Here is a 144,179-nt window from a genome sequence, read left to right as displayed (position 1 = left end):
TTATTTTCATTATTTTATTTTATTGGATCTCGAATAATTTCAATTATTTGTTAAATATTATATCAATGTATGTAATAATACCCTACCTATCACCTACCTAACATTTTGTGATTCTCCTAAATTTCTCATAAATTATTACTCGTCGCGAATCATTTCTTTCTTTGTTTTTTGTTTAAATAAAATTCATATATAATAAAACAATTACTAAAACTAGTACTCACTTTGTGGTACGTGTAAAGAACGCAGGATCGTACGTTAGAAATAATATAACGTAGTCACACAGTACGTATCAATAACGTAGTTATTTCGTTCCTCTTTTCACGCTGGTTTTTTCCGACTAATTTTTCGGAATACTGTAAGAGAGAAATGGCTGTGGGGGTGGGGGTGGAAATAATAAAAAGCTTTGGCTGTTGTACCTGCCGCCCGTCTCCCATCGATGATCGAGAGTTTGAAACTCGAAACAATCAGAAGGGGATCGGAGGAGTGGTGGTGGTATTCATAGCTCAAAGCACAACATTTTTTTGGTGTTTTGAAAGGAAAAACAATTTTTGGTAAAGTTGGTTTTTTAGAAAAATCATATTCTCATATATTTATTTCAAAAAATATTTTTGGTTTTTTCATAGATTTTTTTCAGAATTTCTCTTTTTTTTTTGCATATTTTTTTCTGTGTTAATCTTTTTTTCGAAATATATTTTTTCTATTCTTGTTTTTTGTTTTCTTTCTTTTTTATGGAGATGTATCTTTTGTTTTCAACAAGAAAATGAAGAATTTATAAATGTATATAAAATTGTGTGTTTAAATATACGTATATATAATTGTTACTGAAGAAATGCTTACATATAATCAGATGCGCCTGACGAACAAACGTATGAAGAAATAAAATATTAAAGACAACTTAAGGTTTACATTGTAATCTTAATAAAAAATGTAGAAGAACATGTTAGAAATATATCTAGACACGCTGGTGTTTTATTGATTAGTAATAACAACAATATTATATATAAATCTATAAAACACTTAACCCTTAGGTTGCTAAAAAGGGGAACGAAGTTGGAGATTTGTTTTTTAATTTCTTTATTTCTATATAACGTTGTTGTTGGTGGTGTTTGGTTTACTAAAAAAGCATTTTTATCAATCAATCAACATTTTCTTCATTTAGTTTTCAATTTAGACAAAAGATATTTCTTAAATATTCTAAACGCTTATCTCTCAGATAGCTCTAGTGTTTTCAGATCAGTTGTGGTCGTACCTTTTTTGGGGGGAGTAGTAAGTAGATGTGTTTCTCTCTGCCTGCCTGATAGATAATCCTTTCTCTTTCTCTGTCAGAATATATCATTCATTTATATCGCTCGGATATATCTCATAAACGCAGTGTGTAATTCATATATTTCTCGTACACATTTCGCATTCATTACACATTCATACTTTCTCTTTCTTCGCATCAAATTTTTATATTCAAATACCATACTCTTCTTCTTTTTTATCATTTCTATTTATGATTTGCGATAGATGTCAGAGGATGTGTAGATATGGATTCACGCGGCGTTCGTCGAGTCTACACCTCCGGTGTTCTGTATGTACTCTATTATATAGTATGTATGTATGTACACTCTAGTATAATATATACAACAACAATGAATCGCAGTAGTATTCTTAAAGATGAGATGGCTTTTATTCTGTTGAATAGTAGTATTATTAGCTACGCATTTTTAATTTTTTATCGAATACGAAAAGACGACGATGTAACGACGACGACAGAATTGGACGTTTATGTTTTGCAAATTTAGTACATAATTATGACAAAATTTACACGACGCCGCCCATTATAATAACCACACATAAAATCGCTAAATGGTTTAAAAAAAGAAAGGCATATTGTAAGTTTCAAAAAAATATTGTTATGTGTTATAGAGTGAGAAAATATAAATAATAAATCTTATTTTGTAAAAGGTTAATATAAATACGCCTAAAAGTATACTTCAATTTTGGGCGGTATATATATGAAAAATGAAAAGACAGCACAAATGATTGGCAATATTAGGGAATTGCCAACACACAAGGCAATATGTCACGGAGAAGGAAAGGTAATAGAAAAAAAGAGAGCAATATACTCAACTCACACAAAAAATAAGAGGGAGAATATGAGAATGCGCCAGAGAAGAAAAAACATTTCTGTTATACAAAAAAGATGGGGGACAGAACTTGTTGTTGGTCTGCTCGACAAATATGGCGTTGCCACCAAAAGGTTGATTTCATTCGAAAAATAGCAAATAAAACAATTTGGACATTTTAAAAAAATGGAGACATTTAAAATGACGAATAGGATATATAAAGATTTAGATTTTCCAGACTTTAAAGCAAGAATATACGTCATAAAAGACTAGATCCATATTTAATACAATTTGTTGTGTTTAATTTTGAGCAAAGACCAAAGAAATTTTGGCAATAGCTCCATTGAAAAAAAAATTGTAGAATTGGTAGGTAATAAAATGTTGCCAGCAAAGTATGCAAAATTGAAAAAGAATGGGGAGAAAAAATCACTGCTGACAGAAAAACACCTCCCACTGTGATTTACAAAGAAAGCATATTTGTAGTTGGTGTGAATATTTGTAACTGTATAAAACTAAATGGCGCATGACTTTTATGGTCTCTCCAAGGAAATTTGGTATACACACTTGGTTTTTTTATAGTATAGAAAGAAAAATATTGAAATTGGAAGTTGGATTATGAAAATAAAATAATTGTTTCATAGAATTCTTTTATACAGCAAATATTGTTGTGAATTACACCACTATATTCATAATTGGATATCAAGTATTACTAACACAAAGAAATCTTTGGTATTTCGCAATATTATGAAAGATTGTAAAATTGTGTTTTCCTAATTACGCAGTTAAGTACGTTTTTTGTTCATTAAAAACAAGTATGAAACATATTTTCGTATGCAACAACAACAAAAAAATACGAATATTAATATATTAAAAAACAATGCTTACGGCTTACGTCAGACAGACAACCAAAGCTCCGCTATTGAAAAGCTAGCTAGTCTTATAACCCCCTGGATTGCACACGCACGGCAAGACAACTTCGGGTAAGATTCATCATCAAAAATTTGGTTGATTCCCACACACAGCCTATTCAGAGGAGAATTCTTCAACAGCCATTTCATGCTAGATTCCCAATAAACTCTTTTCCTCTCAGCCTAGTGTTGTTTCGCACAGCTCTAGAAGCCTGCTTCTTAGCCATTACACGAAGAACTCGGCAAAATTATTTTTCAATATTTTCATTTCCCAAACAGCAATTCAGCATTTTCACAATAATCTGCTCTCAACTATTTCGGCCTACTACTCGAACAATAATATTCAGCTTTTGTAGATGATGACTCAAGGTTTACACCAGCAGTAAAACGCTTGATTATAGCCATTTTTTTAACTTTGGCAAGAAACCACTTTTTTAACTCTTCTTTACACCAAATACACTTTTTATTACACTTTTATATTCCACTTCTTTTTTGTCTACCAGACAAGTTAACTGTAAAAACTCTTAAACACAACTGATACTGTGGCCAGCTATGCAGCGGTATTTATACGCTATCGTGCCAACTGCTGGCATTGGAATATCGAGGAAATTTCCATTGACCCTCTCTAGCACATTCGATTGTCGTTTGTATTCGTCTCGTTGTTTCTGTTTGCTCATGCGTGTTATCTCTTTCTGATGAGATTACTGTTATACTGTGTTATACCATGAAGGGGGGTAGAAAGTGAGGAATGTTATTATTGTTTTCCCTCATGGAAAAAACACATTTGGAATGGTTATTTTCTTTTCGTTGGAAAACAGGAAAATTCTAGAAAAGTAGTTATAACAATTTTCCATGAAGAAAAGAATACGGGAAAAAAGGAATGTTGTCAAAGGGCAGGTGCTGGCTCTGGAAAGAAGCCAGATGTTGCATGGCGAAAAAACTGCTGTAGTTAACTATGTATGGGTTTGTGAGTGGATATGTGTGTGTTGTGAATGGAATTGAAGGGAAGAGAGGCAAATAATATCAACTGTTATACAAATTGAATGACAAAGACAGCAAAATAACACATTTAATCATATCAGCTTGCCATATTGTTAAAAATATAAATCCAAAGGGAAGAAAATAAAGGGGTGGTGGACGTAAGGAAATGTGTTGAATAAATCTCTACTACTTTTTTGTAAAATTGATACTACTACTTATAAAATTACAATTATTTGAATTACAATTTCACATTGTTATTATGTATGTCCAATGAAATTAAGTGTTAAATATAATTTTGCTAATTTCTATACCAAAGAGAAATTTCTGGCAAATGAGCCTTCCAAGAGAATATTCTATAACTAGCTCACTATTTAAACTGTTACACCCCCTCCCACAATGGAAAGTAGCCGACAATTCTAGAAATTTGCCAAATCCAGCTGCGAAAATGTAAACAAACCCACGTTGTTTTTGTTTTTGCCATCGAGAACGTCATTGAAAACTACTGATGTTACAAAGCACAGTGTTTCAAGAAAGATATGTATTCGAAATTTAAATATTATAAAATTATATAGGCAAGAAATTTTAATATTGTAAATTATTAAAAATTCTGAGAAGAAAAACTAAAAAAATACTCTACTACTTTTATCCGGTTAAATTGAAGGTTTGAAATAAATTATGAACAAATGATATTAAAGCAAATGGGCCATGTGAACGGAAATTGACGCAGTTTAACATTTATATTACAATAACAAAAGGCATTTCAATAAGTACATGTATATTCCAGTTATGTCGGGTCTAATACATACAGTGAGTCACAGTCAAAAGTATCCACTTGGTTTTTTTCATTATAAAATGGCACAAATGTGTGTTAATTAATGAATATCCATCGTGAGAATTTGTGACCACGCCACACAACGACTTCCGAGAGCATTTTAGTGCTTCACCATGCTGAACTAAGAAGATTCGAGCAGAATATAGCGGAAATACTTAATATTACTCTCTCTGCTGTCCAAAAAATAATATTGAGGCACAAAACCGAAAATCGGATTTGCAATATGCCGAAAACCAGCGAGAAAAAATTGCAATATGTTTACTGAGCATTCATCATCCTAAACAATAACATTTCATTTTTAAACATAGACAAATATTAAGAATAATAGTATATACTTTTATATAAAATGTTACATTTATTGTTTTATTACTGTTTCGAGCCACTGTTTCTATTTATATGTAGCCGTTGATTTGTTATGTGGTAATACAAATACTAGGGTTAACCCCTCAGAACCCTAGTCATCATTTTTAAATATTCACATTTTAATGAAATATTTCCTTTGCAACAATTTGTGAAATATAAAATTAAGTTTTCCACAATTGGAAAAGTGTACAACTAAACGTTTAAAATTTTCAATGGCATTGATATCAACAAAATGTGCGACATTAATGTTTTTCTGTTTGTGCACTCGCATCAAACGTTGTTTGCCGCACGTACAATAATATGTATAACAGAAATGCTGTAGATAGGTAGGTAGGCAGACAAATGTTTTTTTCCAAGGCACACATTCTCTCTTTCTCTCTCTCTCTCTGTTTGATTGTGATACAACGAGACAGACAACCGAACATCTGTTCTGTGTATAACAGCGGGGAAACAAAACAAAAACAAACAATTTCAGTGGAATTGTTTCGATTTGCTTCCAGTGCAAATACCGGATGCATTGATAATGAAGATTTTTATACAAGAATAAAGATTTTTACATAAAAAATATTTATAAAAAATATATAAGGGATATGTACGTATTTCTCTACTAAATTTAATGTTCACCTAAAAAGTAAACAAAATATTTACCACATTTACCGGATGTGAACTGTCTACGGTTACCGCTTACAACAAAGATTCCCGAATCTACCGGTAAAGCTTTCCACTTTTTTATTAATTATTGACAACATTTCTATTGTTATAACTCTTCATACAGCTGAACTATAAAACCGCACTTTTGTTAATAATAATTCACTTATGTTAACTTTGACACTTCTGTTGTCGATGCACAAAATGTGCCGGTATTTATACTCGACATGAGCATTTCGAGAATTATCCACGGACCCACCCACATTGGGTGTTATTGATTTTTTTCTCTCGATAGGATGCTAATGGGGAGGATGCACTTGCAATATAATGGTGCAAAACCTGCCTGGCAACTCTCTTTGCTTCATGACCTACATGCATACATTCTGTGTATGCCTGTATATATGTACGCAATTACAATTAGGATACATATTTTTGAGGATATATTCGGGGTTTTGTAGAATATTCCAGAATATAAGATAAATGAGAAGAAAAGACGAATATGGAACAAAATTGAAAAACATTCTAGAAGTCCATTATGTACATGTGTATATAAATGTTCATAGATATGTATAGTTACGAAATTAATATTTCTAACAATATTTGCAATATACTTTACCTAATTGTTCTTATTAAGTAAGAATATAGCTATTCCATCCACAGATTTGTGAGTAGTTAGATAGTAGGTTCGGACACAATCCTTTTCACAATATTTCCTCCAAACATATTTCAAGTTCGAAGATGGCAATAGTCAACATTGTACAAAAAATTAATTTTACTATATCATGCGGACCTATTATCTTTGCCAAGGCTAGAAATCGGACCCGAAAATGGGACCCATTGGTCCACTCCTTTTGGTACTTCCCCCACACATGATCAACAATTTCAATATTGGTTCACTATTTCTGGTACCTCTCGCACAAATGGTCAAAATTTATAATATTTATAAATCCAATATGAGGCGAATGGAATGTCCGATTTGAACCAAACTTTGCCCAACCTATTACCTTTACCATGTCCAGATCAAGTTTGAAGATGGGATCCATTGGTCCACTCCTTATGGTACCTCCCTCACAATGGATCAAATTTATCAACATTTTAAATTCAATATTAGGCGAAATGAAAGTCCGATTTGAACCACACTTTGCCCAACCTATTATCTTTACCAAACCTAGATCCAATCCGAAGTTGGGACCCGTCGGTACTTTCCTTAAAGTGTCTCCCTCATGTAAATTTAATTTGAAGCGAATTGAATAACCGACAACAACATACAACAACAAATCCGAACGCTCTACCTTATATAAAGCGAGTATGATGTATAGCCACACCACATATCGACAGGAACGTATGAAAAAAAAAATGAATATAAAAAAGACATAATACCATGTACCGCAGAGTGGTGTTGTGTACCCTACAAAATATTCGATAGCATAGAATTGTATTTATAAATCAAAAATACAAATATATCATATTTTAGAGTTTACTTAAATCAGACATAAAGCACTAAAATGTATACTTGGTCGGCATGAATTTTATACACCACCTACAATAAAGTTTATATAATTATATATCGAAGCAATACATATGTATGTATATCTGAGGGGAAATGAACCAAACATCGTGTTACAAACAAATGTGAAACGTACATATTAACATCTACACCCTTGTAGGATATAACAAAGTGAAACCGCAGAAGAATTTAATCAACAATGTTAACATTTTTTGTATAATTTCTTTCTCTTATAACAAGTCACATATTTTTATTTATAATGTTTATTTCATTGTTTTTTACGCCATATATTATTCAAAATGTATCAACAAATAAAACATATTCTTGCAATCAATATAATTTAATGGCGCCATCTGTTGACTGCTAGCACACACTACACCACTAATGACATTTGTTGGGAGGAATGTGATAAGTGTTATACATATTACAGAATTGCCATCCGTTTGCTGTAGTAAAGACATAAACAAAATACAGTACTGCAATAAACAAAGTTTATAACAAACAATATAACTTTTATAATGTAATAAATAAAATAGCCGTTAATAATGTTATGAAAGTATATTATGAACAGATAATTTCAAAAGAAGGCAATACGAAAAGTAGACAGCGACTTTTGATCATTACTGTACTTATTAAATGTATAAAAATTAAATCTATAAAAATTTGCAACAATTTGTACAGTACACCTAACATTCGGAAAATCACCCTTATTATAGAAAATAAAGGTCCGAATGTACCAGAAATTGCTAGAATTAGTAGATATCAATAAATAATTATTGAAATATATAAATATTTGAAATAAAAACTCAAATGTTGGGAATTAACCCAAAGGAACGATTCGATTTTGAAAGGCTTTATTGAAGTAGGCCGGAATATTTTCGCGGAATGTGAGGAAATATTAATTAATATTGGCATTTATTATATCGAATCAAGTAGTATAAAATATATTTGATTCAAAAATATATCAGTTGCAACAGAATGGACAGATTTATGGATTTAAACATTTATATTTATTTATACCAAATAAATTTATATCCCAGCAACATTGATTTAGTATATTTGTTCACTTATTTTACGTATTTCCAAAACTACTTATTTTATTGTTATTATGTTATTATTGTTATTATGCTTTTGTTAGAAATGCAGTGATAATGGAAATAACTATTTTGAAAGTGCAATTTAAAAAAAAACTTCGCGATATAAGCAATCTTTCACTATAATGACTGGCCCTGACAATATATCAATCGTTACACCGGGCGTTATGTTATGACCGCAACTGAAATCTATCTCTTTATAAAATTTTGTACCATTTATTAGCATTTGTACTGTTTTAGTACTTATTTCCAAAATTAATCCCAAGTTTCATGATCCGAGCTCTATAAGTTCATCAGATCCAAATTTTACCAAATTTAGTACACATTAATACAAATATACATGAGTGGCTACATCAACAATCCAATGAAATCATATTTTCCAATACTAGTCCCCAACATAATCAGAATTCCAAATTGCAGGATTCCAGCTCTATCGAATCACCAAAATATAACTTGTATCAAATTTAGTACCATTTGGCGCACATACAATCCTACGGAATTCATATTTCACAATTTAAGGATTCCCGCTCTATCGTTGTACTAAAATCAAAATTGTACCAAATTTAGCACCATTTAGTACACATAAGTACGAATTTCTAAAACTGCCTACATACCCTAATCCTACACCCCATCAGTAATCTTAATTCCAATTCAGGATTCCAGCTAGATAGGTTCACCTAAATCCAAATTGCACAAATATAGTACAATTTAGTACCCATAAGTAGTAATTTACAAATCGCATCAACAATTTGAGTGCTCCAGCTCTATAGATTCATCCAAATCAAAATGGTACCAACTAAAGTAACATTTACTATTTTTCGTACACATAAGTACAACTTTCCAAAACTACCTTTATACCCATTTCTACACCCCGACGGTTAAAAATTTAAAATTTTAGAATTCCAGCTCCATCCGTTGTTCTCAAATTGAAACTGTACCAAATTCAGTATTGTTTCGTACTTTTCGTATACATTAGTACACAATTCCAAACCTACCTTCTTATATCGACCCTACTTCTCAACCATAATTCGAATTCCAAATTTAAAAATTTTAGCTCTATCCGTTACCATACAACGAAGTAGTACCAAATTTAGTACTTATTTTAGTACTTTTCGGATACTTATAGCATGAATTTCCTTTGGTATATTTGTCCTACTCTCCACCAGTGACCCTCATTCCAAATTAAAAGGTTTTAGCTCAATGGTACCATATTTGGTACTTTTCGTGCCGTTCTAGTACGAATTTCCAAAAACCCAATTTTCAAGAATCGTAAAATCAGTCAATAAGTAAGTCGCTCATTCACTTTACTCTTTTATTATTATTTTTTTTTTAATTTATTATGGAATTAGTAATTAGTACGTAAAGTTTTTGCTGTAGTCATTAAAAAATGTTTCCCAAAAGTTCTAACAATTCACTTATTCTACGAATTTTTCTTTGGGCGTATTAGTCTGGGTGCAATTGCAAACTGTGCACTTGTTTTGATGTGGCTGTGTGTATGTGTGTTCTACCTTAAGGTATTTGAACTTTTGGCCGCATTTGATTTTGCAATAATTTATGCAAAGACAATCAAGTGAGAGCAACGCTCACCTCTCTCTCCTATACGAGTATAAAAAACAACAATACTCTTAACATGAGCTTGAGGACGAAAGAGAATGTGTTGAGATTTTATTTTGCGAAACAAACAATCACACACATGCATACAGAAATCACACACATTATTTGCAAATAAACACATATGTAGGCAAACATTCGCACATACATATGTATGTATGAGTATATCCTTATTGCAGAAGGATATGTTGCTTTGTTTCATTTCAAGCAAATATTAACAAATATTACAACATCGAAAGGAAAACCAACATCAAAAGGTTACTTCAATCCAAATTATCTGGGTGCTTTTAAGAAAAATAATAACAACAACAGCAGCAGCAGCAGCAATAATAACAACAACAAATTGTATTTATGAATATTGCTCCCACAAAAAAGAACTCCAATATTATACTGACACACGCACACACACACACTCTTGTCCACTTATAGATGGCATTTTAATGGCTATTGTGACATAAATGTGAATGGACAGGAAGGAGAGCCATTAGCATTTAGGCCTACAAATGTAAAGGACAGCAGCGCCGCCAAAAGTTATGGATGACAATCAAAAGTAAAAACAAAAAGAAAAAAGGATTTACCAAAGGAAATTCAAAAGGAAATTAAATGTAATTTTAATTTGTCCGAAATAAATTGGACGACATTAAAAGATTCGCAGTTTGCCGAAACCATTAGCACTCGATGCGTGTAACGGAATTAGGTCTGGCCGAAACAATGTTTCCAGGCTAACAGTCAAATAATTGAGCCAACAGCAGCGTTACAGCTACAGTTGCAGTTACTTCGGTCGCTATGTGTGAGTGAGTGTGTGTGTGTTAGTGTGGTTGTTATTTACTTTTGAAGGCCTTTTTACAAAAAGAAATTACTTTTCAATTGTGCTGGTGTTTGTGTGTTTTCAAAACCCGACCACCACAGCAACAACGACGATTTTCAAAAACACACCAAGTTAAAACTATTTTTTGTATAGAGATAAACACCAACACCGACACATGCACACGTTTCACTTATCAGCTGACTTACAAACTTTCCTCGACAGTACAGTGCGAGTGCATAGTTCCGAGGACATACATCTTTTTGTATACTTCCGTGCATTCAAATGCATGCATGTATGTATGTATGTATGCGTGTGTATGTGCATAGGGAGCAAGGACAATTGAAGCATTCTATTGTAATGAGAGTAGTATGATAATTGTGGTGACAATGGTAATTGAACAAAAACACAACTCTGATGAATTCTAAATTAAAAAATATGTTTAACAGATAGGACAAATTGGGCTCATGGTTTGAGGGCAGACATTTTTTAGAGCACAAGTGGGTGAATTCGGCATATGTCGATTTTTTATATTTAATGCATGAATGAATAATGCTTTATATCACTGTTGGAAAATATTTCAGGATATTTTTGGGTGTCACATCTTCAGTCAAATCGAATGAGGATATAAAAATCCACAATATTTTTAAAAAATCTACGCCTAACCTAAGTTCTTATAAAAAATCAGCACCTTTTAAAGTTCCTTTATAATTATTTTTAAAACATCCACGCCTTTTGAACGTCCTATAAACTATCCACGGACTTGAAAAGTCCTTGTAAAATTACTTTTCAAAAATCCAGGCCTATTGAACGTAAAACTGTATGTGTGGCATTTCAGTTTATCAATTGGTCCAAATTATTCTACCAAACATTTTCAGGAGAAAGTAAAGTTTTGATCTAACTACTCCTATCTCAAAAGATAATTTAATATTGATAGTGTAATTCCTATTCTTATTTTGATCTCACACGATTCATTCATTTTCCTTTGAATTATGAAGATTGGTGCAGATGTTCTTGTGTTATAAAAAGTGTAACACAACATTCGATTACTACAATCTCCGACTTCTTAATGTTTTTCTAAAAATTGTCTTTAGTAAATCTCTTCCCAACAATCGAAGGAAAATACATATTTGTCATTGATATTTTGGTATATCCTAAATATAACATCGTATGTATTTTTATTGAAATCTTTTAACAAATATAATAGGTTTTGTTTTCTATTTAGAATACGTTCAAGTTTCAGCCAATGATTCAGATATCTTGTAGGATATATGATTTTATAACATAACAAAATTGGCTCGCCATTATTGTGCGCCTGAGCCTCCTTATCATTGGTTCATATTTTGATAGTACGATTTTAGGTACATTGAAAGTAAAAACAAATACCCTATAAATTTGCGTTCAATTCGCTATTAAGGGTTAGGAACTTCTCCGTAAATTGTCGGTATAGTATGACTACCACGCTCTTTTCACAAAAATGTATGAGTCGGTGTCGGAATACTTAACGTCGACACACACCGATTAAGCACCCAATCTCTAATCGGGGAAAACAATGAAGTTATATATCGCGTCATCTATCGGATGAACTTAAGATTAAACAGAAACACTCCTCACGCCCCGTAGAGCACGTAACGTTTGGTCAAAATCGTAGTTTTTGACTTACGGTGAAAAACACAAAAAACTAAATAATGCGCCATCTATCGGATGAACTTCAAACTACACATAAACACTCCTCACGCCCCATAGAGCATTTACATACAATTTGGTCCAAATCGGTGAAGTAGTTTTTGAGTTTAGCGATCACGAACATACATGCAATTTTTATATATATATAGAGATATAGAGATAGAGATATAGAGATATAGAGATATAGAGATATAGAGATTTTAAGTATGTTTTTTTCAACATGGGGTTTTAATCGTCCTACCAAAAATTATCAATATTGATTTACGATTTGTTTTGGCTTCCATATAACGGTTCCGACCCATTTGTCGGTATTTTCTTGGTTTCAGATTTATTTCCAATAAAGTGTAAATTTTGGGATTTCATGGGATAAAATTAATCTTAGCAGAAAACTTAAAATATAGGTACATGTTTTGACCTAGCCCTTATATAAAAGCCCCGCACCAATTTTTGATATTGTGATGGCTAAAGCTTCTTCGTTATTAAAAAAAATACTTGATCCGAGAACATTTTGAATATAGGTCTATGTATTGACATATAGCCCCCACATAATGTTCCCGTCTCATTTTAGGATCTAGTTTTATGTTGGAATTGTAGGAATTTCGGCATTTCCTATGATACTCAACATTATTAAGCTTTCTATTGGATGACTGATTTACTTCCTAAATTTAATTTGTCTTCGTTAGTCTTGGTGCTCCAACTAAGGATGTCTTTCGTTTCAAAAGTTTTCGAAGTGCATTGTTTGTTTCAAAAATTTTCATAAGTTCAAAATTATGGAAAAGTGGACAAAAATTATCAATGGTTTGATGCCGGCGATTTCCGGTGAGTATTTTATCTTATGAGCGTCTTCAGTATTCTAGAATTTTTTAAAAGCATTTATGTTTTCATCCAAATTCGGCCATAAATTTTTCATAGCTTTTCCCCACTCATTTAATGGTTAAAGTAGAACATAAGGTTTAATTTCATACAATTTCCGAAAACAATAATTTTTAGACCTTTCTGAATTTTATGCAATCAAAATATATGTAAAAATTAACGATATCCCCCTGTCATATACACCTCCATTTTTATTATCAACCATATCAACCTCGTATTTTGAAGAAGCACTTCCTCTATGGAACTCACCTTCCGTTTTGGCTTCGTCTCCGCTTGGCACTTGATTTTCCATTTTTGTGATGGCTCCAACAACATTTGTGCGAAGAGAAACGAAACGTGAAAAGAGAGTAAAGGACCTAAATTCCATTCGTGTTTCATGCGAGAGGTGAAAAACAAAAGCAACAAAGTGAAACAAAAACAAAGACAAGCAACTACTCTCATTCGAGCAGCGACACTAGCCTTGCATTAGAGAATGTTTGTTGTACAGCTGGTTGGTTGGCTGCTTCGGCTGCCTGTTTGGCAAAGGACCACAGCCGCGTACATTAGCCTCAGACAAATGAATTGTCGGTGCTCCAGTATTGCTTGGCACGCGGAACCGTTCACAACACAATTTGTGCCTAGAAGGCAAAACTGAACAGGATAACGTTTATACTCTGCTCTTGTTGTTATAGTTTGTAAAAAAAGAGAAACAGAAAACTGAAATAAAAGCAGCCATTGATTTAGGAGTAATGTAACGGTTATTGGTTATTTGAAATTACCTTCAAATTGAAAATTAATAAAAAACACATAAAAAGAAAACAACGGATGTTATCTTTTGTATTTTGTTTTCTATACAAAAAAGGCTAAAGTGATTTAGTAGTGAGTATTTTTTTGGAAAGTGATGTTTGTTGTGATTTTTCGAAAATAAAGAAAAAAAAACAAAAAGTAGTGAAAAATTGATTGCCTGCCATTCCATTTGGCCTCCAGTGGATTATTATGTAAATATCGGTCGTTCGTCCGTTCGTTTCGTTGCTGGTCGTCATTCGTCTATAACGGTAAAATGCACGAAATTGCTAAATGCAATTTTAAAACTTGATTGCATTATTAAATCAATTTATGCTGTTGTTATTGTTGTTGTTGTGGCTGTGAAAATTATTCGAATTATGGAATTAAAAGTGTTGGTCATGTCACGAGATGTTGTAAATAAGCCCAGATTATTGGGTTAAAAATTTAATAATGTGGTTCGTATATTTAAATATTCGTTTCGGATTTGCGAGTTGTAAGGAGTGGGGGTTTTGTGACGGGAGGGGGGAAATTTGTCCGAAGTGTGTGTGCGGTGTGGTAACTGTTGCAAATGTTGGAGGGTAAAACACGAATGAAAGAAACGGGAACACTTGTATGACATGACATATCCCTCAGCTGATGACCCAAAAGGATACATACATATACACTTGTGTGTGTCTGTATGTGTAGTTGAAGTTGTAATTTTATGGAACACAGAGTGTAATGTGTTTACATGTTAATTATTTAATTTATAATAATTTAAAATTTGTTGTTGGATAACATTTTAAATTTGTTGTATTATTGTTGTATTTTAAATTTTAAAAGAACAAAAACTTGGATTAAACACTCACATGTGGGGTGCATACAAATTTCCTTAAATCGATTGGAACATTTATATGTGTACTATTTCATTCCATTGTGTGGAAAAAATAATGTTCCGAATTACAGAAACCCAAGTTGAATGATACATACAATATAAGCATGTCAGCCTTGAATAACTCTTTATACCAAACAACATTTGGTATAAAGATTGTACCACCTTCCTAAAGATTTAAAAATACAGAAAATGGGTCGATATCGTTATATGGGAGATATATTTAAACGAATAAATATATTTATAATTTTTGGTTGAAAGATATTACATCCCATAAGAACCTGATAAATCAACACAAACGAAACCCCAAAACACCGAATAATGAAGGACCTATATTCATAATTTTTAGCAAGGATATTTTCTACTCAATGAGAAAATCGAAGGGCTAATATTTATATTGTCAGTGTAGTTTAGCACATCACTGTTCCGTTCAACAACTTCCAGAGATGTTGTGATCATGTGAGATCTAGATTTGACATTTAGACTATTTTACTATTTGTATTTTGTGGAATTCTTGATAGTGCCCTTAATGTCGATATCTCGATATCTCCTCTGAACTTCCAATCTTTTCAATACAGTTAAATTTTTTGGAATATCATGTAATTTTTCGACCAGCTCACCTTTAAATATATTAAGTAGATACCTTCCGTATATTCGTTTTTAATTGAAAATCACACATATATTTTTATTCTCCCTATTTCCTTACAAATAAGTCACAAACAAACATATATTTCCTTATCGAAAAAATCCCCATCATTTCCTACTTCATCTCAATCTAATGTGTGTCTTAAGTGTCCATAAAGTAAAACAAAAAAGAAACACAGTTGAGGAGTAACGCCAAGGCGTTGAGTTGTCACTTAACAACATGCTGCCGGTGGTTATTGTGCCTCAGGGTGCCACTATGTCTGTTTATGAGATATGAACTATTTTTCCCACGCACTCATTCCTTCTTTGCTTCGCTTACAATTTACTTGGATCACATAGACTGGTTATGATAAACCACAACAGCCAGCATCCGACAAACAATTTTGACTTTTGTTGTTGTCGTTGTAAGTGTTGGTGATTGTTTTGTTGGTGTCGCCACCCATTTACTGTACAATGTTACACAGCAAATATTTAATAGATTCGGGTGGCTAAGTACTGAAACTTTTATCCATTTAAGAAGAGAGAGAACTTAGAAATACATCTAGATAGATTCAAATGGAGATACGTTGTGTTTCAAATTAATAATAAAACTTTGTATATAAATATATAAGTATTTTGAAAAGAAAAACATAACCAAAAGTGGACAAGAAGATAAATAATTAGATATTCTTCAATTCCCTGAGAAAAGTGAAATTGTTCCATTGTTTCTTGAAACAAACAAGTAAAAACGTAATTAGGTTCTGATGTGTTGAAAAAATACATAAAATCGGTAGGGATCCGTATTATGGGGGAACATGTGTTCATACATTGTAATTTGTCTGGCAGTATGATTTTTATTCAAGTTAGTCTGAATGAACATTTCAGCTTAGCACACTTAAAATGGTTTGGAACTTGAACATTTGCTGAGAAGAAGAAGTTTATGGCCATTCAAGAATTTACAACTTCTTTGCTAAAATTGGGTGGGATCGTTATATCGGAGATATTTCAACACATTGTCCTCCATCGAGTATTTTCGACATCAAAGAACACGGAATGCAAAAGTACAGCCTCTCGTTAGGGACTGTACCTTTATATGAAGGCTATATAAAGTTCGAGCGATATTGCTTTTTGAGGTTAGAAATATTTACCACTCATTGACAACCACAAATATAAATTCGGCTCAAAAAACGTTCACCAAATACTCAAAATACCACAATTTACATACGAAGCCAAGATAAAACTACGTTAATTTCAGCCAGGTCGAATGAAAAAATACCAAAATTCGATGCGACTCTCTGGTCATGCTAGGATCTTGAACATACCGAAAATAACGGGTGACGATTGAAAAGTATATCTGGAATATGAATGATATATACCCTCAGCCTATGGTTTGCGGAGATCTTCGTAATTACACACTGGTTTTATTATTCGTTTTATATAAGGGTGTTGTCAAAGAGGTTTCGAATTTATTGTTGATCAATTCGGATATACAATTCCCTTCAAAATAAAATTTGCGAGGATTGGACTGATATTTCCCATCATCGAACCTGAACTAAGTTTGGGAGAAATATTACGATGGCGGACATTTGTAAATCGACTTCAAATTATCTGAAACGGATTTGGTCAAACGAAACAGGGGATCTAAAACCAATATTTCGATAAGGCAAATTTTTGCGTATCAATATATATATACACCCTCATTAGTCATAAGGATGAGGAAATAAACCGGGCCAATTGTAAAAGTGCCCAAAATCTCCAAAATTGGTAAGTACCGTTATAGGGGGCTATACCAAAACGTGGACCGATATATGCAATTGTCAATGCCCATCGGGTTAAAACAAGACATATGTCTACTTAAAATATTTTCCCACACTTTGACCCACCTTAATATTTTCATTTACTTTATCACACTCCAGAGATATTTAATTTATTTGTTGGTTTTGTCAGAGCGAAATGATTCACCAAAAAAACTGGAAGCTATTGTTTTCAACATTAAGTAGACAACATCAAATGTTGTAATTATTATTGTATGTGACATGTACGATGTTGGGTTACTTCGTGATATACATATCTAGTAATGTCATTCTGATTCATGGCACACACATACACGCGTATTTGAATGACTGCGTCCACCAAACCACACTCACACATTGACAGCAGAAATTTACGCCATAAACGTTATCCTTTTTTTATTAGTTCACTGTTTGATTGCTGGCAAAATGCGGAGCTGTTAGTCGTGACTGTTTTTTGCGCTCACTCACTGACAATCAAAGACAATAAAGTGGCTGTTCAATTGACTTTGTTCGACTATTTCGTGGTTAATAAATCGAACTACAAACGGAATGGGCCAGAAACAATGGCAAAGAATAGCGGTGATCAAATGGAACAAAAAACGTATGTGAAGGAAGAATAAATCCATGGCTATATAGATAACAACCTAGATACCGATAAAAATATAAATGAGTAAATAAAGAGTTGGTGGATGGTGTGGATGATTGGCGTGTGTCGAGTGCATCGCCGAACAGCTTATTTTATTATTGGCTCATTAATGGAACCAGCCAGGGGTGTGCACACAAATCAAAGTCGCGTTTTATATTTATGCCACTCGTTAAGGATGGGTCAAAGGTTACAAACTTGAAATGTGGCTGTGTTGTGCATTAACCGACATACAAATAAACGGCAAACAATTCGAGCGTTGAATGACAACAGAACCAATTTAAGGACACTCATCACTGCTTCGGGTTCAGTTTCAGCTGTTCGGCGCTTAACTCTCTCTTTATCTGAATGCATTGTAAGCGTCTCTCCATGTATTTGTGTGTGTGCGCTATATAGTGTACGTGATGTGATTGCACAGCAAGTTCATTCGTTCGTTTTTGGTTATATGAATTCCGATTTCTAGACACACAAACACACACACGTACGCATTTACCTATCTGCAGACATGTATGTGTGTGTGCAATAATATATTGGCCCACACACATACACGTACACATATGCATATATGCAATGACCTTAACTGTAATATATGTGCAAGGTTGCTCCTACAATGATCCGCCCAGGCTTTGGTTTGGTGACCCTCACACATATCGTATATGAATGTGTGTGTGTGTGTGGGAATGTGTTTTTGTTTTTATGCACCGTTGTCACCGGAGTGCCAGGGATCGTTGCCGAGGGAAAAGAGAGTATCAATAGTTTTATGTTATCTTAGGCCAAGAACAACATTCTTTACCAACTTGTTTTTTTAGTGCTTACACGAAGGTCATAATTCCGGAATCGGCAATTGATATACAAACAACCACACCGACATATCTACACACAACACACATTCGCCCACATTAATTCACATTTCAATGTCATTGGCCATTTTTAAATACATGGAAATTTAAATTAAGAATAAATTAAAGTTATTAAAAGAAATTTAATAGAATTTTTATTTAATTGTTAACAATTTTAAATGCTGATTTATTTATTTATAGTTTATAGAAAGGATTTGGGAAAATGGTCGACTTGTGTATTTAAAATATCATAAATAGGTCTAGACCCTTATATAGGAGATATCACAAAATAATTCCTGATGGTTATTACGCTCTGTGAAAAGGAAGTACTAAATTGCATTATAATTTGCAATATTCATCTACCGAAAATGGACAGGATCATTATTTGATTTTTTTAATCTAAATTGAATTTTTTTTTTTGGGTCGAAAATGCATCTAGAAAAATACTAAAATGGTTTTGTACCTTTATATGAGTGATATGTCAAAATATGAGCCTATAGGACATTTTCTGCATAGATATCATTAACCCTCAAATAATCCGGGATGCCAACATATAGTTCCTTCTTTTGGAAAAGAAGCCAGTAATCATCAAAATACCGGTAATGATAGTTCGTGCTAAGAAGATTTGCAGCCTAATGATAACCCTCAATATAAATATAGAAGGAATTCGATTGAAAAATTTATCTGAAATCCTCAAAATACCGAAAATTGGGATTGTCGTTATATGAGAGCTCCATAAAAACGTGGATTGATATATCACATTTTCAATACCAAACATCTTAGGAATAGCAGCAAAATATTGGCAACATTCTACACCTCTACCATAAATATTGTGATAGACTCTGACTCCCCTGTCATGGTTTTGACATTACCTTAATATAATGTCCTACATACTTATATATTTTAAGAGCCCTGTGACAATCGGAGAAGTTGTGCTATTCTACATATTTTGAAGCCAACATAGCAAATTACTTCCGATTTTTATACCCTCAGCCTTATGGTTAATGATGGTATATACACTTTAATACGGAAAAAATGTGCCTCATCGATATATAGGGGCAGCAACGTACACAGGATTTCATTTCGGGGGGGCCCGGTAGTACAAAATGAAAAAAATCGCTGTTGCAAACATAAATTTACTGTGAAAAAATACATTTCGGGGGGCCCGGGCCCCCAGGGCCGCCCCCCTCCGCACGTCCCTGTATAGGGGTATAGTCCCTTATTTCTTTGGACCAAATCCGTTTCAGACAATTTGGAGAGGACTAACTAATGTCCCTCAGTCTTATTTGGTGCGCACGATAACTCTCGAAGGCAGTAATCGATTTCAACATCGTAATATTTTTCCCAAACTTAGTTCAAGTTCGAAGATGGAACATATGTGCATTCCTTCTAGTACCTCCCCCACAAAATGGTCAAAATTGTGCAAAAATTATTTTATAATATCATGTGAACGAACAATCCAATTTTAACCAAATTTTGTATAGAATATTATCATTAACAAGTCTAGATTAAGTCCGAAGATGGTACTCATTGGTTCACTCCTTCTGGTACAACCCCCACAAATGGGCAAAATGTTCAATATTAGGTAAATTTTAACCAAAATCTAGATAAAGTACGAAGGGGAGATACGTCGACACCTTCCCCTTCTGGAACCTCTCCCACAAAGGGTCAATAACTTATAAACTTGTAAATTTAATTTGAAGCGAATTGTATAACCGATTTAATCAACATTAAATTGGAAACCTCTTTTTAAAAACATAAATTAATATATAAAATATATTATATAAAGCGAATAGTAAAATCTGTGTGTAGTTTCGAAGGCCTCCGCAAACCATAGTGTCTGTCGGTGTCTGACACTTTTTTAATTGTTTAAACCTTGTAGAATCATTAAAATCGCTCCATACTATATGAATGCTACCAGACTCTCTTAACATTTACCTGTTTTTTCCCTGTACTACACACTAAACAAAATATATACCTTATAAGCACATACTAAACATATAATCTATCTATAATCACCAATTTTTGATGAATTGCTTTGTTTTAGAAATAAGCGTCTAAAAAATTTAAGTGACGACATATGGCTGAACTCTTCTTTTGTATTTTTTTTATTATTGAGTGTTTCAAAGAGTCGAGACAATCACGGCGTTCACAGCAGGGCGTCTGCAACGTGCTGAGATCCTGGAAACACCAAAGCCAAGTTCACATTGTGGAAAAATAAATACATACGTACGTACATTCGCAGACAATGACAGTGCGTGCCGTTTACCGTTCAAAAATTAGAAATATACGCCAAACAACAACAGCAACAATAAAAAAAAATGAATTTTCTCTTTGTCGGAAAATGGCTTTTTAAGTGGTTAACAATGAAAATGACATATGGAGGCGTATACAATATTGTCATTTGATTTATAAATTCTTGCAACAAAAACAACAACAATAAAATTGAATTGAATTAAAATCATAGTTTCAGTGTTTTGTTTTCCTTGGTCTACTTGTTGCAAAAACCTTTTGTCTAACGGCGAATATAAAAATAAACCTTTTACGAGTATGAAGTCGATCAAAGAACTAAGACTTCGCAAAACAATAAAATAAAAATATTAATTTGTTGTATTTGTCAACTTTGATTTGTGAAGTTGAAAAAGTTTGTTGATCCCAAGCTGGAATTGTTTTCCACTATCATCATAAGTAGTGGTGGCGGTTGAAACATATGTAGTAGAAAACAATTGATGGTTCATTTAAGGTTTCCTTCTTCTTCTTCTTCTTCTTAAGGGAAAGAGGGGTGAATCCCATTAACATTGTAATCCCATTTTTCATGTCAAATTTTATGCCAATTCACCAAATCACAATTTTACTATTGAAGTTGGAAGAAAAAGGGATACAATTTATTGAATATTTGTCTTAACGATAGTTTACAAAACAAAATTTTTATGAGGTGATAGAGGTCAGACGACATTACTATTTCCCCTCAATAAAAAATGTCACATATTGTTTTTATTGTTTGCGGGGAAATAGTAAAAAATATGTCCATACATTGATTTTTAACAACTTTAATAAAATTATATTATTTACTACTCAGTCAATCACTGCGGACTTTCTAAGAAGTTTTTTGGTACAATGAAAAAGTTCTAATTTCTGATTGAAAAAAAGTAAAAAGCTCGTTAAGTTTGACTGGGTCGAACTTTTAATGGACACTATGTGGTAATATGTTGTTCATTCTTTATATCGGGGCTACATGCAAACTTGGGCCAATAGGAGATTTTCTATTAAATAAAGAAATGAAATTATCTGTTTAATAAGGACCCTAATAATCAATTCTGTTGAAAAAAGTACCCAAAAGCTTTGAAGTACCGAAAATACCATATTGCTCGTAATTAATATATGTATGTATGTATATTGATAATTTTTGATTTGATTTTCTACCCAGTGAGAACGAAAAATACAAAATTACAGCTGATATCGTTGAGAAACGTGTCCACCGCCTTGGAAATACCGAAATTTGCGATGTAGCATATAATGCTAATGGGCTACACTAAAAAGTGGATCAATATTGATAATTTTTTATCCAGCGACAACTAAACTTAAACTTACTTTAGCTACCCTAAAAAGTAGACCAATATTGCTAAATGTTAGTAGGAGAACCCTTAATAATAACTTATAGCCAATTTTGTTGAAAAACGTACCTAAAAGCTTAAAAATATCTCAAATTGGGGCTACAGTTATCAGTAATGTTAAAATATAGCATTGTCTGTTGGAAAAATACCCTCGGACGTGCCTTTTAAATTGGAACGTCATGAAAACATTGAGCTGTTGAACATTTTTAAACAACATCTAGAAATCCCTCTTTGAACCGGGAATGCAAACGAAACGGACCAATTTGTTATTATATTGATTCTGTGGTATTAGAGGTCTCATCTTCCGATATGAACTAAATTTAGTACAAAAGAGCAGACTGATATGCATCGAATTTGATTTATGTTTAGAAGAAATATTGCAATGTGCAATGTTTGGATGAAATCGGTGACTCCCCTCGAGTAAAAAAGTATTTATGTTCGGCCTGACCGAACTTTTATACCCTCCGGCATTAGATGGACATTCATAAAAACCTTAAAATCGATCGAAACATTAATATTGAGCCATGGTGCATTTTTGATAGGAAGATTAGGTACACAAAATTTGGAATAATTGAGGGTACCGTTATATGTAGTATACCCTGATATACAAGTCAATGTAGATAGTTTTTGGTAGGTGGATTTTCCAACTAATGAGTGTCTAAAATACTAATTTTGAGCCAATTCAATTGAGAAACTTCTTTAAACTTCTCAACATATCGACATTTATTAAATACACTAATGTTGGGAGATCTCTTAAAAGTCGACCAATAGGCAAATCGTTTGAGCCAATTCGGGGGCTATATAAAATCGTTAAACCTTATTTTCAATACCAAAAATCCTGGAATTTTAAAGCTGTATCTTAAAGTCAGATGGACGTGTTTAAATCGAAATCAATTTGAAATATGGCAGCCAAAGTCACATATCGACTTAAAAACTCCGGTTCATTACACATATACATCTGAAACAATATTTCGAATCATATTCACGTTGTTGATTTTAGTCAAATGTGAGCTCGTACAAGCTTATCACTTTGCAAAGAACTTTCTCAAAACCAAATGTTTTTTAGACGTCCTTTCAAAATTCTTAATATATTCTTCCGTAAAAAGGTCTTTTCGTAGGCCATTGTCTTCAAAGTCTTCGGTTGAACCTTTCCCACGTCTGAATTTAGCCTACTAATAATTGAATATTTGTTTTCCTGAAATATTCATCAAGTAAATTCCATAAATATTTCATAAATATTCGAATCGGAATGACAAATTTTATATATGGTGGAGAATCTAAAAAGTCACTCACAAATATTTCCTTATTATCTTCTTTTATAAATACCTTACGACTTTCTGCTCCAGACGAGTTTTCGTGGTTGGTCAATTAAAATAATTACTTCCACATTTTCTTTATTTACTACTCAATTTTGTCTACGCAATACTTGGCTTCTCTTCTTTTAATTCGACTTCTAATGATTCGACATTATTTTGATTATGTGCTCTTACACACTTTTGCATCGTTGCCATATCCATCCACAACAACAACAGCAATTTATATATATGGACAAATATTTGTATTCTGATTTTGCGGTTATTTGAATAAAATGAGAGTGGAAATTGCAAAATTTGGGATTTGAGAATCATAATTATGTCAAAAAGTTATTTCACTGACAGTGATAAAGTATTGCAGTTTGAGAGACATGGGAAATATGTGGAAATATTTTCGAAATTCTGAAAGCGTGGTCAGATTCAATTTATGAAATAAATAAAGAATAAGCAAGCCACATGTCTAAATGGTTACCACAAAATATGTTGATAAATTCGGTTGAAATCGGTTTCAGATCTTGATTAAAGTTGCCTTTATTTCCATTTTTATTCTTGACTTATTTCAATCGCATATGGGCAGTTGAAGGCCTTTTCTATGAGGAACATTTTTTATATTTACTGAGAATCATTTTTACCCTTGATATTATAAAAATCAATTTTTATGAATTGTATTATTTCCATGGAAAAATAAATTTTCTTTGCATTCAAAGAATTTTCAATCGGAAACATAAACACACCGACGACAATTGCTGTTTATTTTTATCACACCAGCCTGTGACGGAACTTGAAGAAGTTTCCTTCCATTCAGTTTAATTCCGTTCAACAAAGAAAAGAAACAGTTTAGTGCTTTAGAATATCCAGAGGGCCATTGAAAAATCTTCCGCCATACAAGTGTATCCCAACAAAAGAAAAAACAAATACAAAAAACATGTTTGATGAAATGCTTCCATAAATTCCCAAAAGGAATTTGTAAATGTCAGGCTTACTTCTTGATTGGCAAAAGTTTGTATCACAGAAATTATTATTAAATTTAAGGATATAATCTTCCTTTATCCTTATGCAGATTAGCTTCCTACAAATGTATTCATTTTTTTGGGCAGATCAGAGAGTTATAATAAATATTGAAGCAAATTGGCACTTGAACTCAATGTTAAGTAGCCATTTTAACAATGGAAGCAAATCCTTAAATCTATACACTAGGAAGGACGAACGGACGGACGGAAGGAAGGGCAAGGTGTTGTTGGTGCTTGTTTGTTATGATTTGTGTATTTCCAGTAAAAAAATAGTAAATTTGCTTACAAATCAGAAAATTATGTTAATATATTTGTGGCCAAGATACTGCAAACATCCTTAACAAATTTTTTGGCCATTGGGATTTATGAAGAGGTGGGTGTGTGTGTGTGTATGTAACCATGTATCCAAAACAAAATCTAAAAAAATGAATAATAATTTTCACAATAGCCATAACAAATTTCCTTTAACATTTTCTCTGTCTCATTCAATTCTAATCAAATGTTCTGATTTATTTTTAATAGCAATTTTCTGGTATCCCCATCCGCAAATGAGATTCTGTCCACAACTGTATGCTGATGACACCAAGCGAACAACATAATTGAGAAATGGTCTAAACAATTAATCACTGCAAGAAATCTCAAGCTTAGCCAAGGCATCTGAACCGAGGAAAGACGAAAGGCAGCGGAAGCAGGAAATGGTTTCGTCACATCGATTACGAAGAAAACCCCAGAAAGTCGAGGATAATTTGATACGCCGTAATTACTATGATCCGTTATATACGGCCTCGGCTACAGCCACATCCACTGCAAAATCGGCAACGTTGTCGAGTGGCCCACCCATGAAAACGATGGACATCAGCAATTCGAGCTCAGCCATTTCGCAAATTAAAAACATGGATTATACGGAGGCTTTACTTGATTTCAATTTAAGCAAGGCAGCTAATGAATCCGGCAGTGGTGTAATGGCAAATTTGAATCATCAACTGTTCGAGTTGAATAACCTCTCACATAGCGTGGTAGGCGAAGGCAGTAGCGGCGACCCCGGCAAGACCTATGACTTTGATGTCAACTCAACTGTCGTTCAAGTACTGGCAGATGCTAATGATAGCTCGTCGTTAAGTCCCGCAACATCGATACTGACATCATCGTTGGCATCGTCCTCCATGGTATCGGCGGATTTTATTGCGTTGCCAACATTTAGTACAGCTACGGTTGCAACAGCTGCAGCAGCTGCTGGTGCCGATTCCAACAGCGGACTAGTAATGGATACATTACTGGGTTCCGTTATGACCACTGCCACCGCCACCGTTACATCGGTCGCCTCCAATTATCCCCTGGAGAATCTCTATGAAACCACCACCGCCATAGCCCGAATTTCATCGACAATGAAGAGTGCGAACAATGAGTCGTCGGCCTATTGGGAATTGGAAGCGTCTGATTTCGATTTCCTGTACCGTCATTCACTGACCATGACCATTGTCTATTGCATCGCCTATGTGATTGTGTTCCTTGTGGGTCTGGTGGGCAATAGCTTTGTCATAGCCGTTGTCCTACGCATGAGGAATATGCGCACGGTGACGAATTATTTTATTGTTAATCTGGCGATAGCCGATATTCTGGTCATAGTCTTTTGTTTGCCGGCCACATTGATGAGCAACATATTTGTACGTAAGTATCTGTCTATCTATCGAAATTGGATTAATTTATCAATATTTTGTATTGTTATTAATTTTGTTTTATGTCATTAATAATGATGAAAATGTTTTGTTGTTGTTGTTAGTTTTGTTGTACGGTGGGAAATTGATTTATATCAGATGTCACAAAACGGAAATGGACGTTTATTAATGTTCGTCATTAGCAAGTAAAAAAGTTATCACAAGTTTTTCCATCTGAGGATATATTTCATACGACTTGAAATAAGCTCGACCGAAATTAGGTTTTTAATCCCAACACGTTTGAACCAATTACGTTTCACAGAGAGTTTTGGTACAAATTTCAAAGGTTTTGTATCAAAAGTTATATGGCTACGGAGGATGTATTTTATACGGCCGAAAATAAACCGGATGTAAATTCGGTTTTAAATCCGAATATTTTTAAACCACTTACGTTTTACAAAGGTATCTCTTTTAGTACAAAGGGTTTTGTATCAAATGTTGTATACGACAAAAATACCCCGATCGACATTTCGGATTTTACAGGAAGTATATCTTTTAGTATAAATTTAGTACCTCGTCCCATAATCTTGATATTAATAAGGATATATATTATAAAATAAAGAGGTACAAGGGCTTTGCCTTTTAAATTTATCATTTTTCAAAAAGTAGGGTTAATCGATGTGTGACCAAGCGGCTCATATGTACTTCTCAAACCAACATAATATATATTGTAACTTTTCATCGAATTACATTTCATTTATTCTTATAAGAAATTATCGCATAAAGAAAGTTGCAAATTATGATTGCAGTCTGCAACATTTGTGGCTCCTTGGCTGACATTGACATCATCATTTTATTTCACTTCACTTCGCTTCATTCTATTCTTATTATCATCTTAGGGCAAGTGTGAACATTTCGAGTCACAAAAAATGCTTTGGCTTTAAATAAATTTCACTCTTTCTGCCAGCAAAGGCTGATTACCCTGTCATTTCATTCATTGTTTGTTATTCGTTTTCTTTTTTTGCTTTTTGGTGTGCAATGACAAAATAAATTTCAAGTTGAATTGAACAAGAACAAAACAGAAAAAAATGAGAAGAATAAGAAGAAACTGTAGAAGAGTCACAAGATAAGCTTTTTGTTGCTTTTTGTATCCGCAGGATGCAGACAAGTGTCGTTTCGGTTGTTTGGCAAAGAAAACGCAACGACAACAACAACATCAATGATTTTCATTCCTAAGAAATTCAACTGAGGAACAATACAAACAAAAGCGACACTTTTGACGGTGTGGCACAAAGACGAGATATGTGGCAAGGAGCACTTACATTTAATGAGTAATCAGCTTAAAATATTTGTGTGTGGGTTGGTGTGTGTGTGTGTAGGTTGCTAAGAAGCGATGAAGCTTCCTTAGGTGCATCCTTTGCTGGGAGGTGTAAGGAGGCATTCACTTAATTTGTTTCAAACGTTCAGTTGATTTGCATTGTTAAGCAAAGAACAAATTGCATTTTTGAGAATCATTTCGTAAATGAGTGGGACAAAACTTTAAATAAACATTTTCGTGTTATTTAAATAATAAAGTTTTATTTTTTATTAAAATTAACCTACAGAATTAGGTGGGTAGTTTTGAATTTAATGCGTTTATCGCATATAAATAAACGGATTTCTCCTACCAATATCCTATTATAATACGCGGTGGAAGTAGTTTGCTTGGATTTTTTTATTTTCCACCAATTTTTACCATCTCACATTTCCCCTGACATAATCCTGAGTACTTTTAAAAGTTATTTATGATTAATTTGTGTGGGTATGGGCTGTCAGCAATCACATCATGCTTGGATTGAGTTCTCTCAGTGCACTTAACAAATTGCTAGTAGGATGTCAATATCAAAGCAGCAAAACCGTAGCATAGTGCATTTTCATGAAATATATGAGAAACACATGCCGAGAGCAGGAACCAATATGAAAATAACCGTTGGTATATATTAGAGTTCCAAGCAGCAGTAATATTTGTAGAAAACAACTCCATTAAATTGAAATGTGTCGGAAGAAGTTCGAACACAATTTAAGTAATTTGTGGAGAAATCATCAGCACGAGGTCTAAAATATATTCCACACATTTACATCAGTAATATTTGCCAAAAACACCATTTACCTAAAATGCAAGGATTTCGAGAAATTTTAATCCAAATATTTGCCAATGGCTTGGAAACCGGAAATATTGTCACGTCTTTTTAGGTTACCTCCCGACGTTAACTTTCAAAATGCCGATACACGTGTCTTATATTTTTAGCCCCTCTATCATAATCAAAGTGTAGAAGAACTTTACCACCATTAATATGGCACTAAAGTGATTCTAACGTTTTTATACCCTTCACAACACTGTGGTACAGGGTATTATGTCTTTGTGCATATGTTTGTAACAGGCAAAAGGAATCGAGATAGACCCATGGTTCCTTTTATAGAATATGCATAGAGTCACTTTGTGAGTCGATTTATGCATGTCCATCCGTCCATCTGTTGATGTAAAATTGTAAACAAAGTAGAGATAGCATTTACAATCCGATTTGGATTAAATTTGGTACAGCTCATTTATTTGGCCCAAGGACGAACCCTATTGAAATTGGTTAAAATCAGTTCAGATTTAGATATAGCTCCCATATATATTTTCGTCCGATTTAATGTAAACGGTGCACCAAAGTCCCTATATATTTTTCGATTTCCACGAAATTTGGGATTGCATACTGTATTAAGGATAGAATGATGTATGAAAAGTTTCGTGATAATCAGTTCAAATTTAGATATAGCTCTTATATGTCTTTTAATACGATTTTATGTAAATTGTGCACTAAAGACCCAAAGTTTGTCGGATTGTATTGAAGTAAATATAAACCAGATACCCTACACAACTTCCACGAAAATCTAACTTTCTGCGGCGCTACATTCTGAGGTATGGTAATATTTCGCGATATTTGCACCCTCTTGACCGACTAGTGGCCAACCAACAAATATTACTAATATTCAGTAAAGCTCTTCTAACTACTTCTCCAGATTCCCTTCAACGTGGTTTGTGTTGTGATGTTCAGCTTGTGGTCTATAGATCGACTCGAAAAAACACAAAAAAAATAAGTTTTAGGTTCACTTCACCCCAATATTATAATATGATCATCAACGAAAATTATAGGCATTATCCTTGACCATACCTGGATCCGCATGGAAAATTTCAAAGCGATCAGCGCTATATTTCCGACCTTATTGTGGTAATGGGTAACTAAATAATATCTGAATACCTAAGCACCTGTAAATATTTAAGTGCAACTCCCACATCCGAGTACATACCACAATATAATTGGTATCAATTTAAAGGTCAACCACTCTTCTCGGATATAATATCAACCTCTCGGGTCTATGTCCTTCAGGAGTAAATATATACGCTGTAGAATACAAATTTTGTCATTTTCCACACAAAAGTCTGGGTCCATTTGACCCGCTAAATATTTGCCGATCTTTATCAAAACAGGCATGCTTATTATTTAACCCAATCCCCTTCTCCATGTAAAATTTCACGATGTTCGGGCCATAATTACGGCTCAGGAGCGACCAGAAAAACCGACAAAAATTTTGTATTTGGTCCATTCATACCCTGAATATTAACCGATCATTACCAAAAACAATAGGGATCTTCATTGACCAGAACCTATCCTACATGCAAAATTTCGTGAAGATTGGTCCATAACTGTGGCCTGTATCGTGTTTACAAATTATAATGGACAGACGGACAGACGGACGGACTCAGCTAGTCGAGATATGACGATCGGTATACTTAAAGGTGGGTTTAGGACCAATATTTCGCGGCGTTACAAATTCTTGGGCTGCACAAAGCTATAATACCCCGACAACATAGTTGTATAGGGTATAATAATATCTGTGGCAGATTTCGTTGAAATCGGTTCAGATTTAGATATAGCTCCCATATATATTTTCGTTGGATTTTAGGTAAATGGTGCACTGAGTGACATGAAATTTTGTACAACTTATCGAATTGAGACTAATGGTGGGTTTTACTACTTTCCTTACTAGTTTTACCTAATTTAAGCTAGATCTCTAAAACTTAGATAGGGATGTGTCGGACAATTTTTACTATAAGTGTACGAAAATTACTAACTGGTACTTAATTTATAACACTGAGTGTAGGTGGTGTATGGGGTAAGGTAAACTGATTTAATCCAAAGAAACAAGGGGTCTAAAACCAATATTTCATACTGAGTAAAACATCTCCTGAGCAATGTCAATGCGATAAAGGATTGGTCAAAACTGACCAATTTCAGCACAATAAAGGCGACTCCAAACGTGTTCAAGCTAGAAAAAATCTCTTACCTCGTCACCAACCGAATACAACCAAACAATCGAAAACCGAATACATACACAAAATTATATTAGGTTGGGGAAAAAGAAATTCATTATTTTTCGTTGGAAGGGTGACATTTCGCAGTTAATAAAATATTTTGCTGGTTTTTTGTTTGGTGCATTTAGTTGTAAGTTACAGGGTGTTAAAAATGGAAGTGACAAAGGCGAAAATGTAAGCCAAGCGGCTAAAATTGTGAATGGTGTTTATGGTTCCGATACTGAAACAGCCAATTATGTGCAATTTTGGTTTCGTACATTCCGTTCAGGAATTTTTGATGTTAAAGATGCACCTCGTACTGGTAGGCAGGTTGTCGAAAAAGGTCGACAAAATTCGACAATAAAACTGTTTTATACAAAATAATGTATTTCTTTTTCCCCATCCTAATATCTATTTTATAAGTTTAACATATCTAGTATACCCCAAAAACCTGATGCGTCATTCCTGTACCACCAACACTATAATATCTACTAATTACCAATTCATTTTAAGCTTAATTCCATGACAATCTCCGCATTTATTTTATTGTGAATATTAATTATCTATAACTGATGTTCTGCTATGTAAGACACACACAAAGAATTAATAGCGGGAAATGCTAAACAACATGACAATATTGATGTTACATTCCTACATCCATCCACCCATAGAATTCTCTTTAGAGCCATTGATTCGATTTGACCCGTTGTTTGGCTAACAAAGAAAATGCTGAAACTATAAAAAAGGCAATAACAATTTATAGCCATTAATGAAAATTCCAACGTGGGGGGAGTCTGTGTTAGCCATTGACACAAAAACAGCTAACGAGCAGCAGCACCAGCAGCACCAGCACCACTACTACCACTGCCATTCTCTATCACATTCAACACTGATACTACTATTTAATCGTATCCACTCATCCCACACACACACATTACCAATGCAAAAAAAAAACAATTAAAGGATCCCTTTTCACTCAAACATCTGATAATGGATTATAAATCACCAGCATGTAACAAGTTAAACTGAGGTCCATTGTCCCGCCAAGATGTGTGTACCACTTGTGGACGACGATTGTCGATAAATTTGTTGGTGTAGTGCGAAAATGTGTATGAGTGTGAATGAATTGTTTGGTATTTGTAGGCGATTTACAACACCATTCCCATATGTGGGGTGTGGCAAAGTTCCTCACATACACATACACACATATGTACACATTTAAGTATACTTTAAAGTTCAATTGTTATTGAAGAACTTTAGCCTTTTTTACCAACACAACTGTGTGAAAAGTTCATTCATTCATTATTGCTTGGCTTATTTCAATGAGTCCTTTCAATTGTGTGTATATATGTGTGTGTAATGAATTGACCTCTTTTTGGGGGAGGTAGATAATTGTATTAACAATAAAGGATTTTGAAAAGGCGGGCCATTATGACGTTTGGTTTGATAATAAAGACGTGAGTCAATTAATTTTTAATAGCTTTACTCCTTTTTTTCTTTCTTTCCTCCTTTATTTTTTTCTTTCATTCTATAATAAACCATAAACCAAACCATTCTGTTTGACTCAATTAAACATTTAACCAGAAATGTCATATCTATTTTCGGATAAGTAGTGTTTTTTGTTGCATTTTTTATTTCTGTAATTTGGTTTTACAAAATGTTTATTTGGTTTCGGTGTTTTAAAGTCAACCCCGAAAAACCACATTGTGGTACATTGTTTATTGTTATATGACGCCAACGCGTCATTTAGTCTGTATAATAAAAATTGTAATACTCGTAGAAAAATACAAAAAAAAAAAACTTGAATAAAATAAAATGTTTTTTTAGAACTTGGTAACCGCAGACAAGATTCTAAAAAAATTTACAGTAAAACATTTAATTTCTTTTTTAGCAAATATTATAAGCAAGGTCGGCCAATCTGTAAAGTACCTTGTTTAACACACAGATATAGCTATTTGAATAAAAAATAGTTTGTCCTAAACAAAAAAATTATAAAGGGAATTAGTGAAATTGTGGTAGTTCGTTTATGGTCCTATCAATGTTAACTGTTTAATAAAGGAATAACCAGTTGAGAGCGAATGTTTTTTTCTCTACTCCATTTGTTTTCTGTTTGTTAATCCATCTAAATAATCATTTCAGTCCCTATTAAGATATATTATTGATCAGCATAAAATGTCGATAGTGGCATGTCCGTCTATTCTTCTGTCTGTGGGAATCGCTCTAACCTCTCAACGAGTTCTCTACAGACAAATGAAGTTTGAAGATGGTTTAATCGGGCCAATTTTTGTTATTTGAACCCTTTTTTAAATTAATGTGTCCTCTCTTTAGGATAGCTCTTAAATTCCCCGAACATACAGAATATTTGGGGGAATTTGGACACAGCTTTCAACCGAATAGACATAGTTTAGTATTTAGGATACCAAATCTCCTTACCAAAAATTATTGAACTTGGTCCACTTTTTAGGGTATAACGGTATCTCATTTTTGTGGCATATTTGGTATTCTTAGGATTTCGAACACATTTTTCTGCTGAAGTTTGACATTTCAGATTTTGTTCCCTTTCTGAGTTGATTAATGCATCTGTTGATGTTTAATTGCAATTCAATTTAATAGGTTGCATTTATTATTCGAATGGGATTAAATTTGGTGCAGCTCATTTAAGGACGACCCCTATTGAAATTGATGTACATCGGTTCAGACTTCGATATCGCTCCCATGTATAGTTTCGTCCGATTTTACGGTAGATCACCAAAATCCATGAAATTTTGCGCAGGGTATTGAACTGAGTCTAGAATGACGCGTGAAAAGTTTTTTTGAAATCCGGTTTGATTTAGATGACACTCCCATATACATGTACCCATTTTCAACACTACCTCCATATATCAATCGTACTTCTAATTTAAATAAATTTAATACCAGTTAATACCAAATTTTAGGTTTTCAGCTCCCTCCGTTATCCAAATCCAAATTGTTACAAATTTAATGCATTTAGTACTATTCGTACACATATATTCGAATTGCCAAAGCTGTCTTCATATCTCAATACCACACTTCAACAGTAATCTAAATTCCAAATCTCAGGATTTCAGCCATATCCATTCAACCAAATCAAAATTGCATCAAATTTAGTACCATTTAGTACCTTTCATACCCATAAGTAAGAATTTCTAAAACTACATCAATCCTCCAAAATCCAGATTGTACCAAACATAGTACTTTTCGTACTCATAAGTACAAATTAAACAAAAACTACCTGAATCTTGCTTTCAAATGGTAGTCGTAAGTCTAAATTTAAGAATTCCACCTCTATCCAAATTTGGTACCATTCTGTATTTTTCGTGCCCATATTCCAAAACTATCTCAATCCTACACTCCGACAGTAATCGTAGTTGCTGCTTTCAGGATTACAGTTCTACGCGTTCACCAATGTTAAAATTGTACCAAATTTACGAAAAGTACGTACCAATAAGTACAAATTTCCAAAACTACCTAATTCATGCCCTCTAATAATACTCTTAAGTTCACATTTAAGGATTCCATGTCTATAAAATTGTACTAAATGTTACTAAATTGTACTAAATTTAGTAACATTTAGTACTTTTCGTGCCAATAAGAACGAATTTCCCTGCCCCACTCCAACAACTAAATGTAACTAGTACCAAATTTAGTACTTTGCATGCAAATAAGTACGAATTCGTACTTTTCGTACACTTATAGGTCGAATTTCCTAAAACATTTTATATATAAAGGGTGTCATATTTGGTACATTTTAGTACCTTTCGTTCCCTTCCAGTTCAAATTTTCCTAGAACCCAGCCTTATTTCACGCCTACACACCAACAACAACACACTGAGATTTTCAAGCTTCTAGTTTCAGCCGTTTCGTCTGGGCGATGATCTGTCAGTCACCCACTCACTAATCACTAAGTTCTTTTATATATGAAGATTTTCGTCCGATTTTATGCAAATGGTGCACTAAACTTCCAAGGTCCGTCTGACTTCCACAAAATTTTGTACAGCGTATTGAACTTATAACTTTTTTTCTGTATTTGATGGGCTCTAGGATATTAGGCACCAAAAATTATTAACATCTTTCCACGTTTTTGCTCGGAAATGTTTTAATACCCGTGACAAACAGGGGGATCAGAATTACTCCTTCTAATATAGAATAAATTGACAACATTGGTATAAGATATTTTCTGTATTGTCATATAGATTCAAGTTCCATATACATACTATCATTTAGTTTTATCTTACTTGAAGATAGTTCATATTAATGGACGAAATTTAACTTTTTTAATTTCCAACTCGAACATTTACAACCCATATCAACAACACTTTCATTCTTATTAAATTAAACAATAAAACTTTTAGGGAACTCTAATATAATTAGGTATAAGGACAGGCAAAAGCAATTAAAAACAAGAAATAGAAATCATAAAATATTTTTGAAAATAAAATGGATTGTGCAGAAAACCCCTTTACAATCACTTTCTAAATTGCAACTTTTTATATTTTTCTGTCACCATGATTGATGACAAAAACTAATTAAAAATTTTCAAATCATAAACAATTAAATAATCTTTGTTTGATTTGTTTATAACAGAAATATTGTAAAGTAATTAAAAATGCTTACACTTCACTGCTTTTCTTGGTTTTGTGTTCCTAAAACAACGCCATTCTATTCAGTTAAGTTATTTAAAAGTTTGTTTCGCTTACTTTAACTTAAAGCTTTTTCCCTGAAAATGACCTGCCTTTAACCAAATGACCCCATGCCATTTTTATCTGGGTTAAATGCCATAATAGGCTCGCCATTGACAATTAAATTTCGGCCTAAAAGGCTCAGAAACGATTTTTTGCGCTCTGTTTCAATTTGTGTATTTTCCTACGCTCTCTCCCCTCTCTCATTTCCTCCAGTGCTTTCCTCCTCGAATGGCAAAGAATGCACCATACACATATTGAAGCTAGGGGAGCAAAAATTGTGGGGGAGGATGGTCGTGGTGGTAGTGAAAAAAGCTGAGGCGTGAAGCGAAGAAATGTCGATATGCAGTAAACATAAAAAGGGTGTTTTTAGGGCCCCTTAAGCCAAACACAAATATATATATATACCTAAGTGTATGTGTGTATATTAATATGTGCGATGAAAAAGACCTCCAACAATTTAACTGTTCAGCGTTGATAGCAGTTTATGAGACTTTTCCTTGCGATATCCGAGTAAATCCACCCTCCAACATTCTTGCCACTTTCAATCTGAAAGCGAACCCAAGAAGTAGAATGAAAGAAAAAAACACACACACACACACACAAAACATACCCTACCATCATGCACAACTGCAGAGGCACGTACAAACATACCTCTACCACAAGTATGTATACAAACCAACACACACAAACTTACTCACTTATCCATTCATTCACAAGTTGTGTATTTTTTTTTTTGTCTTCTTCATGACTTTTGCTTTACCATTATAAGGGCCTGAGACCAGAGTGGCGAGGGTATTCTTGCCTCCAATACATCTTTAGCACGAGTATACTCAAAAATGCATAGATTTGTAAATATGTATAATTGTGTGTCTATGTATGTGTATACCACGAATACACATCAACATTTATATGTAGGCATAACTATATATTGAGGTGTGTCTGTGTGTCACTTTTGCATGCAACGAAAAAACAATAACAACAACAGCAACCACCACCACTTCAGTCTAAAGGATCATCGACACAAAACTGACCTAATTTCAGTTTCTCAGTCAACTGAGACGCAAGGCTGGCGCAAAAGTTGTTATTAAAGTTCCAGCTGTTGTTGTTGTTGTTGCTGTTGACATAGTCGTATTTTTTGAAAGAGAAATTTTGTCTTAGTTTGTAGTTAAGAGATACCTAGGACAATTGAGTCAGAGAGTGAGAGAAAAGTAACCAAATACAATTTAAAGAGCCAAAAAGGTAGAGAGAGAGAAAGTGAGGCCAAATTGCAGAGTTAAGTCTTTTGTGGGTCAGTGGGTGAATCGAAAGGTGATTTAATATATAAATACACGTAGCCTGCAAATCAGACATTGGACATCCTTTTTACAAAAAACACACACACAAACACTTCCATACAGGAACACATTGTAGACGGTGTGTTTGTTGTTCTATATTGTCGTTGGCATAGGTTTTCATTTTTTGACAACAATTTGTTTTTATTGCCATAACATTTTTTATCTTTAACGATTTTTTACCTTCCACATACAGACACATAAAGATATGCATGTATGTATGTTGTCCTGTTGAAATTATTTGTATGTTGGCATATTCTTGTGAATTTGGAAGTTCTGCATTCTGTAGGTGTAGGTTAGTTACAGCTCTCAATCATGTATTAAGTTTTGTTATTCCTGCACTCTTGCTCACCTGAAAATATGCTTTTGGTATGACAATGGTGGTGTAATGATTTTAAAGGTAATATGGATATTAAATATGGATAAGTAACATCGTTAATATGATAAATAAATACCAAAATATCAAATCAATCTTTGAACAAGAGACCATATATGCGTATACGTATTATTAGATTTATTAAAACAATCATACGCATATTCATCAAAAATCTTAAAGCAAATCACCTTACTGACTTTGCATCGATTCTTTGCTGGTAGTACGGCAATCAAATTTTCGGTTTTTTTTTTCAAAATTATGACAATTTTTGGAAGTGACTGATATGTGCGCTAAAGTGATTGACTGACTTAACGATTCATCAACGGACACACGAAAGGACTGAAGCAAGAATCTTGAAATTTGGGGTGAAGGTCGCTCTTGGTCTAAGGGCGTCAGATAAGGCTAGAAATTCGTACTAGATTGGTACGAAAAGTACTAAATGTGGTACAATTTGTATTTGGCGAACCGGTAGAGCTAAAACTCTTAAATTTAAAATGAGGGTCACGATGGAGTGTAGAATAGATGTAGTAAAGGGTTTTTTTTTTTGATATTCGAACTATAAGTATACGAAAAGTACTAAAATGTACTAAATTTTGTACAATTTTGTTGGATGTAAATAGATAGAGTTAAAAACTTTAAATTTGGAATGCGAATTAAGGTTTAGAAATAGGGAATCGTATACTCATGAATACGAAAGTACTAAATTTGGTACCTTTTGAATTTAGAAAAACGGATGGAGCTGGAATCCTGAAATTTGAAATCAACATTACCGTCGGAGGGTAGGATATCGATATGTAGGTTTTTTATATAGTTCTGGGATTTTTTTTTACAGTTCAGGGGTTTTGACGTTTAGACTGATTTTGGAGTTTTGGTGTATAATGAGATTTATAGTAAAACTTTATGGCGAACATTTTTGTAGAAAGTTCTAAACTGCTAAAACCCCGTTTGAAATGAGTTTACAATCATTTCTGGCAAAAGGAACCGAAAAAACCCCTCCAGAGTGTCGACCGGGGGTTAAAGTATGAGACAAAAATATTCTTCGCATTTATATCAGTAATATTGCCAAAAAATGAAAGGATTTTGAGAATTTTTAATCCGAATATTTTCAAATATCTTGGAAATATTGCCACGCCTTTTTAGGTTACCTCCTGACACAAATTTTCAAAATGCCGATACACGACTCTTCTATTTAAAGGCAATTTTGGAATATCCTGATAATTTTTATGCCAAAAAGGGGACCAGTATATCCCATTTCAATATCAAATATCCTATAAGTAGTAGTAAATATTGCTCAATCGTGATGGTAACAGACAGGCGGAAACATTTCCTCCTGAGGAAAATAAATATGAGGCCGAAACAAGAATGCAATCAACTGTGAGGATCTTTGCCTGAAGTTTTTGGAGAAATTAGAAAATTTTATACTGGAGAATACTTTCAATAGCAAACCATTTGTATGATAAATATTCGCAATATATAGTAGGAGTTGTACCTCTATTTTTGATGAGATGATATTCCAAACATTTAAATTTCTTTGAACGAAGTTTGCGGTCAACTCCTTCGTCGAAGTCGACTCTGTAAATGGCTACGAAATCGGAATTTAGCTCAAAACAGTATTAGGGATACCGTCGTATACATGTTACGATATAAATTAAATATTCATACGCACCCTTGTTCCAAAATAATAATTTTTCATTTTCCATAATAATTTTACATTTCAAAATTCCGCTCCACCCCTATGCAGCTGAACAAATTAAGCAATGCAATGCAAATGTATTTATGTTTGTCTACAAGGTAAACATGTAAATGAATTGCAAAACTTTAATACATTTTTTCCGACTTAGTTAAACGAGAGTTTGATGATGTATTTGCCCTTATCAAATACTGAAAACTTTGTCTCGCTCTCTCTCTCTATTCGACTTTTTCGATTTCAGTGTTTGACGGTTGCAATCATTTGCAATTTGTTTTTATTGTTATTGTAAGTGTGTACGGATTGTGTGAAGATAGCATTATAGAAATGTTTGAACACCTAACAATACAAACACACACACAGATGCGCACTTACACACACACACAAACTCAACTCAAAAATGCTTGCTTATGCTCCTTATTCAAGACAACTTGTAAATATAAATATAATTGTCGGGTATCTGGTCGACCTTTTGATTTGTTGTGGGTGGTTGGTTTGGGGTTTGTATGTGACTTAACAAATATATGCATATGTATGTATGTGTGTGTTTGTGCATGAAATTGTGTCATTTTTAAGGTTACATTAGGTAAGAATGTAACAAGCCAAGCACCAAAGGTATTCTTCGACTGACTGTCGACTTGATTTGATTTCATTTGATTTTTGCATTGATTTGCGGCGGGGGAAGCATACCCAAGAGGCCTAATAAAAAGCAATTTCAATAAAGACCTTGTCGTTCAGTGTTTTGACATTGAGTTGGAAAATGCCAATAGTCTAAGTAGACCAAGGAATGTTGTTTTTCATTTTTTCTTCAGTTTTTGTTTTTTTTTTATTTCATTTCGTTTTGCAACCAAAGTAATTTCCACGAATACAGATAAAACAGCGGCAGCAGCAAGGTCGATTATGATAACTTTAAGACAAATTTGAAACTTATTTCATGGGAAAAGTTTTAATGAGCGCTGAAAATTTGATGGCCCCTGAGACTTATCAGATATAATGGACTAGGACTATTACACAGTGACACATTTTTCAACTTTAAAATCTTGAACCAATCGGGACCCCCAAAATCTTGAAGCTTGCGATGGTGGAAGAAAATCCCTAGCTGGGTTTTGCATTATTAGCTAAGGTTTTCTTTTAAATTAATTTTTAAAATATTCGACTGGAGGTGGATTTTAACACAATTTTCGAATAATACGTACTAATATTATTGAGTCTATATCTCGTGAACTATTCGAAATATTGCTTTTTTCTCTTAAGCAATATTCTTCCTCTTAATTAGATCTAAAATTTATTTCTTGAGATAAAATCAATAAAACATCACCATTATACTGAAAATAGCACAACTGCAAAAAAATTAAAATTTCGAAATACTTTTTCCATGTTTTTTCACACTTATTTCAGAAACTGCTACTGACTCGACCAAAAAATATATGACAAGAAGATAGCCAATAGCAAATCAAACAACTCTTCTTAAAACCCTGATTTCATTGGTTGACTCCTTCACATAGTTATAGCCTCACAAATTCATCAAAATGAGCCAAAGAAATTCACTCCCAATTGTATGTTTATAGAAATAAAAATTGCTATGCTTTTTCAATAAATAGGTACAAAATTAAAGTAAACATTAAAATGTTTGGGCACTTTGGTTTTTTTCGAAGACATGTCGCAGCGATATATGCACAGGGTAAACGCAGGAACTGGAGGTGCGACCTTAAAGTTGTCAATATTTTGCAAGGCATAAAGGGTGGATGGCGAAAGTATTATTGTTTTTTGTGCCATTGGGACACACACGCAAAAGTCGATCACTACTCGCACACTTGGGAAAAACAGCAGTTTCTGCCACATTAGCAGTTTCTGAAATAAGTGTGAAAAAACATGGAAAAAGTATTTCGAAATTTTAATTTTTTTGCAGTTGTGCTATTTTCAGTATGATGGTGATGTTTTATTGATTTTATCTCAAGAAAAAATTTTTGGATCTAATTAAGAGGAAGAATATTGCTTAAGAGAGAAAAGCAATATTTCGAATAGTTTACGAGATATAGACTCAATAATAAGTACGTATTATTCGAAAATTGTGTTAAAATCCACCTCCAGTCGAATATTTTAAAAATTAATTTAAAAGAAAACCTTAGCTAATAATGCAAAACCCAGCTAGGGATTTTCTTCCACCATCACAAGCTTCAAGATTTTGGGGGTCTCGATTGGTTCAAGATTTTAGTGCTGCACAGTGTTAGTTGATAGGCAGTCGCCGGAGTTGTTGTTTTTTGTTTCGTATTGTGGTATTAAAATAAAGAAAAGTGGCTTATGAAATGTTGTAATCTCTAGGCGAAGAGAGGAGGACCATTTACATGTGCACTATTTTGTTTATGAAGCAAACAAATATTATTAAAAATATTTTAAAGCTCATAGATTTATTGATGGTTATGAGCATAACTATAGTTTACTCTCGATGAATTTTGCATCGAAAGTTTTGCCATTTCCGTTTGCTGTTTGTTTATCGCATTTCCATGAATAACGACAAATTTATTGTACAGCTTTAAAAACATCCAAACAGATGATGATGATTCTTAACTGAAACACCATCACCCTCTGAATGAGTGTTAGAGTATTGCATCTCCCCACCTTTAATGCCATGCCATGACGCAGCTTGAGTTCTCAAACTGTCTTTGAATGTCATCACCTATTTCGATTAAGAGCTATCGTTCATCGTTCATGGCTCATAAATAATTCACACCACGTGTAGTGTCCCATAACCAACAAACCAACAAACACCGCCCGTCTCCACAGCAGGATATCATTATGAATGTTTGTTTTATTTCTTCTTCCACGGTGTTTTTTGTTTCTATTTTTGTTGGTGTAGAACGGATGTAAAGCAATTCTACGTTTGACAAATTCAATCAACAAAACGAATGATGAAGTTAAATAGATTTTTGCTCGTCGTTCGCTTGTTTTTTATTTTGTCACGGAATTGTTTTCAATTGGCTGCTATTAAAAATCAGATTAAGGGAACCCCCCCCATTCTCGATTTGAATTTTTTAAGATTTTCAATGGGCTGGTAAATCAATACCAATGCTTGTTAAGGTTTGTAACTTTGCACATATATAATTGAAGATTTAAAAAAGAAGAAAAATAATTTACAAACAATTTTTGTGATTGTTTTGTTGTTGTTTTTTGTAATTAAAGAAAAGTCCTTATTTTTGATGGCGGGCATGATAACTCCTCACTGGAACATCGGAATCCGAAAATTCCAACGGTGTTAGAAAGAGTACATGTCTGGCTCTCGTATGAACTAGGATTATTGACTTCGCTCTAAAATTAACAAAATGGTGGACCTTTAAAAAAATATTTTTGGAAAATCGCCGATTTTTGACCAAAAAAAAAAATAAGGAAGATCTTCACCGATTGGCTTTATCCTAGTTCATACGAGAGCTATACACTCCCAGAGAAACGATGCAAAATTTGGAACCGATTGGATTATTAGTTTTTGAGTTATCGTGCCCGCCATTCGCAAAAAAATGTTTAGAGAAAAACGCGTTTAAAGTTTGAGAAACCCTTTAGCCGTCACTTGATGCTGACACTCTAAATCGGATATATCTTCAACAGTTCTTGAGATTTTCACTTGAAATTTTGTAGAGACATTCTTTAATCAGTGTAGATTCGAATTATATCAACAAAAATTTTGACCCCGAGAATGGGGGGGGGTCCCCTTAAATCAATAAAACAACAAAATCTGTTTCAGGAGATACGAGTATCAAATTTATTGGATAATATAGACTCAGCTCATATGGAGGCAAATAAATAAAAAGGTTATCTATATATTACATGGTAAAGATCTACGGCTGTGGAAAATCGTTCAGAGGTAAATTAAGTTTGTGGTGGAAATTATGGTTCTGCAATTCGAAACATATAAAACAGTAGAGCTGTATGTGAGTGAATAAAAATGAAAACTTCTATCAAACCGCTCAAAATTATACCTTGATTGATTTTGATGTTAGCCAAAAAGTACAAAATTGAAGATATTGAAGCAAATTGTACTAAAATTGATAACAATTTCAGAAAAACTTGAAAATAACAAAAACATTTAATAATGGTACAGTTAGATCGCAGTTGGTGTGAACGGAGATACAAAGATAATCCTATTTTTTATAAAAATAATATGCTAGTACATAGGCCCGCTACATAGACCATAATTAAAATGTTATTACCTATGTTCTCTTATAGTATGTATTTCCAAATCTATCTTTATATCTCAACACTACACACCAATTCTGACCGAAAAAAAGAAAGAAATTTGGCATAATTTGTTACCCTTTGTACTCTTGAAATACTTATTTTCAAAATTAATATAAATTTCCATAACTACCTACCTTAACAATCATAAGTACGAATTTCCAAAACTTTCCACACACCCCCAACCTTAATTACAAATTTCAGGACTCCAGCTTTATCGATTCACCTCAATCCAAATTGTATCAAATTTAGTACCATTCCAGCTCCATCCTTTCCTTCAAACTCAAATCGTACCAAATTTAGTACCCTTTAGTACTTTTCGCACACACTTCTAAAACCAACTCCTTATATCGACCCCACTTCTCAACCTTAATTCACATTCCAAATTTCAACTGGTTCCCCAAATACAAATGGTACCACATTTAGTACTTTCCGTGCCGAATTTCCAAAAACCCAGCCTTATCCAACACCTTTGGACCAAGAGTACCCCTCAACCCAATTTTCAAGGTTCTAGCTTCAAGCGTTTCGTCTGGTTGTTGATGAATCGTTAAGTCAGTCAGTCAGTGAGTCAATCAATTTCTAAAATATAGGGGTGGTCCACATTATAAGCATAGTCCACATTTCCCGAAGTTACTCTATAGATTTCTAATTCGATTTGGCTGAAGACATTTACTATCAAATATAACATGAATTTCTTTGTCTAACGATTTGACCATATATTTATTTTCTCTGTAGAATTGAAAACCCTAAAATGTAAATCTTCAGTTTCTAAACGAATTGAAACACTTCGAAAACATTTCTAGACTTGTCAATCCTTCCTCAACATTCTTAAGAATAAATAAAACTTTAATTATTTTTTATCTGCTTAGCACAGTCCACAACCTTCAATCATTCACCCGAAGAAGATTCAATCCTTGATTCGCTCTTATACCGTAGACAGACGACAGCCTTAATTTGCATTAAAAAATTCTTAATTTGAATTAATATTTACCCCTGACAGACAAGAGTTTCTGCATTTACAAAACAGTTTTTTGTTTCAAAACAATGGTTTGTCTGTGTGTAGGAGATAATATTGAAATTTGCTTCCACTATTTTTCGGAATCACATCTTTAGGAAATAGATACATGGAATAGAGGAAGAATAGCAGTTATGTTGTACTCAAAACAGCTCCCAATTTGAAGAATGTTGAAATTTGTCTTTCTTCTAATTTTTATTTTTATAAACGTAAACAAATTTGACAACAATTGATTTTCGAAAGCATTGCCATATTGAAATTGGTTAATTCAGTATAAATTCAGTTTGATTTTGTGGATTAAAAATGAGGATAATGTTCAAGTTAATTTGAATTAAGGCTGTTAATGCAAATTAAGGCTGTCGTCTGTCTAGGCTATTAGAAAATAATTCAAATTGTTTATTGTTCCGACATAAATGTCATGACAGGGACAGCTGTCCATAAATTCCAGTTAACATATGCAGACGACCCAAGACGTTTTACCCCCCAACAAATCGCATATTCAACTGACAAAGTGTTTACTTTGTCGTTTATTTGAAATGTTTTATTGTTTTCTTCCACTGACACTGCCTAGACAGAGAAGTTAACATTTAATGTCCTTTTTTTGTTTGTTGTTGTTGTTTGCATAACAAATAAAGTTTTTTCATCTTTAATTTCCTCCACCCAAAACCCCCAACACCAACTGTTCTTTTGAATGCGTTGAATAAAGTTTACTTCGCCCAAACACAGCGTGTAAACGTGATGTTAACTTTCGTCAACTGTTTAAAGGATGATAATAACGACAATGATGATGAACTGGCTGGCCAAGAAAGAACATGACGACAGTCTGTTCGGCTTAGTTAGGAAAAAAAGTTTTGCAGAGTACAGCTGTTGTTTGTTGTTAATTGTATTTTTGATATGTTGTTGATTGTCGACTTCTTTGCTAAGATTGTTATGTGTCCTGTTTAGACCGACATACATATAGAGAAAGAGAGAGAGAGAGACAGGCGACAAAAAGTAACCTCCCTCTCGTGTCTCTGCACTTCGTATATACCAACCTGAGACATAACCTTACCGCAATAACAAAAGTAACAGTAATAAAGACAATACTACCAACCACAGCAACAAAAAACACTACTACAACAAGAATAATACACAAATATGCAAGCGAAGCACACCTTCAGCCTTAAAGTGCAACGGAAGGTTGATTGTTTTCTACTTCTCAAGGCTATTTGCGGCAGGATGGATAACAGCTGACCTAAATATTTTGTTCAACGACCTACCCACCTATCTACTAGGTAAACAGAGAGGCCGACAGTCATAACGACTAAGCAACTTGCCGACAGAAGTAATCATCAACCAGGGTTGCAGTATTTTGTATCTATACACATACACACATACTTAGTTCAGACGTGCTGGTGTACATTCTACCAAGAAACACCGACACACCACACACGTACACATTGATATGGTTATAGTACATTCAAATTAGAATTTGTCTGTTATTTTCTGAAACATACCTATAAATGTAAGTTATTATTGGAAAAGTTTTTACTTCGAAATATGCAAATAGTTGCAGTATTTTAAGTAGGAAAACATATGTGGATAGTAATGTTTGTAAGTATTTGGGTGTATTATGAAATTTGTTATAAATAATAAGGAACATTTATAAAATAAATAAATGAATACAATATATCAAAGTATTAAAAATGTATAGAGAAATAAGAGAAAAATTGGACGTTGAAAACAAAAAATGATTGTGCAAAAAATCATTTCTGGCTATGCCCCACCAACATATTTGTTAATTTGGGCATATTTTCAACCAAATTGGAAGCATGTTAAATACGGAATTTTGTGGAGTTTGAGCACGTTTTTTAACTGAATTGTCTTTAATTATCATTGGGTTCTGGGAGATGGTCAGAGGTGATCAAATACTTAGCTCAGGGAAGCAAGGGATGCGAGCGGCAATAAGAACAATAATAAGTAATTATTAGTTAATTATTTTTTTCTTTTCGTAATACAACAAATAAATTAATTGTAATTTATGATGTTAGCGTCGGAGATCTGTTAGACAAGGGTTCGTAGGCAAGATAACTCTATGGAGTTTGGTCGACAATCCACCACGAAACGAATATTGTTGGCCTTCAAACATTCTACAATAATGTTGCTTATAAGATTTTAGATAGGAAGAAAGACATGAAATCGAAAGTTCTACGTTTTCATCGTCCTTTTTTAATTTTTACCAATCCTTGCTCAGAAAACCTTATATCTATCTGCATTAATAATTTTTTTATAAATTGTAAATTACACTGTGCAACAAAAAAATAATTATAAGAAAATTCGAAAAAGAATTATGATAGAGGGGCTAAAAATATAAGACAAGTGTATCGGCATGTTGAAAGTTTACGTTGTGAGGTAACCTAAACAGGCGTTACAATGTTTCCCATTTCCAAGACATTAGAAAAATATTTAAATTAAGATATTTCGAAAACCTTGCATTTAAGGTAAATGTTGTCTTTGGCAATATTACTGATATAAATATGAGGAAAAGTTTTGTCTAATACATTAACCCTCAGTCGACCCTTCACAGGTCTTTTCAGTTCCCTATTCCAGAAGTGATTGAAAATTATTTAAATAGGTTAAATAGGTTTAAATAGGTCAGTATATCTTACAAAAATGTCCATCATAATATTTTACTATAAGTCTCAGAAAAGAACAAGACTCGAAAATCTGTTTAAACGTAAAAAATCTTAAAAGTATGAAAACTCATTTTAAGAATAAAACCGATCTCATTTCGAGTTTTTACCATTTCCCCCACTAGATGTCGCTTTAGAAGGATGGTATAAAGGACAAAAACATGTTCCAACACTGAACAAGAAAATTCGGTGTATATAATATATATACCGAATATATAGACGCCAATTTAGGACAAAAATTTCCAAAAATGTTTCTTTTTTCATAGAACTTTCCCAATACTTTTTTTCAACAAATTGTATGAAAGTAACATGAAACTTAATTTTCACAAAGAATAAAATATACTACGTACAATTTCATTATTGGTCTGTTCTCGTACTGCAAGAATCTACTCGATTTTACTATTTTCTTCGATATCATAAAGGAAAATTCGTTATCGTAGTAAAAAGTATTAGATTCTTGCAGTACGGGAACAGACCATATGAGTCCCAAAACAAACTATATATTTAAATTCAACATTTTTATTGAAGTTTACAGTAAAAAGTTGATATTACATCCATTGGTATTCGTACCATACTCTCCCGCCTATTCAAAACATAACGGCAATCTAAAAAATTAAGAAAAAAATTCTTGGATTTATTTTCAGGAAAGCGTAAATGGCTCACAACACTGTTTTAGAAAGTTTACCCTTTTTACCCGTTATAATCAAGAATTTTAGATGGTATTTCATCCCCAAAAAAAAAAAATCCTCCCCCAAAAATTTGTTGGAAAGTGTAATTTGCTTGACGATTACCTTTTCTTATTTATTCCTACACCTTTTTTAATATTCACCAAAAAAAGGAAAAAAATCGTTGTTATTACTACGAATTGAATAAAATATATATTTCCGTTATATTTCATTTAGTCCATGAATATATTATAATAATCCCCATGGGATAAACATACCTTACTTCCCTATCAGTCTTCCAACCACGCATATAAATGTTTGTAGCATCACAATACAAGGTGTTAATGAATTTCTTCGTATCCTGTTAAATGTTTGTTCTCTTGTAGACAGTCTTAGATTTTTATGCGAATATGTGCGTATATACAACACCTGAGTATCTCTGCCGGTGTGTCGGTGTGGTTGAATTACCTGTTTTGTGGGAGTTGCTATCAAATGTAACCACTTGACTATCGTGTTTAATGGCCTAGTAAAGTCAGCAATTTACATAATAATAATGACTTGACGGCACGCATCCACCCACTCTGGCATACATTCGTACATACATAAATACACATACTTTTGTATAAATGTTTACAAAGTTGCTAATATGCGATTTCTATATTTAAATCAAGTAGAAATTTAGCAATATTGTAGAAATAAGAAAATCGAAGGTGTGGAAAGTAGGTCGATGTAAGGTTAAGTTACATTGATAATAAAAATAATTTATTTAAAAAATATTTTTGTGATGTATGAATATTGTTAAGTATATATATATATATATTCTATAACATCTTTTGCCTCACCCTTGTTTGTGTACTACAAAAAAAACTAAATCAAATCTATAAAATATATTTACCGCTTAAATATTTATTCGTTATTCTTTTTTTAATCTTTTGTCAAAAAAGTGAAAAGAAACGAAAAACATTTATACCATTTGATTAGCATTCTGTTGCAATCAGCAGACAGTTTTCAATTTACATAAAACTGCATGAATGGCTAATGAATGATGAATGCCCAAGATAAATAATGGTTCAACGAACAAAGAAGACTAAATTTAAATTTTATTTTCATTTTGGCGATTGTATGAAAAAAACACTTAGATTATTTTGTGTCTCTTCAAATGCCAGCCAAACCGCAAAGACCCCAATAAATGCCATAACGATGCTACAAACTGAACTTTCGATTACCATTATTCATTATTAAATTCAATTTCAATTATGGATTTGCTTGCAAAAATATTTTGGTTTTGGGAAGGGAGACATACGAGTACAAATATAAGCAATGCATAAAATAAAATTTTGCTTTGGAAGGATGTGTGCAAAAAGTGTATCAACTTTGTATGAAAGCCAACAGACATTGTGGCAAATTTTTGGATTGTGGTTTAGTGGATTTATGGATTATTTAATTTTATTAAATTGATCCATTATGATATTAAGAAAATAAATTTATTATTTAGGGAAATGTTAAAAATACTCTTAAAACCAGATCAGGAACTGTCGTCAAATGACTATGGCAGTACAACACAATAGTCAGCTAAGCAACCATTGTTTTTTAATTTATTCTCATTGCTAATTAACAACAATAATACGATACAATATTCAAAACCTTCACAAATGAACTCAAATCGTCAAATTCGCACACTTCTAGTTCGACGAACTCTGTGCGTGGCGTAAAATAGCAGCAATAATTGATTGGTATCCTTATTACCATATCGTCAATTTCCAAAATCTTCTCATATCCTTTGAGCTTTGAGAGGCTATGGAGCCGAAAGATAACCGCACATTAGATATTTGAATAACAGCTAACGACTTTTCTTTACGTTATGTGCCATTTACATTGACGTTAATCCACCTAATTACAATGTATCGTATGTTCCAATTACAGTTTATTGTCTTATGTATGTATGGGTATGCATTTATATTGGAGTGTAACGAAAATTTCGATATATGAGAGTATGATTCATATTATGTATACAAATAAAAGAGTAAAGTTATTGACTGACTAAACGATTCATCAAAGCCCAGACGAAACGACTGAAACTAGAACCTTGAAATTTGGGGTGAGAGTCTCTCTTGGTCCAAAAGTGTCATTTAGGGCACAGTTTTTGCAAATTCCTACTAGAACGGCACGAAAAGTACTAATAATTACTAAATGTGGTACCATTTGTCGAACCCGTAGATCAAGAGCTCTTACATTCTAAATGAGGTTTACTAATACAGTATAGAATAGATGTACCAAAGTGTTTTTTTTTTTTTTTTTTGACATTCTAACAATATGTATCCGAAAACTACTAAAATGTACTAAATTTGGTACAAGTTCGTAGCACGAGAATGGATAGAGCAAAAAACTTGAAATTTGGAATGTGAATCAAGGTTGAGAAGTAGGGTGGATATAAGTAGGTGGTTTTGAAAGCGTGTACCCATGTATACGAAATGTACTAAACTGTACTAAATTTGGTACAATTTGAATTTGGACAAATGGTTGAAGCTGGAATCCTGATATTAACATTGCCCCCAGAGTGTAGAATATTAATATATAGGTAGTTTTGGAAAATTTGTACTTGTGTACGAAAATTACTAAATGGTACTATATTTGGTACAATTTGGATTTAGGTGAACCAATATAGCTGGAACACTGAAATTAGAAATAAAACTACTACTGCATTGTAGAATGTTGGTTGGTAGAATTTCGTATTTATGTATACTAAATTCGGTACAATTTGAATTTTGGGTGAACTAATAGAGCTGGAATCCTGAAATTTGGAGTTAGGATCAATTTTGGGGTGTGGGGTTGGGGGTGTAGGATTGTGAATTTCTACTAATGTGTAATGGTACTAAATTTGTTACAATTTGGATTTAAGTGAACCGGTAGAGCTGGAACACTAAAATTTGGAACATTTGAAATTTGGAAAAAGATAATAGATAAAGATAATTGTTTTGGCATTTTTTACTGGAATCCTAAAATTTGGAATTAAGATTACTTTTGAATGTAGAATTGTGGTATGTGTGTAGTTTTGGTAGTTCGTACTTATGTGTACTAAATGATACCAAAATTTAGTGTAGAGCTTTATTTACCTTTTGTGGTCAAAATTGGTGTGTAGTGTTTTTATATGTGGATACAGTTTTGGAAATACGTACTATAAGAGAACAATGGTACCAAATGGTACTGAAAATGTAATTATGGTCGATATTGATATAAAGTAACAGTCAAAAGGACAAAAAATAATTACAACAAAATGGTACCGGATGACCCACATTTTATCCAGAGACAAATTGTAGGTTATGGTTATGCATTTGGGCGTACTGATAATGATGGATGGGGTGGAATATTAGAGATATTCTAAAATAAATGGTGGAGTCCGATTGTTACCTTTACCTTGCAGTGTTCATGTTTTGGCAAAAATTACTTCAATTCAGTCTGGTTTGAGCCGCAGCTTGGGCTGTGTTGGGTTCTATTTATGTGTGTTTTAATGTATTATAGACTGTGTCTCCCCAAATGTTTTTTTCTTCTTATTTTCCTTTGCTTTTAATTCTCGTTTTGTTATCTGACATTGGACATGACCCAAAAAGTATCGGCTGTTTTTCTCAACATACGTATAAAATATATGTACGTATAGGCTCGATTTCAAGTTTAGATCTGATAGTGTCGTTTCTAACCCTGTCTCTACTAAAAACGTATATTTATTGCCAATACAAAATGACCTACGTGAATGCGACTTCCATAGTAAAAATACATATGTATACGTATGTAAATTACTTAAATATTGCTTTCCCTGTTTAATTCCCATAAATTAACTACGATTTATTGCAACACATGCCGAAGAACATCGATGCCATTTACAGTCGCTTATTTTCATTATTATCCGTTCGCCATTTTAGCCATGTTTTTTTTTAGTTCGAACCATGGATGCAAAGATTTGCAAGACCAAAAATGTTTATTGATAAAATATACGTATATGTATATGTGCTTGTATGGGATAACGTGTTGGGAATTTTAATGTCGGAAAACAAACACGATGTCGGAATAACCACGTACTCGAAAACATATTTTTTATAATCATAACCAAAGCAATAACTAATAAAAGTAAGGAGTATTTTCCCTTGATGAGGAAATATTCTTGTACGAACTTTTTGCATGTCACGCTGCTTTAATATGTAATTTTTATGATGCTTGACAAATTAAGAACTGTAATAATAAATAAAATAATAATAAAAATAAACATAAAATTTAGCACCATTGTCTCATTTAATTTTATTAGTTTTATGTGCACGTGTTTATTTAAATAGATATTCGTATGTATATTTTTCGGAGATTAATTTTAATCATTTAATCACAAAAGTTGCAAACGTTGATACATTTCCTACGAAACTCGTGCGGCAGCGAAAGTTAGCCTCAACTATCAAATCGATCTGTCAAAATGTCAATCAATGATGCAACGCAGCCATATTGATTGTATCGAATTGAAGAAATAAAAAACATCAACTACAACAACAACAACAAAGTTTATTGAGAACACATCATTCTTACCGCAAATATGTGAAAGGTCATTTCATCGAAGTTGGACATTTTTAATCGCTTCATTTGCTGACTTTTGTTTGTGTGTTTTTGTTTTCTGTGACAAAATAATCCATGAGCTGGCAAATATCAAATGTCATTAATCAAACTAGGTTTGGGAAATTTTTTATTGAAATCAAAATAGGATGTTGCTGATTCGAAACAAAAATAAAGAGAGGTTTCAGAAGGAAAATGCTGAATGTGGAGTTACGAAAAGAATGAAAAATTAAAATGTTTGGTTTATTTTCTTTGGCATTTTTGTCCTGAAAAGTTGAAATTAATTACTGCTCTAATTTCTTCTAATAAGGATAAGTAGACATGATTGTTAAACGTATTTGAGATGGAAATTTTCCCCTTTAAGAAATTGCATCTTATTCTAAACGATATTGTGTTGGAATTTCTCCCATTTTTGCTATTGTAAATATAGTCCGAATGTGGTAATTGACTTTCAGCGAAAAAAGGGTTCATATTGAACCTCAAAATGTGGGAGAATTGAATTATCCAACCAGAATAAGGTTGGATTGAAAATAGCCTATTTTGGACCACAAACTAAGTTAAGAAATAAGGAAGATCTTCACCGATTGGCTTTATCCTAGTTCATACGATAGCTATACACTCGCAGAGAAACGTTCCAAAATTTGAAATCGATTGGATTATTAGTTTTTGAGTTATCGTGCCCGCCATTCGCAAAAACACTGTTTGGAGAAAAACGCTTTTAAAGTTTGGGAAGCCCTCTTGCTGTCATTTTATGCTATCACAATAAATCGGCTAAATCTTCAAAAATTGAGATTTTCACTTGAAGTTCGAATTAAATCAAAATACAAAATTCAATTTTTTGAAACCGAGAATGGGGGGTCCCCTTAAAAGAAAAGAAGTAAAAACGTGGTTATGTTCGATAGCCTCCACCATGTGATTCCTTAGTAGGAAATTTTAAAAAAAATTTCCGCTAAAAGTTTGTTTATACTATTAGAAAATTAAATACCAAACAAGTAAAAACGAGGCCAAAATATGTAGAAGTAATGGAGGCTCCTAGAGACAACTCATGTTATGTTAGAACCGTGAATATACCGAAAAATACGTGAGAAAAATATGATTGAAATTCTCAAAATATATAATAGTGGGACTACTGATTTTCGGGGGCTATAATAAAACGGAGATCATTATTGATATTTTTAGCAGTGAGATTTGATAGCCATTCGGATGAAAACAACATTCTCAAAATACCGACTTAGATCACTGTTAATAATTTTTAGCACGGAGATGTGCTATACTATGAGAACCCAAACTACCATATTTCACCCAATTCGGTTGGAAGACATATTCAAAATTTCAAAAATTTCCGAAACTACTGTCATTATTAAAAATGTTTGGTATGGATATTTGTTATTCAATAAGTGTCCAAAATACTAAATTACAGCCAGTTCGGTTGGAAATTGAGTCCCGTTATTCGGGGCCTACACCAATATCAAACGTCGTAGGAGTACTGGCATTGTATGTGTAAAATTTCAAAGATCTATCATCAATATTGCGATCTCATTAGTATATAATACATCCTTCTTAATTAAAAATTGTATACGTTAGTGATAAAAATATTCAAATGAATTCAAATGAAATTCAAAGATTTTCCCTAACAACCATACAAATGAATGAAGAAAATACTCCTGTAAGCACTTCATTTGACTGATAAACTCGTGCCATTCATATTCATAAAGCTTATTATGGCACGATTTAAAAGTTGTATCATCCTGGCGGTTTGGCTCTTAACAGCTTGTTACAACAACAAACAAGCTAAGCTTTCTTTATAATTGGATGAATGAATAGCTGGTCGTATGTAAGATTTCTCTGGTAGCTCGTGTGTTGCGATTTGAATATTATTTTCCGTGTGGTTGTTGCTATTGTTTGCCAAAGGACAAGATGTGTTAGACAAAAAATAATTTATAATGAGAAATTTTGAATAATTTTTGTTCATCCTGTTGAGTAAGAGATTTCAATTATTATTCATGGTTGGTTGTCTACCACAACGCACACACACTCACACGGACACATTCATGCGAGTATCTTCCCACACAACATGCAGAATCTGAGTAAGCAGATATTCTTTCTCTCTCTCCCTTGTGGGAAATCCATCCCACCAGCCATCCATTGTTTTGATGTTATCTTCATTTTCTTGGCATTTAAGTTGATGCCATTTAATTTAATACACTCCAATTTATCATTCCTTATTGCTGTCATGATCCAAGCATTTTTTGGATGCAACAAACAACAAGACGGCACCGCCATTATGCACATAAAAAAGTTGAGGAAGAATGGAAAAGTAGCAAAGAATGGAGTGCTTGCAAAGAAGAACTAAAAAATATTCGGATAAATACAGCAGCGAATATTTAAAAAAAATGTGTTGTTCATACTTCAGCAAAATTGTTCCAATATGACTGAGGATGACAGAAGGAGCTAACGAAGCTCAGGCCAATGGAAATCTGCATGACTTGGCTGAGAGCACCATACCCGTGTCAGTAATAACTTTAAAAGGATTACAAGCGAAATGGGGAATTTAGATTAAAACTTCAACTCGTGTCGTTCAGCTTGTTTGCTGCCATGAGAGTTGAGTTTATCACAGAGTTGCCACATTTTTATAATGAATATTTTGGTATTAGTTTGGAAATAACTTCTGGGGAGAATGTGCCGAACAAAATATATTCTTCTCTGACTTACCCCTTGTTGGACAATGCCATACATTCCCCATATTACCCTCTATCAAAATGTGAAGTGTATATTAAATTTTTTATTCCTTTTGCAATACCTCGAAGTATTCACCTTAGACCAACAAATTACACATATTGTTGATCAGAATAAAATTCTATGTCGATGTACGCATGTCCGTCTGTCTGTTGAAATCACGATAGAGATCGCAATAATTAACATAAAGCTCTGAAATTTTGCACAGACATTGCTAGACATCCTACGATGTTTGGTATTGCAAACACAAAATTTCGGTATATTCGGTATTTTGGACAAGTTTCCCAACAACATTGGCTGTGTTTTGGGTTTTCATTGAATTACACACATCCGTGCCAAAAAATTAAAAAAATATAACCCTTTTAGTTTCAGTGTACTCTCCCCAAAGTCAAAAAAGATCCATCAAAAAAAAATATACACACACACAAATAACCAAACAACCAAATTTATTTGGTACACCTGTCAAATTTTAGCTCCATAGAACGCCAGCCCTAGCCTTTTCTCACGAATTTTTCAGTATATTCAAGGTCCTATCATAACATGAGTTTTCTCCTAGGAGCCCCTATTAATCCTCATGGTGAAGGATTTTAATTTTAATTCGTTCGGAACGAATTTAAAATCGTTTTAACTTGTTGATGTTAAAAACAATATTTCCTAAAAGGGCCATAAATTCGCATTTCGCAATCATGAAAGTTTTAAAAATTCTTCGTCGAAATTTTCAATATAGATCCATGTTTTGACTTGGTCCCCATATGAAAGCTGGCTCTTTACGTGGCACATAATGGTTATAACCACCAATATAATGCTCTCAACCGATTTTAGGTCTAACATAACAATTAATCAGTATAGATTTAATTTTACCATTATTTTCTTTAGAACAATATGGCAACCCTTGTAAAGCGTGACGTTTTTTCTGTAATAAATATTGTGGCACTTCTTTTCGAACATTACTTTCGAAACAATGTTGTGCGAGAATTAACTATTTTTCGCTATTTCCACTACCAGCTTCCAAGAAACGTGTAAATACAACAACAATAAGACTAACAAACAACAAGCAAACCATGATGAAGTAGAACTTGAAGAATTTCACCCTTTCCATCTACGTGTCCTTATGCTAAAAACTTTGTTGCATTTTTGTTCACTTCTTTTCTTTTTCTTCTTCTTTATTTTATAGCTTGGATTCTGGGCTGGCTTATGTGTAAGACGGTACCCTACATACAGGGTGTATCGGTGGCGGCATCCGTTTACAGTCTTATTGCTGTTTCATTGGATAGGTAAGTGTGTGCGTGTTTGAGGACATAATCGGAAATAGAAAAAACTCATTGAAATCATTTCCTTTCAACATCATTCATTTTATTTTTTTATTTTTATTGATTTGTGGGGAGTTCTATAAACTTCTTTTTTTGAGAGGGAGGATTTTTATTGGGTATGAATGGTGGAGTAGGGATGCGGAAATCTGGGACATAGATGGTGAGGTTCTTTAATGATGCGCTACCACAGCTGCATGGGCATGATGCACTGGTACAACAGGTACTACGGGTTTCACAGCCACGGGCACCACTGGCTTGGCCACCACAACTGGATGAGCCACTACAGCCTTAACTGGAGCTGGATGATGAATAACGTGTCTGCCCATAAATCAAGGAAATTAGTATTCAGTCCTCCTGTTTGTTGGTTAAATGAAGCCATAAATACTTACGAGTGCACGGCATGGGCACCGTGATGATGTATTACGGGAGCATGAGCCACCACAGCATGGCCATGAACAGGAGCCACGGGAGCAACTACAACACCAGGAGCGGCAGCCGCAAAAGCCAGGACAGACAAGACCAACAACTATAAAATTCGATGGAAAAACAGAAAACCAAATAAAAAGCAAACAAGAAATGAGACTTCCAGAATGTGACAAGAGAAATGCGTGTAAGGCATGGCGCCAAATTGAAATTATGAACTCATACGACAGACTCAGCCATGCAGGCAGACAGGATAACAGACTTACAAGCTTGAACATGATGACGGGATTTTAAGTGTTTGCTTAGCAAATGGAGTTGAAAATTTGAAATTTGTTTCGCTGTTACGCTAGATTGGCAAATGATTTGCAACTGATGGTGAACATAAAATTCCGAATAGCTTTTATACGCTTGGCAAAATGTTTCAAAATGTTCTACGGAGATTATGGCGAACATTTTTAGTTAACTGAGAATATTAAAACAGTTTTAAATGCATCGATGGACGGAGGGTTAGGTAGATAGGAGAAGGGGTGATAGTGAGGCTGAAAATGGGTGTGCGTAAATGTTCACATGTGTATCACTCTGAGAACAGGCGTTCAAAAACTAGATGACCGCCGGCTGTGTCGAATCAACTACCGGCCTGTGATAGTAGCCTGCCTTTCGAATATACCCAATACTCAGCCACACATTCAACCACGTTGTACGGAACTCAAGGAGACATCACGTCGTTGTCAAACATTTCCAAACGACCGAATCTCGAGCAAAAAAAAAACAAATAAAAAAATTAACTGAACAACAACCAAACGCACACACACATTCATTTGGGGAACATTAAAATAATTTGGCTCCTCTATCTGCTCCCTCTCCTTCAATCTGCCCATCCACCCATAATAAAAATAAAATTCGAAGCCAATGAATCGAAACAGTTTGAACTGAAATTAAATGCAAGTTTAATGTTAATTCGGGTTTTTTTTTTTTTGTTGCTTTTGAGTTTGTCGCAAAATTTTATGCTCTCGAATGCAACGTGATGACAACGTCAGCATCATTTGCAGTGACAAAATGTGCGATACGATACGGCTCGTGTTTGTTACGACCATAAAAAAGTGCATTTCTTGTTTGTAATCAAAATAAAAAAACGTTGATATTGCATTACAATCTTGAATTGGCGCTTGCATATATTTTTTCGTTCGTAATTTTTGAGGGGGGGTTTTTTCGTTGTTGTTTCTCGATTTGTTCCCCATTAGTTAGGGAGACTGTAGGAGTTCATTAAGTGTATTCGAATACACTTTATTATACCCTTTATTATATAACAGAAGAGGGGTTTATTTCTGGATAGTGTAAAAAATTCATTGCACTAAAATGTAGAACTTGATGAAAACTTGTTATGAAGTAGTAGATGGTGTTCCCAAATTAACCTTTATTAAAGTGGAAACCTATATTAAGTGGAAGGTTTTAAATACAAGTTTTCAAAATGTCTTAGCAAAAGGAGAGTAGCGAAACCTCCATTCCATAAGTTAATTAAATTTGTTTATTGGTAGGGGCATTAAAATATTAACCAATTCTAATCTAATGCTTATCTAAGGCAAACTTCTCTTTACATTTTCTTCAATCGCATCGACTATTATCTTCGAATGTGGAGTAGGTCAGCGCTAATCTATGACCACGATTTCTATGCTCATACATCATAGTTACGGCCAAATATATTTACACACATGTGACTTGTTTTTAAGCCTACCAAGCCAACCGTTCACACATAGCGACATACACATATGTGTGTATGTTGATATGTAATTGTTTATACATACTTGCAACTTGGCTGCTACAACCCATTGAATATTGCTTCCACAAATCTCCAAACAGCGTTTATCTTGCCGTTTGTTTTGTTTACTGAAACAAGATCAAGTTCATCGAGCAAGCGAAACGCCTTGACCATCGTTCTCGTTGCCATGTGGGCCTGTCAATGCATTTAATCGCATTCATTAATATTTTTCTATTTATTGCTAATTTTTTTTGAATCCATATTATTTTGAATATTCGTTAGGTGACACATTTGATCGATCGATTATTGTTTATTAGATTGGAAAAACTATTATAAACGATGATATACCAAAAAGTATGGATTATAAGGAAAGTGAATATATATGTTAGAGGGGGGTGAATATATACCCCACAAGGTATATACACTGGTGGCCAAAACAAAATGAAAAAGTTATAATTACTATGTTTTGGTTTCTAATTTTTAAATGGATTTTATTACAATAACATGTGTCTGGTTTTCAAAAAATATAAAAATGGGTAGAAATAAGTACAACTCTGATAAAACAGCTAATTACTTTAATTTATCACAGAAAATGATTTCTCGAATTGTAAGTTGATTTTATGAAACTATATCAGTAGTGACAGTTCTGCGCGGAGGAAGACTGGTTATAGGTTATAGCTTTAAAAAATACGCATTTAACAGTTGAACGGAATTTGTGAAACCGTTATCGTTGGATATAACCTCAAGAACAGAACGTGGACGAGCTATGGTAGCAGGCCTACATGCCCTGAAAATATCAAGAAAGTTATTTTACTTTTGAAAAAATCGGAAATATCATGTTAATTGGATTTCGACGCAGCGGAGAAAAATTATGCTCTCGGAAGAATTAAAGTTAAATATTAAATACTCTGACATGAACAAAAAATTACAGTGAGAAAGTTCAAAATGGAAACGCTCATCCCACAGATTTGCAAGGGTCAGTAATGGTATAGAGCAGAGTTTTTTTATGTAGTTCGATGTATTTACAAGATTTATTAAACAATGGATCACATTGTTTATACAAATGTGTATGATCTCGCGAAAGTTATATAGCGTTTGTTTGGGTGTTTCAGCTTGACCCTAACATCCAAAAATACACCAATACATGACAACGGTTGGTTGCAGGAGTCAGGGGTTTAATCGCCAACGCAATCACCAGATCTTTATCCTATAGAAAAATCTTTGAATTATCATAAATAGCAAAATCAAAAGAGTGTCACAAACAAACATACATAACCAATAAACGTGAAGTCGGTCGACTATATGACTATGTCTGCATTTCTACAAAAAGCAATGACGTCATTCTATACTCAATTTTGTACGTTGTGCAAAATTCCGCTGACGAAACTATATATGGGAGCTATATCTAAATCTGAACCGATTCAATGAAACTTTTCTCACGTTATGTTATACTAACAGTACGTTGTGCAAAATTTTGTGTCAATCGGTTTAACGTTGGGTCTTTGGTGAACGATTTACTTAAAATTGGACGAAACTTTATATGGGAGATATATCTAAATCTGAAAGGATTTCAACAAAACTTTGCATACATTAATCGGGACCTAATTCAGTACGCTGTGTAAAATTATGTGGCATTCGGCCTAACATTGGGTTTTTGGTGCACCATTTACCTAAAATCGGACAAAACTATATATGAGAGCTATATCTAAATCTGAACCGATTTTCACGAAACCTAACGCACATCACTCCAGACTTAATTCAGTACGCTATGCCAAATCGAAAGATTTGTTGGGACATTGGTGCACCATTTACATTAAATCGGACGAAAATATATATGGGAGCTATATCTAAATCAGAACCGATTTTTACGAAACTTAGCATACATCATTCCGGACTTAGTTCAGTACTCTATACCAAATTTCGTGCAAATTTACCTTAAATCGGACGAAAATATATATTGGAGCTATATCTAAATCTTAACCGATTTTTGCGAAACTTAGCACACATCATTCTTGACTTAATTCAGTATTCTATATTCAATTTCGTGCAAATCGAAAGATATATAGGGACCTTGGTGCACCATTTACATTAAATCGGACCAAAATATATATGGGAGCTATATCTAAATCTGAACCGATTTTCTCCAATTTCAATAGGGTTTGTTCTTGGGGCAAATAAATGATATGTGCCAAATTTTATCTTATTCGGATAATAAATGCGACCTGCACTTTGTTTACAATTTAACATGAACAGACAGACGGATGGAGGGACGAACATGCACAAAACGACTCAGAAAGTGATTCTATGCATATTCTCAAAAGGAACCATGGGTCTACCTCTTTTTGCCTGTTACAAAAATATGCACAAAGACATAATACCCTGTACTACAGTGTGGTAAAGGGTATAATTATTAATCTTGAACCAAGTTTAGGTGTGGCCCCCATATAACGGGGCCAATGATTTCACTACCCAAAATGGTGAACAATGATCCCCGTTTTGGTATAGGCCCATAAAAGCTTAGCCCCCCATAAGGAGACCTCATTATTTTACATATTTTGAATGTCACCCTCATGGTGGAGGTTGTAAAAAGATCGGCCGGGACGAACTCAAATTGTTTTCTGTGTATAATTATATTTAATGTATTAAATTATCCATTGAATAATATCGGATATAGAATTTATCAAAATATTATGATATATAGGTCCATCATTACACTAAACATTTCATTTGCAATATTAGGATAATATCGATCGAATTGGATAATATTATTATTTTTCAAAATATATTCAAACTGCATTATTTTTTTTAGAACTCCAACTATTTTAATTGTATGATCTCAAAATTACATTTAAATTTACACCTTAACATTTCCCCATTTACATTTTAGATCCAACATTTCTTAACAATGTTTAAAATATCGTCATGCATACATATAAATATCCAAATATATACAAATATTGCCACCATGTAATAGTTTTTTGTTCCTTCTTGTCTCAAAAATACAATTCTAATCTATCATCACTGTTTCAATTTATTTTTGCCGTTTCTGTTTCGTCTGTGTGTGTGTTTATTTGTTTGTTTGACATTTTGTCATTTCAGATTCATTGCCATCTGGTGGCCTCTACGACAATTGTCGAAAAGTCGAGCTCGCTTTATGATTTTGTGCATTTGGATTATTGCATTTGGCACCACCATACCGTGGGCCCTATACTTTGATTTAGTACCCGCCACCGAGGCATTCCCAGCTGCTCCGGATATGTATCTGTGTCAAGAGGTCTGGCCACCGGGCACCAGTGGCAATTTGTATTTTTTGTTGGCCCATCTGATGGCCTGCTATGTCGTGCCCATGGTATTGATAACCTTGTGCTATGTCCTAATCTGGATTAAGGTGTCAACGCGCTCCATACCTGGTGACACCAAGGATGCACAAATGGATCGAATGCAGCAAAAGTCCAAAGTGAAGGTTATCAAAATGTTGGTGGCCGTGGTCATATTGTTTGTGTTATCCTGGCTGCCGCTTTATGTAATATTTGCTCGTATCAAATTTGGTAAGTACTAGTAAAACACCAACAACAACACAAAAACCAACTGTCGCGCACACACACACACACACACCCCCGATGAACATTTTTGGTTATTGCTGTTCGTTCATTGAGACGATTATTGTTATAAGTCTGCTGTGGCTACGTGGACAAATATTTGTTGTGGTATTCTTCTCCCTCTCACTCCCTTCCTCTACTTCCATTTCGTTATAGCCTTATTTTTACAGCTTTTCCAAGAGGATCTGAAGGTTGAAATGAATTAATTTCGTTTCGCTTTTGGTGTAGCAACAAAGTAGAAATTGTTTCCTTTCCACCTCTAGAGGTAGCTTTGGGTGTGTGTGGGTGAGAGTGTCTGTGCATCTGTGGTGGCCAATAACACCCCAAGTGCATTCCGCCCGGTCACCTTGCACAAAATGTCTATCTCTTGAACTACAAGTGCGACCACGAAAGTGTTTGTGTAATTGTATTCACACACACAGTTCGTAGTACTACTTCAGTCAAAGCCCAGCATAACCTTTGCTGCAATCGCTGGCGTTGCCACCCAAACAAACTCCCACTGGTTCGACCTTCGAATGCACTCAAAAATCGGTGTCAGTTGTATTCAGTCTTAGTGGCACGTACGGCAGTAGTGGGTCACAACAACAACAATATCAACAAGGCAACATGCGTCCAGCTGTGTGGGGTCCACTCTATAGAGAAACTTCAAGTAGTTTTCTCGAGAAGAGAACACAAAGGCTTAAAACAATCGAAACTATGAACAGACTATGCTTGTGAGAGTGTGCGGCGGGTCATTGCCATAGTTATTCAAATGAAGGTAATGAAGGCTTTTTGGCGAATATTTATCGCAAATCATGAAGTTAAATACGTCGAAATAGATATGTATAGGTAGGGTTTTTTAATGATTATCAATTATTTAATTTCTAGAATATATTCCACAATATACTTTACCACGTAATATTAAGGGAAAATTCTCACTTTAACAGAAAAGGGAAAGTCCCTTACTCTCTGGCGCAACTTCGTTTACATTGGCTATGTTTATACAAAAGTTTCTTTTTTAATAATTCGCAATAAAAATTTCAGTTTTTTCATTGATTACCCAGCAAACAATTTTTGCCGAATTTCAGAACTTATGCGTAGTTTCGTTCTGATTTCGGCAAAAATCGGTATGTATGCTGGCGAAAGTCCAAGAATAATTCCACCTCACATGTCGATCTAGCGTTGTCATTTCACGTACCATATCACAGCTATATATGGTCTCCACCATTGCCATACAATAATTTTAAGTGTATCAATGCACTCTTGCCGTGCTAAAAAAATATCGAAAGCTGTAAAAAATAATCGCAATAACTGAAAAATCTTATGTGAAAATTCTCTCCCTGTCGAAAATTCTTATAAGATAGTTATTTAAAATAAAGTTTTTTTTTTAACTAAAATCTTCCTCAAACCTATCTCAATCAACGTTACCCAATAACATGGATACCAAATTTCGAATCGTATAGTATACCTTTTCAACTTAACAAATATTTCAACTTACAAATCGCAGTATAGTTTTGGGTACGAACTAAGTTCAATTTTAAAACTAGACACCCTGCGTATACGTGTCGACAACAATCATACGCGCCATGATATTCAAAAGAGAATTTTAAAAAGTCTGCGACCACTTGAAACTTTTTTAATGTATTTAAATAAGAACTACAAAAAACACTCAACAACAACAACATGTTCATCTTAAATCAGCCAGACTTGTTGTTTATGAATATTCAACACAAAAACAATCGGACTTCAAACAAAAACTGCAAATCCATATATTGTACGCCATTAACAAACTCCTCTCTTTCAAGTTTCAAGGCATTTGTCGTCGCGTTTAGCAAAAACAAAAAAAAAACGAAAAACTACAATTGAACATGACAGAGATGCCTTGACCATTCCATTCCAACCTTGAACTTACTCCTTTTTTCTCTCGAGTGTATTTTCACAAAACCAAAGTGCATCTCTGAAAATCTCTGTATCTGTGTGTGTGTGTGTGCTCGTCGGTGCATTTTCAATTCAATGTCAATCACACACAAATACATATTCATACACGTACACACACCCACTTATGCATATATGTACCCACCTACACACACTCTCATATGTACTTGTATATTTTAATGCAATCCGTATGTATTCCGCATCTGTGTTTTTTAGGCGGAGAAATTTCCATGGAGGAGAGTGAAATCTTGAACAAGGTTACACCGTTCGCTCAGTGGCTGGGTTCATCCAATTCGTGCATCAATCCTATACTCTATGCATTCTTTAACAAAAAATACCGACGAGGTTTCGCTGCCATTATTAAGTCACGGTCCTGTTGCGGTCGTTTAAGGTGAGTGCCGAGAGAAACATAAAAATAAAAAACAAAAACACGAAAACAATTTGCAATCGTGTTTCAAGAGCATTCCAAAAGTATTCAAGGTCCACACTGCCAAGACTAACGTTATTGTTTTTGTTGTTTTCAGGTACTATGAGAATGTGGCCATAGCATCATCCACCACCAGTACCAGCCGCCGTAAATCATCCCATTATCACAATGGATCACGCAAAAGTCCCAGCAGTCCTGGCCTACGAAAGACCAATGCCGTGTCATATATCTACGAACACAACTCGTTGCGGCGCCACAATCTAATGTGCAAACAGGATAGCAACTTGTCGCAGCAAATGTTGTTGAAACAGGACTCGCATGGTTCGCGACAATATCTGGTCAAACAGGAGAGTGCCTCCAGTGATGGCTCTCGTCGGCTGTTGTGTCAACAGGATAGCAACGGCTCAAAGGTATCGCTGTCGAAGCAAGATTCTGTGGTATCCTACTATTTGGAGAATAAACGTGCTGGTCACAATCTTCAAGATTCATTTGCAACACAGGATTCCATATCGGTTGAGTCACGTCGCAATACAATGTCACGTGCGAATGACAATGGCAGTGGTACGCCGGCAGTTGGTTCGCTATTGGAACATAAACGCCAGAAATTTGTTAAACAAGATTCGGTTATATCGTTTGTGGATCAGAGGCCAGGTAAGAGAGGGGAAAGACAAAAAAGGAATATTTGTTATACATACACCTAACATCCTATATCCTGATTACAAAGGGATAATTTTTTAAAACTCTGTTCTTCTTCCTTTCTATTTTCGCAGAACCCCGTCGTCATCAATTGGTCAAACAAGATTCCGTTATATCTTTTGCCGATCAACGTCGTGGTCTACTAAATAAACAGGATTCCATTATTGGATGCTCTAGCCGGTCTGGAGATGGTACTGGTCATCATGTTTCGATTCTTAAGAAAACCGATTCACAGCTTAGCAGCGGTAGTTTTAGCTCACCAAGACGTAACATTGAAATTTACGAATAAATTACGTCAACAAAAAATAATATAAGCGGACAATGGTACGAACACCAAAGCAAATCGTGCTAACAACAAAAAACAAAGCGCATAGATTATAACACACTTACACAGAGTTAAGAAAAATGAAAAAAAAAGAAAAACAAACAGGCACACCAACATATCCTTACAAGTCAGGCAATAACACAATAAATACAACTAAAGAGCAAGAGAATGAATTATTGGACCCACTCTATCAAAGGGTAAATAAACATAGATGAGGGAAATCAACAAGAACGAACAAGCAAACAAACAAAAACAAAACAATCAAATTGTATGTTTTTAAAAATTCGATTTCACAAATAATTAAAAAAATATATATACATAAATACAAAAACAAATATATATTTTCGAAATATGCAGTGATATTTTTTAGAAAACAAAAACATAAATCTATGTATTCTCCATTATGATTTCATTTCGATTTCTTTCTTGTTTTCAAATATTTATAGATGTCAGCATGAGTGTGTTCAGGGAAATGAAAGTTGTTTTTTTTTTTTAAACAATGCCATGATTGAAAACAAATATATTTAACACAGGCCTAGACCTTAACTTATAAAAATACCGATACATACATACAAATTAATGTTAACTGTTTGCTAGAATTTTATTATTTATTTTATACTGAAACCACAACAACAACAACAAGAAAAAAATATAATCAGCTTTTTATATGAAAGAGTTAAGACAAATGAAACAAAAAAAATAAAATAAATGTTGCAACAAAGACACAGGAGGAGGAGGTAATTCTTAGAAATTGTACTGATATACCATTTTCAGTTTTACAAAGCCGCCAGTCGAAGACCAAACATTTATTGGTTTTGTTTGATGCCTGGGGAATTTTTTTTTTAGTTTCAAGTTATTCAATAACAATTATTGTTAACAAAATAAAATTTTATTAAATTCAATTCCCATATTGCAAATTGTAGGAGTCCCTTCTAATGATTCTTTTTGTTTCATGCTTTGCCAGTATCTTTGGTCTGGGATGGAACTTTGTGGTTCTTTTTTTGTTTTGTTTTGTAGGTCGGTGCTGGAATACACCAATTCGATGGTTAAGAAAAATCCCTCCCCCACCCAACTTCGGGTAATGGAGATAAAAATAAAGTACCTTTATTTGAAACCAAATAAAAATAATATATATTATTAATAACAAAATAGAGTTATAATAAACAACAACAACAACAAAAATATATTAATAAACAAAAAAATGAATGAAAACAAAGTTTTGTATTTGAATATTTCTAAAATAAAGAAAAAACAAACAAAAACAACTAACAAATTTATATACAAACAATTTGTATTGATTTTTTTTAATATCAAAGCAATAATTCTAACATACATACATATTACAAGAAGAAGAACAACAACAAATATTTATACAATACATATATATAAACTATTATATACATAATAATACAAATAACAACAATAAATTAATAATTTATTACTAACAACTACAACAATTACCATAAATTAATTACCTATATATAAAGTGAAACATTAAATAGAAATGTAATCCGTATCCGTATACAAGATGACATACCGAGCACCAACTAATTGCCGGACATTCCATTAAAGGATATGAACATTAGAACTAATTATGATCTCATAAATCATGGGTTGGATATGAAATTCAAGAGCAGAGGCGTACAATGAATGCGTGAATGATTTGATTAAAGATAAAGAAGCAAAATTGCAAAAATATTTCAAACCACTTATACTATGCCTGGGATGTTATTAATGTAATGATTGGGATTTTTTTCAAATATGTCCTCCTTCTAAAAAATGAACTGATTTTTAATATAAATATCCGGATCTAACTTCTAACCTAACTCAAAGAAAGAATAAAAATGTCAAAAAAGTCGACTTTTAGACATTTTAATTTTTGTCTCTTACCAAAAATTCGGTTTTTTAACTTTTCGACTTTTTCCCTTGGCTATAAGTCGACTTTTCGATGTTTCAATTTTGTGAAATCTGTTCAAACCCGATTTTCGACTTTTACGGACTAACGTAAAATCGACTAAAAATATGATTTTTTATTTGAATTGTTGTCCGATAAACTAGAGTTGTAAGATGCGTAAGTTTAGGCAAGTTGGGCTTTGTGGTATTAAGCCAAGAATTTATGAAGAAAATCGAAAATCAATCATGAAAAGTCGACTTTGTGACTTTATCAAAGATCAAAAGTCGATTTTGATTTTTAGATTTTTCAATTAAAAAAGTGGATTCATCGATTACATATCCCTAGTCCGAATCAGGATTTATTTTCTTGAACATGCTGAATTTATCATGATTTATAATAAAAAACATGATCGAAATCATGATACCAATGAAATACATCGCTGTTTTTAACGAAAAAAATTAACTTTCTCACAGTGGACCATAATGTACAACAGTTTTCATGTGTTGTCAGTTTTTATATTCAACTAAAGTCAAATGCAAGAACGAAAGAGTCAAAGGAAAATAAAAAAAGATTTTTTGTGGTTATAAGTGGGTTTTAACTTACAACATTACAGGAACAATTCAACTGCAAACAAATATTTTTGCGAACATTTTATAATTTAGTTTGTTTACAAACAATAATCAGCTGATTTGTATTTAGATTTGCATTAGATTGTAATTTGGATTTCGTCAATCAATTGGATTTCAAATCCTATATGAAATGTACTTTTATTCTGGATATTCACTACGGGAAATTTTCTCCTTTTCACTTCCGCGCCTTATTCAAATTGTAGAGATAGAAACAATAAATAGTGATGAAGTTCTAGAGTTCGAGACACAGTTATTGCCATATTACAATGGAAATTATAGTGCATGTTGCCATATTGTAATTCAATATTTTAATAGTTTGCAACATTATTTTTGTTTTGTCTATGTTAGATTACATTAGAAAAAAAGAAAACATGTGTTTACCCATCGACCCTCAGTTACGATAACGTATATGGGCAAGCATGCCTGTTTTAAATACTTTATGCTTCTACTAATTTCTTTTTAACGCATTTTTAAACGTAAAAGGTTGCCACTTTTGTACTTTGGGTTTAGTTCAAAACCAGGGCAAATGGAGTTAGTTGATTTAATAGTATCTGATACAGTTCGATTCAGTTATTAAATCTAGATAATCTACATTATCACAATAAAAGCTATATCTAAATGCACCTTTAATTCAATTTAAAATTAACTGTCCTGTCGCTTGTAAACGTCGTGTTAATTCCTTCCTAAACTGGCAACTTTCTTCATATCTTCACCAATGATGTTGTGATACAGCTACGGTTTAAATAATTCAACCTATGAGATTATGAGAAAAAAATAAAAAAATATATATATATTTAATACAAATCAAGAAAAAAAATGTGAAAATACGAAACATTATATAACAAAGAAAGAAAATACAATAGCAAATACAGAAAGCACAAAACAAAAGGCATACCAAAAAAATAATTAAAACTATATACGATATTTAGACTTATATATAATGATTTTTAATATGACATTTCTATAAAATAAAACAAAACAAAGAAGTAAATCCACAATACAATGAATTATATAAAATATATTTTGTTTACTATTTGAGTAATGAAGAAATAGAAAAAAAACAGAAATTAAAATTATTTTATTAAAAAAATATAAAAATTGTACAAAAAAATATTTAAGTAAATACATAACTCCACGAGTTTGTTTTAGAACGAGCTTAAAGCTCTTTTAAAGGAAAAAGCTTAACAGAACTCAACAAAAAATAAAATGAAAAGTACAAATTAAAGCAAAGCAAACAATGAAACGACGCCATCTATAGAAATTACACTAAACTAAATAGCAAATGAAATGAAAAAATGTAACCAAACCAAAGACAAATATATATAGAAAAATACATTTTATTGTTTTTTTTAGTTTATAAAACACAAAACAGAAAAATAATAATACTAGTAAAATATTTGTTTAATTTTTTTAAAAATGTTTTTTAAATTAACTAATAGTAAGTAAACAATTTTTTTATTTTATTTTTTCCAATTTGCATAGATTTGTTAGCAATAGTTTAATTGAACAATTTGTTTATTTTTTAAATATGGTCTTTCATAACGGCAAAGATTATTTTCGAAACAATTGACCTTTCCATAAAATATTAAAAGGAAGGCATTACTTATTACCCGTGAAGCATTTTTGTACAATTGGTTAGTTGAAGTCCAATTTGTTCCAAACAACAATTTATTAAATAAAAAAATCATTAAAAATACAAAAGATCGATCAAATAACAATTACAATATTGATATGTATGTATTAACTACCTACCTATATTGAAAAATCCCGTTTAGCCATATATAGTAATCGAAATACATAAATATTATAATTTATTTTTTTAAAAGAAACATTCAAATAGGAATCTGCTTCAAAATGCAATGCCACTAAATTTACAAAAAAGAAACATACATACGATATACATAATTATATAGAAGAACAAATAAACAGCATAGACAGAAATAAACATTAACAAAAATATAATATTTTAAAACATATTGATAACAATACATATAATAGTATCTATACATATAGTCATAGCTTTAACAAATACCAAAGAATAACACTTGCCCACATGCATACATAACTATTTTGAAGAAGAAAAAGATGAGATTTAGAAATAGAGACACATTTACACATGACATGTCCAAATCATAGGAACGAAACCAAAGATTTATTTTAATACCTACAGTTTGTCACAATTCATGCCAGCCTTTAATACGTTTTCAACATTTTTATAATAATACGATTTTAAGATTTTCTTATAACATTTTTGTGACGCTACTGCATCTATAACAAAAAAATACAGATCACACATACACATCTAATATAATAGATATATCAAGAAAAATATATATTGTATTGTACTATAAAATATATAAATACATACATACAAATATCTGTATAACTTTGTAAACAATAACAAAAAAATGAAATTAAAAACATCATTAATTGTATGAGAACAATTTATTATAACATTGTTGTTACAAAAAAAAAAATAAATAAATGAAAACAAATACCGACAAAAAATAAATAAAATAAAACCCAAAATTACCTTAAAAAGCAAACAACTTATTGCACTTCCTTCCGCCTATATAAGGTAAGTTACAGCTTCGGAAGCACTTGTCAGCGATTTTTTGTAAAAAAGTTATTTATAACGGAATTGTTTGCTGTATTTTATTCACATTGTTCAATCGATACGTAACATACAGTAGATAAAAGCGAAAGCTCCATAAAATACCAAATTTTGCACATTCGATCGAAATATTTTTTTAATATAATTAAATTGTATATTTTTTTATTAACAGTTATTACAAAAATGTTATTTTATTTTTTCTTTTGAAAATTATTGACAAATTGTAAAAAATGTGTTATTTTTTATTTCTAATTCACAGTTTATAGAAGTAAATTTTTTAATTTAACAATAAAAACGAACCATATCGAATTGAGACGAAAATTTGCACAACGTTTGCTTTAAAGATATAAGATCTGTTACCTTACATATATATATATATATATAGACATTGTTCATTCTAAGATTTGAAATATATTTTTCATATTTTAACAAATTTGTGTTGGAATAATAAATCCGCTTGGTACTTTTTTATTGAAATTCAATCAAAACAAACGAAGTCTTCACTGACTGTCAAAATTTTTTTTTTGAAGAAAAAATAATTTTTTGTATTTGAACCAATTGGCCTGTTCCCGTACTGCAAGAATGTACTATTTTTTACTACGATAACATTTTTTTGCCTTTATGATATCGGAAAAAATAGTAAAAACTCGTAGATTCTTGCAGTACAGGAACAGACCAAATATATACTCCCACAATACTATTATTATGTTTCTTTGAAAGATATTTTGAGATTTTATCCTTTTCAAGTTGGTATTTCGCGAAAAGTTGACAGCAAGAGAAGACATAAATTCGCCTCCATATTTACAAACCAATAAATAGGTCGTGTAACAAGCGAATATAATCGCCCATTTTGGTAGGCAATCCCCCAAACTGTCAAATTTTTGTTTACGTTTTCACACGATTAATTCAAAATTAAAAGAATTTTGACAGCACGGGTGAAATCATCTGGCCTTATCTTACGACCTTATTATTGGATCATGGGCCCAAATATCAGGTCATCCGTAAGACGAATTCATGGCCCAATAAACAGGTCGTGTACGATGCGAATATTATCGGCCATTTTAGTAGAAAATCCCTCAAACTGTCAAAATGTTTGTTTACGTTTTCATACGATTAAGTCCAATTTTGACAGTTCGGGAGAAATCATTTCGCCTGCTAATTAGACCATGGACGAATTCCTACAAAAATACAACCCTACATCTAAATATATTGTCAAACATTATTGTTATGGCGAATATGCCTTTTAAATATTTCGTTTATTTTCTATATCTTTTAAATGCGAGCGACAAAAGTAACAAACCGCACTGATCTTATAGAAATTTATTTATTTATCACAATATTTCATATAATTTTCCTGCACTTATACATATTTGTTTTTCAAATATTTTTTTACTTTCTAATGATAGCTAACAATAAATGTAGGTGGCAGCTGGTCATACTGAACGACCTAATATATAGGCCAAATTTATAATGAGAACTCCATTTTAGATTGTGTTTTCTAAATTTTTTGGTTAAAAACAAGATGTATTTAATAAGGTGTAAGTGGCAATCATATGGTTTTAAACTTTTTTCTTTATTGTTTGTAAAGTAAATTGTCAAAAATATTTGTCAACGTTTCATTTCTATTTAAAATATTGTCTTTTGTTTTCGATTATTATTTTTTTATTAATAAAAGTGCAATAATAATGCATTTATAGGGACGACAAGGAAGCGTGAGCTTAAATCAGTTCTAAATCCGGCCCCTGATTTGTTCCACATATTTGCCGCAAGTACAACTTGGGTTCCAGATTGCAAATATACATATGTATATGTGTGCTCTTACGATCGATTTAATACCAAAAGGAGATTGTTAAGGAAAAGGAAATCTGCCCCTAAATCCCCTGTTTCCCTCAAAATCAAAGAAAATGGTGTTATATAGCTTGTATTAGAAATTGTCCATTAGTTCTCTACAAACGCCTGGCTAAATACAATTTTGTTTACAATTTAAAATGAGATTCTGTTGCGTAGTCTATTGAGAGATTGCTTACGGGTTTGTGGTGTTTGACCGGCGATTTATGTCCTACAATTTTTCTACCAAAAGCCACTTCTTCCAAAATTATATTGTAATTTAAAATATAAGCAAAATCCCCAAGGAATCAAGGCTTACATGTGGGACACTTTTCAAAATTATTCAACCTGAAGAAATTTCTATAACAACAATGTTGTTTTTGTAAAATGTTTGTTGTTGTATCTGGTATATACACCTTATTGGTTAAAAACTTGAAAAATTAGCACAAGTTTTGAATTTGGATTCAATACTGGTCGTTAGCATTAATTAAATAACTGTTCTTTCTTTCAAATCACCTTTTTTATAATGATGGTAAAATTAAAAAGAAATACATATTTTACAACAATGCTTAAAAGTGAATATGCATTTTTAATCGAAATCCAAATTCAAATATTTAATTTGTTTAACAGTTGAATAAAACATCTAAGGAAAGAAGCATTATTTGCTTTCTTCTTTAAACTCAAATTCGTAGATATCAATTCACTTAGAATGTCGTTTATTTAACCAAGACAGAAGAGGCATACACATTTCATTTTAAATACCAAAATTAATTACAACATGTATATTAAAAACCTTAAACAATAATAACCAAATTTCGTATAATTTTTTAAATTTTTATTTGGATTATATTTTTTCGATTTCATTTTGTGATGTCTTTCAGAATCTATAAAAATATCCAAACAAAAAATATCTCCTGTCGGGGAAAAACAAATTTCTCAACACTGGCAACACTGTTTGCAATCTTTGTTTTTGAATTTTTGTTTTGAATGGCATTCGTTGGTTGCGATTATTGGTTAACGACGACAGTCATAGCCAGCCAGCAGTCGAAGATTGAGGATTTGTGTCGGGCAGTTCCTTTAAAAAAACGTTAAAATTTTCCCTAATAACAAGAAAAATAATAGATAATAATAATAATATTGAAAACGATAATACAAAACTCCGACTATTTACATTGATTATCAGCTATTAATAAAATAAACAAGACGATAAACCCACTAAAAGATAAAATAACGAAGTGAGAGGTGCTTCTTTCCGACGACATTGAAGACACATAATTTTCTTTCATAAGCTAATTGATTTTACACACACACGCACGTACGTGGGTCCATACTCTCATACTCATCGATAATACACGACGTAGACGACAACGTCTTCAAGACATTGGAACGGAAAATCACACAGCAGAGTGAAGAGTGACGACCAACAAACACACAACCCAACCAACCATCCATCCGACAAAATAAAAATTAAAACAATAACAAAACATTTCGTCATTGCTATTTTCGTCCGGTGGAAATAAAGCAGAACGAACTACAACGCCTGGCCAGCCAGATCCAAATCGGTGAACAACTCTTTACTAATATAATAATCGACGAGAGAGCTAAAGACTGAACCGAACTAACAAAACGCTATTAGCTGAACGGCGTGTGTGGAGCACAAGTTGTTAGTTATTGCCACACATTATTACATCGACATCGTGTATTATATTACAAGGAAAACAAATTAAATCAAATTCTTCGATTCCATTGGACCAAATCATGGCGACCCAAACAACAGCTAAGTCCAATCCCAGTGAAACTGTTCCAAAAGTGGTTGGCGGTGCAGCTGTTAATGTGGATGAAGTAACATCAGATTTGGGTTTCGATATGGACGATATGAAGCATTGTTTTGACAATTTGATTGTCATCGATGCAGGAGCTAATCTAACCAATAAGAAATATAGCCGTGATTTGGATTCTGTCATACAAAGAGCCAAAGATGCCGGTAAGTTGTGATCACACTTTAACCTTCAAAAAGAATGAATGAAGACATTATGACGGAATGCATAGCTGGAGAACAATTTTAATTATTTAATTGACCCAAGTGTCAAGGGCGTATTCAAATGTGTGTGTGGGATGGACAACAACAAAAAGAATTCTGGTTGTTTTTTCTTCCCAAAGGGAAATATATGGGAACTTGTGTGTGTGTACGTTTGAAGAGAAGAAGGAATGGGTATATTAGGGTAGTATTATGCACAGGGAATTTGTGAATGGGAGTGATGTGAGGAATTATAAAATTTATTCGAAAAGTAATATGTAGTAATAATGTTGATAGGTATATCGGTATCATGTGGTTTACATTTAAATTGCAGTATTTATTTTTTAGTTTTGTTTATATTTTGATAGATGTTTCCAATATCGTTCTTAATACATAGATAGATACAACCCTCGTTATCAAATTTGACCGAAAATTTGAAATAACTACATATTTGTTATTACACCAGTGTTTCTTATCTATCACATTTTCTTCTTATTGGAATAATAGGAATTCTACTATGCTGCCGGATACAAATATATTTTGGTTGTAATTATTCCAATTGGCTATTGTTTGATTTTCTGCACATGGCGTATTATTTGCCTTTTAAGTCGAATATTTATTTTGTATATGGATTTATGAATATAAATCAAAGCTAATTTACATCAGAATTGATTTGAATATTTGTATCTACAAGTTGATAAAAGAATGGCGCATGTTTGAACAATTCATGCAAACAACGATAATGTCGTACATCTATTTAAACACTTTTGATAATATGATGTACAGTCAGTTATATTTCCTAGAAATAGCAAATTTTGGAAAAGCTCTAAGAGAGCAATTTTTGCAAGGGTATAAAGAAACATGATGAGTTTCGGGAAGAGTACACCTTTGTGGTGATATCCCATAAAGGAGAATTGGTCATTGGTCTTTAAAAATATAGTGTGAATTCAAAAATTTTATATTTATTCACAATAATTTCAAAGAGAGAAATTACCAGTTAAAAATAATTACACTTATAATAAACAATATTGAGATAAATATTATTGAGAGTTTTGAAAAAGAGAAATGAACCATTTAATTTCCCAATTTAAAAATACGTTCCTACAATTTGAATTTAGGTGGAATATATCATTGTGATAATTGTTTAAAATATATATTCGGAATTTTATAAGTTCTCCACCATACAGGTAGAAACTTAGAATGAATATTGTTGGCTTAATAGTAGGCCTTCCACCGGGGTTGTAAGACTCCCTCATAGATACAAAATGGGTATACCCAAATGAATTACTTTAATCACAATCACAAAAAATATTTATTTATAAATATCTCGTGTATAGCGGACATTAATATAATAACTTATACCCTTGGTAATTATACCAAAGTATAATTGGGTGCATTTTACGAGTAGATATTTGGGAAGAATCTGCAACGTATTTCCTAAACTAGAATTTTTCAATACCTTATTAAAAATATATATTACGATTACAACTAATTTTGCCCTTCTAAACTTAAAAAATAATAACTTATAAATAAAAGTTTATAAAAGTGAAATGGCCAAATAAAACTTTTCACTCCATTGTGTTTGCATAATTTACTTGTTCCACACAACACATACTATGCATATATATGTTTATATTGTTATGTATTCCCTACCACACAATAACTAATGAAATTCTTACAAAATATATTTGCAATTTTATTTCAACATTTTTTGCAATGAGTGTACAAAACAATATCTACAGCATACATAAAAATATATATGTACGTGTGCCTGTGTTTCGAAATATTTTTACGCACATTGTAGTCTAAATACATACATACAAGTCATGTTTGTTGTATGTTTTTCATCTCTTAGATTACGCCTCTGATGATCATCAATGCTGCTGCTTTCATATAGCAAAGAAAAGAAAACATGAATAGATTTATTTGTCTCTTAGGGCGTCGCCTTGTTTTGCGGCTGGTGTGCGGCTGACTGAGGAGTGTGGGCGATCGATATGACCTTTTGTTTTTGTTTACTTGTTATTCGTTTTATACGGGAGATGCACGTACACAAAAAAGTGATCCGAATCATACTCCATATCATCTTGAATGTTTTTATATTTGTATGTTAATTCCCATTAGTAGTTCATTGAAATGTTTCAATAGATTGGCCATGGAGTGGAAATGCATTTCTTCTGTGTGGATATGTCTGTTTTGTGTTCTATTGTTAAGTACTATTCACTTGATCGTATAATTTATTGATTGTTACTTTTTGGTTTTTTATATTCAATACAGGCGTACAAAAGATTATGGTCCCCGGCACTTCGGTAAAGTCAAGCAAAGAAGCCCTCCGACTTTCGCGGATTTATCCCGATATTATTTATTCGACTGCTGGCATACATCCGCACGACTCAAAATCGATTATCGAAGATCCAAGCAGCTGGTTCGAATTCCAGGAAATTGCTGCCTCGCAAGAATGTGTTGCTATTGGCCCATGCGGCTTAGACTATCAACGTGATTTTTCCGAACCAGATGTACAAAAAGAGATCTTCGAAAAACAGTTGCTTTTGGCTAGCAATCTAGGTAAGGCCGTATTAATTCATGAGCGTTCCGCACAACAAGATGTACTCGATATACTAGACAAGTGAGTATTATACATATACATATGTAAAATACAATAAAATTTAACACATATTTTGTATTTCAATAATTTTCAGATTCGAGAATTTACCTCCGATCATTGTTAGAAGTTTCATGGGCACAGCCGAAGAAGCAATTAAATATTTAGACAGAAGGTTCTATATCAGTTTAACTGGTTATTTATGTAAGGTAAGAAATAAATTATTTTTCAATATTCTTAATATGGAAACAATTAAAAACATTTGTAACATGACATGCATGTTAAAGATAAAATTAGTGGTATTTCAAAAAGATATTGCATACAGAATATGCATTTGATCTATATTACCTCTATTTTTTGTATTAGTAAATTGGAAGCCCATAATTTTCATTCCCAAATAAGTTACCTTGGGATAATAGAGCTCTTTCTTTAGTTTATAAAACCTTGCTTGCAATATTACAAACCTAAATTGTTTTATTCTTTGTTTCAGGACAAATCAGATACTGGCGTCCGTCGCCTTCTCGATAATGGAACCTTGCCATTAGATCGTTTATTGGTAGAAACCGATTCACCATTTATGTATCCTAATACACGTGCTTCAAAACTTCCACAACATGTCAAGACTGGCATTACTGAACGCTCTCTATTGTACTTACACAGGTAAACACTCAGATTTAAAAAAAGAAGAAATAAAATTCTATTAACTATTTATTTTATTTAGATATTGTACATTTCAACGCAATGAACCCTGCAGCCTACCCGCAATTGTGGAGATGATTGCTGCCTTTATGAAGAAGTCAGCCGATGAAGTAGCTTTAGCAACAGCTTTTAATGCTCTAAAATTATTCGGACTTTCTTAAGGCCCTTTTAAGTGGCTGATAGACAAACAAAAAACAAAACAAACGAAAAGTGGTGTTGTAAAATAGTTTTCAATGTTTGCATGCAACATATATAACATACATATTTACATACATACTGTGCCAAAAAACCACACACACATACATAAACGATTTTGCTTAGCAAAACAAAACTATCAAAAAAAATTAGAAAAACTATAAAAATCCTTAAAAAACAGGAAACGAAACTAACAAGTGCCTTATAAAAATGAAATGCAACTACCACTTTAAAATTATTTTAAGTTAAAGAATGAAAACAAACGACGTCTTATCCGTTCGTTAACTAATCACAGCTAACATTAAGACGATAAAAACAACCCCTATAGTTAAGTTTACAAACAAAGTTAACAATTAATGACAGATCAGATTACTTTATCCAAAAAGTATACTCATAGAGAATTGTGAAAACGTTTGTCATTAATTGTTGCAAAACTCATTTTTAACAAGAAAAATTGTAATCGAATTTTTTTTTACAAATACGTACATATTTATGTTTAAGCTAACAAAAGAAGTAATTTGCTTGATGCCATGGCAAAAAAAGAATATCGCGCGTCACACTGATAACAACAAAATGTATCTAAGGTGTTCTTCAATTCATTTAATACTCGGAGATGGTGCACACTCCCCCCATGTTAATGGATTGTTTAAATATTGAATATCAACGAAGGCGTCTTCAAAAATCGCTAATTAGCGTTAAAAACTAACAGCTGCAGTTTTTTGTTTTACTTTAATTTCATACAATGCCAAATTTATATTTTTGGCACTTTTTTGTAAATACATTTTTTTATTTGTTTTATTTCTTATCGTTGTGTTCCCATCTAATCTTTTAGTTAGTAAGCGACTAAAAATGAAGCATAATTCTAAAGGAAACAAAATATACCTTTAAGCGTGTACTTTAAGTGCTATTTACATGAAATGAGAATATTTATTTAACAGAAAGATGCAAACTGAGCATGGATACAGTTGTCCATAAAACCACACATACATATATACATTATTTAAACAAAAATAATTATTGTTATTAAACAAATGTTTTCTATATTTATTGTATAAGTCATTCATTAATATCGTGCATGTTTTATCGTGCTTGATATACAATTGTGATCATATAAAACATAAAGCTATTTATTTTTATTTTTTTTTACATTTTTAGTTTTGTAAACATTTTTTATACATACAAATCAACACATACCTATATTTACATATTTAACACTCTAAAAATGTGAATAAATAGAATTCATTACAATGTACGTTAAAGTGCGTATTTATTTGAATGTTATGCTCCACACAGACACCCATAATTGAAAATAATTAGTTTTAAGAGAAAATAACAGGTTTACAAGGATTGTTAATAATGAAATGAAAAGTTTTAATAAAGGTTTGCGCCTTTTTCAAAATGGCAGCTAAAACATGAAATGTTATTGTTTTATTCGTTGGTGTAATTGTAAAATAAAAAAAATCTGAAATCAATGATTTACGACTGACACATGAGATTACTTAAAAATGAATTTGTTAAAAAAAAAAAAAATATATATATATATATACATTTTCTTCCCTATTAAATCCTCAAACCAGTCATCTATATCAGAAGTTTTTTTATTTTACAATTAAGGTTCGAATTTAATTATCCCAATACGCAAAAATTCTTTGTCGAAAATGTTCGACATTTATTCATTGTGATGAATGGTTTATTATTGTGAAATATGGGTTATTATCGATAATGTTTCATAAGTTAATCACCAAAATAAAGTAGTCGTTGAGCCCTACCAAGAGATTAGAGTGTTGACATAAAGAATAAGTTGACATACATTTTAATTTTTTATGAAAAATTTGTGTTTTAAATATTATTATGTTTTAAATAACACCAAATAAGTTACAAAATTACACTACTGGTTACCATATTTACTCATCCAGATTTCTCGAGTAAGAAGTTTATAATGGGAACGTTTGAGTAAGAAAAAGTTGCGCAAATTGTAAAAATAGTAGATCCTTACCGGATTTGAAACCAAACTTCAATTGTTAAAAAATTACTACTCAAAAACTTATACGAATAAATAATTATTATCTAACAAACAGAAAGTTTACTTTTGACTTGTTCCAGCACTGGAAGTTTATACTATTTTTTCATATCATAAAAGAAAAAAAAATACATTCATGCAGGTTCTGGAACATATTATATGTAAATTTTGTAATTTTTGCAAAGATTCCTTAAAACCCCGAAATAAATGTAATATATTCTCAATATTTCCGAATGAACCTCGTAACAGTTTTGCTGTATATTTAATTAGTTAATTTGCAAAGTGCAGAAAGGAATGAGATAAGAGTAGATAATTTGTTACGTACATGTAACTAGCACGTAATTAATTACAAATCAGTATTAAATTAGCTTGAAACCCGGTTTAAAAACTAGGTTATCAGGTATGAAGAGTAAATTAACGTAACCCTATTTTCCATGCTATTTAAAATTGAGTAAAATTTTCTCGTAAATATTTCATATTTTGCTACAATTTTATATTCCCCACAGCATTCAGATGGAAAAATTGTTCCCAAGCTAACTAAAATCTTCCGTTCATAAATTTTGAATGGCCGTTATTATTTTATCTAGCTTTTATTCAATTCAGCTTTTATAATGGACGTTATGGTTCATTTTTGCATCCGTATTAATTGAATATTAATTATATTTTATAGCAGTTTTGACTGTGGACCCATTTATATATTTTTATACGTATTAAGTTGTATATTAGATTCATAGTTATTAGTGTTCTACTTAGGAGAAAATGTTTTATAAATATTGGATATTTATTGGTCGTGGAGGCTTTGAATATATAATTGTTTACAAAAAAGTCAAATAACAAGCAATTAATTTCTATAATCTTTTATTAGTAAACATAAAAAGCGTTTTCCATTGTTCGTTTCGCTTATATATACACTTGTCAATATGTACATTCAAAAACACATGTCTTGTTCTGAATAATAAGAATTGGTTTTATTTGAGAATAATTACATTTAATAAATATAAATTTTATAATAACTTTTCTCGAAATTACAAGTCATTAGGGTTCACATAAAAATCGTATAATTTTGTTAAAGATATATTTGAGAATGACTATATTCTATGGCCGATATTATTATATTTGAGAATTCCTAATTATATGGGCAGAAATAAATCAACTCCATGCAAATTACGTATTTAACAATTAGTTTACTTGTTTCGTCAAATATTTTTATTTCGTCATTTCCTAATCAATAGCGGTGTATGTTCTTGTGATCTTCGAACTTTTTCAGCTGATGCAAATTGTCCCACCACAGCAATAAATGATTTTTCAATATTAACTTAAACCATGGTGTCAAAGGGGCATCGAATTTTGAAATCTCCTCATCAATATTCTGACGTTTGACGAAACGTACATCGCTGACTTCATTCATATTTGGCTTGATATCGACATCTTTCTGGAGAAACAGAATGTAGTCGATTTCATGTTCACCCCATACACCATCTCCGGTATTGGCATAATGAATCCTTGTCAAATAATGGAAATTCTCTGGCCTTATTTGGTTGGTGGGTATGCCCAGCTCATAGTTTAGTCTGCGTTGAGCGGCCTTGCGTATGCCAAAGCAATTCAATTCATCTCGTTCGACTTCGATTTCATACAGCGGATGACTGCAACAGGCATTTGTATAGGTATTAGGGAATGTTATCTTAACAATAGAAATTAAAGAAAAACAAAGGTGAAAGTCAAACTTAATATGGCCTATTCGAAATTAATTAATGCACACATACTATGTGTGTATATTGCCCATAACGTACCTTGTGATCTGACCTTTTCTGGACCAACATTTCTCCCTTGGTGTTGAACAGAAACACAGAGAAGGCGCGATGCAATTTCACTTCCTTGTTTTGTGGATGGACTCTGTGACAATCCGCCTTGGAGGTATGCCCAATCACTTGATCATTTTCATTCACCAAGATGCATTGTTCCTCCAGTGCCAATCGTTGCAGTTCGTCGAGTTGTTTGGTTTCGGAGGCCGGTGCAAAGCTGACATAACTTCTGCATGCAGTCCTCAACGGTTGGGCACAAATACGTCTAGCCAATGCTGTAATCATTCTGGTAAAACTGAATAGTCTAAACAGACATTTAAGCCTATTTATTTACAAAAGTATGGGACAACGAGGTAGGGATCTGTAAATCAATTTGCGACGTCCAGTAATAATACAGTGAAGTACGGTTATAGCACACTAGTAGGGACCAAGCAAATTAGTTCGTTAATTAGAAAGTGTCTTATATCCAACGTAAGGCAAAACATAGAAACTGGTAGGTTTTGTATCATTTTTGACAATTCTTAAGCTATTTCCCTTTTCTTTTTTGTAAAGGTTGCCAACGTCAGAGTAAGAATTAACTTTTTAGCAAGTTCGTCATACCCAAATTAAAATATTTGAAAATTGGAAGTTGGGACCGATAATGGTACAATTGTACAAGCTAGGTATATTTTGTCAACTTAGAGAAAATACACCTCTACCTTGTGGGGTATAATGTCAGAATAAATAAAAACAAATGTAACAAAAATTTGACAGTTTGGGCGATTTTAATCCAAAAATGTCGATAACGATTACTTCTTACACGACCTGTTTATTGAGTCATGTTCAATACGAAAAATCGATTAGTCGAAAGTCGAATTACTTATCCCTAATCCCTAGCAGTGTATATTCAGAATTTATCAGATTTTATTGGTAGTGTTTTTCTCCCAGTTAAAAAATGGTAAAAAACGCCCATTATATTGTAAAAAATATTTATTATTACTGTTTTATTTTACATCCTCCTGCAGATACGTTTTATTCTGATTCAAAATAGAGCTGGAAAGACGCGATTGGCCAAATGGTATATGAATTTTGATGACGACGAAAAACAGAAACTCATCGAAGAAGTTCATGCAGTGGTGACAGTGAGAGATGCAAAACATACAAATTTCGTAGAGGTTTGTTGGGTCATTGATCCTCATTATCGGGCCAAAGCATTACAATTTCTAAATTTTCAATCTCTTGCAGTTTCGTAATTTTAAAATCGTCTATCGTCGCTATGCGGGTCTGTATTTCTGCATATGTGTCGATGTGAATGACAACAATCTTTGCTATTTGGAGGCCATACACAATTTCGTCGAGGTGCTGAACGAATATTTCCATAATGTCTGTGAATTGGATTTGGTCTTCAACTTCTACAAAGTGTATACAGTGGTCGACGAAATGTTCCTCGCCGGCGAGATACGGGAGACATCACAAACCAAAGTTCTAAAACAATTATTGACTTTGAATTCATTGGAGTGAATGGAAACGGCTCCATGGCTGTTTGTTCTGGTAGTGTAGTTATCATTCCACAATGTCTGTATGTATAGATTATTCTGTAACACTGACCGCAATCTACATGCTTACAGAAGTATTGTTTTGAAAAGTTTTGCTAGAAACAATTTATCTTTTTCGAATCTTGATTTAGTTTATAATTTTCGCCTTTTTGATTACATACATATATAAAATATGAAAGTATAACTTATCAACAAATTTCTTTTCTTTCCTCTGTATTACATGTGTAGCGTAAATACACAAACATGTATGTATGCATCGTTCAAATATATAAATAAATTATTGATATTGTTAAATTAAAAGTATTACAAAGAAAAATGTTCAAAAATTTTTAATGGTTTATTTAAGGAAAAAAAATTGTTGCGGCTGATATATTATGTATTACATTTATTAGCCAAATGTATGCCTCTATAAGAAAATGAACACCTAAGCCTGATTTAATCATAAGACACCTAAGCTCATGATAAATTGGTATGTAATAGTATTTGTGGTTTATGAAAGGAATGGCTCCTTTACATTGATTTTGATATTTCACTCGCTTCATGTGGGATTTACAAGTTTTCAAAATATTAAAATATGTGGAAGAGACACTAGAAGGAGTGGACCGATGATGCCATTTTCCATCATTATACAGTCTTGATTAAAACATTCGTTTGTGTAAAGTTTAGTTCAAATCGGGTGGTTCACTTGCATGATATTATTAAATTGTATAATCGGGTGGTCCGCTCGTTTGATATTATAAAATTAAAATGTTACCATTTATTGGAGAGGTTGCAGAAGGAGTGGACAGAAGTTTGGAAGAAATATTACGACGTGCAAACTTTGTTTCGTGTGCACCAAGCAGACAAACATAAATCAATTCCAAATTATTTGAAACGGATTTGGTCCAAAGTAATATTGGGTAATCATGTTTTCGATCTAAAGGTCTCATTGTACATCAGTAGTTTTGATCGATAGGTACTTACTTACGTAGTTGGCTTATGGCAGAATAGTTGTTCCATAAGCCGAACTTAAAAATGATTTACAGGCGCTTCGGTCTTGTGCGCATCTCATCCAATTTGAAATACCACTTTCCGAGTTGTTGTCTTCAATTAGATCTTTCCATCGGATTCGTGGCCTTCCCCTTCTGCGTGGACCATTACTTGGCTCGCGTTTATATGCCTTTTGAGCTGGGGCATCTTAATCCATTCTCACAAAATGGCATAGCCAACGTAGTCGCTGCAGCTCGATCCGTCTGACTATGCCATGGTTCATTCGATGGCGATATTCACCATCGACGCAGATCGGCCCATTGATTCATACGTATCGAATATTAAATAAAAAATAACTGTCGCAAATTTTTAAATCCGTAGCTAATAAGCTTAGTTAGTTGCAGGGATTTTTTCTATTCCGTTTCGTAATTTGGTACGATTTTTTATAAATATGTATCAGAGGACAATAACCAGCCACAACATTTTTATATCTGTTGAAAAAGTACTGAGGCATAGAGGTCTAAAAAACAAGTATCGAAACTGCCCCCAGTCTCCCCTATACGCACATTAGACATAAGGCTGAGAACATATTAATTACAAAATGTTACCAACAATTTTATTTTAAATAAACTCACATGTTTATATTTAATTTATTTCGCCGAATAAGCATTTTTGCTGTTCTCTTAACGTGTTTTTTAATCACGAACCTAAATTAAATACAATAGTGTAAACCTTGTTTTATTTTTTGCACATATAACAGTCGGACGATAAATCGTATTGCAGTTCACAACAACGTATATATCCAATATTTCAACATCACCCCTCATCTAAAATAATCGTTATTCACATTTAACTGTCGTTAAGTTTTCAGCTTCGTTGAGTTGTGTTGTTGTGTTCGTCGTCATCGCCATCTTTTTGTTGGAAGATTTTTTGCCTGTCGACCAGAGAAATTGAACTTTTTGATAATTACGTGTTTAAAAGTTAGCGCAAAAAAGCAACAACAATTCCAATAAAATAAGAAAAAAAAACAATAATTTCCTGCAAATTAAATTTCTGTAAATTAAAACAAAGGCTGAATTGTTCAGCTTGAATTCAATTACCAATTACTTATCGATAGAAAAACATTTTTTTGTCCACGTCAAACGGGTGACAAAAGTGATTTGCAAGTATTGTATATGTGTGCGTGTGTTGTGTGTGAGCTGAGTTGAGCGAAAAATAAAGAGAGAAAAAAACGAGAAGGAAATACAAAAAAATAGTGCGACGAGAACATTTAGAAAAAATTAGTTTTCTTCTGTGCTGTTTAAAGGAAGAATATTGTAAATTAACGTCCCAAATTCCCACAAAACAACAACACAATAACAACAATGTCAGCTGTAAATCCAGAATAGTAAGTGAACCATTTGAAGAAGAAAAAAAAACCAAAAACATTCATATTCATTCACACACAAAAATTTGCTTTCGATTTTTCTGGTTGAATACGTCTTTCTTTTGACAAAGTTTTTTTTTTTTTTTGCACAAAGAATCCGAAGAAGAAAATTCAATATAGAGCGAATTTTGCGACGTCATTTTTTTTGATATCGGGAGGAGTATTGCTTTGTTGTTTGATTGAGTGCCTCGACGATAACAATGATGGTGGTGAGAATGGCCCACTCCCATTTTTCCCCATCTTCACCTGAACGTCAGAACAATGGAAGTGCAAAAAAAAAAACATCGAATCGAATGTTTAATCTCCAATGAATGGGAAATATCTAAGAAAAATTAGTTTTGCTGTAAATTTTGTGATCGCAGAATATCCAATTAATTGGAATTTCAATATATTGCGCTTTTATAAAAGTGCATCCGACTAGTAATTTTTTGTAACCTTTGCCTGCTGAATGGAAAAAAGTAACTTTAATAAGGGGCGGATGAGTCACGGGCTTACGTCTTTTGTGTTTGTTTGCGTACTAATCGTTTATATCGGCCTTTATGTGGGCCTTTTTTGTGGCGATTATGTTGGTTGTGGTTATTAACGAATGTGAACGTAAAACTTATTTTTTTTGATTTCGTAACACACATTACTACTGAATATACATATAAAAATGTGTATCGTGTCTAGATGATTTTAATATCTATCAGTTTGCAGTGTTGCTTCGTGTTTTGGTATAACTATGGATGAGCTAAAAAATCATCTATTACAACCAAACAATGTTGTTGGTTTGTCAAACAAATGTCAAGAAAATAAATGTCGTTTAAGTAGTCAGATCTTTTTAATTTAAAAATTATTTTCTATTGGCTTTATTTTAAATGATAAGTATACATTCTAAAAGTAGATCAGAAATAAAATTTTAAAATCACAACATGTTTAAATCCACAAACATTTAAGGATCCTTCACTATAGGGTTTTTCTTGATCTCCCTATTGCCAATATATGGACGGACTTTGCCTCCATGCTTTCAATATCAAAATGATGGATTTTATTTTGAAATTTACAATGTAATGACAAAATGGTAGGCAGGATAAATAATACAATTTACATTAAGCAAGTAAAAGTGGTCTTCTACCATGAGGTTTGCATTAATGGTAACTCCTAGGAACGAACTCATGTTGTGAAATAAACTTGAAGATTGCGAAAAAGAGGTAAAGAAAATATATTTTAAATTTTCAAAATACCGAATAGTGAGGCTACCATAATATCGGGCTGTACCAAAACTGGGATTGATTTGATAAGTGAGATTTGAAACTCAGTAATAATAAACCAATTCGGTTGTGAAACGTATCCAAAATACCGAAAATGCGGGCGCTATCCTTAAACTTGGGTCGCTATTAATAATTGTTGGTAGTGAGATTTGACACCCACCCAATGAGAATATAAAATACCAAATTACAGCCAATACGGTTTAATGAATACAATATTATCAATATTAATAATTTTTGGTACGAATGTATACAATGAAAACCCAAAATACCAAATTACAGCCAATTCGGTTGAAAAGCTTGTTCAACATCCTCAACATTTCAAATATTTGGAGGTATCGTTTTATGGGAGCTAATCTAAAACGTGGACCAATATATCGCATTTGCAATACCAAACATACTAGCAATGCCTGTGGAAAATTTCAGAACTCTATCTTAAATATTAAAATGTTAGTTTCAACAGACGGACATGCGTAAAACGACATGAAATCTTAATCGGTCGGATTTTTTTTTTTCAAAAAAGAAGGAGCTTCTTGCGCCAGTCCATAAGCTTAACACAAGTCAAAAACTGTTGCCAAAACTGAAACGCCAGTAGAAGTACGATGCTACACGTCATCCATGGGCCATGGCTCTATACTAATATTCGTGTCTGAGAGGATGATTAACCGCATATTCGATCCCATGATCATGGATTTTCTAGTTGATTTTTAGAATCCACCCATATACAATTGTTTAACCTACATTTGAAAACACCAGCAAAAGCAAATAATTATGTTATCAGATAGGAGTTTTCATTATCTATATACAAATTATTATCAACAGCCATGTAATTTCAAGAAAAACTTATGCCAATGGCATCCACCCCCCAAAATAACTATGTTTCGCGCAAATCAATGTAGTTTTAAATATATTCAACTTTCATAACAATTTTATTCGTTAATTGCATATTCGAGTTTGTGATTTGATTGACATTCGGTGATGAAATATTGATGTTTCCATGGATTTACCGCGATTACCAATTAATGGAACACCAGAAAGCTTATTTTGAATTAATATAAAACACAAGAATTATTACATTCCATTTAAACATTTTTTTCAAAAGGCCCTTATTTACTGGGGCTCCTACAATTCATCCATACGATTCTGTTTGCATTTGCTTTCCACTGTTTGTAATGTGTATTTTTGTTGTTTCGTTTCGTTTTATTTTATTTCTTCCTTTTTTTCTTCTACGAACTTTGTTCAGCTGTTATGCTTCTTTTTCTATGTGGCTTCTCACTTTTGAAACGTAATCAATTTCTCTCTTTTTATGTCTTTGTTTCCTGTAAAATTTGTTTAAAATTACATCTTGCGATGCAATTTCTTACAGAGCAAAAAAACACAATCTTCCATTCGTTGGACGGTAAAGAGGCGGAGTGTGTGTTGGTCATCATCGATCGATATTTCAATACGCATTTAATTGAAAACAAAAACACACAAAGAGCATTTTTATAAAATTGTATTCATTCACAAAAACTTGAACAATTTCTGTTTTAATTTTATCACGTGTTTGGCATACCACGGCTAAATATCTACCAGTCATTGCTGCTACATGGGCATAATAGTTTTATTTTTAAGAACAGGTTTGACGTACATACTAGTGGTGATAAACCACAGATTTTTATGACTTCTCGGAGAACCTTTTTTATATTTTCGGGTATCTTATGCTAGTAAACATTCAATAGACGCAAAAAGAGTTGTTCGTATTATTTTAAATGAATCTACAGAAATGTCAGTACCAGCTGCGGAAGCTATTTTTATTTTATTTAATATTTATATTTGAGTTAAACAAAATATCCTGTTTATAATACTAACATTTTTTGATACATTATTGTACTTCCTTGAATATCATATTGTTTTCCTTTACTGTCATAGCCGTAGCATCCCATTTGATGTTAACAGACATTAGGAAATATTTGCAAAATGAAGTCATCGTTGACTAATAGTACGGCACTAAAATACAAAATTCAAACCGTCAGCATGTATTTATAATAGATAATGTGAACAATGAATGTAACATCAAGGAATATAGATTCCATTGGAATTGCAACGAGATGAATATTTATTTAGCTTTTAATAAACTCAAATTCCATTTAGGCTGAGACTAGTAATAATATAAAAATAGGATAATATTTCATTATGGAATAGAGATACCATTGCAATTGTAATGAGTTAAGTCTGAAATTAGTAATAATATAAGTATAGTATAAACTTAACCACAAATATATATTTTTGGCTAAATTTAAAATTTCGAATTCTGTTATAATTTCGTTGTTGTTGTTGTATGTATACATATTTATATCGACATTCATTATAACTGCCTTATCGCCGCATTGTTTTGGGACCGATGTGCTTTGACTCATAGACATTATTTTTTGTCGCCGTAAAAAAACTCTAGAATTTATGAATAACATGATTAATCTAAGATATAATATGTCAATGCATTTTTTATAAGAAATTGTCATAACGAAAATTTTTTCCATTTCTCTTTCAGTGATTATCTCTTCAAATTACTTTTGATCGGTGATTCGGGTGTGGGAAAATCATGTCTCTTGTTGAGATTTGCTGACGATACATACACAGAGAGTTATATCAGTACAATTGGTGTAGACTTTGTATGTTTACTTCTTCAGGAAAAATTGTTTATTCTATCTAATTCCTATTTTTATCTTACAGAAAATCAGAACAATCGAATTAGATGGCAAAACTATCAAGTTGCAAATCGTAAGTTTTTTATTAAAATTGTTATCGAGTATTTGTTTCACTGAATTTCATCCATTGATAGTGGGATACTGCCGGCCAAGAACGTTTCCGCACCATTACTTCATCATATTATAGGGGCGCTCATGGTATTATTGTCGTTTACGATTGTACGGATCAAGAATCTTTCAACAATGTCAAGCAATGGCTGGAAGAAATCGAACGATATGCCTGTGAGAATGTCAACAAATTATTGGTGGGCAACAAGAGTGATTTAACGACCAAGAAAGTTGTTGATCATACCACAGCTGCGGTAAGTTTGAATTTAGTTTATAAAAAAAAGTTATTCCAAAATGAATCTTATTTACAAATTGTTTAAGTTTGTGTGTACATGGTGTAAGTGAAATTATAAAATGCTTGCTTTGTATCACCAGTAAAGGTTGTATTGAAAGTGATATTAAGATCAACGTCTCTTTTGTCTAGCATTTAAAAAAACAGAAAATTGTTATCTGGACACCATCTATGTTCTGTCAAAGTTGAAATTGTTCAACCCGAAATTTCGTACGCTCGACGTATTTCGGTAACATTTATATAAATGATTTGTCCTACTTTTGTGATGGATAACGTTGAACCAGCTAACTGAATTTTAGGTAAATCTCTTATGAATTCTAATAAAAATGATGTCCTATTCATAGTTTTACCATTTGACAATCTAAGATATGGCTCCCCCTATATATATTGTAGGCGTTTTTGTATTTTTGTTAGCGAGTTCGAGTTATATAGCTGCTAATTACGGTTACATTATACATCTAGATGATAGTTTATATTAACCAGATATCACCAGGTCTGTTTCTTTCAAATCTAATGTGATTCTAATATTGTTTGCTTTGCTTATGGTATTAGGACTAGAGGCCATATATCGGGTTATTTTATAAATACATTTTATACAACAGTTAAGACCTTTTTATTTGACGAATATGTTCAGGTTGTGTATGTCATCGAGGAACATACAGATTTTCATACCTATAATGTATAGCACCATTTTTGAAAAGGTTTTTGTAAAACACGTCGCAAGATTACGGAACTACTTACCAGTTAAATTGAGAATATTTTCTCTATCCAACAATGCCTTTCGGTTGAAAGTTTTTAACTACTTTTGTAGACCGTAGAATGTCATAATTTATTTATTTTTACTTTTAGTTATCCTTTTTTATTTATATTAATCATAATAATGTTTTTTATATGATACTATACTGCTTTTTTCAATTTGAATATATTGTTACAAATAAAACGTTTCCGAACAATTGCCAAATTGCTCATATAATTTGTTGCCCAAAAAGGTCGTCACCTACTATTTTTTTTGTTATGGCTGGGGAGCCAATAATATAAAGTTTAAGTGATAACTGTTTATTGATTAATTTTAAATCATACTTAGGAATATATCTTATATTTATTTCCCATGAAGATACAATTGCATACAAGTATGAACCGAAGTCATTGGTGTCATATGAGTTTCACTGTACTCCCCCTAAATTATAGAAAAAATAAATAAATACACAACATTAACATAAAATTCAAATCATAATAATTTTGTTTCTCACTGTTTTCATTTTAGGAATATGCTAGCCAGTTAGGCATTCCATTCCTTGAAACTTCAGCTAAAAGCGCCACCAATGTTGAACAGGCCTTCATGACAATGGCTGCAGAGATTAAGAATCGTGTTGGACCCCCATCCAGCGCCACTGAAAACACTAGCAAAGTTAAAATCGATCAAGGGCGTCCAGTGGAAAACACCAAGTCCGGTTGCTGCTGAATAACTTTTACTCCCCAACTACTTGTGAATCATTATTTTATTATAATATAAAAAACAAACAACAACAAGAAAACAACCAAGAAACAGTAAAAAATATAATAATAAATTCAAAAACTAAAAAACCAACAAACACACACACACACATTCATAACGAATAATAAGAATAATAACGATAATAATGATTGATACAAGCAACAATTAACTATTGGAAGACTAATTGATGAACAATAGTTTTCTTTGCAAATTCTTCAAAGATAATGATTGTAATGAGGCGGAGTTACTAATCAAAGATTTCTTTAGCTATTTGAAGATTGACTTCCACTCAGCGACAGTTAATGATGGATATGGCTGGCGGTCGAATCTTTATATATACATTTCGATGGACACAACAACATGATATATAAGATTATTTTTTATTTTAAATAAAATGTGTAGTAGCTAAATGCAAAAGAAAAAAAAAGAAAAAGCAACAAAATAATAATATACAAAATGGAACAACACACAACAGACACATACACCAATCAATAATTAAGAAGAACTGGAGGTTACAATTTTATAGACAACTCTAGCATAAGTTTCTGCATACAAACTATTTTCAGCTATTGTCCTGTAATTTATCTTTCGGTAGATGTCCCTATTTTGCACTATTAGTAATATATAATTGTGTGATAAAGGCCTTTTTGGTAATTTTGGTGTTGTTTCATAATAAGATTAATATACTTTTCTTCCGTTTATAAGCAAGCAATGTCGTCGTTTGTGTTTCCCTTCTTTTTCTCTAACGCTTTTCAACTATTGCCCCCTACTATAAATATTGTGCGATTCTCTTTATTTTTTTTAATAATAATTTGTGATGTGTAACAAGTATTTACATTAAAAAAACCAACGTTCATTTAAAGAAAATAAATTAGTTTTAGTGATATTTTTCTTTCTCAATCTCTCTGTCCTTAGTCCTGTCGTCTTCAGTTACTAAGCACCAATTTAATTAACTAGCTCTCGTTGTAATTAGAATAATTACTAACATTTAATTTACAGAAAAGAAAAAAATAACCAAATTATGAGAGTAAATTTGGATTCAAGAAGAAATTAAGAAAACAAAACAATAGCAAAAAACAAACAAAAAATAATTAGTTTGCAACGTAAAAAATACACTTATACATAATTACAAATAATTATTCTCTGAATATATAAAAAAATAGATCGTAAAAACCAACAACAAATCGATTATATATATATTTAATATACATTTTCAAAATAAAACCACAATATGTTTTCTTTATATTGGTTTAGATCCAATCGAGCGATCCTGTGTTACAGAAGTGCGATCAGTAGTAGGTCTTTAATTTATGTTCTATTCCTTTCTCGTGCATACGTGTACCCTCCAATAATTCTTTTGTCTTTCAAAATGATTTAATTTTTTATAATTTTATATGTTTTAAATAAGGGTTTAAATAAAATATATAAGAAGTATTTAAAACTAATTTTTATGTTGGATTTGTTTTTTTCTCATGAATTGATGTATTTTGTGGCATGGGAAAGTAATATTTTGTATACCTCAAAGTATGTGGCGTATATTCGTGTTTATTTTATATAACTAATACTGCCTAAAAGTATTCACCCCTATTCCGTATGTCGTCGTCGACACGAAACGACGTCGAAGAGCGTCGTCTTTTGCAAATTGGTATTCCCTATGTCGTTGTCGACATTTATCGATAACTATTGAAACATTTTTGGTATTCCGTAACAATGTGTGACGACGACGATGTCGAAGATTTCTTCGTCATAGTTTTTGTTGACGACTGAAGCGTTTGAACATTTTTTTTTTGAAATTAAAAAAAAAAACATGACCGGACAAGGACAGGATACATCGTTCTAGAATCTATTCAATACTTAATGCAAAATAAAGTGTAAATAAAGAAAAATATATGGGATCTATATATAAATCTAACCAATGTCAATAGGACTCGTCTATGTGGAAATAAAATTTCATCCCAATTGGATGGATTTTTTCCAAATTTCATCCCGTTCGGATCATAATGGTGACATGTAACTTGTTTAAAATAATACTAAAAGTAACTATATAATATAACTATATACTAAAAAGTAACTATGGGTCTATCTCGTTTCTTTTTGGTCGTTGCAAACACATTTACCAAGACATAATGGCCTGTGCCACAGTGCGGTGAAGGATACAATCACATTTTTGCCCAAAAATATGCAACAAAATTTTTGTTTTTATTGATATTATCGATAAATAGTCGACATCGTCGCATGAGTGTTACAGAATACCAAATCAGTGTCGAAGTGATGTCGATGCGATGTCGAAAGAGAAACGTCGTCGACAACGACGACGACATATGGAATAGGGGTGATTATGACGCGTTGACTATAATAAAAAACAAATAATAATTGTAACCGCCTGAAAGTAGGCAGTATGGTATAGAACATAATATAATCTTGGATACACTTTTTACAGTATTATACGATTTTGAATCATATTACAAGAAATCTTTTGGATATATCATAAAAAATACTTCCAAGACGTATATCGATTTATTAAATATTTTAGATGCCAAATTACACCGATGGAGGTAAGTAATTGTAGCTGTTATGTAATCTGAGACACATTTCCAAAATTCCAAATTTTAAAAACGATCCAAAAATTATGTTACTGTTATATTGGGGCTTTATTTAATGGTATATTGATAATTTTTTAAGTCAATTCAGCTTATATGTGCAACAAATATGTTGACTTGATAATGATTTATAATAGAAACCCAAGAAGCACCAAAGGCAAATACTTCGTCATTACTTAAATAAAGCGTAGATACGCTGTAGGACTTTCATCTATTAGTTTACAAAATGTTTAGTTATAAAGTAATTATTAATCAACTGATTATAAATTAGCTAGAAAGTCATCTAAGACTCAACCACATTGAAACCAAATATATGTTCATGTCATCAAAAACATAACACACGCAAAACAAGAAACCGTTAGAATTGCATTCCACACAACAGCACCGAATGCAAAAATGAAGAAAAATCATTCTGTTTGAAATCGTAGTTAATTGTAATTGTGCTCTCTTTAAGTGTGAAATTAAAAATAAATTGGTAAGTGTTTTAATAATATAATTGAATTGGTCCTAGCGAGTCACATCGTAGAAAATTAGGTAAATCTGCAAATATAGATACATATTTTTTTTTAATTTGTAGCGCATATATAGCATTTCCACATTAAATGAAACCTTTTACAAATTAAATGAACCCTTTTCCAAATTAAATGAAACCTTTTCCAAATTAAATGAAACCTTTTCCAAATTAAATGAAACCTTTTCCACTTGAAATGAAACCTTTTACAAATAGAATGAAACTTTTTCCAAATTAAATGAAACCTTTATTCTTATCTAAGGAAATATAATATTTGCACTAATTTTAAACCAATATTTGAAAATTAAATCAAAGAATATTACCAACTATAGTTGTATGGCTATGTAATTAACATAAATATTCTTTAATTCGGTGTGATTTCATTTAATATCTTTACTACATAAAACTAAATAAATAGTAATACAAACTGGGGTATTTCTTGACATTTTAATAAATAAATATTTAAGAACAAGAATTGAATACCCGGCCCTAAATGCGAAATACATATTTGACTTAATAAATTGTTGATTGATATCCTAATGAAGGGGTTCCCGACTTGCAGCTTGTGGGATTTTCAAAACCATGTCCATAACGTAGTTAGAACAATCTTGCCGAGTAAGCTTTTGAATACTTCGCTCGATTACATCAACAATGTTATGTTCCATTGAAACGTCACACAGCTCAGCTCTTGCACATAATTTTATTTTTGAAAATGCATCGATTGGATTTAGCATTGGAGAATAAGGCGGTAAGAATTTAAGGTTGCATCTTTTGGATTCGATCAAATTTTTTATGTCATGTCGCTTGTGTATTTGAGCGTTATTTTCCAACTCTGGATTGATTTTCTCAAAAAAAATTTCTATAAATAATTTAAATCTGTCTGCATTGACACTGGAATTAGAAACAATTGTGTGATGTACAACTCCCGCGTTGTTTATTGCTGCAATTATAGTGACATTACGACCTCTGATCGTAGGCAACACAATGTGTGCTCTTGTTCCTTGTCTTGAACGGGCTTGGGTTCTTCGTATGTGAAGATTAAATCCACACTCATCAATGAATATAAATTTTTCTCCTTGTTGGGGTAAATATATAAAGTCTTGAGCATATTTTTGTCTCAATCCTAATGTTCTGGAGTCATTCTTTCGTTCTATTTCAATAGAGGCCATCTTAAACGTAATTTTTAATTTCCGTAATCCATATTCTATGCAGCTTGTGGAAATATATCATTTTCTCTCAACAGTTTAGTTTTTATGGCTTTGAGGGTAATTCCAGGTTGACTTTCTATATAGAACTCGATCAGACTTAAAACTTGTGGTGTCAACAACTTAGTTCTATTTCCTCCACGCTTATTTTCCTTCAATGTTCCAAAATTTTGTTTGTATCTTCTTATAAATGTTTTTTCGGAATTTATGTTTATGCAGGTTAAATTTGCAGCCTCGGAAATGGTTCTCCCCTCTTCATAGAATTTAAATAATAACAATTTCATGTCTTTTGTTATTTTGTTATACTGACACAATTTGTTTCGGGGTCTTGTAGATGTAGCTTCGGTAGGTTCTGGAGCATTTCCACTTGCAATACTTGGCGAGGATATTGATTCTTCCTCAGGTTCCCAATTATCTGAGCTTCCCGAGCTAAAATCAATTTCGCATTTATTTTAAACGTTGCTATTTTTAAATACAGTGAACTCTCGACAATGTGAACATCCAAAACAGTAAACTCTCGACAATGTGAAGTAATTACAAACAAAATTTTGGAACATTGAAGGAAAATAAGCGTGGAGGAAATAGAACTAAGTTACTGACACCACAAGTTTTAAGTCTGATCGAGTTCTATATAGAAAGTCAACCTGGAATTATCCTCAAAGCCATAAAAACTAAACTGTTGAGAGAAAATGATATAAATATTTCCACAAGCTGCATAGAATATGGATTACGGAAATTAAAAATTACGTTTAAGATGGCCTCTATTGAAATAGAACGAAAGAATGACTCCAGAACATTAGGCTTGAGACAAAAATATGCTCAAGACTTTACAAAATGGATACCCCAACAAGGAGAAAAATTTATATTCATTGATGAGTGTGGATTTAATCTTCACATACGAAGAACCCAAGCCCGTTCAAGACAAGGAACAAGAGCACACATTGTGTTGCCTACGGTCAGAGGTCGTAATGTCACTATAATTGCAGCAATAAACAACGCGGGACTTGTACATCACACAATCGTTTCTATTTCCAGTGTCAATGCAGACAGATTTAAATTATTTATCGAATTTTTTTTTGAGAAAATCAATCCAGAGTTGGAAAATAACGCTCAAATACACAAGCGACATGACATAAAAAATTTGATCGAATCCAAAAGATGCAACCCTAAATTCTTACCGCCTTATTCTCCAATGCTAAATCCAATCGAAAATGCATTTTCAAAAATAAAATTATGTGCAAGAGCTGAGCTGTGTGACGTTTCAATTGAACATAACATTGTTGATGTAATCGAGCGAAGTATTCAAAAGCTTACTCGGCAAGATTGTTCTAACTACGTTATGGACATGGTTTTGAAAATCCCACAAGCTGCAAGTCGGGAACCCCTTCATTAAGATAAGCAGTTACCTTATCATCAACAATTTATGAAGTCAAATATGTATTTCACATTTAGGACCGGGTATTCAATTCTTGTTCTTAAATATTTATTTATTAAAATGTCAAGAAATACCCCAGTTTGTATTACTATTTATTTAGTTTTATGTAGTAAAGGTATTAAATGAAATCACACCGAATTAAAGAATATTTATGTTAATTACATAGCCATACAACTATAGTTGGTAATATTCTTTGATTTAATTTTCAAATATTGGTTTAAAATTACTGCAAATATTATATTTCCTTATAGTACGTTTACATTTAACCGGATTTCATTAACCCAGTGGGTTTCAATTATCAATTCCTTTGTATATATGTCAAATAAATCCTCATAAAGTAGGTTAACCCGGTAAAAAGTTCTAATGTATATGCCGTTTTAGATAAGAATAAAGGTTTCATTTAATTTGGAAAAAGTTTCATTCTATTTGTAAAAGGTTTCATTTCAATTGGAAAAGGTTTCATTTAATTTGGAAAAGGTTTCATTTAATGTGGAAATGCTATATATCGGGATAATTGTATTCTATATAAGCTGCGTTTTTGTGTGTTGAGGGTATGTTAATGTAAAGTTAAAGATAAACTTACCGTTCTTTAATAATGATGATTAAATTACTATAGTAAATATATTTGTTTTCAACATTTTATTATTATACACACGTAAATTATGTTCTAACAATACATTTTATTTATTTATTTAATTTTAGTATATATTTATGTATCCATTTATTATTTTGTATACTTATACCGGAAGCAATCTGGTTATATTCTGTTATGTTTTATTTGTTTTTGTTGTTGGTAGATTGGTTCGTTATCTCAAATAAATCAATTAAAATACATTGTGGTCAGAACGGCTGTAGTACTCATATCCGTTATGGCTGCCGCCAACGAATGTGACTCTGGTATTGGTTTACTACTACTTCCGGTTGTTGAAGTGGATGTGGAAGCACTGCGCCATGTTATTGATGTCCGTTCCGTGCCCGATGACGTCGATATTGAATTAACTAAAAAGGTCGCTTCTCTTCTAAGTGGACGCCTAGATCTCAAGCTGCGACAATCGGCCATGTTGTTAGCTTCACGTTTTGTATATGTGGTGAGATGACGATTACATAGTCCACGTTTTTGTTTGTGACTGCGACAACACGACAGCAATAGGCGCCAGAAACCAGTTCGAAATTTCGATGACATCAAATTGTAAAGGATGGGATTGAGAGCGGAATTCAAATACAACATAATGCGACAGAAATATAATATATTATAGTAGCCCTCCAGACCCAGAGAGAATATATCTTCTGGCGAACTGACAATGACCCAAATAGTGAATGCTCGAAAGGGCAGCAGACAAACAAAGAAACTGGCCACTACAGCCACCAACATGAAAATGACCTGCTGGCGATGTTTGCGCAAATTATTATTCTGAGGATGACTGTTGACATTGGTGGTGGTAGCACGTCTCGTGGAAAGTTGTTGTGTGGCCGCGGTGTTACCTGTTGGCGATGCCGACGGCTGGGTTTGTGGCGAAGTGGGTCTTTGGAATTCCGAATGTCTTCGCAACAGTTTGTAGGCAATGGCTGTGTAAAGCAAAACCAAAATCGCAAATGGTATTAGAAAGAAAATCGTAATGCTGCCAATGAAATAGAATGAACTCCAAAATGTATCGGCCGATGTAAAGCAAACGGCCTGAATACTTCCGTCATAATATGTTTCCAAACGATACTGGGCTATCAATATAATGGGGCTGAATGTAAAGAGAAAGTTGAATTAGAGACATTTTTAGCATTTTAAAATTGGTGTATCATCAATGAATGTGTTTTTTGGTTTTGTCGTTTTCAAAGGAGAGTACTTATCCAATCGTTTGTGTGCATGTCAAGCCAATCATGGATGCAACAATACGAATTTTGTTATTTATTTACATAATGCACGAGAGTATGAATGTGGATGGCAATCGGCAATAACTACATTGGTCGCTAAATAAATTTACAAGAATTTGGGAAAAAAGAAACAAATTGTAATTTACAAAAAATATTTTTTTAAAGCAAAAAAGAAAACTATCTACAATAAATACATGGTTATGTTTATATTTACATAGTTTTATAGATTACAATAGTTTTTGTTTAAATTAATATAATATTTAAATTATATATTTATTTAATTATATGAACTGATATAAATATGGTAAGATATATTGTTGACACTATTGACCTTGAGGAATTTAGTGTTAAGGAATGAATTTTAATAATAAAAAAATAATAAATAAATATGGTAATATTCAAATAATAATTATTGGCGTCATGTTTTGTTTGTTTTTTTTTCAGAAATGTCTGTACTTTGTGACTTAGAAGCTGTAAAGCTGTTTTATTTTTCATCAGATCATAAGTAATGATTCCAACATTATTGTTATATGTTCTCTCCAAACTGTTTTAAGAATTTTATGAAATAAAATGTTAACATTTCGAATATAATGCAGATTTAGACAAGTGGGAATAACAAGCAATAAATATTTATTTTTATGAAGTTCCCCTTAAAATCAATTATTTCAAATAAACAGAAAATCATAATTTCTTTGTCATATCTAATACTTCAGCAAAAAGTTCTATGAATTCATTTTTACGATGCAAAATTATTTATTATTTATACATACATATATAAATAAGATACCATTTTAAATTTAATATTTTCCGTATTAAAATAAATAATAATAATATAAATATTTTTATTGTACCACTTATTTTTATGATTTCGAAATGCAATTGAAATTGAATGGAAATACATCTCATTGCCTTCAATTGCGTTTTTTATTATAAAATACTAAGCACACATTAGCAATTAATTATGTGTAGTTAATTAATTAACTATTTAATATTCCAGATGCCGGGAAATAATTTGTGTCGTATAATTGACGAATTACAAGCAGCATTTTTTGAAGAATTACAATTTGCAACAATGTTACAAGAAAACAATTGACGTTTGACTAGTAAAAATACAACAACAATTAAACAACATTTTTTACTAGAATAGGGATGTCGATTTCGAAATTGTAATAAATGCATACATTTCAAAATGCACATTACGAAATAGAACGCGGAAAACGCTTATTTATAGGGAACCCATTTTCTGGTCAAGAAGTTTTAAGACATATTTTTCATACAAATGTTTACTCTTATAGCGAACTACGGAGAACATGCTACATGCTACAAATATAAATATATACATATATATATATATATATTTAATTATCTTATGACATTTCTAATTAGATTTAGTTCTTATATACAATTTTGAAATCTCGACATCTTTTACGCGCAACAATCGTCTTTGTATCGTTAACGTATTAAAAGTTATTAAGTCTTTCCAAATCTATTTGTAATGTTGAACTTAGCGGATCACAACTGAGTATTACACCCTGCATGCCATGAATCGCCTGAAATAAATATGTTTCAATTTTAATCGTTTTATATTTGAATACGAACATTGTGACGTATGAATATTCATATCCACGAACAACGTTCAAAATAAAAAAAATCATACGCCCTGAGGGAATTCTACTTAGCTACTTTTCAATACATACTTCGAATGACGTTCTACTTTGATTTTTTTCATATTCATGTATAATATGTTATAAATTGTTCACAATTTTTTATCAGACCTCGTATATATAAATACACCTTAATAATAGCATCTGTTGGCCTCTTCTAACAGATGATTTTTAATTTATTTGCACTATTAATTGGGTATCAATATGTGTGCAGTTCATTTCGTTGTTTCTGTTTATAAAATTGACGTTAATTGTTTAGATGTGACGTATTTGGGGGCACTCTTTTTTCAATCGAAGATGACAATGATGGGGGAATAAATTTCAAATATCAGCATTGCTTCAATCAAATTAATATGATTGTTATAAATGGGTTCGTTGACAGCGTTTGCAGATTCTATTTAAATATAGTTTAGTGAACTTGCGATATTCGACACCTAAGTATAATACTATTATTTAAAAACGAGTAAAAAAGTGTCAATCGGCATTGCCGACAGATGCATACTCTCAGGCTGTGGTTTGCGGAATTATACACGGGTTTTGTTATTCGTTGTATAAATGATATACGTTTTCATCAAAGAGTTAACCATCTGAGAGAGGTACCAGGTTGATTCAGACCCATCTTTAGATTTAAAGTAGGTTTCTTAAAATATTACGACGTGAAAGCAATAAATTAAAACGGGTTTTCTATTTACAGGATTGTAAAATGTTGACTCTTTGTGGGAGAGGTACCTGAGAAGAGTATCTACGCGCAAGGATTTAGCGGCGCGAAAGTCAGAAAATTGAACTATACAATTTGGTATTTTTTGTAATTTTCATTTTTCATTTCATCGACTACATACCCTGTCATGACTCAAATATCGATTTAACTTTTTTATTGAGTTATGCCATGTTCTGACGTGCATTCGAACAACGTAGTTCGCTCCCAGAATTATGTAAACGAATTAACCCGTTCAGACAACACAATTCTTAATTCATGTCATCAGAGTTTATTTTTTAAACTGTTCGTTTCTTGTTTTACACCAAAATTTTAACATAATTGTGTGAATTACATATGGATCTAATGGGTCGATTACGGATGGCAACCAGAGTTTAGTTGCGTTGCCAGTTGCCAAATTTGCATTATGGATGGCAACTGTTGTCAACTTCAGTTGCTTCAAATAGAATTTTTCGGCAACCATTTATTTCTGGTTGCTGTTTATAATAACTGAACTTTGTAGGCTTCCCATAATGGTTAATATTACTATAAAAGAACAATTTGACCGGATGGAAGCTCAACCAAATGTAGCACGCGGCGTGCGGACTTTTGGTCAAACCAAAGCCACTATCGGTGATGTGTGGAAGGCCATTTCAGAAGACCTTAACTGCTGTGGCATTCCAAATGCATGGCAGAAAGTGGCGAACATCTTATTTTTGGTCCATTATATGTACGTGTGTATAATCAATACATCCGACAACATGAACATAATTTTCATCATCAAAAAATAGTTCCACTTAGCTTATCATCACATATAATTAGCTTTTCTGATATATATTATTCATTTTTTTGTTTATTTACAATATTTCTAGTTGTAGAAATGTAAAAACTGTATTATCGACAGCAACTGAGAAAAGTTGCTATTCATAATGTTAAGTTTTATTTCAATTGCGTTGCCAGTTGTAATCGCTACTGGAGTTTGGTTGCTTTCCATAATCGACCCATGAATTGAAAATATGATTCTCTTTCTCCTGACTATAGTATGGACCCACATCTATTTACTTTTAATTCATGTTTTCAATTTTTCTGAAAATATTGTTGTTATACATACATAAATATTTTTTCATATTTTCCCAATTCAAATGTCAAATATAAAAAATTGGAGAATTTTTGTTTGGAGAAATCTTGTTTTGTGCGCTAATTAGAACCAAAGAGAAAGAAATGCATTATGCACATGTAGATTACAAAATTTACATCATTCTCCATATATAAAAACTAAACAATTTCCTACTTTTCATTCATCATTTTCAATTGTACTGAAAAAGTTTGAAAATTTTGTAAAAATGTTCATGTTGTCAAAATTAATTTATTTTCGATAAATACTCTCAATTGTTAGGGATGAAACAAATTTCTTGGTTATTCAGAGAGTAATTCGAATTGAACAATGTACAAAAGTCGATGTTCGCTTAGAAAATTTTGTATGGGGAACTAAGTAGTTACTTCATAATTAAGGGTCGAACAATGAATGAGAGAGGGAACAACGTATGTACATGGCATTAATCTCAAAATTTTTTGCAGCATCAGATTTGATGAACATTTTTGACTAATTACTCCCATTGCACTTTGTATAATTAATACATAAATTATTAATATAATTAAACGAAATGCATTGTTTACCGATAGTAGACGGGACGACCTTCATATCTAGTATAATGTTAGTCTAATTTTTGTATGGAGAGTAATGTAAGATGTTATCAAATTTCAATTACAATTATTTTTTGCCTATTTTAAAACAATTCTTAAATAGGAGCTACACTAAAAATTCAGTAGGAGTACTCCACAAGAATCCAAAAGTGCCAAAAATGATTCGATCTACACCATATATTTACTCACTAATATATATTCAAATTGCAAATTTGGTTTAGATTTAGATTTCGACCACTGTGCGACGGGCCCCACCTTTGCACTTGATCTATGTAAGGTAAACATATTACAATTTGCAAAGTTTCGAAGAAATTATATATGCTGCCAAATTTGCAGAAAATAATTGGAATTTTAGATTCTTCATAACTTATGAATGTGTAACGTTATAGACAATATTCAAACGTCTTGCCACATTAACAGAAAATAACATTTTTCTTGTATTCTTCAAATTCAGGTAATATCCCAGCGAACGGTAAATAAATAAGAGAAAAATTAGCATTATGTGAAAATTCAAAGATATTATCGACCAAATTTTTGTTAAATGGAAACAAAGCCGTCTGTACCCCACACAAATAATAGATCACTTGAAAAGTAGAACATAACGGTTACTCCTTTCAAGAGTTATGGTCCATGGAACATAGGGCCTAAAACCGATATTTCGGTAAGGAACATTTTTGCAGTAGCAAAGTGTATAACCCATTAGCCATAAAACTGATCGGTTATACACTTGTTTATTTATTTTCGTATAAACTATTACTGTCAGACTAAATAACTACTTCTATTAAGTTACGTATTTAGTTAAGAGACGTCCATTTTTTTATAGAAAATAGTTTAAATATGGTTAATTAAGATCTTTTAGAAATTACTACCCGAACCATTAGAATTTGATGTCAAACATTTGGTACGTTTGGCGTGGCGTGGCTTCAACTGGCTCCATAAATTATCATTAAGATACAAACGTTAACTTTGTGAAAATCAAAAGAGTGCCATAAACATTTAAATTTTATTTTAATATGTTAGCAATTTGATTGCAAATTTATGGGTATATTATTATGAAGAAATAATATATTAATATATTTATTTCATATATTAAATGCACATACATACATACATCGATATACACACTTGTAAAAAGGTGGCAAACATGTTTATCAAATAAAATATGTACATTAATGGTATCGATATTATGTTTTTATTTCCGTAACATTATCTGATTTCCTTCTTCAATTTTCTGCCTAATAAAAGCATATTAAGGATATATACATATGTGTGTGCGTGTGTGGGCATGCAAGGGTAATTTAAGGTTGCTTATAATAAAGTCTGAAGTGTTTATTAATCATCGATGTTTTTATGATTTCTAAAGGCTATTAGATTTTTTGCCATAAAATGGAAAATATATACGGAATTTTTGTAAACAAATAATATTAAAAATTTCACTAAAATTTGTTTATTTATGTTTCCCATATTAAGCTTTTTTAATATGACATTAAATTAAAACGTTTCTAAAAAATTTTAAATGTACACGTTCTTGAATTGTTTGAATTATGCTGAAGAAAATTATGTTAATATTTAAATTATATTATTGAAGAAAAAGTGTTTATGGTTTGAAGCCAGATGTGCTTCTTGTTTTCGCAATAAATCATTTTACTTTTGCACCATAATTTATGTTGAAGTGGTAAGTAAAATTTTTTGCGTTTTTATTTATTTTCAATAGACTTTGTTGTTTCTGTTTATTCCTGTCATATCAAAGAATATATACAAAAATGTGTGTGAATAATTCGATAAATATTTTGGAGAAATGTGAAATTATCCATCAACAGTGTGTAGTTTTTTTAAAAATTAATTTTCTTTTTATTTATAGATGTTGTTTATTTTGATGTTAAATCCATTTATTGCTTTTTTGATATGCAAATAATTATTAATGACCAAGGGGGTTTGTTATAATTCAATTTGACAGGAAATGAGAAACTACTACCATATTTTTCATGTAAACGTTGATCTATAAATTTTGTTTTTCTTTTTTCAATCAAGCCCAGAAGCCATAAAGAACGAAAGAAAAAAAATACATTAAGAAACTATTTGCATATTTATTGATGTACGTGTATGGTCCGAAAGATATTAACAATAAAAAAATATATTTAGGAACAACTACATAAGTGTTTTCAATTATAGCACACATTTTTTGTGACTCATAATTCAAAGTATTCCGGATACGACTGTATGATTGTATGTTGTTTTGTCTGTCCATATATTGCAATTAGAACACATATATATTATTCAGCCTTTTGAAAATTTGTAGAACACAATTCATAAGGGCTTTATTAAATCTTTTGAAATATTTCTTGTATTTCTTGGATATATATGAATGTCTTTATTTCTAATATGATCTAAACAACCGTACTTTTAAGTTCGATTTTCGCATTTTGTTATGTTGGTACACATGTCTGTTACATACATTGGTAGCGAATTTGAATTGTCCGATTTTTTGACAGTTTTTTTACTATTCGACAAAATAGTTCAAGGAAACTGTATTAATAAATAAACAGCCTTATTCTGGATATTCGCAAGCAAAAATGTTTTCGGTTTCTCTCCCTTATTCTGTATGATTCCCTGTTCATTCAAAAAATGCGAGCTTAAGTTTCGACTTGTAATTTAAGATATAATGCCCAACTGTAATCATATGTTATAATATTTTCCAATATTTTATTTATTGATTTGTCTAGCAAACATTTTCATTTTATTTATTGTTAATTAAAATTTCTATAGATAGAAATATGAAATGAAGAGACTCCACCGTAAAATTGCTTTGTAATTAAAAGAAAATGCATTAATGTTTGAAAATGTGGCAACATACAACGGCATGTGAAACATCTGTTTACTGTGTGATGCAATTTGGTGCAACAAATACAACGAGGAGGAAATCTGCGATCGGATAAAGTTAATTCAACAAATAATTGTCTGCCTTTGTATTTAATTTCCTCAAAGTCTTAAAGGCGATTTGAAAGAAAATTTTTTTTAGCTATGTTATTGTTTTTTCATAATTTTTTGTTTGAGTTTCCGCTGTAAGGGTCAATGATTTTATTTGGTTTTTCTCTTCGAAGTTGAGCTTAGTGATCGATAATTGGCGAAACTATCTAAATCTCAACTGATTCTCACTAATAGTCTTTCAACCTCTGTAAATACAAAAAACCAAAATCGAAGCGTGTAATAAATAGGCAAAACCTACAATAATTCCCCTGACTTTCCTTTCAATAATTTACTCATAAAAACACTTTCATTCTACGTCTCGCATTCTTCAACGCCTCTCCATTTATGTTCTCGTTAAACATGCACATAATAAAATTTATAAGTTTATTTATATACAGACAAACCCACACATATATATATTTACATGAATATGTGCGGAAAAAAATAAAATCCAAATGTATAACTAGCAACAATAAAATAGAAAAAATAAAAAAAAATAGATTTGACAAAGAACAAACAAACCTACAATTTTGGTACTTTTGTTGGCTTCTTGGCAATACATTTCGTATGTATGTACATATATTATACAAATTGTTCCGGGAAATCTTCTTCATACAAATTGTTATAATAAAGCTACCTAAATTCATCATAAGTTTTAATACTCAAACAGATGGAACTTAATTGGCCACCGAGACATATGACTAAGATATTTGGTTACTACTGTGACATGCAAAACAATTTGTCAATGTTATGAAATCTGATATTGATGGATTTTAAGAAGAAGAAGCTTTTGCTGTTGAGTAAATATGAAGGTATGATCTGCAATTTTCAGGTTAATATACGTATTCGAATATGCAAATACGTATGTACATATCTAGTTTTGTGTAAATACTAGTCACTTGCCCCACAAGAACTCTGGGCTAACAAAAATACATAATTTAGTTTCTTTCGTCACAACGAAATAGTCACTGTCATAGGCATCGTCATCAATTCAAATCAATGTGTAATATAGAGATAAAAGGATGATGAGCTAGCTGCCAACCGGAAATACGATAAGAAAAATCCACTGACTTCAGATTTTCTCACAAACAAATGATTCATGATAGAAAAGTGCCAAAGATAAGTAAAAGGCCAGACAAAAAACAGGCAGCTGTTTGGATAACAGTATCACCACTGATTGTGTTACTTGATTTCCTTGGTCATTTACAAACAATCTGGTACTTTTTTCCATTGATATTTTTTTCACATGGTCTGTGTGTAATGGAACTGCTTGTCATGGATGTTTTTTTTTTTGTGTTAGATACATGGATCGCTTACAACAAACGGTCATCACGAGTTTCCATTGATATGTTTTCATGTTTTGTCAACGTTTTGGCTGCTGTTTTGTTTATTTTTGTAATATTTTTAGGGGAATTTATTTCGTATTAACGTTGAAATTCTGCAGCAAATGAGAAAACAATATCTTTTTTATGAGTCTAAAAACTTTGACCACCCTCCACCATGAGGTGGAAATTTAAAATAAGAGAAATCGATCGGTTTCTTTTATATGTAATCGTAAATATTTGGTTGGAAGATATGGCACCCAATGAAAATATAAGATGTCGAACTTTAGCCAATTCGATTAAGAACGTGTCTCAAATACCGAATAACGAGGTGTATCGTTATATGGGACCTACCTCGAAACTTAAGTCAATATTGATAGTGTTTTTTGTTAGAAGATTTTCTAGCCAAAGAAAATGCCAATTCGTTCGAAAAACTTACACAAAATACCAAATATTTGGGGTATCGTTGGGCACCATATAGTTGTAATGTAAGTGAAAATGCAAAACTCTATCTAATATTTCCTATCAGCCTTATTCTTGACATCAATTCACCGCGAATTTTTTCGCTCTTCCCTTTAAAGTTAAGCAGCGAATTTTCGCATTTTCACTTTCTCCTTATTCGGATCTGCGTCGACGGTGAATATCGGCGTCGAATGAACCACGAGCTTTACAATTTATACGCAGACATCGACATAGTCAGTCGTATTGAGCTGCAGCGACTACGGTGGCTAGGCCATGTTGTGCGGATGAATAAAAATGCCCCAGCTCAAAAGGCATATAAAAACGAGCCTACGAATTAGATGGAAAGACCAAGTAGAAAACAACATCTTGGAACGTGCTCTTCCAAATTGGTGGATTTGCGCACAAGACCGACGTGCTTGGAAATCTTTTTTAAGCTCAGCTTATGGAACAACCGTTCTGTAACAAGCCAGCTAAGTAAGTAAGGATTACAGGAAGTCGGAAAATCTCGAAAATACTTATTCTATGACTATTTTGAATATTATCAATGGTTGTATGCATATTTTTAACTCAAAAGCATAATAAACTCAAACGAATGAAATGCCGTTGAAAAATTGATAAATATTGCCACGGAATGTATAAAGGCAATAAGGAATATTTATTGCAGAACTTCGATCACTAAGCTTCAATTTGAAGAGAAGAACGAAATAAAATCATAAAATGATGTTCGCCCTTACAGTGGAAAGATCAAACAAAAATTATGGAAGAACAGTAATAAAGGTACAAAAAATAGTTTTTCTTTCAAATGTATCGTCTGCATGATTTGAAGGACAAAATAAAGGATGTGGAGAATATCATGCAATAATTGGCCACTTTAAGAAGTTGGGGAGATAAAATATCGAAATTAAATAATTTTGTTTAAAAATCCACGAAAATCTTTGTTAGAAAAATCAACAAATTAAATATTGAAAAATGTTATGAAATTAGATTACAATGGGGCAATACACTTTATAGCTTAAATTGAAAAAAAACTATTAGTGTTGCGAATATTTTTCAACAACCATTATCGACAAATGTTTTTTGCTCTTCCCTGTTAGAATAAGAATAAGGGAAAATCACTCCCTTGCGAATATCCAGAATAAGGCTGTGTATATTTCGTAATTTCAACAGACTGACATACATTAAATGTTATTCTGTAGTGCTATTTTGTTACTGTTTAACGACAGAATTACCGACCATTGTCGAAATCGGAACATTTTTATTTGCTTATAACTTAGTCAATTAAGAGACTTTTTCGGCAAGTTAACTGCCAACATAAAGTAGTCGTTAGGTCCTACACGAAAAATGTGTATTTTAATTTTATCGATATTTGTTGGTATTAGAGAATAGCAATACTGATTAAGAATATATGAATATTCTTTATGGGGTGTCACACAGAGAATTTTTAGGATTTTTATTCAAATCATTCATCAAAAATACTAATCTCTTTAAGACGTTTATTGTTTCCCTAAGTTAAAGTAAAGACATTCACAAATATGACTATGGGCCAACAGAACTATATTCCTTCTTCCCTCCCCAACTCTCTACACTCACCACGCATAGAATGTATATCAGTAAATATTATTGGCACATTCATTTGAGTTAAATAGTCCGAAAAATTGATTGTTTTTGTCCATGTTTGAAATAGCCAAAAACATTCGTAACAATATCAAGGACATACACAAGGACGATATACGGGATGGGATGGATATGCCAACTCTTAAATATCCCTTAAAGCCATTACATCAAATAAAGAAGTCATACATTTATATTTCGTAGACATAAATTTGTTGTAGTTGGGAAAAATGTTCCGATTATATGGCCATTAGCTATTATAAAAGACGGAAACCGGAAACTTTCACCCAAAAACAAAACAAAAGCGAACGGAACACAAACGCACACAGTTTAATATTTTTATATACCCAATATCCGTTGTGCATATCCTCATCATAAAGTGATACCGAAAAGGGATGAATGGACAGATAAAAGCTTATCACTTTACTAAGCAAATACAATCTGCTGCGTTCGGTTGTCCTTGACAATAAAACGAAAGGGTTTTAGTTAGCTGCTTTTTTATGCTGATAACGGCTATTTGCCAATTTCGACAGTGTTGTTTATATGGGGGGCTTGTTGCTTGGTAAACAGTTTCTTTGTTTTGGTAACTGACGTTAATGACCAAATTTTTGTCAAAGGATGAGGCATATTCGTTTTCGATCATCGGAATAGGTTTTGGTTATTATAGATTTGTAAACATTGCTTTATACAAATATTTACAATTTTAAACAATTGAAAAACAAAGCTCATTTTCAATCTTTCCTGAGTTTTTACATAAATCTCTACATTGGGTAGAATTTAAAAATTGTTAAAAAAAGGTACTCTTCTTAAATTAAATTAATGTAAATTTTTGAAATATTTTTTTTATTTCTTGTATCCACACTTACCTTAGAACAAGCCAGTTTCAAACGTATAAATTAAAATACTTATATACCTATTAACATGATGACTCAATTACTTGCAGGATTTTAAATATAATTCTTATCATTAATAATACGATAATAAACTTATAATTAAACATCACTTCTCGTAAAATTATATTCGCATATATCGTGTATATATTTATCTGGGTTTTATTAATATCGCAGATAATTAATGCCCCTTTCCAACAAGCCATTCACAATTCGACTACTTTCACATAAAGCATATGCATACGTACGAGTACATATGTATATTAATATTAGCTTATTTTAAGATAAAAAGGCAACGATAGTGTATGTAAGAGTATGTATCTCGTATCCCAACTCCCATCTCCTTACTTCCAACAATGAAAGACAACATCCTTAAATGACCAGAGCAAAGACAACAGCGTCTTTGCCCAAAAAATCCATTTACTACAAGTCGGTCGCTGGGTGTATTATATTTATAGAGCAATAGATAAGACATACATATAACGTATTTGGTAGATATATATTTATATACACATACACTTACAACTATGAAAATAAAGCACTACTACTTAACATACGAAAAAGAATGGAGACTACATTGAATCGAATGAAAAAAAAAATAACACAACAACAAGACAAATGTTAAGCCACAATGCCAATGTGGTCCGACCACCGCATAAGTACAACTTCCAACACTCCGCAAAAGCGTTTAAGCCACGTCAGCATCGGCATCTTCTTCGAAACTTATTTGCCTGGCCTTCAAGCGACTACAGATTACATGGCGATGGTGACGCTGAGAATTGGTTTGCAGCGATGACGAGGATGATGTCGATGAGCGTCTTTGGCATTGGCCCTTCATTACACCACATGTACTACCACTGTGGAGAGCCGGTAAACTGGCTGCAACCACAACAGCTGCTCGACAATCTGTGCTGGTGTTGTGTAGCATGGCAACCATTTCACAATCACCGCCACAGGGAATTTGCATTTGTATCTGGACACGGGTGCGCTGGACAACTTCATCACTTGAGCGGCGATTTGAGCTACGCGATAAAATACTGGACGAGGTATTGGTGGTGGTGTTGGTATTTGAGCTAGTCGTGGTGGTGGTGACCAAACCGTTGGCGCCCTTCCGCTTGCCGCCACATGGCTCCCAATGGCCACAGGTGATGGTGCTAAGCACCGCCATCCACAAGCTGAAGATTAGTTTGTAAAATCCTTTGCGGAATTTAGTCGACATCAAGTTGTAGAGTATGGGGTTTATGGCTGAGTTCAGGTACAACATGATGCGACTAAAGTAGAGTATATTGTAGTAACTTTCCAAACCTAAATCGTGTATCTTGTCCGGGGCCAAGATGATGCCCAGAGTTAAGAGACGAAATGGCAGAAGGCAAAGGAAAAATGCCACCACTACAGCTCCCAACATAAGGACAACTTGTTTGCGGGCTTTCAGGCTTAGCTCTGGTTTAATGGGTCGTATGCGCATCATGGGTCCCGTATCGGAAATGAGATTTTTTGCAATTATCCCATACAGGACTATTAAAATGAACAGTGGAAAAACGAAGAAGACAGCGGTGATCATGAGGAAGAATCCCAACGTCCAAATGGTTAAAGCTTGAGTAAGACACACCGGTACCGAGGATCCATCTATGTAATCAGCATATTTATATTCGGCCATCCACAATATTGGACTGTGACGATTGGGGCGGTGTAAGTGAAGAGATACATGGGAGAGAAAAAATGAAAGAAATAGAAGAGAGAGAGAGACATATTTTTGAAAATAACCAAAATTAGCCAATTTGAATTTTAAAGGGCGTGATCTTGGATTGTTTTTGGCTAGGATGTCAAGGACAGTAAAGAGAAGAAGAAGAAAAAACAAGTAACGGGTATTAGGAAAAGGACATTAATACGAATGAAAATAAAGTCGTTTGGGTTTTTTGGGAAAGCATTGTGGATTGGCTGGACGTAGAGGACTTGAAAGGTTGAATGGGTTCTACCAAAGCGGATTTTTAGGGAAATTATTGTAAAATTATGCTGTAAATTATTGAATTGATTTATAGTCTAGTTATACGAAATTTTAATAAAAAAATATGTAGTAAAGATAGTAAAGATAACAACCAAGCAAGGGCTTCGAAGAAAAATATATTCCTAAATGGTGGACAATATGGACCTACATTGAAATTAATAGTTTTAGGAGTACACTAATCTATAATATAAACAAAAACTAGTGATCAGAGCAGTATAGTCGGTCAGGGCCGACACAACTACTACGAAAATGAAACTTTCTGCGGTTCTATATTCCAAGCCTTGGCAATATTTCGCGTTATTTGCACACTCTTGATCGATTATAGGCCAACAGCTCCACTTTCTAACTCTGGAAAATTTTCCAAATCTTGTTTCCCGAGGAGAGTATTTACGCCATAAAATAGAAGTATGATTATTTTAGGTGCTGGTTGATTTGACCCTCGGAATATTGACCGCTCCCCTTCACCTAGACTAGAAAATCTGACAAAAAATAAATCTGACAAAAATAATGTTTTCACCCCCGAAATATCATCTCAACATCACCAAAAATTATAGCAGTTGCCCTTGACTATAGCCGGAACTTTGAGTTAAATTTCAAAGCTATCAGCGCAAAATTTCCATTCCCTAGTGGTGTAATACCTTTAAATATTTAGGTATAACTCCCACATCCGACTACATACAACAATATAATTGGTAAGTTCAACTACTCATCTTGGATATACTATCATATATGGATGTACTTTCAACTATTACTCCTTCAGGAGTAAAAATATACCATGCAGAATACAAATTTTGTAATTTTTCACACAGAAGTCTGGGTCCATTAGACCCGCTAAATATTGACTAATTTTCATCAAAAACGAATAAAATTAAAATAAGGATAGTTACTAATAATAATAGGGATCTTCTTTGGTCAGAACCCATCCTACATGCAAAATTTCGTGACGATTGGTCCATAAATGTGTGAAACGGATTTGATCCAAATAAACTAGGGGTCTACAATCAATATCTAGTTGAGGCATATTTTTGTCGTATCAAATGGCTCATACCCTCATTAGCCATAAAGTGGATGGTATAAATATTAGTTCTACCCCGACACGAAGTCTCACAAATCCGATAAAGACAAGAATAAAATAGAAAATTCCTACTAGCCGAACTAAAAATCGCCTAAACTTTTAAATACAGTCACAATAATTTATAACGACAACATTTATAACAACATATAATTAATACGGCAGTTCCCAAAACTTCCGAGAAAAGTTCGGTCCTTTTTAGGATATCGCTTATAACGACTATAAGCAATATAGCAATTTAGCCAGTCTCTTGACCGTCGTTATAATCGATTTCGACATTAGCTTAATTATCATCAAATTTTACAATCATTTCCATTTCGCATCTTTCACAGGACAAATAGAAAATAACTAGCAGAGCAAGTTAATGTAAATAGGTAGGTGGGTGAATTGGACGGGAAGATAGACAGAAGAGAGACGAAAGAAAGAGAAAGTGATGAGATTGATAAACAAACAAAAAGAAAAAGGCCAATGAGACTGAAAGCAGATGGTGTAACATGAAACCGAGAAAGCTTTTAACAAACAGCATTATCAGATGCCGCATGCTGTTCAATCACCCGGAGGGGCGTTTCTTGGTTGGCTGGCGCAAAAGGACCCCCGCCGCCAGCGTCATTGCCTATTGTTTTAAGAACATTAACACGTTTCCGCTCTGCAATGTAAAGCAAATTAACCCCTTACCAATCGAACTGCATGTAATTAATGTCACTGTGGTCGTCTGCGTTTAGGGGAAAGTATTTTTCGGTGTTTTCTTGGTCCCCTACTTTCTCCGATGAAATGAAATTTACACCATGAAATGAAAATATTTGAAAACAATCGGTTTGGTCCTAGTGGGTTGGTAAATGTTTGAAGGCTTTGGTGTGACAAAGCTTTTGGTTTTGTTTTCATTAAAAGCCAACGATCTCATAAAAGAAAAGGAAATAAAGTAGAAAATGTCATTGACTGATAAGGGTGACATTAAAAACAAACGACAACAACCAAAATTATTAAAAAAAACTAAAACAAGGGAAAATATAACTGGAAGAGAAAGGTCGGTAGGAAAAACATGTCGAACTTATTTTTGTCCATGATTTTGAAATATTAAAACAAAATATCAAGCCATTGAAAGTAAGTTTTTAATAATACAATTTTGTGGGCCTTTGCCTACCACAATGCGTATTTGAATAACCACTCCGTTCCATATTGTTGTTGTTATTTTCTCCGTTCGCATCGACGTTCATTACAGCGAATGCTTCAATCATGTCCTTCTTCTGCTGACTTGTGATGGACATCATGTTTATTTCTTTTTTGTTCAAATATTCAAGGAGCAGAGACTGTTATCAGCGTTTAGTGGTTGCAAGTGTAAAGACTCATGGTGAGTGGTGGGGTGTTGGTGATGAGTGATGACATATTAACGGAATGGTTTAGAAATACATACTTCAAATTTCCTTACCAGAAATATGAAATCAATAATAACAAAATGACAATCGCAAAATACTAAAAAACGCGTGATAATGACATTAATGAGCTTTTAATGGGTTTGTTGCTGTTGTTGTTATACGTATTTTCATATCTTATTAGCAGAGAATCCTAATTGATTATAATGTAATATTGATGTTATGTTTTTATATATTTTTGTTATTAGATAATTATTTGAATAAAACATAGAAATTCAGTCAAATGTAAACTCTTCAGAATTGAATCCACTAACAATCAACTGGGAAAGTTTTGGCATCACATGTCCATGAAAGAGATAAATTATTTATCTTACAAAATGTATGATAAATTATTTTTAGACATTGAGAAACCTAGTGGTAATCAACACCACCGTGGGCATATACAAAAACTACTCATTAAATGTTGATAATTTTTTTTTCTATTGAATTTGAACCCATACTATTTGCCCTATCAAATTTAAAGAGAAAATCTCAACTACTCTTGAAGATATAGTCGATTTATTGCATAAACACCAGACAGAAGTAGTTCTTAAACTTTAAACGTGTTTTCTTGAAACAGTTTTTCTACATTTGTACATTTGTCACGATAACTCAAATGTTTATACATGTAATCGGGCAAGATCTTCCTTAGTTTCGTTAATTTTGTTAATTTTTGTACGTAGTTCATCCACCTAATTCATACCAGAAACAGCAAGGTACTTTTTTTAAGTTTTTTGGAATCGGAAGGACTTTTTGATGCAACAAAATGATTTCACTTCATTTTCTTATTTTTTAAGACTTCCTTATACTTATATGCAACGTCTTTAATGTAATGCTTTTCCATTTCCCAGTCGGTTGAAAATCCTAAAAATTTAATCGAGTCCGGGGGAAGTCCCCTAAAAATAAATTTAAAGGTCATTTCCGAGTAATTTAATAATACTACACAACTACCACTACCGGCCGGGCCAAACATTTTGGAATGTATTCAAAATTCTTTAACCCATTACTGGCCATAGGCAGACAGAAAAACAATCATATTTAAAATGTCAGAAAGCCTTAACGAAATGTTTTTTTTCAGTTTTTTTATGTTCATTACAGGATCAAATTCCGCGCAACAAAAAGGAATGTTCTAGCAGAATCAAAATTCATAAAAATATATATTATAAAAAAAGGTCGGGAACTTCATATGGTGACTGTGTCATTGTAAATTGTGTAAACAACCTAGTATTTTGTTTGTTTGGGTAAATGAAAAAGCCAAATTCCAGACACTCTGGTTGGAAAACTGGGCTGGGCATCAATGTACCGAAAATAAATAAAATTAAAAAATAAAGAAGTATTTTATTCACCAGGAATGTCACACTTCTGTACTTTTATATGGGGTCTATGGAAAACATTGAACTTCATTTTATGCACCTTATTTGGTGGGAAAATGTTGTTAAACGTTCAAAATACCGAAAATGGGGTGATAGCGTTAAATGGGGGCTATTAGTGGGTAGATTCGACACGCCATCAGTACGCAAACTATTAAATTACAGTTAATTCTAAATCCCATTATCAAGGAGTACCACGAAACATGGACCAATATTAATAATTTGATGTTGGCGAACTTTCTACCTAATGAGAATCTAATGTACCAACCTTGATTTAAAAACCTCCTTAAACTCTCCTTCATAAGGAAATTTGGGGATACCGTTATATGCAGCCTTTCCTAAAAGTGGACGAATATAGATCATTTTTGTTAGGAAGATTTTCTGCCCAGTGAGAACTTAAATACAAACGGAATGAGAAATTTAATATTCTCGCACACTTCACGTGTTGGATATACAAATATAATATGTAAACCGAGTACATATAAGACTTTTTTTATGGATGACTATGTTTCCTGGATTAAAAAAATAAGATCCATTTGTCCCTCTTAATATTGACCGATCACACGGCGCAACAAAAATTTGGCTGTGGAAAATTCCTTTTGAGAATAAAAGTTTTTAACGATAATGTGAAGAATTGAAAAGGATAATTTCGCCATAGGCCATAAGTTATCTGAGCAAGGAACAGGTTAAATGGAAAAATGCGAATTAAATGTACAAATATAAATGTGTTATATTTGAGAACAGTATAAAATCCCTTAAGAGAGAACTATGTTGTTTTTGTAGCAGCTTAAGCTGCGACCTGTACAAAGTGAAGATTTTGTAAGTTGAGTGGGTTTACCCAGACATTTTAAGGGTGTAGCGTGTTATGTGGAACATTAGGTGGTACATGCTGCTATCGTTTGGGGGTTTTATCCGAGTATTGTATTTGCCCTGTTTTCTCGCATTGCTTTCTCAACTGCATAAATGTGAATACGATCCTTGACCCAAATTATGACAGTCGATATCGAGTTGTTTCGATCGATGTTATTCAATTTGTATAAATCATTCAATATCGAATATATTCCATCGAAATGTCCGATAAAAAACTATCAAGGTTGTGCTCGTAGCCAACATAGGTGTCGAAAACAGAATAAAGCCAACAGGAATACCAGCAAGGATAATGTCGGAATTGGCTCAATATATAACACAATAAACCACATTGGATGTATTCAAATAATATCGTATAATAAATGATATATTTAGACAAATTAGAATCTGAACGAACTACCGACAATTTGAACAACTTGGATCAAAACAGTTAGTTGTAACAAGATTCATTGCTATAAAATAATAAATACAAGAATAATGAAGAGTCTCCAAGTTACAAATCACAAATACGTAATTTTTGAATTTCGATCAGATGGTGTAATACAGTATGTGTGATCGTATCGAAATGTATTGTCGAATAAAAATTCACTCGATATCGACTTCATAATTTACCCCTGATTGATAGGCACTAAATTGATAGGACTTAAGATAGACGGAGGATATATTTTACAAAAAAAAAAAAAACGTATTTGATTCAGCTGAAGACATGTCATTCCAAAAAATTCTGCAATTGGTGCAAGCAAATGTAGTATCATTATCCTACGGCGAATTTACCCTTCTGTGTTCTTAAAATACCAACCAAAGGCTTTCATTCCCAAAAAAAAATTTCGACCCCTAAAACTATAGGCACCAGACCTACATGCAAAATTTCAGCTATTCGAATTTCAGAAAATCGAATTTGGAGAGTAATCACGTTTCGAAGAAACTTCCATGTACAGCAGATTAACGGCATTTATTTTAATGAAAGTATTCTTGGAGGTTGAGTTCTTTAAACATTTGGTCTGTCCCGAACACAAGACCCACTGTAATCGTAAACTTATCGGCGCATAACGTGGTATACTCGTACTTAAACCATTTGAATAATTAATTACATATTTTTATTTACTTTTACAAATTTTTGTAAGTATTTAACGATAACAATACTCATTTATCAAAAACCATTTTCACCTGTTTTTATAAATTATAAATATCTAGTAATTAATAAGAAAATATGAATAACAACAACAACACCAAATCAACTACAACAAATGTTCACCATCACACAAATTAACCATTCACTTGCAAATATTAATTTTGTATGGATCGTGTTTATGCTAATTTTTTAGATTTGTCAATACCACAACAACAACCACAACAAAAATAACAATAACAATATCAACTACATTGAACACTACGCGGCATTTGCCGGCTACGCTTTCTTTAAATCAAATGGCTACCGGTATTTATTGCATTTGGTTCAACTCTCTACATGGCATCCATCATGCATTCCAAACTACTTCAACATGAATGGAAAATAAAAAAAAAAAATACAACAACAAATTATGAATTAAAATGATTTCAATGCGCCGCCAGAGGGGTGTTTATGCGAAATGGCATGAATGAAAAGTAGGAAAAAAAACAACCAACGATTGAATGAATGAAAAATTTAATATGGATGGATAGGTTTATAGGTGGGTGGGTGGTTGGTTGGATGTAAGATTGATGAATGACAGACAACCAATTAATTACCATAGCAATTTGTCACCACTTACCTCGTAAATAAGGCAGCAATACCCCATGCCAGGGAACAAATCAGAATTGCTCGCGTCTTAGTGCAAACATAGCCCGCCTTTAATGGTTCACAGATGGCATAATAACGTTCAAATGATATGGCCAATATAGTGAGGACAGATGCATGGGCCACTGTCAATTCTATGAATGGAACGGCTTTGCCTGGAATGAAGAACAAATGAAACAAAAAATAAATAAAGAAATAACTAATAATTTATGAAATTTAGAAAATAATACTTACACATTTCATGCCCCAAAATCCATGTTTCCGGTTTGGTATTTAATTCGACCAACACGGTTGGAGTACAAACCAAGAGTACCAGTAGATCGGCAATACTCAAATTTGTAAGAAAAATATTGGTGGAATTTCGCATATCTTTGGTCCGTATGATCACAATGGGTACCTGCAAAAAATATCGTAAAATAAAATTATATTAAAAATGTCGTTAAGTTAGGCCGGGAAGATCCATCACCAAAAGTACACTAACAGCTACTTCCAGTAAAATTTCCAACCTACACTGCATCGATTGATTTTGGTTTGTTACCCCAAAAGTGGACATGTGTCAACTCAGTTTTCCAAGATTATTTTGGGGGTCTGAAGGCAAATAGTGCCAAACTTTCAAAATACCCTATGTCGGAGCACTATGGATCAAATTGATATTTTTGGTATCCCAATAATAACACAAAACCAGTGAACGGATCCCAGTTGTTCAATAAATAGCAATTGTCTACTTATGTATAGTTATATAACTAGTTACTATGTTATCTAGTTACTTTATACCCAAAAATGGAACACAAAATATACTATTGACTTCATTTGTTGATTGAAAACGTTTTCTAATTCTGTAGTTACTGGTAATGCGAAAAGTAATGAATCGAAAAAAAGCAAAACAGAAAAAATAATTGTCATTTTCTTCAGACTTTATAATTTTTTGAATTGTGAAAGCAAATGTTTAATAAAAATGTGTTTTATACAAAAATATAAGCAATCAATATTCACAATGTTGAAGATGAAGTGCCATATAAATAAAAATTTCAAGAATCTCAAATTCATATGTTGAATCTAAGGTAAGTTCTGGTTTTGCGACACAATAAATACATATGCAATTTTTTTCAACAAAATTATTCTACAGATTTTCAATAGATGTCAATTCAGAAGCATCCAACAGATTGGGGGAACAAATAAAAGTTTGAAATACATAGGTAAATATTCTCCAAAAGCTTCTTCTTAAGAGACCAATACCTTTAGTTTTATTTTGTAATTTTCTATTTCAGATGCTTCAATATTTCGTAGAGGACAGATTCGAAAAACAGTCGAGAGACAAAAGAAATCGCAAAATGGCGGTGTGAAAAATCAGATATGATTATGCTCAAAACATAACAACATAATAATGATGAAATAAATAAAAAATATGTATTCAAAATAACTTTTATATTTTCAATTTTCCAAACTGTTATAATAGCTACTTTGCTATATATTTGTAACTAGGAATAATACTTAAGAATAGTATCTACCCAAATGACTGGTTACTGATAAGGCAGGCAGGGGACAATTGACTTCCCCAATGACATACCTATGTTAAATTCACCAGTCTAGGGTATGAAGTGGTAACTAGTGGTAGTTACAGGTAATTAGTAAAATAGCCAGCTCATAACCAGTTACTCGAACTACTGGGATCAGTATAGTCGGACGGGGTCGACCATATGTTATCCTACACAACCACAACCACGAAAATCTTACATTCTGTGGTTCTATATTCTGAGCCTGGGCAATATTTCGCGACATTTGCAACCTCTTGACCGATTATATGCCAACAGCTCCAATTTGTAACTCTCGCATATTTTCTAAATCTTGTTTTCCGGAGGTGAATATTTACGCCATAAGATACAAATTTGGTAACTTTAGGTTTTGGCTGATTTAACCCTCGGAAAATTAACCGATCATCATCTAAACAGCCGTTCTAAGTATATGTTCAGATACCCTTCACCGTGTTAAAAATTTGATGTTCTACATATAATAGTGACGTCTCGAGCGTCTAGAATATCTGACAAAAATAAAGTTCCGAAAATTATAGGCGTCGCCCTTGACCATAACCGCAATTAAAAAATATTAACCTATAGGGGTATAATGATATGGGTCTTCTTAAATGCAAAATTATACACCAATTTCGTGACGTTTGGCCTGTAACTGTAGTCTGTATCGTATTAGTATTCAATGAGAAAAGGTTTTGTGATACCCTGAATGTTGCATTTTAGCTTTGTAGAGTACCGATTATTGTGGGTGCTATGATCTGGAGATCAGACTTCTCTAACGATTTAAATTGATTTTACTTATTCGGGATCATTGAAAATTTTGTTCCCATTATTAGACTAACCTCTACAGAATGCAACAATCCGTTCAGCCCATTGATTTTCCAAAACCCCCTCCCATTTCCTGATATTTAAAAGCTAACAATTCTCGCCTGCGAATCAACGCCCCATTAAGAAAAATCAAAGACAATCACTACCTACCAATAAAGCAGTGCTAAATTCTTCATTAGACTTGACTTACCATAACATTTCCAATAACACCCATTAGCATGATGACAATGCAAAAGAACATCGCTGTGGTGCGAATATAAGCAGGAATTTGTGGGATTTCATTTTCATATTCGCTGGTGGAACTGTTACTACTGGCATTGAAGGGTGATGAATCGATCGAATTTGTGGAAAGTGTTGTTGTTGAAGATGGTGGGGGTGGTGTCAATGTATTGGACTTGAGATGTATGTCATTGTTGTTGTTGATGTTAGGTGCGGTGGTGGTAGTGGTGATTTCATCACTTGCTGCATAAATGACTTCATTGTTACGCTTATGGAGTCGAAGAGTGACCCCATCGACGCCTTGTGTGGGGGAAGTTGTTGTTATTAATACATTGTTATGGTTAGATTGTGTTAGTGTTGTTGTGTTGCGATGTGTTGAGGAGTTTGAAAATGTTACCGATGCCAACTGGACACCAGCACTGACCTTCGGCATATTGATAACGAGGAGTAGCCAGGCGAGAATAATAAAAACTCGCCATCGAACATTTTTGCATGTGCCTGACAGCGGAAACGATGATTTGGTATTTTTATTTGGTTTGAATGATTTTGCTTTTGGTTTTGTTGTTGTTGCCGTCGTTGCGGTGGGTTCGCCATTGTCATGCTGTTGCTGCTGCTGTTGATTTAGTTGTTCTTGTTGTTGTCCTTCGTATGCCAGGCGTTTGAAGCGACTGACCACCAGGCATTCACCCACAGCCTTTAAAGGACCACTCGAAATCGCCCCAGACGCCGCCGCCGCCGCTGCCCTTTTGCTATACGTGGTATATAGTGGAATGGTAACTTCAGGGACGTTTTTCAATTTCAATTACAGTCTTATTGTTCACATCCGTTGGCCAAAAACTCCATCATTATCATAGGCCTCATCATGGTGGTGTTGGTTGTGGGATACGGAAAGTAAGTGCTAAGTGCCACGTAATCACATGACTTCTTTCCGGCTCGAAAGAAAGCTTTTTAATTGCGTGGCCTACTTTTTTATGTTAAACATGGAACGGATGTTGTTATTGGTATGCGTGTATGTGGTTTTGTGATATCCACAGGATACTGCGTGGGAAGGACACTTGTTGTTGTTTTAGCAGCAAGTACAATGGGGGTTTGCCAGTTTATTGTTTTTTCTTTGGGATGTGTTAAAAAAATCTTTACGATTTTTTGGTATGGCTTGGTTTTGTGGGATGGTTGAGCAGTATCATCACTTTCAATCGAATGGAATTCCCCACATATTTAAAATAAATTGGTCTCTTCTTTGAAGTTAATAAATCTCCAATAGGTTTATATGATTCTAGAAATAGAAAAATATATAAAAATACTTATTAATATTACAAAACAGTAAATAAATTAAATTAATTTAAATTTTGAAATGTTTTTTTCTTCCAGTAAATAAATTTTGGAACATCCAGTCATAATCTTCAAAATTTAATACTTTGTACATTCCTATATAATATTATAAAAATATCGTTAACAAAAGTAACGACATTTGAGTCGTATATTTTGAAAGTGGTCTAAGTCAATTTTTCTTTTATTTAGATATATAAAGGTTTGGATTTGATTTGCTTCAAAATATTGTGAAGTGGTATAAATTAAGTTTGTGGCCTTGTGCCCTTAAACATAATAGAATGTATGACATACTACGCTTTGTAACCTTTTCTAGAAAACCAAGATATTTATCAGAACCTAAAATGGACTTAAACTACTTTCAAACTAAACTTATTTTACAACATTTTTTTTGTATGTCCGGTCTATGTGTTAGAATTTGGAATCAACGGGGGTTTCTATCCGTATAATATAACAATACAATATTTATTTGATGTAAAAGTATTATTCTTGAAAATCTCCATATTGTTGTTTGATTATAACCATTGTCTGAACATGTCCAGCCGAACATAATTATTCATAATTTCATTATATGCTAAACTGACAGAGATGCTGATTTTTTGTTTGCAAACAAAAATTCATGATGAGCATATGGTGTCCGGCAATATGGATTAATTTCATTAATCATAATCGTCAAAACCATTTCATTGCTAAGTGTAGGCAAAGTTTTCTATTTCACAGCCACACACAACCCGACATACACTCACACACACATAGAAATGTTTGCATGCGCCAAATAAGTTATACAAAATAATCCATTCATCCGTTATTCTGTCTGTTCTTCTGGAGGGACGACCACTGCGTCTCTCTGCGTCCACTCATTGGAAAGACAAAACACAAAAAAATAATAATTAAATGCGAATGAAAAATGGAAATGGCGACAGAAAACAATTGCGAATGAGACGAAAAAAACAACAGAAAGCAAAGTATTCAGATAAAAACTTAATAAAAAAATTATAAAACAGCTGAGACAATCTGGACCATATCGCTGGCCGTTGGTCATACTTTAATGCGTTTGCTAATGTTTTCTTTTCCGCTTGCATTCCTGCTGTGATGAGTGATGGACGACGATGATTTGAATGCTATCCATCCAAATACAAAAAAGAAAACATCTGGAAAATGTATTTCCATTTGGACTATGTCGGATAAGGTAAATTGTGTTCTAATTACTGCCATCTTTACATTTCGATTGATATTCGCCACATTTATAATTGAGATATTGGAATTTTGGTAACATTTGCCAGACAAAATGTTAATATGGAGCTCATGATCAAGAAAAATTCTGTTTGGGAATGAAAATCCTTATAGAATATATTAATTACACATATTACAAATTCGAAATAGGTCAACATATTTGCGATTATTTCAGATTATTTTTGAGATGACAAGTATTCAGTCATAACATAATAGAACGTATCTCAAGCGCCTTCTTCGTCCTTCTTATCTTGAACGGCACAAGACGAGATTTTTTGACAAACAAATATTTAAAATAAAAAATCCCTCATAAGATTGCAGATAGGGTTTGAAAATTAAAATTCTTACTACTTCTAGAATGTTTGGTATTGAAAATGAGATATATCGGCCATTGGTATTGGTACTTTGAGTTCCCATTGGGTAAAAATTATCGATATTGGTCTACTTTTTTAGCATAGCCCCATATAACGACATTCCCCATTATTCGGTATTTTGGGGAGTTTTAACTCAATTGACTGTAATCTCTTTACCAAATATTATCGATATCGGATTGGATAGCCACCACCCAACGCACGTTTGGGCGTCAAATCTTCCTACCTACTTCATGGAAGTGGTGTATGGAAATAAGACCGATCGAACGAACGACTTTTTACTTGTACTAGGGGGAGTTTCCTTCTAGGAATACCACAAATCATCACCATTTTACTAGGTTAGTTGCTCTTGTAGTTCATGGCCAGGCATTTCTTGGTCGATATCGATTTCGCGATCCTTGGGAATTCGATTCAAAGCCATTCAGATTATATTATGGAATGTTTTCTTAAGATGTGGCGAATTCATCCTAGCTCTAGGGTGTTGGGTCAGAATGTTCTCCATATGATCCTGAGACATTTGTTTGTGAATACCTGTAGCCGGTCACTTTTCACTGCCGTATAACTGAATCGATTTTAATGGAACTTGATGGAAATCGAAAAGCTAATTTCAACAAATAAAAAAGTGTCAGTCGGGTTGCCCGTAGATATATACCTCAGCCTATGGATGACAGAGGTCTTCGGAGTCACACACAGGTTTTATTATTCGTTTTATATAAATATGTTTTTATTGAACAGAACGGATTTAAAGTTGATGAAATAGATTATTCAATTAGCTTCAAATAAATAATATTGTCCCCTTTTGGAGGAGGTACAGGAGGAGAGGGCTGACGTGTCCCACTTTTGGACTTGATATAGGCTTGGTAAAGATAATAGGTTGTGCAGAGTTTTGTTCTAATCGGACATTCCATTCGCCTCAAATTGGATTTATAAATATTGAAAATGTTGACCATTTGCGGGGAAGGTACAACAAGGAGTGGACCAATGGATCCCATCTTCGAACTTCATCTAGACTTGGTAAAGATAATAGTATGTGCAAAGTTTGGTCCAAATCGAACTTTCCATTCGCCTGATATTGGATTTATAAATATTGAAAATGCTGACCTTTCATGTGGGAAATACCAGAAGGAGTGAACCAATGTGTCCCATCTTCGGACTTGATCTAGGCTTGGTAAAAATATTAGGTTTGAAAAGATTGGTTAAAGTCGTATAATCCGTTCTCATGATATTATGAAATACATTTTTAACACGATTTTGACCATTTTGTGGGGGAGGTAGCAGAGGGAGTGGACCGATATTCCCCATCATCGAACATGAAATAAGTTTGGTAGAAATATTACCATGCGCAACGTTTGGATTAAATCGGTTACTCCCTTCGAGAGTTATTGTGCGCACCAGACGGCCAGACAGGCGGAAGGACATTTGTAAGTCGACTCCGAATTGTCTAAAACGGACCTGGTCCAAAGAAACATGGGTCCAAAACCAATATTTCGATGAGGCACATTTTTGCCGTATCAAAGTATATAAACCCTCATAAGCTGAGGTACAAAAACGAATTTATCAGAAACTGGCAAAACTGTGAGTTATCAATTTCTGTGCGATTTTCGATGTTCAACTTACAGTGAATAAATCCTCCTTAACTAATTCAACAAATTTTGATATTCAAATTGTAAAACAAAATTGCTAAATGTAATGTCATAATTTATGTAAGAATATTTATAGAATATTTTTGGCACTTCGAGTGTTATATGCTATCGCTTTTCATCGCCATGTTATTATCTGTATGTCTGCTCGCAACGATTAAACAATTATTTTTATTGAAATATCTGTCAGCAATTTGGCTAATTGTCAAGAAAATTCGCAATTTTCTTGTTATTGGTTAAGAAAATAAAAGCGGATTAAAAGCAATTGTCAAATGTATGCGGATGCCAGGAAGTGGAAACGCCACAACTATCTACTTCTCGCGAAACTAAATGTTTGTTTTGCCTCGTTTGTAATCGTTCAGCGGCCAATTTTCTGAACTAATTTATCGATAATTGTGGCCAACATCGCACACACACCCAAACTCACACACACACACACACATATTCAAATAGATTTCCATAAAAAAGGATTTTATTGGTTTTATCAAAATTACCAAAGTGTCGAAAGATTTGTTATACGAATTAAGAACATGGAATATTAATGTGGGTAAACACAATTTGAAAATTTAATATTGATTTAAATCAAGATATTCAAATTATTTGTAATTTATGACAGGAAATTTTGTATACAGATTAATAAATTCAAAAGTTGTTTACTAATATCGGAGAAGAGTTTAAAATATATTTTTGTTGGGTTTTTTTATTTGGAATTTTTTTACATTTCTCTTCTCCATGAATTGCGACGAACCCACTTGAATAAACCCATTCGTTTCAATCGAATTTATTTAATTTGTGCGGAAGCACGCCAAACCAATATCGTGTTGGTGTCGGTGACCCATTTCTTCGTGCCACAAAACAAACAACAACAACAGTTGACAATTTATGGCAAAGATGGTAAACACTTCTTAGCGCCCTGTCATAAATCTTGGTCTAATCGAAGGCATCATCATTTACTCTACTCACCCCCCCTTTCGAAGCAAGGCGGTAATCAGCAAATAAATAAATAAAAAACAAATGGATTCGAATTAAAATGTAGTAAATCGAATCGAATGTAATCATTTGTAAATAAATTTGCCACCAAATACGTTTGGGGAGAAATTACAATAAATGGATGGGTACACATAGAGAAATTTTAGATTTTTTAACAATACCATTGGCATAATTTATAAAATAGGGGGAGGGTGGAATTTGGGTAATTATGAATTGTGTTTTATATTCAAGAACGTGTTGAAGGAAAGTTGTAGGTGGCGTATGAGCAAAATTCAAAAAGATAACAAGTTGTATGGTGGCGTATGAACAATGTTCGATTTTTCATTCTTATACGTCTAGGTGTAGTGGTTAATGTATCGGAATAGGGGTGGACATTAATTCCCATTGGACGATTTTGCATTTAATAAAGTTCTTATATTTAAGGCGAGACATAATTTAATTCGGAAATACAATTTTGAAATTAATTGCATATTGGTATTCATAGGGGACATGGGCACACATAATTTCCCAAAGGCAATCAATTTGCTATTGAAGTCTAGACCAAAATTAAATCAAGAATTGAAATTTATTGTAAGTAAACTTGTTAAAATACTGAGAAATAATACCACGTAAAGCTTCAAGAGAAATTACTTTTTTTACGCAAGACCCATACACAAATATTATAGGAAAGTATGAATAAATTAAATTATAAAAAAATAAACTAAAAAATAATAATTATTACGAAACACATTTATTTTTAAATAAAATTCTCAATTTCAAATATATTTTTTTACAATTAATATTTATATTCTCATCACAAATTGATCGTGGTGTTCAAATATTTCCTCCAAATCTCTCATATCGGGTACATTTTCCAATATCTCTTCGATGTGATTCCAAAGGCGGTCCAGAAATGAAAACATTTTCAATGTTCCCTGGTGACTGTAGAGGCTTTTATGACATTGTTTGTAAAAATATCGATATTTATATATACAATTCGAAAGTACGGGTATGATATGCCAATCACCAGACTTCCGTATTGAATATAATAATACTTATTTAATTTTAATAACAAGATAAAGTTATTAATATTGAAATCAACAACAAATTGATAAATTATTTTTGGAAAAAACTGGAAAATACCTGTATTACAAAATTATATTAGATGCGAGTTATAATCAAATTTATTTATTTATTTTTTATCCAACTTTTTGCAAGCAAATGTTCTTGGTCTTGGCCTATACAGAAAATTATAAGGAATGCGGAATTGTGAACTCGAAATATTAAAGTCCGAGGAGGACTTATTCCCTTGTTTGGATGTTATGTGGAAAATTGGTTCTTGGCTATGATATTGAAATCAAAATCCAAATCATCTGGATAGAAATGTCCTGAAGAGCCAAAACCGAAAAAGTACGTAAAGTTCGGTTAAATGTAAAGGGTTTCTTCGACTGCAATGTCATGGTGCATAAAGTCCTTGCCATCAGAAAGTTATGCGCTGTTTGCGCATTTCTTTCACCAACATATATTCGGTATTGCATGAACACGTGGCCGTTAAAAATATTTCTTCCCGGCAGATTCTGCACAATTTGAAAACGTCGTCAGTACCAACCTTTTTAATATCCTCCACCACGAGGTGGACATTCAAGTTACGTAAAATCGATCGGGATTTTTGTATAGATAAGAAGATTTGTCGACACCAAAAATAAAATAAAATGATTGCCAACGCACTCAAAATCGATTATTATCGAATATCGAATATATATATATATATATATATATATTTAATGAAATAAATAAATATCATATATAAAGGTTTCGAGGACGATGGTTACGATTATGAAAGAAAAAAATAAAACTTTAACAGGGTGAACCGAAAACCGCGTTCAATTTTTTTAAAAGTTGAATTAATCAATATATTTTTGATCACCTTTTCTACGACTACTTTTAAATTATCGACAATAACTTGTATGTTTATGAACGGCCGCAGACGGTCAAGGCGTCGATTGGTGCTATAACCATTAAAATATCCTCTGACACTAGGTTGTGTAATTAATTTTTTTTGGAAAAAATCGTATTTATAACTTTTAGATACAGAATTTTTTAATGGTTACCTTAAAATGTCTATCAATTTTCACTTTAATTATAATCAGCAGCTCCATCTGTGTATTTTTTTACTAAATGTTAGCCAATTCCGTTGACTTTTTAGGGTCTTCCCTAAAAAGTCGATAAATATTGATAATTTTTGGTTGGATATGCTGTTCCATGATAATGCGATAAATTCGTTTGAAAAACATCGGTCCAAATCAGCGTCTTCTGACTGACCAACACGAAATGGCTTGATTTGTAACATGAAAACGTGGAAAGGTCTTACATTCCTTTTCAAATACCAATCCATTGGAAAATATGGAAAATTTTAAGCTAGAATGGGAATCCCCTTCAACGAAATTAAATATGCAAACATTTTTATATGAATCGCTTTTTTTTCACCACTGGAAATCTTTTAATGCAATTCACATTTTTTCACCAAGACAGGTTTCAATGCAGTTATTTTATAATTAGCTTCTTCTGGTATTTAAATAAGACAGTGAATGGGTTTTCAGTAGCAGGTTTGTGGCAAATAAATTACAATACTACAGATGACATAATATTCGATTGGCACAAGTAAATCAATAATTATTACAACCAACACAGACGTAACTGGCAACTTGCTGACTGACTGACACATATTTATAATAATAACACCTTTCAAAAAACAAAAAAGAGTTCAATCACTAAGAATAAACAAACGATAAATTATATTTAACACTAGAACGCCGAAGGCAGTCATTTTGACCGCTTTCCAATTTCAAGTACAAAAGCAACTGTGCATTTAATGACACTTTTTTTTTAAAATATGGTGACTTTTTGAACCTCATAGAATTACGTTTATTATAAAAAATTCACCAAATTTTAAAAAAAAGGTGTCATTAAATGCACAGTTCCTTTTGCACATAAATTTGAAAAGCGGTCAAAATGACGGCCTTCGTCGTTCTAGTGTTAAACGATTCAATTCACCGGTTATTATTATAAGCAGATGTTGGTGTGTGTGTTTGTGGAAGGCATAATTTGCATACGAGTTGAGTACTTGACGTTAGCGCATATGGCCGAACAGCAAACATCGTTGTTGTTTGTTTTATGAACTTGGTTGAACCGCAACAAATTAAAATCCAGATTTTAATCATTTACATAATTTACTTCTTTGTTTCGTAATTTGACTTTTAAAGATGTAAACAATCAAAATATTTGACGTCACACTTGCCAAAAAGGGAGTGGGGTTTGTATAAAATCACAATGAAGTGTGGAAGTAAATAACTTTCAAAGGGAGTAGGTTAGCAGGATAAGTTTTCAATTCTTCCGGAAAAATAACGAAACACGAATTATTAAAGAAACTTTCGAGGAATCAAAACGATCAGGTATACAATTCCATTCATTACTAGCAGTCCTTATCCTTGGGTCTGATGCAAGAGGATATGCTACAAAATCCAAAAGTTGATTATCACTCAGATATGTATACTATTTCGGAAATAATGAGAGCAGCTACCATGGTATATTGCCCCTTCAGCAAGGATATGCATATGGCCAATGATGTCTTATGTGTGGATTGTACCCTAAAATTGAATACACACAATTTGACAACAACTGCAAAGAAAAAATCAAATAAAAACATTTGGTTCAAATTGAAACAAAAGCTGCGACATCATTGTCGAAAAGATAAAACAAAATATCATCACATAGCGGCCAATGAAAAACAACCCACTCGCCAACTGCCAATAACGAGAGAAGTAATGGCCGAACGTTGCCAGTCGGGATCCAAAAAATTTAATGATCACTTATTGTACAATGTCTTAATAGCTAATAGTCTTTGTATGTATATGTGATAAACGAAATTATTAGTTAATAAACAATCTATAATGAAATCTGGCGAAAGAAGAAATGTATATATTTATGTATAAAACTAAAATGAATATTATAAATTAGTTCATATACGAGAACTTATCACAAATAAAGTTTTTTTACTTTTTTTACGAAATATTTAGTTATCAATAATTGTATTGTCACCTTCCAAGTAATCCCCCTTAGATATAATATTCTTATGCCAGAGATTTTTTCCAATTCTCGCAATATTTCTGAAAGTTGTTTTTCAGTGTACAAAATGAAAAAATTCGCTGTTGTAAACATAAATTTACTGTTAAAAAAGTCATTTAAAGGGGAGGGGGGGGGGCGTGTCCCCCGGGCCGCCCTCCTGCTTACGTCCCTCATGCGAATGGACTATCCAATTTGAACCAAACTTTGTACAACCTATTATCTTTACCAAACCTATTTCAAGTAGGAAGATGGGACTCATTGGTCCACTCCTTCTGGTACTTCACCCGCAAAGGGTCAACATTTTCAATATTTATTAATCCAATATCTGGTGAATGGAATGTCCGATTTGAATCAAACCTTGCACAACATATTATATTTACAAAGCCTAGATCAAGAAGGAAGGTCCACTCCTTCTGGTACCTCCCCCACAAAGGGTCAAAATTTTCAATACTTTAAATACGATTTTATGGGAATGGAATCTCCGATTTGAATCAATTAGTAAACTCCTACTACTATCTCCTCCACAAATGGTTATAATTTTCAATATTTATAAAATAAATATTAGGCGAACGAAATATCTAATTTGAAACAAACTTTGCACAACCTATTATCTGTACCAAGCCTGGATCTAGTTCTCCCTCAGAAAGGGTCAGTATTTTATAAACTAGTAAATTTTATTAGATTGAAGCAAATTGAATAACTGATTTGAAATGAAATCTCTTTGATATACACATAATAATAAAACCTGTGTGTACTTCCGAAGACCTCTGCAAACCATAGGCCGAGGGCTTTCTGTCGCCAACATCGACTGGCATTTTTTAACTTGTTTTATCATCAAAATGTGTCCAATTTTTTGTTTGTGTCATTGAGTGGGCTATCTAAACGCTGTTAATAATAACGAACCTTCATAACAAACCTCAAACCCACAAATAGTCCTAAACAATTGTTACTTTATTATAATGTATAATAAATTAAATATATGCAAATATACTATGCGAAACGAAAAAAATTCCCAAGGAATAACTGAGTAAATTCAATGTTGAACATTTGCATATATCTCGGTGAAAACAACTGAATTTAGTTTTTATTTCCATTTCCAAAATAATATGTTTGTTCTCACATAGAGATGGAGAGGGAACTGAATCAAATAGTCTAATGTGTTATTATCAATTTGCTACGATGATTTCTTCGCACACACACGCACACACTACGATACATACAAGTATATATGTAAATATATCCGATATACTATATCGACATATGCAAATAGTCAACAAACAATCTGCATATTGTGTGTATGTGTGATTACCAATTGGCTGGAATGACATTAAAGATTATGTGACAATTTACGTCTTAAAGCGGTAATAAAATTAGCATTTGAACGACCATTTTCAGGCGATGTCAGCAATGTGAGAACAACAACAAAAAAGAACAGAAATAACCACAGGAACCCATCTTTAAGTAAAGATAAACAACCGCAAAGACGATTTGTTATTTACGGAGGCGTTAGACATTCACACACACTCTCTCTGAACCACATACAATCGTAAGTACAATTACATACATTCACACTCACACACTTTCAAGGTCTATCTAATCAATTTATCGTCGTCTAATGGCCAAGTGAGGATTTCCTTTTGCTCGCTGTATTCAATGCGATACTTGTATTTAAGAAGTCTTCGACATTTGCGTATCTTAAGGATTATTTACACTTAGAGGAAGATACCGATACAGACACAAACACATAGAATATTCAATGAAACACAAATACTAGTAATACTACATTTCAGTGGTATGGGTAGCAAATTTAGATGTGACTTCTTCAGATGCGTTTGAAAAAAAGGAAGAAAAAGAAGCAGAACACTGTTATGTGAATCTCTTTGGCGAATGTCTCTGTGGTTTCAATTATTCTTGACCCATATATATTTGTGTTGTGTGAACTGTTATCCCAGTTCTCATGTGTGAGATATGTTTTCACGTAATTAAATCGCATCTATCCTGAATGCCACACCAGACCAGATTGTTTAGATGGCGAATGGACAATTTATAATCCTTGTCAACATTAATATTGTTTGTGGGATATTCTGTATGGAAGTCATCCTAAATCAAATAAAAAAGGTTTCATCAATCTGTTGAACATTTAAACATCACTTAACCGTTCCCGTTCCAACGAAATACAAGTAGCAAGGCTATTGACATATATTCGATGGTCAGCTATATATTTCAGTTGGCACAACAATCTTGAATCATTCGTTTTTTGCTTTTCAATAAAAATGGAAACTGTAAAACTAATATAAATTGTTTGTCAGTCTATAAAAATCTCATTTAGATGTTGTTGTGTCAGCTGGCGTAAGTTATCCGCTATTAAAATTATATTACACTGGATCGGTTGCGAGTTGAAAAGTTTTAACAACAAAAATGTTTATTAAAATATAAACAATTAGAACAACACCAAAACCATTGAATGTTATTATGCAAATTCTTCTAATATATTTGGACTAATTAGTTAAAGATTGGATTGAATTCAAAATTCAATTCAATGATTGGATTGGATTGGGCAAAAGTGTGGGGATTTTGTCATGACTTATTTAGATATTATTTTGTAGTAACTAAGAAAAATTATATTTAAATATAACAACGAAATTTAAAATATCTAAACGCGAAAAATGATTGAAAGATGTCTGATAACCGTTTTGTTAGTTAAAAACGTTTCAAACGTTTCTGCCTATGGTTTACGGAGGTCTTCGATTAAATGTTGATCAAATCGGTTGTTCCATTCGCTTCAAATTTAGTTTACAAGCCAATAAAATATTGAGCATTTGTGGGGGAGTTATCAGAACGAGTGGACCAATGGGTCCCATATTCGGACTTAATTTAGGCTTGGTAAAGATAATATGCTGTGCAAAGTTTGGTTCAAATCGGACTTTCCATTAAAAATATTCATAATTTTGAACATGCCAGATGGAGTTGACCAATGGGTCCCATGCTAGGACTTCATCTAGGCTTAGTAAAGACAATAGGCTGTGCAAAGTTTGGTTCAAATCTGACATTCCATTCGCCTGAAATTGGATTTATAAATATTGAAAGTTTTGACCATTTGTGGGGGAGTGAGCCAATGGGTCCCATCTTCGGACATGATCTAGGATTGGTAAACATAATAGGTTGTGCAAAGTTTGGTTAAAATCGGACTTTCCATTATAAATATTCATAATTTTGACCATTTGTGGGGGAGGTACCAAAAGCAGTTGACCAATGGATCCCATCATCGGACTTGAGTTAGGCTTGGTAATGATAATAGGTTGTATAAAGTTTGTTTCCAATCGGATAGTCCGTTTTCATGATATTATAAAATAATTTTTGCAAAATTTTGACACATTTGTGGGCGAGGTACCAGAAGGAGGATGGAATGATCAATAAATAAACGATCAATCAACGATCAAAGTGATCAATACATTTTTTGATCCAACCTTAACCGCTTCTTTTTGATCAGACAACATATATATTATAGCCCTCGTAGGGATAGTCATATTTAATTGGTACTAATCATAGGATGTTTGATGTCGAAAATTTGATATATCGGTTTTTCGGTATTTTGATTTAATATATGCACTTTCCAAATGAAGAGGTTTTAAATCTGTATTCCGGATTCTTGAAGGGTAAACGATTTCCTCGTAGAAAAAATAAGTACAGGTTCATATTTACACACAGTCTCCAAATCCAACCCTTTTCGTAATGTTATGAACCCAGCCGAATTTGCAAAATTGACTGTCTGTAATTCTCAATTTTGTGCTATCGGAGGATAAAAATGTCTTAGTGAAAAATATATTCTATTCATAGACAGGATCTCAGGCTAACATGTGTTCAGGTAATACTAATAGTTTTGTGAACTCTTGAGGCTAACCAAATGTTTGCAAAGGTACAGAACTCTATTTAATGCGATATAACCTTTCAAATACGACCAGTTTTAAATCGTTTGAGACCAATACATTACTGCCTTACAAAACACTACTAATAAACATATTACCTATTGACCATTGACGTTATTATTACTTGTTGAGCCTTTGCCACAACACGCATTTCCGCTGCACACCGTCATTCGCTTGCAATTGATTTAATGGGATATAAATAGATTTCAGCTTGAGTGCCCGATAACAGCTATAAGAACAAAGGGAACAAATAAACCAAATCCCATTGAATTCAAGTGAATTCATTCATCTACCTTTTCATTGGAAATCCTTGCGATAATAAAATCTCTCGTGAAGTGACATTTAAGCCAAGGCCATGCTAGTAAAGACAACTAAGGAGAAAAACAAATATAAAACCGCTATCTTGAAACCATAATGATACTCTACGGAGATAATCTGCACACATCCATACATTCAAGAAGGCCGCCCTGCGTTACAAGCATACACGTAAACACACGTACACACACAAACAACACAAATACGAGATTTTAATAGGCTACAAAAAAGAATTTGAATTAATTTGACTTTTTCCTTGTAGATCCTATTTTCTTTGGTCTGCCAAAGTTGGTTTGTGGGTATTTTTGGGAGCTTTTAATTAATTTAGAAAACCATAAACTACCAAAGTACCACTACCACTACCATCACCATCACCACAATAACCACTACTACAACCACATCCACAGTATATTTGTCTAATCATTTGAACGTAATCAAATGAATGTCAAAAGTAATTGAGAATGATAGAATTAAGTTACTTTGCCAAAATACTTTTACGTATTTTCAAGAAGTCGATTGATTTTCATCAGGAGGAGGGAGGAAATTAAATGTGACATTGGTGGGTGGGGATGGATGGAACGTCGGTTATCCCACTTCGGTTTCTGGCCTAAATAAAATCAATGAAGTGTGAAATTATTATTTACCCATTCACACCATGGGTTTAAGAGGAAGAGAGGAAAAAATCATTGACATTCCTTTGAATATATGTATATACAAAATATTTATGTTGTAGAAACCATGCACCAAAATCCTGTTATCTCTTGAAAAACAAATTCCCATCGAGAGAGCAGCATTTCAATATTTGAACACAAGCATGAAAAATGTGTTTCCGCTTTACAATAACAATGGGAAAATGAACAGCTGTTTCCATGGCAATTGCACAGTGTTTTGAATTAATATAATTATATTGTAATTTATATATTTAGGAATCGGGAACCAAATAAAGGAAAACTCTTATTTTTACCATGATGCAATTTATGTTGTAAAGTCGTAAAGGGGAATATATTTCGAAATTATTGTATCAAATGAAGTAAAGACGAATATTTCATAATCATAAATATTAAAGTAACTTGGTGGCACATTTTCCAAATGAAGAAGGCGTAATTTGGTATTCCGGGTTCTTGAAGGGTAAACGACATTGTTTCAATGATAAAAACCTTCGGTAGCATTTTTTTCGAAAGCCGTCATGAAAAGCTTCCGACAGATCTTAGGTATTTTGAAGCACCTTACTTTAATCCAAAGTTACTTCAATTTTTCATTTCAGGTTATGCTTTGAGATAATCTAAAATTTTTGTTATTTTGCGATTTAACATTCCGGTTTCTGAAAGGAAAAATAACGTCCCCAGAATATTTTCAATTTTGGACGATTTCCAAAAGTCCTAAAAAAGGCCCACACAAGTGATTTCGACTTGCAATAGCCCCTCCATTCTTAGAAAATATCATGCCAGTTAGCATTTTTTTAATTGGATTCAATTTGAGGATTTTTATCATCGTCCATATTTCGACAGTACTCACCGATGTCGTCCTACTTTTTATAAGATATCCAATAAATACAAGTAAAAACGATGTTAAGTTCGGTCCGGCCAAAATGTTTATACCCTCCACCATGAGTATGACAATCAAATTATCTAAAATTAATAAGGGCTCCTAGGAGAAAACTCCTAAACTGAAACTCTGAAAACTGATAGGTCCTTGAAGATACTGAAAAATATGTGATAAAAAATAAAACTCAATATTTGTATTTTTGGTAGCGAATTACAACCAATTCCGTTGAAAAAACGTTTCCGATATTCTCTAAATACCGACTTGGGCCAATATTAATAACTTTTGTGTGGGTATGTGGTGATACCGTTATACCAAATTGGAGCCAATTTGATTGAAAAGCATGCCAAAAATCTGTTATCTGTTGTGTTATTCAATGGGAACCCAAAATATTAAATAACAGCCAGCGGTAGGAAAACTTGTCCAAAATCACCCAAATACCGAATATTGGGGTGTACCGTCATATGGTGGCTACCCTCAATATTAATAATTTTTGGTATGGATATAAGTTATTTAATGAGAACCAAATATGCCGAATTACAGTAAAATCGGTTAGAAAACGTGCCCAAAATACCTAATATTGGGGGTAACGTTATATGGGAGCTACAACAGAACGTGGACCGATATATGTCATTTACAATACTAAACATCCTAAGAGTACTAGCAAGGTCTGTGCAAAATGTCAGAGCTCTATATTAAATATTGCGATCCCTATCGTGATTTCAACGGACGGACATCGATTTTTTTTCTGATCAAGAATATATTTAGAGTTGAAATACATTGGATCAGTTCTTTATTGGCACATTTAGTGGGGTTTACTACGCGATATTCTAAAAAAATCGAATTCATATCCCTTTTAAGTTTAGATCTTGTTAAAAATCATATCATATCAATTTATGTACTAAATACACAAATCATTATTGAAAACTCTCTCTCTCCCTCTCTCTTCAACGATTTAGCTTCACTGTGAAATTGTTCATTAATGTTCCTGGACAGATGTTCCCTTCAGAGAGTTATTTTCATTCATACAGATTCGACCACTGTTCCCACACAGTGACATATAATAGTGAGAGTAGACAATATGCAAACCAACAACAAAAACCCAGGGAAAATGTTTATGCTCCATTAATGAGATATTGTTTTATGACGTTATTACAGTTTATAAATAAATATGTCAAAAAATGTGTAAAATGTCGTCAACAACATTATTTGGATGTATGTGCGTGTGAGTGAGTGCCACAAATCTAAGTAATTTTTGCCCAGATGTAAGGGACAGTAATTGTTGATATCTGTTTAGTGGGGGAAACAAAGTTTAATAATCCTCTTTTTGAATAGAAACGTTCAAGTGGCGGAGGCCAAATTTCAAAACATGACAATATATGTGTTTATGTGTGTAGGAGTTGTGTGTGTAAGTCATGTGAATAGGATGGAAAAAAGAAATTCATAAGGATTATGACGTCAAGCCTTTTGGTTTTATAAGACCAAAATTCAGTGAAAGATCTACCAACATTTATTTTAAAGGCATATCTAAATCTAACAGACATGCAGACATGTGACACCAACTGATGGATGGCATGGTGAGAAGGACAGGGGAGTCCTCCTTAGAAAAAAGAAAGTTCATTTTAAATCATTAACATGTTTTAATAAAAGTGAATGGACTACATAACCTATATCAACGCATATACATATGTATGTATATAAATGTGTATATTTTTGAAATTGTCCATCATATCACTTTTATTAAATTTGGAATTTATTATTGGATAATAATTGTATTATCAATCGGCTACCTTTCCATGTTGACATATCCACCTTTCAATTGCACATTTCATCTATCAAAAAACCTCCTCCAACCAACACTTGGTGACAGAATTACAACTCACTTTGTGGCTTCCGCCATTCACATTGACGTCCGTCGTTCATTCTGCAGAATCAAATATTTATTCAATGATGCTCAGCTCAAGCCAACTCGGTGACAATAAAATTCTATTTTATTTACAGATAAATGCAATTTTCTTCATTCCTGGAAGGATACTCGATAATAACAACAGCAACGACAATAATGCCTGAGAAAAAAATGAAACAAAGAAAAAGTGGACGGATGGGAAAAGTGCAATTCCATATTTGTTTTGAAATGCAAGAAGAAGAGCAGACCAACGTATTTACCCTTGCTAAAGGACATTACACGGGGTTTTTTAATGGCAAATGAACTTTAGTTGGATCATACACACTACCATATGTATACACATATGGTGGATGTATGTGTTTGGTCGGAGATATAGTAGCAGATAGGTTTCGTTCCACCATTAAACAGATGTTGTAAAACAATTGTGGCTTCTGGGTTTGGCCACCCACAACACGCACAATGGCTTTGGGTATCTTCCTCTTCTTCTTCTTCTGTTCTTAAATAAATTTGTGGCATTCTGACTTGAGCATATGACATATTTCATGGCACACATCGTCGTCATATCATCAATGCATACAAACTATTCTTATGGTTGATGTTGTAACACACAACAACACCCACACATTGAAGGATATAACATTTTAAAGTTACAGCTACGTTAAATGAGACATTAGGGTGATTGAAATTTCCACTTGATGAATTATTAACAAATTTAAATTTGTTTAAAATATTTAAATATTGAATTTAAAAATTTGATGCCTTGAAATGGGTAAAATATATCAGATTAAACTTTTTATGAAATAATCCGACCCTTTATTATTCTGTGAATTGATAAATAATACTTTTTTAATTACCTTTTATTTTTTAAACTTTTCTATGTATAACTCTTTACAAACACCCTTTTCACAAGGACTTCCTGTAATCGATCAACTCCCTTTGCTGCTGAAGATAAATTGAACGAAATTGTTTTGTGTGGCTTCGTCACTCTATTACTCTACCGGGCAGGCAGTCTAGCAGTTGCTGGATACGATACGAAACGAGACGTGTAAATATACTTTAAATGACGTAAATATTTACAAATGGATTTGGAAGGAACGAGTTAAGGAGGGATATCATCAAATGTACACCCCAACTCTATCCCCAGCTCCATGAGTTAGAAATTTTTGTGTGACTTACTTTCGGGGTACTTTGTTGATGTTTGTTATTAAAAAAAAGTTTGGAATTTAATGATTGGCTATGTTTGGATGGCTGACAATATCCACATCCTGTTTGTATCCGCTTTTGTATATATATATATATATATATATACACAAAAAAACGAATGAATCAACCCATACACACACATACTGGTCAGGCAAATAAGAAGGACAATGAAGCGCTACTCATCCATTGTTAATAAACCAAAACAAAAAGTACTTCAAAATAATAATATTGTAGCATGTTTTTGTTGTTATTATTTGTCTAGATAGTGGCTGTAATAAACATTTATGAAAAATAAACACAGAGATAAGAAATTACAAATGAAATGTTGTCGTGTGGTGGTAACGTTATTTGGGTACTCCGCAATAATGTTAATGTTTCTTTGTACAATATGAAAACAACAACTTTTTAAATTACTGCAGAAAAACTATTTAAAAATTTTACTAAATTTTTCAAAATACTAGGTATGTTTAAAAAAATTTTGTGTTCAATTTTCGAAAGAAGGAATGCAACCTGTCGAGGTACTCCAAATAATTTTCCTGTTTAAAATAAGTTTTTATAAGACATATGTTATTTTTCTTTTGCTATGGATGGATGATGGTCTCCGAGTATCGTTCTACAGTCTGGGCTACTGCATCTCTTTGAATGCTATTCATACCTGTCTTGGTTCACATACGGGTTCTCGGTTGCACTAAATTGAGTGTAAGTGCGTAAGCGTGAGAGCGTAACTCAGAAATCATAATCAAAAATGGCCAGTGTTGCCAGTTTAGGGGATTTATCGCCAAATTAGGGTTCTTTTTTGGGGATTAGATTTTCGGTTTGGGGATCTGGGGATTTTTAGGGGATTACATTTTTGATACAAACAATCAATTTGAGATATGATTTTGAGGATGCATTTTTATCACTAATATATATATATATACTCTCAAAACCCCCAAATACTGAAAATTATTATTAATTTATAATTTTAGTGGAGTATTTTGGTACCCAATGAGAACCCAATATACGAAATTTCAACGAATTCGGTTAAAAAACACATGCAAAACCACCAAACTACCGAAAATTAGGGGTATCTTTATACGGGGGCTACAAGAAAAAATTGGACTTGGGCCGGAAATGATTATTTCGATTAGTTATAAAACTAAAAACAACCCTCCATACTATGATGGAGGATATAAATATCACCAAATACAGCAGTGGTGGACATAACATAATTTGGAATAAGTGTGGGTGAGAGTAACTGAGAAATCATCATTAAAATAGACTTACGAAAAGAGAAAAAAGAGAATGCGTGTTTAACCATCGACGCTCAGTTACGGTAGCGTATGGCTAAGAATGCCTGACGTACAGCATCATCGACATTTTTTAAGACATTTGTAAACTCTCTGGAACCTTGTTAGTTAGTTTTCCAGTGGAAAACAAAGGACGGCGTTCCTTAAATCGGGTAGTATTATAACTGAGATGAAGTGCTCTGAGAATGGAAATTATGATGTGAAGATGTGTTATTTATTAAACCTTGTACAACTTTTTGGATTACATGCTCATTCATAGTGCACAATTTTTTCAATTTAAAAAGCATTTATTCCCAGAATCAGGATTATTTTTGTTTCTTGAATCTCAGGAACAATAATGTTACATCGACTCATAAATTTCACAGATATTGCCAGGAGACGCACTAAAAGATGTGATGGCGCAGCCTGCGCCAACATTTCTGCCGTACTACTTTTGAATCCGGTTCAATCCATTCATTTCTACATTCATTTCTCAACCCCATTATTCTTTCTATATCGGAAATCTCAATCCACTACTTGCGAAGCAATCTAATTCGAAACTATATTTCTTGTTGTCATATAATATTCCATTACCTCTGGCGAACTTGAAAATCAACTGACTTTCACATGACTTATTTAATGAACCATTTATTATTGGCCCAGAAATTGTCAAACTTTACCCCCCAACGAACAAAACAACGGGGTACAGGGTATACAGCAAAAAAAAAGTAAACCCAAGCAGAAGGACAATGTGGTAAATGACAACAACATATCCTTGCTATGTATACCACAACCACCAAGGCAACTTCTCTCCTTCATACGGAGATGGAGGCAAACAATATGTGACATATGGATATATGAATGAATGGATGGACGGATGGCTAGCCATGAACACCACCACAGCCGTAGTCACCATCAAAATAATAAAGTAATATGAGATTCTTTATTTCATTTGGATTTTCTGTTCAAGAATAATTTCATAAAAACAGTCATAACACACAGGATAACTGGAAATATGAGTGTGAGATTGTTTTGATGGAACTGGTGGAGAAATTAATTGATTTTTTTGTTTTTCCATTTTATCCACACCGAATCTTTAACCACCAATTGTAACTACTGTTCACAGTCGTAAATTACAACAACAACACTTATAACAAAACAATCACGACCAATTCATGGATGGTCACAAAATATGACCTCCAAAAACGATAATGGTAACCCATAATGTTATTCAGATAAGTTATGACCGGCCTACTACATAATGGGCAGAATTGATTACATTGAAGGAATATATATATATATATATATAAGAATCATCGTAATGGTAATAAAAACATTATCATTATGTCATAAATGTATGAGTTAAATGGGAAAAGTCAAGTGTCCTTATTCCATAGGACAGCAACAACAACAACAACAACGGTTACTTAAACAAATTGATGAATTTTGTAGACCTCCAAAATGAATGGCAAGGTTATTTGCTTTTTGAGACAAACGTGCAGGACTCGCATACAGGTTGCAAAACCTTAATAATTTATGGTGTGATTTCCCCAAAAAGTGGCCATTAACCATTACCACTAAGCCAGCTATCATCATTAAAATCTAATTCCAATGTTAGATTTTAATGACTCATATAACAATAATAATGTGGGGAAATACACTTTGTCAAGGAAAATATATAAATAACGGTGTAATTTTATTTTTGTATTTGTATTTTTCACCAATGAAATCAGATGGCTCCATTGTATGCTTAAATTCTACCTAGCCGCATTTTTTGGACATATGGAGACTAAGTTTCGCAAAAGGAAAGAAGACATAATACGTTAACAAAGCAAAAATTAGGCAGGACTCCTGTATTTTGGCTTAACATTTGATGGCAATATGTCCTTATTTTACAATTTTGAGATATGAGGTAGTTTTCAAACCATTGTACGTAGGTTTGGAACTATATAAGAACAAAGGTATTAAATGGTTGATATCGGCGTGTAGGTCGATTATGACATTGGTCAGCTATGTACTAGCGGGCATATGCGCTTTAGTTACAAGAGACATTTTTATAAAATGTGTGTTTTGGTTTTGAAGCAATAAAATTAGCTTACTGGCCCATATTTTGGTATAGTCTTTATGTTTGACATAGGGCTACAGACCCCATAAAAAACTAAGGGAAATTTAGATACAAATACATCAATTTATTTAAAAAAAATCTAAAATTATGGCATCTAGCACTATATTAAACTTGCTACCATTTATTACCTTTTGGACTATTGTACTACTTATTTCCAAAACTATTTCCACATTTCATGTTTCGAGGTCTATAGGTTCGCCCAATTCCAAATTTTACTAAATTTAGTACGCATTGATATAAATTTGCAAATCTACCAACTCAACAATCCGATAGAAATCATATTTCCAAATTTCAGGATTTTAATTCACCCAAATTCAAATTTGGTATTATTTAGTACATATTTTCAAAACTTCCAACATTCTCAAATGCTACACCCCAACAGTGATCCTAACTCTAATTTCAGTTTTACAGCTCTATGAATTCCCCCACAATTCAAATTTTTCCAAATTTTGGTACCATTTCGTATACATAATTATGCATTTCCAAACCTATCTATACACCTAAATTCTATTTAGTAATTTTCGTATAAATAAAAACAAATATCGTATACATTGGTACACACTTCCAAAACCACCCAACATCTCAACCTTGATTCGCATTCCAAATTTCAAGTTTTTAGCTTTATCCGTTTACATGCTACGAATTTGTTTAAACTTTATTAGATTTTAGTACTTTTCGGATATTTATAGTTCGAATTTTCTAAAACCTTTCGGAACATCTATCTTAAACTCCATCAATGACCCTCATTTCAAATTTAAGAGCTCTAGCTCAACCGGTTCGTCAATAACAAATGGT

The 144,179-nt window shown here is 32.7% G+C and overlaps 7 protein-coding genes across 7 annotated transcripts; 4 read left to right on the top strand and 3 right to left on the bottom strand.

Moving 5' to 3' along the window:
• The first annotated feature begins 26,305 nt into the window (after window positions 1–26,305).
• On the top strand, window positions 26,306–65,340 carry LOC133333373 (neuropeptide SIFamide receptor). Its single transcript, XM_061541689.1, has 6 exons — window positions 26,306–26,559; window positions 56,101–56,200; window positions 61,515–61,963; window positions 64,145–64,319; window positions 64,453–65,006; window positions 65,126–65,340. The coding sequence occupies exons 1-6, from the start codon at window positions 26,361–26,363 to the stop codon at window positions 65,338–65,340; spliced, it is 1,692 nt and encodes a 563-aa protein (XP_061397673.1). The 5' UTR covers window positions 26,306–26,360.
• An 8,699-nt stretch (window positions 65,341–74,039) lies between these two features.
• Window positions 74,040–77,840, top strand: LOC133333382 (3'-5' ssDNA/RNA exonuclease TatD). Its single transcript, XM_061541698.1, has 5 exons — window positions 74,040–74,324; window positions 76,632–76,980; window positions 77,054–77,165; window positions 77,447–77,616; window positions 77,678–77,840. The coding sequence occupies exons 1-5, from the start codon at window positions 74,099–74,101 to the stop codon at window positions 77,814–77,816; spliced, it is 996 nt and encodes a 331-aa protein (XP_061397682.1). The 5' UTR covers window positions 74,040–74,098; the 3' UTR covers window positions 77,817–77,840.
• Window positions 77,841–81,085: 3,245 nt separating this feature from the next.
• Window positions 81,086–81,957, bottom strand: LOC133333365 (isopentenyl-diphosphate Delta-isomerase 1). Its single transcript, XM_061541676.1, has 2 exons — window positions 81,661–81,957; window positions 81,086–81,551 (listed from the first exon to the last, which is right to left on the bottom strand). Exons 1-2 carry the CDS (start codon window positions 81,955–81,957, stop codon window positions 81,096–81,098), a joined length of 753 nt encoding a protein of 250 aa, XP_061397660.1. The 3' UTR covers window positions 81,086–81,095.
• A 719-nt stretch (window positions 81,958–82,676) lies between these two features.
• On the top strand, window positions 82,677–83,284 carry LOC133333380 (AP-2 complex subunit sigma). Its single transcript, XM_061541696.1, has 2 exons — window positions 82,677–82,826; window positions 82,897–83,284. Exons 1-2 carry the CDS (start codon window positions 82,734–82,736, stop codon window positions 83,170–83,172), a joined length of 369 nt encoding a protein of 122 aa, XP_061397680.1. The 5' UTR covers window positions 82,677–82,733; the 3' UTR covers window positions 83,173–83,284.
• A 1,946-nt stretch (window positions 83,285–85,230) lies between these two features.
• LOC133333374 (ras-related protein Rab-1A) lies at window positions 85,231–91,471 on the top strand. Its single transcript, XM_061541690.1, has 5 exons — window positions 85,231–85,563; window positions 89,380–89,500; window positions 89,562–89,609; window positions 89,671–89,898; window positions 91,201–91,471. The coding sequence occupies exons 1-5, from the start codon at window positions 85,541–85,543 to the stop codon at window positions 91,396–91,398; spliced, it is 618 nt and encodes a 205-aa protein (XP_061397674.1). The 5' UTR covers window positions 85,231–85,540; the 3' UTR covers window positions 91,399–91,471.
• A 6,530-nt stretch (window positions 91,472–98,001) lies between these two features.
• Window positions 98,002–98,926, bottom strand: LOC133333364 (thyrotropin-releasing hormone receptor-like; the record flags this gene model as incomplete). The annotated part of the gene is made up of 1 exon (XM_061541675.1): window positions 98,002–98,926. A coding segment is annotated over one exon (924 nt), but the record flags the coding sequence as incomplete, so codon positions are not given.
• A 12,124-nt stretch (window positions 98,927–111,050) lies between these two features.
• Window positions 111,051–124,786, bottom strand: LOC133333363 (bombesin receptor subtype-3-like). The gene is made up of 6 exons (XM_061541674.1): window positions 124,701–124,786; window positions 122,007–122,184; window positions 121,407–121,859; window positions 119,097–119,259; window positions 118,837–119,017; window positions 111,051–112,032 (listed from the first exon to the last, which is right to left on the bottom strand). The coding sequence occupies exons 1-6, from the start codon at window positions 124,784–124,786 to the stop codon at window positions 111,051–111,053; spliced, it is 2,043 nt and encodes a 680-aa protein (XP_061397658.1).
• Window positions 124,787–144,179: the final 19,393 nt, after the last annotated feature.

The sequence above is a fragment of the Musca vetustissima genome, unplaced genomic scaffold (assembly GCF_032173495.1).
Source record: "Musca vetustissima isolate MV318-11 ecotype Yass unplaced genomic scaffold, APGP_CSIRO_Mvet_v1 utg6724, whole genome shotgun sequence".
Classification (NCBI taxonomy): Eukaryota; Metazoa; Arthropoda; class Insecta; order Diptera; family Muscidae; genus Musca; species Musca vetustissima.
The sequence above is the reverse complement of the archived record's forward strand: the minus strand, read 5'-3'. Positions and strand labels throughout refer to the sequence as shown.

Bases quoted from the DNA above. Each gene is read 5' to 3' on its own strand.
- LOC133333363 (XM_061541674.1), bottom strand. From the start codon at position 124,786: ATGGCTTTGAATCGAATTCCCAAGGATCGCGAAATCGATATCGACCAA. The intron at 122,185-124,700 runs GTAAAATGGTGA...TACCACGTATAG, and splicing joins CTACAAGAGCAACTAACCTA to CAAAAGGGCAGCGGCGGCGG. The intron at 121,860-122,006 runs GCAACAACAACA...AATATGCCGAAG, and splicing joins GCGAACCCACCGCAACGACG to GTCAGTGCTGGTGTCCAGTT.
- LOC133333365 (XM_061541676.1), bottom strand. From the start codon at position 81,957: ATGATTACAGCATTGGCTAGACGTATTTGTGCCCAACCGTTGAGGACT. The intron at 81,552-81,660 runs GTACGTTATGGG...TCTATTGTTAAG, and splicing joins AGAAAAGGTCAGATCACAAG to ATAACATTCCCTAATACCTA.
- LOC133333373 (XM_061541689.1), top strand. From the start codon at position 26,361: ATGACCATTGTCTATTGCATCGCCTATGTGATTGTGTTCCTTGTGGGT. The intron at 26,560-56,100 runs GTAAGTATCTGT...TTTATTTTATAG, and splicing joins GATGAGCAACATATTTGTAC to CTTGGATTCTGGGCTGGCTT. The intron at 64,320-64,452 runs GTGAGTGCCGAG...TGTTGTTTTCAG, and splicing joins TCCTGTTGCGGTCGTTTAAG to GTACTATGAGAATGTGGCCA.
- LOC133333380 (XM_061541696.1), top strand. From the start codon at position 82,734: ATGAATTTTGATGACGACGAAAAACAGAAACTCATCGAAGAAGTTCAT. The intron at 82,827-82,896 runs GTTTGTTGGGTC...AATCTCTTGCAG, and splicing joins AACATACAAATTTCGTAGAG to TTTCGTAATTTTAAAATCGT.
- LOC133333374 (XM_061541690.1), top strand. From the start codon at position 85,541: ATGTCAGCTGTAAATCCAGAATA. The intron at 85,564-89,379 runs GTAAGTGAACCA...TTTCTCTTTCAG, and splicing joins TCAGCTGTAAATCCAGAATA to TGATTATCTCTTCAAATTAC. The intron at 89,899-91,200 runs GTAAGTTTGAAT...TTTTCATTTTAG, and splicing joins TTGATCATACCACAGCTGCG to GAATATGCTAGCCAGTTAGG.
- LOC133333382 (XM_061541698.1), top strand. From the start codon at position 74,099: ATGGCGACCCAAACAACAGCTAAGTCCAATCCCAGTGAAACTGTTCCA. The intron at 76,981-77,053 runs GTGAGTATTATA...AATAATTTTCAG, and splicing joins GTACTCGATATACTAGACAA to ATTCGAGAATTTACCTCCGA. The intron at 77,166-77,446 runs GTAAGAAATAAA...TCTTTGTTTCAG, and splicing joins TAACTGGTTATTTATGTAAG to GACAAATCAGATACTGGCGT.